General features: G+C 45.3%; 1 protein-coding gene across 3 annotated transcripts; it reads left to right on the forward strand.

Annotated features, from left to right (window-relative positions):
* Nucleotides 1-42,045: 42,045 nt before the first annotated feature.
* RUNX1 (RUNX family transcription factor 1) lies at nt 42,046-115,540 on the forward strand. 3 transcript variants are annotated; one of them, XM_059819507.1, is made up of 6 exons: nt 42,046-42,315; nt 47,607-47,763; nt 65,059-65,163; nt 83,105-83,296; nt 111,294-111,473; nt 115,047-115,540. In XM_059819507.1, the coding sequence occupies exons 1-6, from the start codon at nt 42,046-42,048 to the stop codon at nt 115,538-115,540; spliced, it is 1,398 nt and encodes a 465-aa protein (XP_059675490.1). The 3 variants fall into 3 exon arrangements, with proteins under 3 accessions (XP_059675490.1, XP_059675496.1, XP_059675504.1); XM_059819513.1 differs by having other exon boundaries at nt 111,312-111,473; XM_059819521.1 differs by lacking the exon at nt 111,294-111,473.
* The last annotated feature ends 28,639 nt before the right edge of the window (nt 115,541-144,179 follow it).

Genomic DNA, 144,179 nt, shown 5'->3' on the forward strand with positions numbered 1-144,179 from the left:
CAAAAACCTAAAAAATATCAATTTAAGTTGGTGCAAAATATTTTTATTCAACCTGAATGTAAATGTTTCACTTTGAGGTTGGTTTAGCATTGTTTTATAATTTTTTATTTCTACTTTTTAATGTAGATCAGTCTTCAAGCAAACAAGCAAACAAAAATTACCAAAATGAAGAGTCAAAATAGTTATTTTAAAAATACCTTAGTGCAATTTTTAAAAAAATCTCATTTAGAAAATAAGAAAATGAAATTAACTGCTTCAAAACTATTTCCCCATTTTTCTCGACTGAATCTATATGCAAATTTCATTCAAATTCATGAACTGTAGTTCATCCCCCTGAAAGATCAACTTTCACTGGAAAAAAAAGTCTTCAGCTCTGCTCAGAACTTTCCCGTGATGATTTCAGAATTGCGGGTATTTCCTGCATTTCTGCATCCTGCTGCAGATAGACAGAGAAGACCAATTTTTTTCCCTTTGCCATCTCTCTCAGGTATTAAGGTTTTGAGTCAACTCCCCTTCAGACACTTTTCAGGTAGAGCTTTTCTTGGCCAAGCCAGTGTACACGATACAGTTCAGCTTTTGCTAGGAATTGGGAGGTTTTCAATGTTAAGACTACTTCATGCATTTTAGAGAGATGTGAAATCGAGGAGGCATCTGTTCACAGATTATTACTAATAAACTTGCTAACATAGTTTGAAGGATTGTTAGCATGCAGCTGCACGCGGGAAGCCAGCATCCATCAGCAGAGAGTTAGCGGTACTACAGCTGACTTCTCTGCCTGGGCTTTTCATTCTCCTGCCTCTCTCCTATCAGTGACTGAATTATTACAAGTGGGGTTCAGATCTAGCGTGACACAAGGAACTTGGGAGCAGCTCTATTGCGTTCAGCGTGCTGACAGAGCGGATGCTCATGAGCCTGGTGGGGTTTGTGCAAGCATTAGACATGGAAAGGCAAAATCCCTCCTGCTGCAACAGAAGGAAAATCCGCACCGTTGTAATGGCTCAGCCCCCAGTCAGCCTCTGGTGTGGCCCAGCGCATGCACCCGTTACCTTACCACACACGGGAGTTGCTTTCTAATTTTACTTCAAAAGGAATTTGAGCATATGCATTACCATAGTTGGGGAAAAACAGAATCCAGAAGTGCTTTCCTTGATGTGTTATTCATTCTCCGACTTGGTGTACTGAGGGCAAAATTCTCTCTCCTTTCTGATCCTGAGCATAGATCAAAAGGGAAAAAAGATCCTGTATTTGCTGTTTGCATTTTCGGGATCCAGCCTTTACACATATGTATAAAACAGTAATGCTTGCAACTTGTAGCTGAGAAAACTTCTGCATGTTTGTAGTAGTCTGCAAACAAATTAACACAACACTCATTTCTCTAGAAAAATTATGTTTGTAATTGCAGTTCTGGCTACAAAAGGCTACTGCACTGAGCTGAGTGGCCTGCTGAGACTGGATAGTGGTCTTCGCATTTGATACTCCAGAGTCAGATAGTGCATTGGTAGCGAAGTGTCTGGTCTTTTATCCGTCCAGTTCCTGGACCTGCAAGTAATTTACTTGCATGAGTAATTTCTCTGAGTTTGCTCTCAAACATAGGTTTTTATTATGTCAAACGCCTGTCTTGCCTTTGTCACTGAGTGCCACGCTTCTTATGAAACCGGTGGGGAGTTTAGGCTTGTGCAATATTTTTTCCTCTTAATCTTTTTAGAAGTTCTACAGTGTTATCAGAGGCTTCAGTGTCTCTTTTTCTGTCTTTCTGGGTGTGTGCATGTCCATATATATGCGTGTGTGTTTGTATAGAGAGAGATATATATATGTAATGTGTGCTTGTGTAAGCTGGTGTACACAAAACCAACTGTGTGCAATGCAATCCCTTTTTCATCTGAAATGATAAGATTCAATTGCCACAAAAAGTCTTACATAGTGTAAGAGGAAGCTCTACCCTAGGAACCTGAATCCCACATTTCTGTATCTTACATACTTTCTCAGCCATTTCAATTGCAAATATGAAATGTGTCGTGCTAGTGATTGTGAGGAAAGATGCATACTTTCCAAATCCCATACCTAGATACTGCACATTGCAACAGCACAGTGACGGTGCATTAGAAGCACTGGAATATAAAGCTGGTTGTAAGGTGGAAAACTATTCCTTTTGTGAAAAAAAATGCATTTTCATGGGGTTTTTTAAATGGTATTTTTCTGAAGGAACAGCCCCTCTGTTTCTGAAGTGGGAGGTCTTGCGGGCAGTGCCCTTCGGCTCCGTTAGGTCCGCCTGGTCCCCCGCCCCGGGGAGTGGCTGTATGGGGAGACCTCTCTCCTTCCCAAGCAGCCCGCAGTGCGATGCTTTTGAAGTGCTGCGCCTGTTGTGCCCGCCCGCTCGCCCCTTTCAAGCCCAGCCCATTCCAATTTAGTCAGCTTTCATCTCTGCCTTTCAACCAGTGGGTGCATGGGGGTATCTCCAAACATGGACCACAGGGCGTGCGCCTCCTCCCGCTGCCCAGGCTGCCTGCCGTGACACCCCCAAGAAACCCGGGCAGGGGAGGCCGGCACACCTCTGGCCTCAAGTGCTGCCATGCCCCTACCCCTTCCTCGTCTGCCCTGTCCCCCCACATCCCCGTAGTCCCCCTGCACCTCCTCGTCCTGCCATGGCCACCGGGCTAGGGGAGGCTTGGTGCTTGCCCCAGCTCAGGCTGCTCTACTATATATACATACATCTAGGAGGGGGATTGCCATTTTAGGAGAAGGAAGGAGGAAAAAAGCTATCCCTTGGGGTGGCATTATTAAGTGGAGCAAGTGAGGAAAGAAAGAGTAGGGGGGGAGAGGGAAGAGAAAACAACCTGGAAAGCTCCCATCAGGCAATGCAATTGGATGTCAGAGCAAAGGCTTTGATGTTGGTAGAGGAGATTAAATGTCCACATAAAGGATTGGACTCGGGTGGTCTGAGCTGTTTCCTCTCACGTGCGCGGCGGCGTGACAATTGCTTTTCAAACATTAGAAACTTACCACCTTCTAAACGAGAACTTAAAAGAAAAAAAAAAAGAGACAAAAAAAAAAAAAGACATCAAAGAGGGAGGGCTTCTGGGCAGGGTCCGAGCACGGCGCGGGTTCATGTGTCGCACAGTCCCGTGGCTTCCCAGCGATGGAGCGGTACGGCGCTTTTGGAGATGGAGCGGAAACATAGCTGCAGTGTCAAGCAGAAAAAATGGCACTGTTGAGGCCCCCGCACAGTGATGTGTCCTGAAAGAAAAGGTCACCAGCAGTGAGTTATTCTTCCCAAATCCCCTGTGCTGGGCTGCCAGGCTTTCACCAGTGCACACTCCTGAAATGACGGAGGAGCTGCTAGAAACCAGAGTGACCCGGGGGTAGCATCACACATGTACGTTCTCGCCTGGGCTCCCCTTTGCAGGACAGCACCTTCCAGCACAGCACTTAAGAGCTTTCCAGATTTTAAGCACGTTCTTAAGCCATATCACTTCTGCAAAACCTTAGCACATTATTAATTTTCACATTTAAGTGCTTTTCTAAGTTTCAGCCAGAGCCCGCGCCAGTTTCTCTGCAAGTGTTGTGATGTGAACCACGACCTTATGAATGACTCTCCATAAGAGAGGATTTATTAGACTATTATTATTATTATTATTATTCCTGGGTACAGATAGTTAGAAAAGTTAACTTTGTAGACAGAGGCAATCAAAAGTCCTTACTGCTGAAGTTTTAACAAAATACACAGAAATATAGGGAGTGTATAGTGCTTTGCCCCTTCAGCGTCATTCCTGTAAGCGATAGCTTGAAACACGGTCTCGTGCTTCAGTATGCTAAATATGGTCTAAAGAAACCCGTGGATGTAAACAGGAAAATTTTGATTGATGTTAATGGGCTTTGGATCAAGCCTAAAAATAAGAAAGAATGTACCACAAGTGACAAACTGCAAACTCTCCTAACTAGGGTACTGGAGGCTGAGGCTTTTGCCAATGAAGTTGAAGTTTGAACTTGCAGTAATTTGGCTAATGTGGTTTTGTGCATTTTCTGCTGCAGTCAGCATTTTTATTCTGCTCTGATTATAGGTGCATTTGCGATTTTTAAAGACTGGGGTAGGGGTTTTTGCATTGAATAATTACAGAATAGTATTTACTGTTATTCCCTCAAACATTTTTTGCTTCAGTTATTTATTCTGTTCTATTTTCTTCTGCACAAATTTTCTGCAGCCTGTAATTTTCTGTAAAGATCAGTACTCTTAACATTGACGTATATTTTGATAGAGACAAAAAGAGGAAGTATTTCCATTCAGAAAGGTAATATAATAAAAATCTGGTTGATTTTTGATGCCAGAAAAAAAAAATCCTACCGATTAAACTGAACTGTGGAATCCAGCAGACACTCCAGGCTTTATCAGGAAAATGTATATACACTAAGCATGCCACATGCACAGCATGTAAAATGAATATGCTAAAATTACGCCTGAAAAAAATTGCATTGGAACATATACACCTCATCTATTTCAGGTTCATAAACTCATTTGAAAATAAAACTCGTAATTTAATCCTACTGTATTTTCTGTGTAATAACAGTCCTGGTTACTAAGCTTTCACTCCCGGCGTAGCCCTAAGCCCCCATTTTCAGTCTCTGCTTGCTCTGCTTAGACCAGAAGTCTTCAATACTGAGGAGTTTCTCTTCACTAAAACAGAAAGCAAGCGAATGAGATGGTGAAGCTGAAATTGCTTCATTTATGGTAAAAGCACTATGGACAAGTGAATGGAGTGTGGTTACTGTGGTAATTAGTTCACATTTTTGTCACCCCTAGAAGGAAAGTTTGTGAGTCTCCCTAACAATAATGCAAGGAGTGAAGGCTTGGTCATACTTACAAGGAAAATATTCGAATCTATTATTCGATGTATGAACTCTAAAGCTTTTCTCTCTCTCTCTTTCTGGTATATCTAGAATGGATAAGATAATTGTATTGCGTGGTTCAAAATACCAAACATAAATCAAAGGACTTAGCATAGTTTTGTAGAACACAGAGACAGTCTTAGCTTACCAAGCTTAAGTTACAGCATATGTTTTTCATTAAAGAATCCAATCCCTGATCTTCATAAAAAAACACCAAAAATCATTGTCTATAACAAAACATCAAACAATAAAATTATCATTAGCTTTCTAGACCATTACGAAATGAGAATACCTACATTAATCTTACGGTTATTTGGTTTTGGTAAAGTGACCTTCAAAAAGAGTTGGGGTGAATAAAGCAGTGAGGCATTTGCAGCAGAGCAGACAGCCTGACATTTAAGAGAATTCTCCAGTTTTACTGTAATCAACATAACATCACACATGTAGAAGCAATGATTTTAAAAGTAAGTCTGGGAGATAAAAAGGTCTGTTACTCAGGGGAAGGACCTTGAAAACATTTAAGAAAATGTCCAGACCGTAATGGAAAACATATAAGATCATCTTAAGATGGGGAAGTCACCAAATAAAAGCATATTGGCAAAAATTATTTGTGAAGATCATACAGGTAGAGGCATGTCAGCTTCGAGGCAGCTCTGTGAATAGAAGTAATTCCTTTACAAGTCACCTGCAAGAAACAGGCTCTGAGGATTTTCCCAAATGAAATGTATATAATACAAAAAGGAGTTACTTCTGGCTGGAGATGCTGCAGGCTGGGGAAGGAGGAATTATTTATCCAAGGGCAAAGGGGCAAAGGAGTGTGCGCCGTAAGACTGAGCCCGTGCATCAGCTTTGTCACCCTCACCAAGAAGCCGGCAGCAACCTCAAAGGGGCTCAGGCACCGAGCTTGGATGGCAGCTTGTGCTGCCAGGAAAATGGAAAGTTTTAAAAATCCACGCGGCTGCTGTGGCGGTAGCTCTTCCCTCTTGTAATCACCAGGAGGACCAAGGGGCCCAGGTGGGTGGTGGGGAGGATGCCAAGGAGGGGCAGGTGTGCCACCCCCATGCCCAGGGGCAAGAGCAAAGCCCGCAGACCCTGTGTAGGGGGACAGCTGGACCCGGTCCCCCTGTAGGACCCCAGGCAGGGTGCATGGGTGCCTCTGAACTTAGTGCAAACAGCTTCCACTGGGCTGCCCTTGGTTTTATTTCTAACTTTATTATTTGGTGCTTCTGATTATTTTTAGTTACTAATGGATATATACAATAAAATACAGTTATTTGTGGTGTTTAGAGATCTCTAATTCAGAACACATTTAACAAGGACATTCAAGGACAGGCGAATACTTAGCACATGGCAGACCACATGTTATTTTTTCCTTTCATCTGAAGAATTTGGAGCCTAAGCTAGAGTGGATCCTACTATTATTAATTATATCCCAGATGATTAAAGTCCATTCAGCACTCCCGATTCATTGGCTTTCTCAGAAATCCCTTGCAGGCACCCATGCTACCCTGGGCACATCCACCTATTTGGTGTTGGGGGGATAGCAGTGAAAGCCAAGAGAAGTCTGCTGGGGGTACTCCCTGGACGGGTATGCTCTGGCTCAAGCTGGGGCCGGGGGGGGGGGACGACACTGCAGAAACAGGGGCATACATGAACATGACTGAGAAGGTTTAGCATACGCACACCATGGTGGATAGATGGTTTTGTTACCTGCAGCCGAGATTTCATCCATTCCCATAAGCCAGGCAAAGGCTGTACTCATGGAAGAATCATAGAATCATAGAATCATTTAGGTTGCAAAAGACCTTTAAGATCATCAAGTCCAACTGTAAACCTAACACTGCTAAGTCCACCCCTAAACCATGTCCCTAAGCACCTCATCCACACATCTTTTAAACACCTCGATCACCTCCCTGGGCAGCCTGTTCCAATGTCTGACACCCCTTTCAGTGAAGAAGTTTTTCCTAATATCCAATCTAAACTTCCCCTGACACAACCTGAGGCCATTTCCTCTTGCCCTGTCGCTAGTTACATGGGAGAAGAGACCAACACCCACCTCTCTGCAACCCCCTTTCAGGTAATTGTAGAGAGCGATGAGGTCTCCCCTCAGCCTCCTCTTCTCCAGACTGAACAACCCCAGTTCCCTCAGCCGCTCCTCATAAGAGTTGTGCTCCAGACCCCTCACCAGCTTCGTCGCCCTTCTCTGGACACGCTCCAGCACCTCAATGTCCTCCGAGTTAGATGTGTGGCGCAAAGTCTTGCTAGTGCTTCAACATGGATCTTGAAGAAACCATAAATTTGTGATGGGACATCTCACTGGGCTAGTAGTGCCCCTGCCCCTGACTTCTCTCTGCAGGCTGATGGGTGATTTATTCCTCTTCGGGTTAAAAAGCTCCTGGGTTCCACCTCAGATGTGGTTGCACCTATTTGGTGCTTCCAAATCCTCTGTGAACAGAAATGCTCAACAAATTTCTTTGGGATGAAAAGAGCTATGTAAGGAAAATTAGTAGCATGTATACTGCTAAAATAGGGGGCAAAAGATCTTTACATTTGCAAAGGCAAATAATGAGGTATTGAAAATCCCACTTATATTGGCCTAAGACTTTCCTTTTGATTGCATGTTCATAGGACATAAAGCAATAACAAACTTGCATACCAATATAAAATTTGCATATGGGAAGAAGCAAAGTTGAACAAAATATGCAAGAATTTACAGCAGTGTTTCGGAGCCAATATTATTGTAAGATGCAGTTCCAGAGAAGTACAGTTCAGTGCTGCCAGCTTTTTTTAATTTATTCATTAATTTGGGAAAGAAGATGGACATGCACAGCTTCATTCCATGCTGAGGAAATGACAGCTCAGACTGTGAAGGAATCACTTTTTTCCCTCCATTCAACAAAAATCTGCTGGATCCAAAGTGGAATAGGAGTGCAAAATACGTTATTGGCTCCTGGCTTTTTTTTTTTTTTTTTCACTCGTACAGCTAAATAAGAATAGTTTTCCAAACAGAAATTTAATCCTAAATGATTTAATAATAAAATGTAATCACATAGATATTAGAGAGAACATCAACCAAATTCAGCCTTGGTTTGTACAAACTTGCCTTGATTAATTCTACCTACTTGCTGAAAGGGCTGGGTTTGGCTGGACTTTTTTTCCGCCATTATAATATTAAAAACTGGTGTCGAGTGAATCTGAAAGGCTGAACTAAGCTAGTGAGAAGCAAATTCCCAAGTTTTGCCTTGTTCTCTAGGCTTAAAAAGGGCTGAGAATGGTGCTCCACATAAGCTTTTCAAAAAACATCTCCTAGCCCAGAAACAGCAGTAAGAGAGTTTCAGTTTTGCAATATGAACACATCCTACTTCCCGTCATACACTCGAGAAGCGTTTACTTTTAAAAGTGCCTCAGCTTTTTATTTAGTTCCGATGCTCTAATTGTATAAAGCATGATAAAATGCTGAATGTCTCCTCGAAAGCGTGCGACGTTTGCCCTCCACGGAGGTCTCAGGGATTTCTGGGATAACTGGCATCGTGCCTGTGGCTCTTTTTGCTGTTCCAGGCATCCAGGTAAATGAAGAAACAGATATCAGCGTATGCGATAGCACCCTGGTCATGTATATAAGTAAACCAGTGCCTTAAATTAATCCTCCACTTAAATTCTATTCAAGAAAAGCGTCTTTGACTTTCGGGGGTGGGGGCGCTGCTGGGTTATTTTGCAACCGTTTAGCCAAATAGCATTAAAAGAGCATCCCAAATAAAGGAATAGGCAGGAGGAGAGGAAACTTCACTTCAGCTTAGACTTTGCGAGTGTGGCACACTCTGCAAAGCTGGCAAAGAGGAGCAAAGTGACCGCCCCTGCAGGCAGGAGCGGGCAGGAGCCACCCAGGAGAGGGGTGTGCATCTGAGCCTCGTCCCTTCGCCAGGGTCCAGCGTCAGACCACGGCGCAGCACGGGGCTCAGCGTACACCACGGCTCCCACGCTGGCTCACATCCCTAGGAAACTCCTGCTCACCTCAGTGGTGGGAACTGGTTCTTGGTCTGCCCTTCAAAACTTCAGCTCTGCTTTTGGGTTTCCCGCCTTCCCTTGGTGTCCACTGCAAACGTAATATTTAAATTCAATTTAGTATATCTTCTTAAGTTTGAAATATGAAGAGGAGGGGAGGTGAGAGGAGAGGGGGAACCATATGTCAAGAAGACTGAATCAAAGTGAAAGTGGTGTGTGTGCACGCATCGGAGGAGGCTAAGTTTGGCCTGATGTTTTCTATTTTGACTATTGGAAAATTTTGGTGAGATGTGGGCTTGGTGTGACATCTGTTTAGCTTTGGGGAGTGTGTACATGTCCGTGTGTGTGTGCGTGTGTGTGGCAAGGACTGATGTCTTTCTTTGTATGAAGCTGCACAGTATCATATGGTGATATAAAACATGAACACCCACTTAGAAAATCCGTGCAGAGTCTGCTGGTGTATTTCCTCTCTCTCTCTCTGTTCTGGTGGGTTTAACTCATGGGGCACATGCACAAAAAGTCTTTTTCACGGTCAATATAATGTCTAGGAAAGCTCTACACTGGTGATATCTTGTGAATCAATGGTCCAAAACGGTGGGATTTTTTTAAAAGGATGGTGCTCCAGCTACTGTAGCTGGGCTTCCTGTCAGTATCCTGCTACTTACCCTAAAAGCCTCAATGTGTGTGACTGACAGAGGCACTGCCATCTTACAGCTCCCCATCTGAGTCACCCCCTGGAAATCAGGCCACCGATTTTCTCTTCTGATGAGAAATGAGACAACCACCCAAAGGGTTTGTTGTTGGGTTTTCTCCTGTTTCTCCATATTAACAGTCCCAGTATTTGTTTATAAAATAAGGAGGCGGGGGGCTAACAAACCTATTTAAACAGAATTTATAGAATGTTTTGTACGGCTCTGCTGAAAAGAGAGCCCCATACTTCAAGGGTAATCAAGCGCCTGCAAACCAGCTTTTCCACCACTGCTGGCAATAATTAGCCATTCAGACTGCACTAAAAGCTGCCTGAAGGCGGAGAGACATCGCTAGTTTGGGGATTTGCTTTAAAAAAAATACATCAATATTTCTTTGCCGCTGTTTTGCTTTAATTTCGTTCCATTTTCTGTGGCGTCTCTGTGCAACTTGGAAATTTGTGGTGTCCAAAGAGCAACACTCACTGTTTGTCAGTTTTTCAGGCAGTAAAGCATTTGACATTAGTGTAGTTTCTATTTTTGTGTAAAATCCCAAACATCTGTTCCACAGGAGATGGGTTTGCTACCAAGCACTACTGTTAGATTTCTCGCCAACAAGTTTCATTGCTTCATGTGGTTTGTGTTTTGTTCTTTAAACAGTTAATTATATTTTATTCTTTCTTCCATAAAAGCTAAATTTAGCCAAGATCTTCTCTAATCTGAAACATTTTATGGAAATGACAGTGTTGTTAAAAAAAGCATTCTGGGTAGAGATTACAAATGTATAAAATAAGTGAGCATAGTGTCCTTTACATCGTATCTCTGTTCACCACTCCGTCTTTGATGAGTATGGGCAAAGCCTGTTATAAATGGAGATCAAGTAGCCTACTACACATACACATGTGTACTAGTACGCTCACACACATACGAATGGACACGCACACACATACACACAGTGGTTTACATGCCGCTGTCAGCAATCAGTCCCTCATTCACTGAGCTCAAAGAGAGGGATCACAACCCAGCTGATGGGGTTTATAAGAAAATTTTGTAGCATCTTAGAAAAGCAGGGCTGGAAGGGACCTCAAGAGGTCACTCCATCCGTTCCCTGTCCCTAGAAAGATCAGCTTCGTCTGTATTATTGCTGAGGAATGTTTTTATAACTAGCCCATGAAGACATCCCATACAGGAGATTGCACAGCTGATCCCTGCTGTAGCAAGGGTTTGCTGCTGCCTTACAGCCACCCGCATGCTTTGTGTGCACCCCACGGTGCATCCCGGTAGCTGCTAGGCACGGAGCAGTGCTAGTGGGATGGGAGCCACTAGTCCGAGTGGGAAAAGCGATCCTGAGCTTATACCAGCACATCTCTGATGCCAGAGGATCACCTAAAGGAGGGACGAGTTTTGCTATTCATTCAAGTGGCGTCAGGATTTCAGCCAAAACATACATGTTTACCATAGGGACATGAAATACAAGGACAAACTCATAAAATATTGCCAAGAACGCTGGCAGTCTTACTTATCTGCCCCTCAACTTTTATCAAACTGGAAGATAAAGTCTGTTTACAAGAAACTGCTGAGAAATCAGTCTGTAGTGAGTGTGCTTAAAACAGGTCACCAGCTTTTCCAAACATTCAGCATCTGTATCTTAAGCTGACTCCTACGTGTTTTATATGTTTTCATTTTTCCCTCTATGTATGGATACAATTTAATGCCCTCATCATCTCTAGGATGATGAAATGGGCAGCAACCACTTTTGGCAAATGAAATGTGGGTCCCTGTAGTTCAGCTCCATCAAGGTGCCAGTTCTTCCTCCTTACGCTCTGACTGAACTGCTGCCTTGCTGGTCAGACCACACAGCGCTAGGTTCAAGAAGCAGAAACTCAAGAGCTCTCATTACGAATCTTCAAGTACTTTTCATACAAATACTTTTCCCACAAAACATAAACGGGGAATATTTGTATGGAAAACTGTGGGAATCTCATGGCTATGTATAACCTGAAAAGCCAGTGTGGAGGAGGAGCTGTGCTCAACCAGCGTGCATCCTCCTGCTGCCATCCTGCACATAACGGCGGGGCGGTTGTATCTGGCTACCCGGTTTGGTAGCCATAGATTTCTGGGCTGCACTACCTGACACTGGGCACAGGGTGCTTCCCTGTAAGGGAAACCAAACAAGTCCTCTGCTAGATTTGCATGGCAGTGCAGCAGCCGTTACCTGCTGCTGCTGCTCCACAGGATGCCCATCGCCTCTGAGCAAGGAAGGAGCTCAGAAAATTTGTGTGGCATTTGCATGGACTAGCAGAGAAAGGCACGCCTTTTGAGCACTGAGCCCGACGAGCACGGCCTGCCCTTGTTTGCTGGAGAAAGCAAAATCCTTACAGTGGTCACAGCAACTGCAAAATGCAGCATGCAAAAGGCAAGCAGGGTTGAGCTGTATCTTGGCACGGTGTTTTCCCACCCATGCTGGATTTTGCACAAATGTTCCCAGCAAGCTCGTAAGGAGAGGTAGGGGGAAAAAAAAAAAAAAGAGGGCTGAATTTGCTTGGAGCAAAAGAGCCAGGGGAAAGCTCATCAAAATGGCAGCTAACGCTTTGTCTCCCTCCCGTGACTTGTGGTGGGATCTAGCCACGCTGGAGGCCTCCCTGACAGGTGGCTCGGAGGCGACCCCGGCTCAGGCACAGGACTCCCACTGATGCCCGTGCGCACATCCCCCAGCAGGCAGCCCGCGCAGACGGGGGAGCCGTGCCCAAACACTGGGCCTCTTAGTCATTCAGGGAGTTTCGGGAGGCTACAGCGCAGGAGGTGCATTTCTGGGGCCTGTGGAACTCTGTAAAGATCAGTGCTGCCACTGGTTCACTCTCTTTGGACAAGAAAGGATAATGTGCTCTGTGCACTTGTAGCCTGCACACTTTCTTGTTTTGTTTCTTTTACTTTTGAATTTCACTGACTCTTCAGTGATTCAGCAGCTTTAACTATCTGCCTTCAGCTCTATGGCCTTCAGCCATCACTTAGACTTTGCTGAAAGACTCCAACATTTCAGGGGCAAGGGCTTTTAGTGCAGGGGAGTCATGTTCAGTCTCCCTTAGCAGGCACTCTTTAAACATCTAGCGATGCTAACTGTTGTTCTGCATGGAGCATCACCTGTACTGCAGAGCGCCAGCTGCCTAATGAAGAATTACCATCAAAATGTGCACCAGCTTCTGAACAGGGGCTGCACTGCCTGCGTCTAGTGCAGCAGGGAAAGGAGAGGGGCTTGAGGCAGGGAAATACTTTTTTCTGATCCATGTACAGCTTTTGTAACACTTTGTTGCTCTGCGTGGTTATACCTGTGCAACAGGTACCAAACAGTGACAACGTCTGGAGGCAAAATTCAGGTCCGTGGTGTACTTGGCACCAGAGCGCATCCTCCTGCGTGCTGGCGTGCCACTGTCCTCTCGTCAGGCAGCAGCATAGCCTCTATACCGCCTGGTTCCCTTAGTTGAAAAGAGATATCAGTGCAATTCTGGGTGACTGTGGATATCATGGTGTGTTTCATGGTTATAGAGGTAGTTAGGCAATTTGAAATATGTATCTTTCGTATCCAGGAATTACGTTTTCCCTGATCCTTTCTGCATGTGTGCAATACATGTTTATGCCTGGGTTACACCTTGTATTGGGGAAATGAAAATGGGCAGAAATGCTGCAGAAATACACATCAGCACCCTGTGTTTTCTCCAGAGCTACAATATTCCTCTGTGCTCCTCCCTTCATTACTTTGCATGCGTTTGCAAACTTCCCGCCTCCGTCTTCCTGGGAATTGTGTGACACATCCTTCTGAATTTTCTGTTCAACACTGTCAAGCTTTAGCCTCAGAAATACCTGTCACTTCCTGGATCTAATTTCATTTTGGCTATAAAATAGACCACCCAATTGGAGAAGGAAATACAATTATCTCCATGCTAATTGTTAAATGATTTTTTCAGTACTCGGGCTCCACTGGAAAGGAGCCAGATGTGTGGTGGGATACAAGTCACTAAGAACTGAACAAAGACCACCAAATACGCTCTTCTACAGGCAACTCATCAGCAACATACAAAAACGCAAAGCATGCTGCCTTTCCTGCAACGTGAAACTGTTGTTGGAATTCAGCAACACAATTTGAACAATTCTGCACTGGGTCCCTCATCTTTCGCTCAGTGCTAAGGTATATTGCCTTGCTTTTATACAGCAGATTTCCTTGTAAAATTGTCATTAATCCATCCTTCCAATGTGCTCTAAACTTTTCTTGACCATCTCTTCATGTCACCTTTTATTGCCAGGCTCTGCCTTGCTTTTATCTGCCATCAGAACCATGCTGAAGTCGTTGGCTTTCGTGCGGCAGATAAGCCCACCATAGTTTAAAGCCCTGTCCCCGTGCCTGGCTGTGCAAATCCCTTTTTACACAAAGAGGTCAGCACCGTCCCTGCTTGAGGCTTTGCAGAAGGGAGCCTGGGCGCTTGGCTGGACTGAGAAACAGCTTCCCAGGGCGCCGTCTCCGGCAAGGTCAGAAGTCTTGGCTGCAGGAGCCGCTGCCTCACCTTCACATCGCCAGCCACAGTGCGCAGCCACCTCGCATCCTGCTTTTCTTCTCACCATTGCTGGCCAGCAAACTCACCACATTTGTGGATCCTTCTTCACCAAGTCTGCAGTGCTGAAATGCTACTAGTATAGCATATACATGTCCTTGTACAATTTTCTGCTTCACACTCTTTGGATGGAAGGAAAGCAGTAATCAGTCCTCAAGGGAAATGGCAGCTTAAGCAAAGGGATGCTATTCCTTGCTGCTCTCACCTCATCTAATTCAGGGCAAACTATGACAGTGGATCACACCACCTAACACCAGGAACCATTTTAACAAGATTCTGAAGGCAGTCAAGATGTTTAGGGCATAGCTGGGTGAAAAGATCTTCCTCCCCACACAGATGCATAGGCACACAGTTTCCACTGAAAGAAAATTCCCAGTGAAATATTTCATAAAACAAAAATAAATGTAAAATGTCACTTACATACTGTGTTTAATCTTAAACCACAGAAGATACCATCACAAACTTAATTTCAAAATATTGCGAACCAGAAAGTGTTCTTTTCCCTTGAGAAATAAGGAAACACAATGTCAACTATCAAAACAAAATTTCAGACTATTTTCAAATATTTTCAAGGAAAATTGTCTGAAGCAGGTCCTTTACATCATGAAAATATAGAGCTTGATAAATCAGCATATGAAAGAAAAAATCTTGCATTGGAAAATTGACATCTGATTCCAGTATGGATCATCATTCCCACTGTACCCACCAAAAGTTAGTAACTGCAGACTGTTACTGAATCATAAAATGGAATATCACCAAGATGAAGCCATGTTTGAAATTGGAGTCATTGAAATACAAATGTGTCAACTCCAGAATGCTGTCTGTTACCTTAAATCTGACATCATTCAGCAAATTTCCAATGTTTCCGTAATCTCTTCACCTTTTGCTTTGCAGTGTAGTATGTTCAAAAGTCTGTGAAGGATAGGCTTCTACTTTTCCTTCTTGCTGCTCCAGGCTCCAAAGGCTGATGTGGGGGCTTATCACCCCAGCTCTCCAGCAGAAAACATATTTCATTTTCCCACTTTGGGCAACTGATTTCTGAGTAGGGAGAGGGCAGCAATCACATAAAGGCTAAAGGTGGCTTGCTCTTCTCACGAGCCTACAATCACTTCTGGAGAGGAGTACGCCTTTTTTTCTCCAATAAGAAGTGAGGTAACAGAAAAGCACCCCGGCCTTTGCTACCTATGCTGATCTGGAGTAATAATATTTCTGTGTGTCCTTCTGTGAGTTTGGGGTTTGAAATACTAAACTGAGGTAAAGGCTTGAAAGATGCTCAGTTTTCATTCTGACTTTTGGTCAGGCTGGTAAGGAAGCTCTTCAGTTTATGCTGTTTCTTCCACATCTACATTTATAATTTAAGAGGAGAGAGGAAGGTGGCACTTGGAAAGGATGAGACCACTGGTGTCCAACATCCCTGTTCTGGCTGATAGGAACAGTCAGAGAGGCATACAAAATCAGGTATTTCAGGAAGGTGAATTGTTTCTAGATAGAATGACTCTAGCTGCTCTGTCAGTGCTAGCTGTGTAAAAAAAAAAAAATGTGGAAAACATCAGAAAATACTCTATTTTGGGTTGACTCAAAGCAAATCATAATGAATTTTGGCAAATTACTTTAAAAATTAATCTAGAACCAATAAAAGCCCCTAGGGGTAATGGTTTCAGCTGCCAAAGCTTTTAGAACAATTTCAAAATAAAATTAAATGCAAAGTATTATTTCCAGTAAAAATATTTGATTAGAAATTTTGTTCTGAAAACAGCTATAAAGTATTTCATTTTTATATTTTTCACTCCTCCTTGAGAAAAATAAGTTAAAAAATAGGCATAAATTCATGAAAAGTCATTTTAGCCTAAATCTGCATTACTTCAGTGGGCAAAAAAATATTTCGGCCATAACATTTTCAAAAAAATATTTCAGCCATAACATTTTATCCAGCTCTATAAAGCAGGGTTTCTTTAGTCTGTTTTCTTTTACTCATCCATTCACCCTGCAATTTGTTGCCTACTTTTCCCACTCTTTCTTCCCCATAAGTACGGCGTAACCTACGGCACATGAGCAGTGCTGGTAAGTGAGAGGAGGAATCCCATTTACTGATGGATCGTGTATCTGACACTACCATCCAAGTGGCTGCTTTCACATCTTTTCAATTGTTGTGTCAGAAAATCAATCCATGACTTCAGCAAAATCTTGACACTTTCTCCCATCTACAGCGGGGACCGTTAATAATTCATGACCTCTCTTCTTTTTCAAAACTCATTTATTCTGAAGCTAAACACCCCACAAATGCTCATTGCTGAATCTGCTGCTGTTATATCACGCTTCTTCTGAAGTTAAAATTAGTCATAACAGGGTTGAAGGTTTTTTTAATGACCAAATCTCAGGAGAGGATTGGTGATAAATAATTCTGAGGGTGGAGATTGTTTCACAGTGTGGGACTCTGTTCTGTGCCATGTACTCAAAGTCAAGACAGCTAACACTGCAGTTGCATAAACAGGATGGTCTTGGTGAAGTTAATTTCCTGTAGCGGCTTCTAGATTTTGTGACAAGGCTGAGTGTGTATAAGAAATGTTCTCATATTCTTGACACATGAAAGATAAAAATGGCAGGCTTTCTTGAGGTAAATATGGATATAAATAGCTGAAGAAGGGTTTGTGCACCAGAAAGCTTATTGGTTTTTTCCCCATTTTACAGCTGATACAATAAAAGTACTTACTTCTCCCCACAAACACTTTAACATAAAGTATCCATAAAATATCTATTAAAAGAATACTTTTAGAGGAGAATTGGTCTGTTCCTCGACTTATGTTTCTGCGTTGTTTCGTAGCAAGGGAAGGAAGGAGAAAAAAGACTCTGAGAACAGAAGCTAAACAGTGTTCAACATGTGAAGTATTCTGGAACACATAAAAGTTAGGGATTTGACCTTCTAAGTTATCCATGATGGGATTACCTATATCAAAGCAGAGATCACAAGCAAGTAAGCTCATATCCTCTACAATGAATGAAAATATTTCCAGTAGTGTCCCCCACGCACTATCTATCCAGGTCAGAGTTTTCAAGCCTAAGTAATTAAACAGTAGATTTCTGAATTTGTGATTGTGGAGTGTCATAAATGCTCATAAGTTCCTCAGAGAATTTCATCAAAGCCAGAAGAAGCTGGTCTTCTCTTATTTAGTTATCTAACAGAATATGTCTGGTTTGAACATTTTGACCACAGTAATTTATTTAACCTGCTGTTGCCACCCAGCCCTGAAGTTTATTAGAACTGGTGACTTACTGTAAAGATAAAAAGCTGTATAAACCACCATTAATCTCCAGAAATGGGTTCTGTCTTTTTGTCTTCCTGTTTCAGACTCATCTATATATACGTCTGTAGTGCTCCTGGGTTTCAAACAGGGTAGGCAAAGGGGATGCTCCAGTGACCTCTCCCAGTTTGGCTATATATACGCACATAAAGCCCTTCTGCAGACTCCCTTCTTTCTGCATTTCAACATGTGCTATTGTCTCCAGCTGACAGAAATTGTGTTTTCATACCTACCGGATGTTCTAAATTTAAATGCTATCGGTCTACTGTAAATAACAATGAAATATTTTACTCTGACAGCATTGGAGGCAGCATATGGATTCAAGTTTTAGACAACACTACATGTAAAATGCCTTTCCTTTTATAGCAGAATATATTTAGAGTCTCTTAAGCTCAGCTCCTGAACTGAGTATGATGCATCTAGTCATCCAGCCCAGTCAACAGCAGAATCACAACTTCATGTCAGTGCAATACATTGTTAACTGATATGTCAGAAAATCAATTAATTACTTTTAAGTAGCAGTTAAGAGTATCCACACAATACTGCCATGTGAATTATTAAAGAAAGCAAGGTTGAGTTTTCCCCGCAATTGAAACCCTGTCTTAGAAGAAAGTGCAAAATGCTGCTTCTGCCCTGAAGCCTAATCAACATTATTGGGCAGGCAACAGGAACCAAAAGAGTGGTGGAGGGTACAAAATAGGAAGGATGCTGCCTCCCAAAGCAAAGGCACCAGCAATCTGCAATGGCTACAGCTGTTAAGAAGCCTGAACAATAAACCTTCCCTTCTTCAGAGGTACAACAACCTCCAAATGGGAATAATGGCAGACATGACTCTAGCGAGCAGAGCAGAGCGGGAAGGGCAGAAAGGACCTTCTGTATCCTTCCATAGCTTCACCAAGGGACCTGCTCAGACTTTGTGCACCCCCTGTCACTGTCTGTTATAGATTTTCACCTGGGACTCTCCCCTGGCATGCTGAAGGGGAACATAGCCTTAGTGGGACATCATCATCATGAAGCTTTCTGCTTTCTTCATGCCTTGGTCTGTTGGAGATGCTACATGGGTGAATAAATCAGTGAAGGTGGAGAGGTGACTGTGAGGTGGGCTTTGGTTTGGGCTTCTGATTGTCTCCCTTCTTGTGGTGGGAAAGCTTCACAGAGCAGGGTCTGGAGGGCTCAAGTAGGTCTTGTTAGAGTGAGTGCATCTGGAAGGTTATCCCATCAGTGCCACCACCAGTGAGGCTGGGCAGGCTGTGTCATGGTCCCTGCTCTGCCCTGCTCTGCAGGGTGGAAACGTACCCTGGGGTAACGGAAAGCTGACAGTATTTGTTGTGGCATTCCTTTCACATCTGGAAAAAGCGTGATGTTCTTGGTTCAGCTTGGCCACAAGCAAAAGTGTCCCATCCGAGTCTGTGAAAGATGGCCCTCACTCTTCTCCCTCCCACCCTTCTCTTCTCCCTCTTCCTTCTGCCGGGAGCTGTGGGAAGGATTGGAGTGGGGACAAAGAGCAACCCCATGCTCAGCCCAGGTTTTCTGGGATTTGTCCTCTCCATTACCATAGCCAAGGAGCTCCCGTTGGGTGGCATGCTGGAGGGGAGGATGCAGCAATGTGTCTGTAGCACTCGGGTGCTACCACGACCCAAATACCTCAGCACACAGTGGGTTCAGGCTCCACGTCATTGCAGCAGCGGCTACAGTGCAGACACCATGGTTTGCTTCCTGGGGGTTTTAGTCCTACCTTTAAAATACTCACCAAATCTCCAACAGCACTTGAGGCCTGATGGCTTGCTAAATGGAGATCTCGGGAAGATTTTGCTCCAAAAGCTAATGAGTCATGGTGTATCTGTGGTGCCTGTTTTTCCTTGTCTGCACAGCCTGTAGGAATTCTGGCTTTGCAGGCTTCAGATACAGAGGTCCTGCGTTTGGTGCTTTCCAGGCAGCTATCTAGCACTGGAGAAGTCTAATAAATTACTCAAATTCATGACCTATACTTGTCAGGGCCCTCTCTGATGGCGCTTCTTTGGCTCCCCAGATCACATCCGTCCTTCTGACTAAGATGAGAAATGGTAGGTAATTTTACACACACACACTTTTTTTTTTTTTTGTCCGAAAATGTCAGTTCATCAAAACTAAAGCTTTTCACAAAAACATATATACTGGTTTTGACCAGAAAACATCCTTCAGCTTCTGGGGTGGGATGTCAGGTCAAACTAGAGACTGCCTCTGCAGCCCTGCCTGGATGTAGGACACCCCAGTCCTGTCCCTGCTGCAGTTGTACTCAGCTATTCCTGCAGATGGGACCTGCTCCAACAGGAGAAGCTAGGAGAACCAGCCGCTCAGTGGCTAGCGCTGTGCAACCTTCACCTCCTAAGTATGGCTCATCCTGGCCACCGGGGCAAGCACCCTACCCGCTGGGAAGGTTTGAAGCCCCGCACAGGAGGAAAACTTTCTGAAGTATTGCATTCAGACAGGACATGAGCTCCCAGCTAGCCCTGTGTCAGGTCTCTTGGCAAACCTCAAACAACCAAGAGGTGCAAGGTCCTCAAGATGGTGACAGAGATGTTGGTGGCTTGTTGAAATCTGCATGGGAACAGCTCGGCCAGGCTTCTAGGTGTGGTTTCATTTGGCATTTTAGCATTTTAGCTGTAATGTGGAACATATGTCAATGTTGTTTCCAGTCCTGTATTTCAAACCAGGTTAGTCTACACCAGTCTGAGTCCATGGGCTAGCTTCTGTACTGGTACAAGACCAGGGAGAGGAGGGAGGCTAAGCTGACAGAAAATGTGTTGGTTCTGCAATGATTCTGGCTGAGAAAGTCTCACGTAATGAACTTAAGTTTTGTCTGAAGTGCGTGGAAGGGTGCTTCGGGGTGGGGGAAGTAATGGCCACTCTCACCTCTTCTCTGTGGCCACATAATTAGAGCCTGAGGTAGCTCTCAGCAGAGGAGAGAGAGATTAAAACTGCTCATCAGTGCAGATACAGCTGCTGCAGACATAGCAGGGCAGAGGCCCTGGCACTTGGGGTGGACGGAGAGTTGGTATTTGGCTATGGCACAGGCTAGCTGGGTTGGCATCGTTGCTTGGCCACGTCATTGCAAAGCTCCCTCTCCTGGCCAGCACCAACCTGAGACCTTGTGCTTCCCTGAGCCTGCAAACCTGCAGCAGAGCTCAGCACGGGGATGGCCATGCAACGCAAAAAAACCCCAAGTGCTGTGAGGAATGTGCGCTGCTACCGCCTCTGAGATTGCCGTCGAGTGACGCAGCGGTCGATGCTGGCAGGGGGAGGCAGCTGCCCGACGGCTGTGCCCCCCGAGCGGCAAGTCAGCAAACACGTTCCCAGGTTGCAAGGCTCCATCTTTTTCTAAAAGTAACCATTTCACAACTCTTTGACTTTATTTAAAGGAGATAGTGATGGAAGGACAGCTAATGTCAAAAAGAAAAAAAATGGATAAACATGCTTTTGATCGCTTTCAAATGTCTAGTAGGCAGCTCCAAAATAAATGAAATTTTAGCTGTTATTCCAAATCTCTCACAGCGTTCGGTTTCATTGGAGAACGCATCCAGCTTCAGCATGGTGAAAGTGCGCATAAATATTATCCCTATCCAAAAAAGCCCTGGCGTTTGAATTTTCCCAGTAGCCATGTGTATTTTTCAGTGAAATCCACCTTCGTCCACAAGTTTGGCAATCCCCTCAGAGACACAGGCAAATGCCCGTGACATCCCGCTTCCAGGAAAACAACCTGCTTCAGAAGGGGGTTGCTAAACGCTCTGCAAAGAGGATGTAGTGCTTCAAAGCTAGTTAAAGATGGTGTTGCATGTCGAAAACAGGACGTGTGCTCCATCCTGTTTCATTCTTACTTGCCTCTTTGGTTTTTTTTGGTCTGCGTTATGCTTTTTTAAAATATGTCAGTCATTTAGCTCAGTTCAGAGAACCCTAAAAATACTTCTGTTCATAAAGTGAAACTCTCTGTGCTTTATTGGGTAATCTCTCTGCACAGCCTTAAAAGAAAGGTTGACGGAGGCTGGATGATAAGATGGGAAAGGAACATCAGATTACATTCCTTTCCCTGTGTGTTTTTTTGTATAGCACAGGCCACAGAAGCCCATAGTTTCTATAGGGAGCCCAAACCCTTGTGTTGGAGAAATGTAAGTTTATCAAAGCATTGCAAGGTGCATAAAGGGATGCGTGTGGGAACCCAGTCATTTCGCAGTGTTCCTGTCTTGCATATTCAGTGAAGTAAAGGTTTTATTGTTAACACGGAGCTGGTTTGCATAGGTGTTCTGCAGTATGTGTGGGGATGTTAAGAGCAATATATAAGAAGACAAAATGCTGCATAACTTTGAGACACCTGCTTTTGTTAACAGGGCTATTTTTACAGTTTTGGAAAAGCTGTATGGCTAACGTCGCTTCAGTCTGAAAACAGAAGCCATTAATCCGCTTTCACTTTTCATATTACCTGCTAATGGGATGCCAACAAATGGCACAGTGATCCCAGCTACTTCCATTTTATTTCAGACTGATGTTTACTTTTGCTTTACAAAACAGATTATAAAGCTCCCCAAGGACTAATCTTAAAATCTGTGCAATGCTCCAGATTACTGAGATTAAAAAGTTATCACAGTCCTAACTTCTAGATGATCTGAACACCAATAGCTTCACTGAAAATCCATGAGAGTTGCAGGTCTTTAGCACCTCCAGAAAAACAGTTTTCCATTTTGAAGCTAATGCCTTGCCAAAATGCATGTCTTCCTTAAATAAATATTGGATCAGAACTTGCTGCTGGAGCAACGCTTGCAGTATCGATGTACAAATTAAGAATACCTCTTTTCTTGACGCTCATAACCTCCTCTCTGTCCCGTACCACCTCCAGGCTAACACTGTAGCATACAGCTGAAAAGTGGCCAGTGGGACAGTGAGTGCAGTTGATGCAATGAAACTTTAGCTGGGGTTTCACTTGCGTGTTCATTTGACTGTCTTTGCACTGCTGAACACGCACACTGTGAGTAAAAAGCATTCATCTGAAAGGACTGGGACCTTTTTCCTAGAATCCTGAAATAACCAAACTAAAGTAAGTGGTGAAGAAAGTCTTTTATAATGTCTTCAATTCTCTGTGAAGTAAGGTATTATATTAGGGAAGAAAAGTATGAAACCCAAACCCATCCTGGGGCTGTAGTTTAGTTTTCCCTGGAGATCCGTCCTCTCTGATGTCAACATACCCAGCCCCATCATTCCTTATCTTTATGTAAATGCCCACAAGGTGCTCACACCCTGATAGGTGGGCAAGAAGCAATAGGAAAAGGAAGGTGAAAACTGATAATAACAGAAACATGAGAGAGCCGAGGACTAAAGGTCTGTACATTTCAAAAGCTCAAACCTAACACTGTATGGAGGGATGGAAAGAAGGAACCTTTTCTGTAGAGTTAGGATCTGAAGATAGCAGCTAGTGGGGGGTGCTTTATCTGCCCTGTAACAGAGGGGCTATTGCATCTCTGCCGAACCACTGTCGGCAAAGCCCAGGAAACACCTTGCTGTGCAGTTGATGTAACATTTGCCTGAGGTCTCTCGCAGTCCTCCTGTGGCAGTTGAATAATGTCATAACCCAGGATTGTGTAAGAGTTGCTAGAGTGGTAGAGATTGTGCTGTTTCATTTCATGTCACTGGGCTTTCTGTTGGGTTTTCCTTTTTTTTCCTCTTTCCATTCTTTTCCTTGGGAAAAGGAGCATGGGTTTTGTGCAGGTCTCTCCTTTACTCAAGCAGTGTTAAAATGAAGTTCAAAAGAAAGGAAAACAACCTACCACTTCTTGCTTTCCTGTTCAGTACAAGAACAACAGCCAAACAGCCCCAAACAGTTTCTGGATTAGCCTTTCCCATTTTATTTCATTGTCCTTTTTATACCAGCTGTAGTGCAAGAGTTCCTGTGATTCCACGGGAATTGGAACCTGCTCTTGCGGACCGACAGCTTCAGCCGTTCCTGGAATAGCTCAAGCACACACGCAATATTCCTCATAGGCAACGTTGCATGTGTTGAAGTGTTTTTAGGGCCTATAGGTTTGTGGCCATATGCTGACAAGTGAGATTTCAGCATTTTTATAGAATATAATATTTAAAATGCTAACAGTGGTCTCTACTTGAAATGTGAAATTTGGCCAGCAGCAAATCCCTTGTAAATCTCACAGCCATTTGTTTCCACATGTATTCCCTGATTTCATTAGAATCATCCCATCCTGGAATCTGGAAAACACAAACCAAAAAACCAAACAAAACGCCCCATATCAGCTACGCCTTTGGCAATGTTTCTTTTTGTCTGCCCAGATACAACTGCTCCTCCTTGATTTTGTTTCTTCTTATCACTGTCAGTGACCATCTCTCCACTTTCTAGGAGGAGAAATGATTACAAAAGATGAGAGGGAAAAGTACAGGGAATACATTTGGTATCCTAGGCAACACTCCCCTCCTTCAATTAAAAAAAAAGAGAGGGAGGGGTTCACCATGTGGGCCACTAAGTGCACAGAGGTTTTACACTGCTGTGGTACAGGTGATGCTCTGTAAATGCCCATTGCAAGCTAGGTTCTGGTTGTCCTCCAACTGCCTTTTGCACTCTTTCAGTGACTGCAGCATTTTGGCATGCTTTGCAAAACAGTTGGACTAAACTTTGGAGTCTGGTTTAACACATTTGAAAGTCTCTCTACCTGTCTATCCATCCTTTCCTCCATTCATCCATATAGCTGTTAATCTATTAATTCCTATGAAATTGCTGAATTTCACACTTGCTGACAAACATGACAGGCTTTTAGATATATATACAGTACTAGTACACTTATAGGAAGGATTATTTCCACTTAAAAGCCAGAGAACTGAAATGTAGATCACTTCGCCTACAGAAGAAAATTCAAGTTTTGCAGATACTGACTCATATTTACAGATTTATCAGAACACAGTGGCCAACTTCTGTTACTGTTTCTCATCCAGAATTCCCATCCCGGGGATGTCACTGGAATTATTCCCATGTACAGGGGGGAAAGAGGTTGGGCTTAAACTGTCCTGTGTACCTACCAGAAAAAAAAAACTCCTCTTCATAGTCAGAGGCATTCTCATGATACCACTCTCTGGTGTTAGTGACTATAAAATACTCTGAGCAGGGGAAGTCTGCAGAAAGAATCGTTATCCATATCATTACTCTATTTACTGATAGTAGACTCTGGCACCTTTGAAACAGCGCATCAGCTGAAACAACAGAAACAATCCCAACCTGGTTTCTAACAGCAAAACTCTGAACTTAAATCTTCATCCACTTCCAGTCTAATTGGGCAGAGAGAAATCATCTGAGAAGCTAAATGAAAATTACTAGCCTATAAATGCCTGAGGCAAAAAAAAAGGAGAGAGAGGGAGGGAGAGGAGAGAGAGAAAGATGGGAAGTCTCATGTGAGTTTGGTTAGTGGAAGAAAAAAAAAACCCACGTACTAAGTATGGCTGCATGTCATTTTTCAATTTGCTCATGTTAAATAATGATCTCTAGGGCAGAGAAAGAGTGGAATGAAAAAGAAGAGCTCTACCCTCATCTTGTTTAGTTTCTGCTGGTATTTTGCAGTGTCTGGCCACTGCCTGGCTATCATTTAAACTTAAACATGAACCACGGGCAGTTTGGTATGTCTTCTCCTCTCTCCTGGACCATGTACCTGATGAGGAAAAACAGAGCAGCCACTGGCTTTTTTGGTAAAGACTTCTTTATCTTCCTTTTAAAAAGTTTTTCTTTGCATTGTCATGAAATAGAAATCTTGATTGTAAAGTAATAGAAAGTATTGGTTGAAAAAACTCTTTAAAGTAATATAATTTCTGTTGGAGAAAAATAAGGAAATCTCTCACTGTGTGCGTGTGTGTGCATTAACTTCCACGAGACAGTTGAATACGTACGGGGGCTTTCGCTAGTCTGTTAAGCGTGTTGCAAGCCTTTTTAACTGAATCAGTTTCTTCAGAGGAAATACTTCAAAATAGTTTTTATTTCAAATGCTTGGGATGGGGGTGCCACCGAAGCCAGAGGGAATTGTGCTGCTGAGCGTGGCGGTGGAAAGTGATGTCTGTCCGATGGCGCTTAATGTTCGATGGTTTGCAACTTTGCAATAGCAAAGTGATCATGGAGGACCAGGTAGTGCAAATGGTCGTTGTCAATTGATTTGAGTCCCAGGGTTATGATCACTAGTGATGCTCTTTTATACAAACTAAAGGCTCAGCCTATATGCTTGTTGAGTTTTTAATCCCTCAAAAATGACAATGGAGTAAAAATTTTCCCATCAGAGCCTCAAAGATAAATTTATATCGCAAGAATATTTTAGATAAAATAATAGGAATTTTTACAAAACATCATTGACAAATTGTATAGACCCTGCCATGGTCCATTTTGCTGTGTATCTGTAGAGAATAAGACTGCCTTTTCCAGCATCACTAGTACCTCTTGCACAAACAGTATGCCAGAGAGAAAGACGTCATGCTTTTTTTTAATATTTGGCATACGGCTAAATTTGTTTCTTTTTTATAATCCCGGGGTTAGCTGTGTTCTTAGTGACTCTTTTTCTGCTAAATATTTACTGAATTAAACAAATTGTTATCTGTGTGCAAAAGGGTTTTATAGCAAGGTTTTAAACATTTTTATAGTTTTGATTTTAAAAGATCCAATGAAGACAAAAGAATAAAAGTTGCAATGAGGAAAGGAAGTTCTATTATTTTTTATTCACGCTCAAAGAGTCCTTCACGTTTGCTCTCCCACCTCATATTTTAGCAAGTCTATATGGCACCTTCCTCAGGGGGCTGCCGTTAACATTAACTGCAGCAAAGTTTCCGTTTGCAGTTAGACGAGGGGTCAAATTTTTTTCTGATTTATAGTCCATGCACCCCTTGAATGCTGAATGCCACTTGTCCTAAATCAGTGTCAAATTGAGAGGATCACCATTCGTTTCTGCTGCAGAGCACTTGGGAAGATAGCATTGAATCATTTTGCAGTATACCTAAGCATTAGGTAAAGCCTGACACTGAGGACTTACCATCCCAGCGCTAAGAGGTGATGCGCAGGCTGTGACTGCCGGAGGAGCAGCCGTGTGCCGTGCCCCTGGGACAAGTCTGGCCTTTCGCTGGTTTGCTTCCGCAGAGCTTCACACACAGTGCACGCGCTGAAAAAGCCTGCCACGCGGCTGAGTGATTTATTAGGCTTTTCAAAAGCAGGCAAAACAGTGAGACATTATTTATCTGACCTGTCCAGGGTATTATGACCCGTGCCTAGAAAGAATCTTTGTGTTTGTGGGATGCTTTCTGCTTTGTAAGGTACGGGGATTCTTGGTGGTTATCTTTTTTATAGCGTCTGAGAAATTAGCCTCTTAATTTCATGCTTGCTTAAGAGCATGGAATAAGAAGCGATTTACAGAAGGACCACAGAATCCCAGAAGGGTTGAGGTTGGAAGGAACCTCTGGAGGGCATCTGGTCCAGACCCTCCGCTCAAGAAGGGCCACCTAGAGCTGGTTGCCCAGGACAAATGTGAGTGTCAAGTTAGAAACATTTGTTTTATTTTAGATTCTGTTTTTAACAGATGCACGTAATTTTTGCTCTGCAAGACACCGAAGATACTGTAGATAAATAGAATGTTAAGTCGCTGTCACAAGAGATGTCTTGTGTAGTGCATAAACCAAATGAGCAGCTACCTTTGTTTAATATTTTCCTGTTTAGGTTTGATTTAGTGGTGATAATTCATACCTGAAAATCATGCAAGAATGCTTTGTGTTGGCTATGAAAGGCTAAAACACATTGCTACATATGTCTGTTGCCTAGCAAAGCTAAAACTAAGGCATTTACAGTCCCTAATTTCATAATTGTGCAAATGAGGTAGAGGAAAAACAGATTAAAATATCCTGTTGTCTTTTAAAATGAACTTGCCAATTTATAGACAGCACATTGTGCCACTGGGTATCATGTGCAACATCTGTAACTGGAAAGCAGTAGACGAATATGATCTTGAGCTAATCTTGCTAAGCTTTGTTCACTCTACAGCAAATTTCCTTTTAAAAGAGTCGTGTATTGTAGTTGGTATTCAGGGAGCCATTTATTATGACTTGCTGCCAAGAATATTTCATGGTCTTGAATATTCTATAAGGTTAGGGTATATTTCAGGGCAGATTTGTAGCAAGACTGAAGTTAAAGGTCCGGAATTACAGCTTTTCTTCTCACCTACCCTGACACAAATGAGGGCCTCGCAGCCAGAATTGAGTAAGCAAAGAACCAGGCTCATGGAGGACTGTGTAGCTCGGGGGAGGTGGAAGGCATTGGGTTTTGTTAAGCCCTGCGAGATCGTCATCCTACTGCATGGCACTTCCAGGCCACGGGAGGACAGCCCTAAGGTGGTCCAAGCCCAGCATCGCTGTCTGGGGACAAGGATGCATCAGAGAGGAAGAGGCAGTGGACGGCAGGCTGCCTCAGCATCCCCACTCGGGACGCGTGGGGGGACCTGGCTTACCTCGGCTGCTCCCTTCCCTCTCCCTGGACCACACTCTGTTCCCTCGCTGGCACACAGATCTCAATCTTGGATAAATGGGAGCGGAGGCTTTGATACGAAGTTGCACTTCTTTATGACCTGGGGAAGATCTGTGGTTGAGATCAAAGGCAGTAGATGACATAAGTGGTAAATTAAAAAAGCTTAAGAAAAAAAACACCCAAGAGGAGTAGTGATGATTTCCATTAAAACAAAGTAACACTTTTGTAGCAATTATTTACAAGTGTTTTAAGTCCAATTACTGGTGGTGAGGGATGCCAGACTGACAGCCCTGGAAATGCTACCTCCTGCCTCCGTGCGAGCAGCAGTCTGCTCCAGCAGCGCCCGCAAGTCCTGCAGCAGGGCAGCCCCGTGGAGTCCGGCTTTGCCCACCCTGATGCTCGTGGCAGACCTGCTGGGTCTGTTGAAGCGCCCTCAGAACTCCCACCGTGCACTCACACACTGGTTTTCTTCCAAGGCGAGGCAAAGCATGGGGAGGGAGGTTGTTCATGCCCTGTCACACCCCTGTCACGCCTGCAGTGCTTGCAGGTCACCCTGTGCAGGGGCCTCTGCTTTAGTGGCTGCCAGAGGGAAGATCTCTACAATTGATGAACAGAGGTTGTTCCTCCGTGCCCAGCAGAGCCCGGGTGCCCTACACCATCTAGGCAAGGGATCAGAACAGCCATGTCCCAGGACTTGCAGGGAGGGATCCCCATGACTTCTCCAGGAAGCCTCTCCCCCCCTCCCCTGCCCTCACCAGTGGAGAGGTGATCTTTTTTTCCGCTACAAGTTAAGCAGTCATTTTGCCCTGTCCGCCAAACACCGTGAACCTCCTGTGCCCAGCAAAAGGTGCCCACGCAGAGTGAAGTCTTGGTATAGTATAGAATGACACTGGCCATGGGCAGGGGTTTGCCCAGTGTGAACTGCTGTGGGCCCACTCGTCTGAGCAGAGGTGTACTGTCATACCTGGCCTGAAGGCTATTTTTTAAAGTAGAAATTTGCACTGGACTTAAATACGGATTTAGGCTATGGAGAGCTGAAGCAACTGCCACAGCTTAAACAGAGACAGTGCTGCAAACAGGTAATTCTTCAGTCTCAGTGAGAGTGAGAGTGACACTGAGACTGAGAGTGACACCGAGAGTGACACTGAGACTAAAGAAATAGCTGTCTTTCCTAAAAATTAAAAATGAACCTGTCTCTAGCACTGCTGTGCTAGGGTATCCAGATCTGTTTTGAGTTATCCTTGGGGCTTTGAGGATAGGTCCGGTGCCACCAGAAGATTCTCAAACTGGCCTGTAAAGGGGCAAAACTTAAGAGCTCAGAAGAGCCTGTCATGGACATGAATGTCTTGGAAAGTCCTTGTTTAACCGACTGACACAGACTGTTCCTGCAAACATTTGCATCAACCTAGGAGTCCCCTAAAATAATCAAATTGCGGAAGTCCCCTAAAATAATCAAATTGTAAAACAATTTTATGGGTTAAACTTTAATTGTAGTACCAAAAGAAAGTAACACTGAAAAGAAGATATAAAAAGGAATAAAACAATTTGGAAAATATACTTGCCCTTAGACTAACAAAAATAAAACCCAGGGGAAAGCTACAGGCCATGGAGGGTATCACAAAGAATAAACCTGCTGAGTAATTTTGCTACCTTTTGGCTCTGGGGAGGGCATGTTTTGAAAGGAGTGAAGAATCCAGCCTACGGACCTCCCAATTCCCCTGCTTGTGCCACGATGGGATTAGTCCTGTAAGATTTTAGTGAAGGGCAATATACCTAGCTGAGCTTGTCATTTACGAACCCCAGGGCAACCCAGGGAAGACATACACGGAAAGATCCCAAGACAGAGTTTCATCTACTATACACAGCCGTCACCGTCAGTTGGTCGGCACAGGCATTGCTTTGCCAATGAGACCATCAGGTCCTTTTGCTACAGGATCACTAAAAGCAAGTAACATTCAGCATCCACATACAGTCCTGAGCAGCTGATACTGAAGTATCATTAACACAGAGAGATCTTACAACACTGGGGGTGTGTATCCCACATAAAGCATGTGACACACACACACACTTGTACTAGATTTTTCTAGTAAATTTTTATTATCAAATCAAAAGAAGAGTTATAACCTTACACACAGATAAGACTAGTCCTAGTACATCCTGCTCTTTCCTAGGCCTTGACCCATAAGCACATGTTAAGCCTAAAACTGCAAATGCATCTTACTGGATGAAGTTCAGCAGAAGCTTATACGTGTCTATGTGGCAAATGCTGGTGCCACCTTAGGAGTATGTGGCTTTTTAGCTGGAGTTTTTATTGTCAATCACGTTCAAAATTATCCGGATATTTTCTCTTCTTATTACTGGCATTAAGGTCTATAACTAAAGAGTCTGACAACATGTATTCCTGAAACTTTTCTAATTGCTAGCCCACACATCCCACAGCTGATGAGCTGGCCTGTACAGGGAGGCTGGTCCCTGCTGGGTACAGGGCAGCTGGTACAGGATAACACCAGCATACCAAGGCTCAGACCTGCTAAGCACAGGCAGAGTCAAGCACAGGTGGGATGTTAAGTGGAGAAGAAAAATTTAGGAGATTAACTTGTGGCTTCGTCTGTGGCTGTGAGAATGCATTAGTGGTGCTGAGTGTGGTTAATAGTGCCTTCGCGTCTCAGTCGGGCTTTTCTTCCCCCATCCCCGGTTTGATCAAGTGATGTTGTGGTAAAATTCCCAAGCATGATCTCCCTAACAGCTCAGAAGCAAGACCCTTTTCTGCATTAAGTCATTGCTGTGTACATGAAGTCATTGTTGTGCTGAGCAGGGTTAAATATAAAGTGTGCCAGTCAGTGGAGAGCAGACAGATGTGGGACAGGCTCAGTTGCCAGCCGAAGGCACTCGCAGGGCCTCGTGCAGCTGAGACCAGCCCCATCGTCTGAGACAGATGCTGGGAGAAGCCTAGTTCAGGGCGAGGAACAGCTTCTAGCCAAATCTCTCTCTGTGCCTCCTACAGAAATGAGGTATCTGGGATTTACTACTCCTAATCTGGGAGATTCATGCTGGGAGAAGTTTCATGTTAGCTGCGGGTAAGGGGGCTCTCTGTGTCAGGACAGCAGTGTCTGTCCCACAGACAATCCCTCTCTAACCACAGCAGCTCCTGCTGAGGTTCAACACGGCAAGAGTACTGCCTGTCTTACCTGGAGGGCTGCAAAAATATTGAAGAAAACTGATTCTATTTCACACCATGTGCTGTATTTAAGGTAGAAAACAGGATTTGAGACTGAAAGCCAGTTTCTGTCTCATCCAGTCAAATTAAACCTGAAGCTCCAGCTGCAATAGCCTCTCGCTGTGTCCCCTCTGCAGCCTCCCTGGGAAAGATACCCCAGCCATTTCCTTGCTGCCAGTTTGTTGGGCAGCTACTGGAAATGCCCTGCAAACTCACTGCGCGGAGCATTCCCACATGGGCAATGAACGAGCTACCAGCATTTACCCCATCACCCTTGAATGGGTCATGGAACAAGGGGAAATGGAGAGAGAAATAAAACCTGTCCTGACCCTTTAAAAGAGGAGATGAAGGGCAGGAAGGGACAGGAGGAGCAGAGAAGCCATTCCTTCACTGAGTGCCTTTACTAATAATAATAACACCTGCTGATACAAGCATCACAATGTCATACTGGGAATAACGTCAACATTTTCTTCTGAACACTTCCTGTTTCATCGTTCTAGTCTGTCACAGTTTCTAAATGGTGAAAGTGATGCAGGAAGAAGAAGAAGGATGGAGTTAACATCCTTATTTCTCCTAGCTGTTAACTCCAGTCCAAAGTGTTGCAAGACCACCTTCTGGCAAGCCTGGGAGGGAGGAACCTCCTCTGGAAAGTGTCTTTCTTCCTTTCTGTTATGCTGTCAGGAGCTCCTTTTCCTTAGGATCGAAGCATCTCTACATCTTGTTGACCTGAACAACAAATCCCTTATTTACAGGGATAATGGAAGGACATTTTGGATTTAAAAGTCTTTCTGTCTTAATTTCACTGTCTCAAATTTGGGCCAAAGTTAGTAGTGATTTAGGCTTCTGTACAAAGTTTTGATATTGCTTATTTATTTGCCGAAAAACAATGTTTATGTCATAAAACTCCCCTGTAATTGAATTCTTTACTGGCAGAGTCAGAGCTTTACAGTAAAGAGGCAATGGATGATGTCCCAAAACTTCCCAGGTCAGCATTAGAGTGCAGTGGGGATGCCTAAGGAAGGAGCTCCGTCCCAAGAATACACTGAGGTTTTCAGTCTCCTGCTTACAACCCTACAGGAACTTTTGCAATTATTTATAATTCATACTTAATTTTGACTGAAAACTGAGCAAACTGATCCTGAGAAAGGCAAACCCATACCAAGTAATTTGGATCAGATGCAGCATGAATGCTGCCGTTATATTTTGCCTATTAGCACCATGGCTATAGTGAATTATTTTTCCTAGTCTGAGTACATTCAGTGGCCTGATCCTCTGCTTGGTCAGTCACCGCTAACTGCAGGAGCAAAGTCTGGGGCACAGGAGGGAAATGTACCTGCACAGATCCTAGCATAAATCAAAATATCGCCAGGGCTTCTCCAATACAATTTGAGCTGTCCAGAGCACTCAGGGCCAGCTGAAAACTGAGCTGCAGTTCCTGCTTGGCCAGCATGCCCTCACCCTCAGAGGGGCTGGAGGGGAGAATAAAGTAGTTATATTAATTCTGTGCCATCTGCAGAATCCTCCTTATGCCAGAGTTGTTCCCTGCTGTCCAGGTGGGTCAGATTTACTGCTCCTTTTAAATGTCCTGGAACCAAAGGAGCCAGACTTTTTTCAGTTTTTTTATTTTTTGTCCCCATTTGCTGGTACAAGACATCTGTAGTGTTCCTACTAGAGCAGAGGATCAAAAGCCCAAATGTTACAATTAGTGCTGGAGGTTGTTATGATGTGAACCTGAGTACATAAAATGCCACAGAAAATATTAGGTGTGGGTGATGTTATCTGCATTAATCTAGGCATGTAATGAGCATAGTATAATGGCACACAATGTGTATTTTTTAAGTCTCCAAACCAGCAAGTACTTATACCAGATGGCAGCTTTTCAACAATTTCCATTCCCTTCTCCACCCTGTACTCCCAAGTATTTCAAGTAATTGGCTTCTCCTCTAGGGATTAGCCACAGTAGAATCATATTAAATGACTAATTTTCCTTGCTTAGCTTTTCCCCCCCGCTTCCCTCCTTTTCCTTTTGAACTGTGTGGAGAAAGAAATAATCCAAAAGCTCAGAGTGTTTGTGTGTGTTTCTTTTCCACAGCCCTCTCAAATGGCCTCGAAATCATCTGGGCTTCTAGGTCATGCGGTACATCCTGGCGCTTTTTGGCTTCGCTTCTACTATTTCTTAAACTTTCCCCTCCAAGGTGCTCGTCAAGCTCTGACTTGAAAAGTTCAAGTGTTGTTGAATCTGCAGCTTCCCTGGGAGCGTATTCTCCTGCCTATTTGATCTTAGGATCAACGTTGCCCCTGCTCTTAAAACTGAACTCGTTTTACTTCACTTGGCATCTGTTATTTCTTGTCTTATCATTTTTCACTAATGAAAACAGTTCCTCCCCTTCCTCTTTATAGTTGTCTTTCATGTACTGGTAAACCGCAGTCATGCTGTCCCCTTGGCTTCCCTTTTGCCCCAAATTATATGTATGTATTTAATCTTTCCTTATGGGTAGCTCCTTCCAGACCTTTAATCACTGTAGTTGCCCTTCTCTGTAATCTCTCTCACTCACTGATATATAGCCAGTAACACAGTGACGAGGACTAAACCCGTTGCTCTCCCTGGGATTAGAGTGCTGGGAAAGTAAGACTGGATGCTCCCTCGGCTCTAGACATGACCCCTCTGCTTCTGCACCTCTGGATAGCCTTTCCCTGATTATCGTGCACCAAGTACCCAAATTTCACTTTGAAGAAGGCAAAATGCATTGCATCCTAACTACACGGTAATGCATTTCACATGTCTAGTCCACAGGTATGGGGAGCGTACACAAGACAAAGCGCCGAAAGGTATTTTTGCGGTGGAAACTTTAACCCAGTCTCCACTCCTACTCACAAGTTTATCAACAACCACGTGAGACCAAGGAGAAAACTGTCTCATTGGTGATATTCTAGCGAGTATTTTTAAAGCCAGATTGGGATGCTTCTCGTGAAGTAAGGGAGGAGAGAAGCAACCCCTGCCCTGTGCCTGGGTCTGCGGCCCCTGGCTCTGGGTGCTAGCAGCAAGCACATGCTGCACACCTGCACGCTGACACACACCTGCAGCAGGCATGCGAAATGAGCCCAGCCTTGGCTTTGGCCTTTAACAAACCTCCCAGCAAAGTTCATCTGGCCTGACTAAGCAGGATGAGGGAGGGAGGGCATTGACACAGGCTGCTGCTGCAGTAACTTCGTGATTATTAAATCCCCCCCTTAAGGAAATGGGGAGGAAGGGTGCCATGGAGAAATGTCTCCAGGGGTACGGCACTGGTGAGGTGCTGCATCGGTCATGCAGTTGGGCACACGGCGTTGCTGGGCATTGAGACCGCATCCATGCTGGTAGGAAGAGTCGGCCGAATTGTGTTTCACTGCCCATCCTTTTGGGGCTCTGCCCAGTCTAAGCTCCTCCTTTGGCTGTTGGTTTGACTCATTCCTTCACCCAGCAATACCCTAGGTGGACCTGCAGCTGCCCATGGGCCTGCAAAGCCAGGGCTAATGCTGAATGCAAATTCACAGTTTAGCCTCTCCTGAAAATTGTCCTTCCCTGGGTGTACCCCGCTCCCTGCCCATTGCTGCCACCAGTTGATAGTTTGAGTCAAGAGACATGCAGCTGTCTGGGTTGCAGTTTCTGAATGATGAGGGAGGGGGAATGGTAAAAGGTAGCTCCCTTCATATGTAGGTCCGTGTCCTTGCCATCCATGTCTCTGATAACATGCTGACTATTCAGGCAAAGCATTCCCCACACCCTCAAAACAGGAGTCATGTCTACCTTCTAAAATATTTTGAGTGACAAGAGTATGGATAGGTCTGCTGTATTTGAAAAGGAAAAGGCTCACAGCTTCTGCCCAGGAAGAATGAGACAGGCTTTTAACCACCATTATCACCTGGAGGTCTTAAAGAGGCTGGAGAGTCCTTGGGAACTTCTTCAGTGGTAAACTGGGGTCACAAGTACTTAGATGCCCAGGTTAAAGATATTGAATGAATATGTGTTATTTCATCTTTCCTCACAACCCCTCTGCTTTGCATAAACTGAGCTGCAGCCAGTTTCCCCGCTTCCAGAGTGAATAACCTTGTATCAGTTAACAGAGATCAAAGACGAGATCCCTGGAGGCATTTAGGCAGTTCCTCCTCCCTGAAAGGGAGGGAAGTTAGACACCATACACCTGCATAGTCCTGGCCACATTTCCCCTGCATCATGCTGGCCATCTACCATCTCATTCTTGGTGGCATCATATGAGCACTTTACACGCCGGAGTGAAATATGCGTATTTCAGAGTGTGTGAAAGATCACTGCAGGAAATGAGGAGAATCTTGTCTTTTTCTTTACTGGCTGCTGCTTTTCTCTGTGCAATGTTTCATTAGTCCAGTAGCCCAAAAATAATTTAATATATCACTATAGCAATTTTTTTCCAGTCAGTCAGTGGAATCACCCATGACGGTAAATGCTATGCGATAAATATTTGCGGGGGCAATTCAGAAGCCTGATCCTACAAATTTTGTTCATAGGCATTAACCCACTGATACATCACTATAAGAAGCAAGTCACACTTACACCACTATAAATATCTTTAAGAGGGTCTTAATACATATATTAAATGAATCCAGGTGCACGAGGTAGGAGCTGACCCACTGAATAATGCCACGTTAAGCCCAGATGCTCCAAACTATTAAGTGCATGTGTAATTGCATTTCCCAAAGAGATTTCCATTGCATTCAGCAGAAACGCCGCTAAGAGTGAGGTTGGGCATGTTTCTAAGTGTTGGCAAGATCAGAGTCTGTAGCCAGTTCTCTCATTTTGTGCTCGTATGATATGTATGCCAGCTCTGTTAAGGTCTGCCTTTTTTTCTCCTTTAACAAGATGGTTTGTTGCCTGCCTTGTGCAAGTTTTCTCCCGTCCGACAAAAATTCAGCCCACTGCAAACAAGTGGCCATTGCTGCCTGCTTGGCCAGGGAATATTTACCTGTGCAGTGGGAACTTGCATTGTGTTTAGGCTCTAATTCACCCTTTGCAATTTAGGCTGTTTAAAATTCATCCCTAAATTGTTGCTCCCTCTCTCGTATTTCCAAAGCTTTTTGCTTAACTGTATTATGTAAAAAGCTCGGTGCTTTGTGGTCAAGTAATCCTGTATGACAGAGGCAAGGCATGGTAGATAGAGATTCACTTGTGGTTTGTTTACAGTTATAATAAATGGATGTCAAAATACAAATGTAAGCTGTGCTGAATGTGAATTGGTAAAGTTATAACACCAGTTGTGATTCCTCCTCCTTCAGAAGGATTCCTGCACAAGAGACTGACTGTCCCAGCACAAGTCTTAGTGTTAGGGATGCTAAAAAGTTTTACCGTGTGAGAAGAAACATCAGCTTTAAATACCCTGCATAATTTCCTTACTTTGCCTTATCACTGATATTCCCACAAGCTGCTGAACTTACTAATTCCTATTTTTCCAGAGTACCTGCACAAAATATAGTAAGGGGGTGGTAAATTCCTATGAGAGTTCCTCTCTTTGTCATGCAAAAATAGAATTATAAGGAAGACGATAAATTGGAATAGCTAAACAAACTTAACAAAAAAAAAACCCAAAACCCAACAAAAAAACAACAACCCACGTGTCGTTAGTGTTAATGGGCACATAAAATATATCGCTCGATCTGTATCAAAATATCCTCACCACGGTATATTCCCTATCTGCCCTCTCTCACTTACCTCCTTAACCTACCTTGCAAAAGCTTGGCTTCTGCGCAGTTAAAAAAGAATACTGTCACCTTTAACCTACATTAACGTCCTTCATCTCAGCATTGATAATGCTGCTAAGCTATAGAAAACTGTAAGCATATAGTATTTTCTGCATATTCTGTTAAATCGTGGCATTTTATATCTTTCTGACTATCCACGTGTGTAATAGATCGGGTTTATTTTGTACTTATAATGAGGAGTCAGATTAAGACGGGATGCAAAGCAGCGAGTGAAATTCAGTTCAACATATTCATTAATTTAAATACAAAATACTCCCTACCTCTTGGCTAAAACAGGAGGAGAAGAAAAAAAGAGTAAAAAAAAAAAAAAAAACCCAAACACTACATGCGTATTTTAACATTTTAGGCGATGTATGTAGATGTATGTACATCAGTAAAACAACTCTTCTTATCTCTACAATGCCCGTAAAAAGTTATCAGCCACTAATATACCCCAGATGGCTTTTAAGCTGTAGTTTGTAACAGCCATTTGCCTATATAATTTTTTTTTCCTTAAAGCAGAAGGAAACCTCTCCCTAATAATTTAAATTCGGGATAATTTCATACAAGAAAGAAGTAACCGTGTAAAAGACGGACTTTAAAAAAAAAAAAGAAAACCACACACAAACCATTGACCCTTGGTGTGAAATAGAGAGCTTTCTGCACCAAACTCGCCCGCTTAGAAGAGGGACCTGTTGCAAGTGCGGCGGGCGGGCGGGCTGAGCCGCGCTCCGCCACCGCCGCCGCGGAGCCCCCCTGCCCGCTCCGCGCTCCCACCGCAGCGCTCTGGGGGCGGGGGGGCACGACGGCACACAGAAAACCGGCCCCGCGTCCTTTGGCGGAAGGGCCGGAGGGGAAGGAGGCAAGGGGGCAGATCTTGCGAAGATGAAGCCGTAACCCTCCGGCACGGAGAGCAGGTGCCGCGGAGCGGCCCCGGGCGCGGACGGGCAGCCCCGGGCCCGGCGCCGCCTCACCGGTCCCCCCGCAAAGGGACGGCAGCCGGAGCCTTGCACCCGCCCCGCAGAGGGGAAGGCGCTCCTGACCCGCACTGGAGGGGTGCGAGGGGACCTGCACCTGGCGCTTGGACCGTGAATTTGGTGGCAGGCGGCTGCGCCGACCCGTGAACTGAGTCGCGCTGCGCGGGTCTCCGCGCAGGGAGCCGTGCCGCGCAGGGCACCCGGCGCATCCCTCCCCCGGCAGCAGGCTCCGGGGAGGCAGAAGCCCGTTTCTCTCCCCCAGGGCACTCAGCCTGCTTTCAGTGTAATGGCCTGTAAACCAGGTAGCGTAAATGGCAGGAACTCGCTCTCTGCTCCAGTCCCCGCAGGTCGCGGTGTGCCAAAACGCGTTGTTTTCCCAACTCCGGAGCGTTTCCAAAGCGGGTGTCGGCAAAACCGAGGGTCTCCTCTGTCCTCTCCTCGCCCCGCCCTACGCGCCCCGGGGTGGTGGAAAGCCGGCGGCGGCGGGGGGGTGGGTGCCCGGGACTCCCCACCAGCCGCCGCGCAAGGCGGCTCTTCCCGCGGAGCCGCGTCCCAGGGGATGGCGGCGGGTCGCGTCCGCTGCGGGACCGCGGCCCCCCGTGGGCTCTGGCGGGGACGGGCGGGCCGCGCAGGCGGCAGCTGCCCTCCCCGGGGGTCGCCCCGCGGCCCCCCCAGCGCCCCTCCGCCGGGCCGACGGTGGGCGGAGGGCCCCCTCTGCCGGCCCCGCCGCGGAGCTGCACCGAGGGCCGCCCCCGGGGCCGCCGCAGCCGTCTTGCGCAAGGCCCGGCGGCGGGCAGCAGCCCCGGCCCGCTCCCCGCGGCCCCTTCCGAGCCCGGCTCCCGGCGGCGGGAGGCGGCCCCGGTGGTGTCCCCTCCGCGGCCGCCCCACCCCAAGCCGGTGGTGTCCCCTCCGCAAGCACTGCCACCGCCCGCCCCGCCGCAGCCGCTGTCGCTCCGCTTCAAAGCCCGCCCGGCCCCGGGGGAGCGCAGCCGGCCGCCGCCGCGGCTGCTGAGCTGGCGGGGGCAGCGGAGGCGGCGTCCCGGGGGTGGCCATGGGGAGGGGCGGCCCTGCCGGCGGGGACGCAGCGGGCATACGGCGGGACCGCGGCGGGGAGAGGAGACACGGGCGAACGAGGGGTGCGAAATTTCACGGAGGGAACCCCCAGCCCGTGCCAAGAGCGCGGCGGGGACGGGCGGGGGGTCCGCCGCGACGGCGGCAGCGGGTCGGGATCGCTCCGTTCCCAGCCAGGGAACGCCAGCGACGGCCCACGACATTCGCGACCAGCACGAGAAAATAAAAGAAAAAAAGAAAGAAAACCACAAAAAACCCACCCAACCCCAGCCCAGCCCGAAAGGACAGCCACGCCTCCAGCCAGCATCCTCGCTACGGGCGCCGCGGGCCCAGGCCGGCTGCCGGGGCAGGCGCCGGCGGCCCGCTGCTGCCCGTGTGGCGCTGCCCGCCCGCCGGCCCAGCCTTGCCCCCGGCGGTGCTGCCGGCAGGCCTGGCCGGTGGCTGGGCTGTGCCGGTGGGGGAACGTCCCCCGGCTGGGGGCCTGGCGGCCGCCGCGACGTGTCGAGCGGTGACGGGCGCCCCTCGGGGCCGCGTCCTCGTCCGCGGGGGCGGGAGGCAGCGGGGCTGACGGGGCTCACCAGGCGGCGGCGGCTGCCTCGGGGGCTGCCGGTCCAGGTGCCGCTCTGTGCGGCTGCGACCCCTTCCGCGGGGAGGAAACGCCCCGGAGCAAACGCCGCCGGGAGCTCGCCCGGGGGACGCGGGGCTCCCCGGCGGGGTGCGCGGCCGGCGGCGGGCGTGTGCCGGGGCGGTGTCCGCGGCGCTGCGGGCGGCGCTGCGGGCAGCTTGCGGGCACCAGCCGCTCCTCGGGGGCGGGTGGTCCGTAAGTGAAGGGCGAGCGGGACCTGCACCGGTGCACGGCAGAGCCGGGGGTCGCGCCGCTCTGGCTGCCTTAACGGCCCCCGGCAAACCGCAGGCGCGGAGCACCCTGTACATGGCTGCGGCCGGCCCCGCCGCCAGCGCCTTTGCGGTGAGCTGGGGGAGCGGCAGCCCGCGGTCCTCCCGTGGGTGCGCCTGTGCGCGGTTGCGGTGTCCGCGGCGTCCCGCCGACCCGGCGCTCACCCCCCGCGCCCCACAGTAGCGGCGGCGGTGGCGGCGGCGGCGGGCGCGCCAATTCCAGGAGCCCCTGGCCCGCGGCCGCGCCCTGGCTGCTCCCGGAAAGGGCTGTGATTGGCCGGCGCCCTCCCCGTATGCAAAGCAGCCGGGGGAATGACATTCCTCCGCACTCCGCCCGCCGCAGCCGACTCGCTCCCGGCCACCTCCATTCATCCCGGCGGCGGCGGCGGCGGGCGCGGGGCGGCGGGGCGGCGGGGACCCCAGCCCAGCGCGGCGGAGCGGAGCGCGGAGCGGCAGGGCCCGGCCCGGCCCGGCCCGGCCCGGCGCGGCGGAGCGGCGGTGCCTCGGCGCCGCGGGCGGCCGGCCGGCAGGAAGCTTGCGTTCCCCGCGGCTCACGTGAAGACCCGGGAGCTCTCCGCCGTGGAAATGCGCGTTCTCTGAGCGGTCGTCTGGGCTGGAGACTGCCACTTCTAACCCTGGCTAGCAACTTTGGGGGCTTGATCTTCCCCGGCTCTTTGCGTCTCTCTCCGGGGGGGTCAGCGGCTCCTCCACCCCCGCCCGCCGCCACCTCCTCTTTTGCGGAAGGAAAGCTTTCACTCGTTCAAAAGTAGTGGCTTGTTATTTTTTTTTAATAGTTTTTTTTATTATTATTGTTGCTGGTTGGTTGCTTTTGGTTTTCAGTGTGTGCGTGTGCTTGGGGGCTCTCCGCGCAGGCTGGCAGTATCCATCCCGCTGGCTGGAGGCGGCCGAGAGAAAAGTCATGTTTCCGAAAGCAGGCTTCCACCTGCTGCGGTTAAAATATTGTTAAGCAGCCGGTTCCTGTGGCCGAATTAGAGGAAGACTGCCTCAGATACCGAAAAAAAAAAAAAAAAAAAAAAAAGAATTGGCAATGACTGCCGAAGTTGTTGCAGACTGTTGGTTTGACTGCTGGGGAGGACGTGAGTGAGAGAGAGAGAGCGCTGTTGCACACACAAAACCACAGAGAGAACCCACAATTTAACCAACATCCCCAAACCCAAGTTTTCAGCTGTGGACCTTTTAGCCTGAGAGCTTGCGATCGGCTGCGACCTTTCTTTAAATTGGTGAAAGACGTTATACCTAAGACAAATACAAAGATAGAGTTTTAAAGCCTGAATGCCATGCGCTGAGCTTCTTTTCTTTTCTTTTCTTTTTTTTATTTTTGCGCAAGAATGATTGAAAGGTCATGACACGAGTACTCTTAGAGCAACACGAACCAAACTACTGAAGCTGATTTTCAAGGCTGCTTAAAAAAATCTTGCCGAGAACATTAATGGATTCCTGTTGTGTTTAAATTCTCTACAGATTATACTGTAAATATTTTATGAAGTACAGTATATGCGTGCGTGTGTGTACGTGAATATATGTACAGTTGTAGCCAGCTGACCTTTGATCAGAAAGTCTAGCTCGCGTACTGCCTTCTCTGAAGACCGACCCCGAATTTCCCTCTCTTAAAGAGCGATTTTTGCCCGCGGAAGACGCTGATGTATCTTGTTTTCTCTTGGGACTGTAGAGAAATCACCTGGAAGAAACTGATAGGCAACTGACTCTCCGGGAAGCCCAGGCTTTGCATGCGTTTCTGACCGCGTCTTGTGTTTGACTTGCCTAATTTTTTCCACGGTGCTTGGGAGCTTGGAAGGAGCTTCCCCCCCGGTAACTTCTTGCCTCACGGCCGCAGACTAGATGCACAGGCGCCGCGGTAAAGCCCCGCACGGACGACCCTTTCGCTTATCGGATTAACGTGATCTGTTCCGCAGCGCCAGGACGCCAAGAGTTAAGTCTCGGCGTGCTCGCTATCTCAGCCGCCTTCAGCAAAAGATTAACTTTGGGGACTGGCGTAGAAACAAGTTTCCCCCGGGTCCTCAGCCTGTGTCCGTTTATGTTGGTCCCCAGAGAGCAGATCGCTGAAGAGTTACGCTCGTTTCGCTGTTTTGTAAAAACTCTGTGGAGGTCTTTCACTCAAAAGGCTTGTTGTGATGCGTATCCCCGTAGATACCAGCACCAGCCGCCGCTTCACGCCGCCCTCCACCACGCTGAGCCCGGGGAAGATGACCGAGCCGCTGCCGCTGCCCGGCGCCGAGCACAGCGGCGCCCTGCCCGGGAAGCTGCGCAGCGCCGACCGCAGCATGGTGGAGGTCCTGGCGGATCACCCCGGGGAGCTGGTGCGCACCGACAGCCCCAACTTCCTCTGCTCCGTGCTGCCCACCCACTGGCGCTGCAACAAGACGCTGCCCATCGCCTTCAAGGTACGTCTGCCGGCTCCCGAAAATCGCGCTTCTGGGGACAGGGGCGGCGGGGTGGGCCGGCGGGGAGGGCAGGGCAGGGCAGGGCAGGGCAGGGCAGGGCAGGGCAGGCTGAGCGCCCCCCGGCTGGGGGGCACGGGGCGCCGACCCCCGGGCTCGGACCCGCACGCGGACCGGGAGTCCCGGCGGGGAGGCCACGTCGGGGCCGGCGGTGGGGCGCAGCCGGCCCTGCGCCTCCTGCCATCCTTCCTTCCATCCTTCCTTCCTTCCGCGGTCGCTGCCACTCGCGACAGCGTGGGAAGGCGTGGGGCGCGGGGGCGCGGCGCGGCTCTCGGCCGGGCTCCCGGCAGAAGCGAGCGGCGGCGGCTGGGGCATGCGATGTGCTGGGCAGGCTCCCTCCAGCCGCTGCCTCCCTCTTCGGCCCATTCATAACTCTGGTGGTGAGAGGCGGCTCTGCTCAAGGGGAACAAAAAAAGAAAAGTAAAAGAAAAGAAAAAAAAGCCCAGGCCCGAGGAGTTTGGCTGTCCTGGGGAGCAGATGCCGGCGCAGCCCGTTGCAGACGGATGCAGGCGTCCCGGAACTGAAGGAGCCCCAGGCTCCCCCAGAAGCCGCCCACAGCAGCGGCGGGTCCCTCCGCAGGCACCCCCCGCGGCGCAGCGCCCTGCCGGGGCTGCCACCGACGGGGGACACCCGCCCGCCGCCGCGGACCCGCCAGCCGCGAGCGCCCGACGGCACCGGCCGGCCCCGCTCCGGCGGTGCCGGGCTTCCCCCCGCCAGGCTGCCATGAGCTTTTCGGAAAAAAACACGTCTTTCTTTTTTTTTTTTTGGCTGTTTTATAATAGTAAATGTCGGGGCCTACCCTGGGCAGACCCTGCGGCCGCTTGGACTTCTGTTTCCAGAGCCCCTTGCTAAATCTGTGCTCGGTAGCCCAAGTTAAAGCGCGGCAAAAGATGGGAGGGGGGGAGCATACCCCGGCTTGCCCCCTGCCACGGGGGTGCTGCGGGGCTGTGCGGGGCCGGGGCCGGGGCCGGGGCCCTGCCGAGCGGTGCCCCCCGGCCGGCTGCGGGCGGGGAAGGGCGGCGGGGGATAATTGCTGCGCTTTCCGCCCTTACCCGGCCTGCTTTCCCGTTACCCGGGTTCAAGCAAAATTCACCACCTCCCCACCCACCCCACCCCCCCGCCTTGGTCGTGCTCGTTTTTGACTTGCGTCTGTCGCTAATTTCTTGAATGCGCTGGTTTTCTTGCTACTGATGTAGATACGCTTCCGAGCAGGGAAAGGAAACGGTAACTACTCTCGTTACCCTCTTCTCCGAGGCGGGACCCGCAGAGACACGCAGCTCCCTAGGAGCCCCGGGGTTAGATTTAGGATTGGGGTTTGTAAAGTTCGTGCTTTCTTTTGCGGTCACTGCTAGAGTCCGACGGCCTCAGTGCAGCTTTTCTGAGGCGACCAGACCCGAGTCGTTCCAAGGACTGTTGCGGGGAGGAGAAAAGATGGAGAAGGGAATCAGTTCAGCTCCCAGAGCTTTGGGAAATCCTGCTAAGGAGGCGGCTTTAGGGAAAAGTACTGTTACGTCTGGAGAGTCTTCTTGTTTTACGCATATGTGAGTCTGAGGAAAGGGAGGAACTAATCGGCAGGGTCAGTTCCTAAATTCACACATTTAGCTTAATTATGGTACTGTCACCCACGCACTAGGCAACTGCTGCTAATTACTCGGCAAGCTCTCCTCCTGGAAGGCAGAGTTACCGCGTGGAACAGGCGTGAAAACCCGCTCCGCCCCGCCGGGAAGGGAGATAAGCGGCGTCCCCAAACGTGGCCGGTGTTTCTCCTGGGGGTCCCCCGCGGCCGGAGGCCACCGCGGCGGCTCCCCGCCGTGCCACGCGTGGCCGCGCCCGGGGCGCGCTCCCAGCCCCGGTCATCTCCCGGCGGGGAAGCGGGGGGACAAGGGGCGGCCCTTCCCGCTCCTTGCCCGGCCGCCCAAGCCGCCGGCGGAAAGCGGTGCCGCCGCCCGGCCCCGGCTCGCCCCGGTGCCGAGACGCCGGGAGCCGCGGGGTCCGGCAGCGGCCGGGGCTCCGCTCCCCCTCGCCTCCCCGGGCAGGGGGGCTTCTGGCGGCAGGCGGCTGCCCTGCTTATGTGACAATTGCCCGCGGAAAACAAACCCCGGGGGCTGGTTTCGGGAGATACCCAACGCCGCTCTCGTTCCTCTTCCTGCCCCCCCCAGCTAGTCCCTCCGTTGTAACCTGCAAGCCCGCTCCCAGCTTCTGCAAACAGAGTAAAGGGTCAGGTTCTCCAAACAGACGAAAGCAAGCGTTTGTAACACTGAGATAGTTTAACCTAGAAATACGCAAGCGGAAAAAACCCCAAACACACCGGGAGAGGGTTTCCTTATGCGCCCCTGAAATGCTGTGCTGGGAGGCACCTGCTCGCCGGGGCACTCGCTGCTCCTCGTCCCCCCCCAACCAGCTCCAGCCGTGGACCGCTGAGAAACGAGTCCTGAAATAGTGTGCCACGTGTAAAACAATATCTCATCGGTTTTATACTAAATATTGAATATTCGCAAAGGCATTTTAAAAAGTCGTAATTTTTAACATCATTTGGAACAGGATCAACAGGATCAATTTGAGATCAACAGGAACTAGAAAATTCAGTTCAGATCATTCCTATGCTACCAATATCGTATTTGCACCTGACAAAAAAGCGCTGAGTTTTATCAAGTATTTGCTAACAAGCATTGCGTCAATAAAAAGAGAGAGACAGAGAGTTTTCTTTTCACGTTTCCTTAGAAAAACTCACTCATGATGTTTGATCTTTAGGACCAGGATATTATTTCAAACCAAAATGATCATTTCCATGCATTTTTTCTTTCTAAAATAAAGAATGATTCTGAGAAACTTTGAGAAAAATACACAACTACTCTAATAAGATGCCATATAGATTAATTGTCCAAACGCTGTTAGGAAAGAATCTAAATCTTAATTTAAAAGGCCAATTTTGTTTGATTGATGAGGCAGAAGTAGGTAATTTAGATACCCGGCAGCGCTGCAACTGTGATACTCTTCTTGCTTCTCTGGAAATACATATTTTTAAGAGCTAAAGAGTACAACAAAGTACTAGATAACTCCAGTCAGCAAGTCCCAACTTATCTGTTTAGTCTTTTTTCTAATGTAAATGTTTCTCTTTCTATTGTCTGTGACTTTTAACTCTAGTTTCTTTTCTGCGCTGTGCAATTTTTATACTTGTTTCTAATATTTTCTTCACCTTTACTATCGCTGAAGTTGCCTTCAGTGTAATTTAATTTGAAAACGGTGATTTTAAGTATTTGTTCTGTAAGAGACAACTGAGCCTGGATTCATGAAGGTTTTTCATCCCTCAAAATGCTAGCATGTATTTCCTTAAACAAGCATGCAAACATTTGCATCACAGGGAGGTGAGGGTAATGCCCTGATTTTCCCCTTTCCCTTTCTTGTGTCTTTAATATATGTGCATGCATTAAGGTTTTACGGTAACTTTTTAAAAACTGGGTGAGCGCGTTGGGTTCACAGTTGCTGATCTTGTGAGCCAGCGTGCCTCATGACACAATGCTGTGCGAGGAGAAAACTCACTAGCTTCAATGTTTCGAGCAGGGACTATTTTATGCCAAGATCAGGGAAATGTGAAGAGCGCAACGCTGAGCGTAGCACAGGCCACAGAAACGCATTACGGCACACAGAGGAGAACAAAAACCCAAACTCTGGGCCACAGAGGAATGGGAAAAAGGAAGTTGAAATAGATACATAAAGAGGGAATTTTGACACAGTGATTTTAAGTTTGCATGTGGAAGTGAAAATAAGGGTGATCGGGGACAAATGGGAGAGCACTGAAGTGAGAAACGCAGCCTCCTGTAGAAAGAAAGGCTGTGAAATACCTGCGACTGGAGACCTCTCTCATATTACGGGAGGCAGCTATGGCTGGGGAATAAGCATCGGACACCGATCAAGTAAAGGAGCCGCTGATCCTGTTTGGAAAGAACAGTGCAATTAGAAACTAATAGAAATAAGACTGGGCCGTGACAACTTTGAGCCAATTATATCTGGATGGACATGAGCTAGAAAATGCTAAGAGGAAGGAAAAATACCAAGCTGCAACTCAGAGGACATGATGCAGGACTGCTTCCTCTTAGAACGTGTAAAAGAGGAAATAAAAGCTAGCTAGATTTTTTTTTTTTCCTCTTTTTTCTTTTTTTTTTTTTTGGTAGTAGTCCTGAGGTCGCTACTGTAGACTTAATTGGGGGAACAGCAAAGGGATCTAAATAAAGTATGACAGAGGACCTAATTCAAGCTCTTACTTTTGCCAGAGTAAATCTGGAGACACACCAGACATCCATTCGATTATAGCAGGGTAAAATTGTTTTGAGAATTCAGTCTTGCTCAAGAAGATAAGATAAAATTAAATTTTTCGTAGTTTAACCAATGTGAACATTGTAGATACAAGTCAGAAAATTTGCAGTTAGAAATCTATGTATCTCTCAGTGCATCGCATCAGAAACGCAGCAAATCCTGTGTTCCTAAAAATTTGTTTGATAGGTGCTGGCACCAAGGAGCTACAGCACAAAAATTTCGGACGAGGTGAGAGCCTTTGTCTGAGCGATTGCAGATTTCATTAGTTCAGATCACAATTTCCATCCATCAGGTTGCGGGTGAGGTCTTAAGTCAGTGATTTGCTTTCACGCCTCTAAAAGAAAGAAGAAATTGTTCAATAAGTTGTGGTTAAACATTTGATTGAGGCCTGCTTTTCTATGGACTTATTCTGAATTTATGCTGGGGCAGCTCTGTTCAGAGTGGTGGGAGGACACGATAGGGAACTGGTGCAGCTGTGGGGACTCCGACCCTCTGCATCCATGAGACAATTGGTTCAGTTTTGTTTTCTCTTGAATTTCACATTTCCATTGTTGTGCTGACTTCGCTGTAGCTTAAAAGTAATGCTACTGATGTAAATCAGATCAGAATCGGTTCCTGTTACTTGAATTTATTTATTGACAATTACAGAAGTATATTTTGGAAAGCTTATTTCATGTATTTTTTGTGTCGGAGTATGCATTATGCTGTGTATTTCAGAGGTGCATCAACGTAAAAACTTTTCTGTAGCTCTGCAAACTAGGAATGGAAGCGATTCCTGTTTTCCCCAAACAGCTTCTTGGTCTGCATGGATTTTTGCTGTTGCTGCTTTTTCCTATTTCATCATGTTACTTGTTGATCTTCTGTGCCCCACATCAAATGTCGCGTAAGGAAGCTGAGGCTTCTGCTGCTTGATTTCGTAGGTGGTGGCCTTGGGAGACGTGCCCGATGGGACACTGGTAACGGTGATGGCTGGAAACGATGAAAACTACTCTGCAGAACTCAGAAACGCCACAGCCGCCATGAAAAACCAAGTAGCGAGGTTCAACGACCTCCGATTCGTGGGTAGAAGTGGAAGAGGTATGTGTTTGTTCTCAACTACACTTTGGTCATGTTCACCAGTTATGTCAAGTTGTGGTTACGTGGAGGGAATTTGAAGACGGTGTCTATCGAGTTTTCTGTAGCAGGGAACGCTGCAAGATCTGGCGTAGGCTGATTCCAAAGGCACAGAATTAGCTATATGGTTTTCTTGCTTTATCCTAGCCCGTCCTCCGTGTCCCTTCAATTTTTAAACAGTGACATCTCGTTTGGAAAACAAGAATCACATAGACAGCAAGTCACATCTTGACTCCAGAAGCCATCCCGTCAGCTTTAGAACAGCAAAATATTACCCATGTTTAAGTTTAAATAATGTATTTTCAATTTAAAATGAGAATTTTCAGCTTGTGTAAAGACTCATGACCATCTTGGGGCTCCCAGGCACTCTCTGCAAAAGCTGGTCACTGTAACAGAGCGAATCAACCTAAAATTACAAGTAATTCCCGCATAGATCTAAACATTTTCTGGCTTCATCATGACCTGATGAAGCCACAGGGCACTTTTTCTGACCTTTCTTTCTCTGAAACAGATATAGAACAACATGCAATAGTCCTGTTATTTAATGTGCTCCTGCAAGGTGCGTAGAATAGAACAGAACAGAACAGATGAGCTTAATATCTGACTTGCGGTATCTCTCTGATAACCAGTAATCACTAGTACATAGTAAATAAAAAGGCCTTATGAGCCTAAGTAACAAATAAGCGTTGACGCTGACTTAAGAGTAGAACTATACAAAAATGTTGTTCGGAAGCTGCAAATAGTATCTGGCACGTGCGGCTCCTGTCGCGTGTGAGTGGGCAGGTGTACAAAGCTTGATCCAAAAGCCCATAAAATCAACAGAAGGACCCTTCGCAACTTCACTCTTTGGCTCCGGTCCATAATCTTAAACCCCATAAATTCCAAGCAATCATGTTTGCCTTTCTATTACAAGATTACTTGCATTACTGCCCTTGTTGCTGCGAGTGGAGTCCCTTTGCGTTGGTCGGGGGGGGTGCAGTCAAACCCACAGAAGAGAAGCTGGTGAGCTGTTGCTCAGAAAAAGCTGGGAGGAAAGATCAGCCTCTCTCTTTTAAGGTCAGGAATGAAAAACTGTTGCATCCTCCACGTGACTTCATATATTTACTTAGTATTTTTCTTCTGTTTTATTCGTACCTTTAAGTAGAATGGGAATGAAACATCAGGGTGTTCCAAACACAGCAGTGTTATTTAGGGACAATTCAGTGCTGTAACACTCACAAATCAAAACAATAGTGTCTGCTGCACTTAAGTAGGCTTCTGTATACTACTATTTTGAGCAATTTGGGTGCTGGTGTCTCTCTGAACCAGATTAAATACTCGGGGCTCGCTGACCCCTCCTCACAATTTTCCCCTCCCTCTCTCCCCATGTGAGCACCTGAGCCACCTCCTGATGCGTGGTTGCCTCCGTGGCTCTTAGGAACACGAACGGAGTTACGAGCATGCTTCAGGAGAGTTACAAAGGTGACCCACTTCTGCTCGCTCACTCTCAAAATGTTTTATTCCAAATGGGAGATGGCTCAGGCTTCAGATGGCGAAAGTTATCCTGATTATACACAACAGCCTTTATTTGCCTTTGAAGTGAAATGCATCTATAGATATTCTTCCAATATAAATACAGTCAGCAATTGTGGAAGAGTGTGGCCCTGTTGAAACATAGATGCAAGCAGTAAAAGCATTTGAAGAATAAAATACCAACCCAATCCCTCTGTATCCTGCAGCATTTTTAGCTGAGGATACAGAGGGAGATGTCTTTTAAATCTTGTTGTTTAGACTGTCTTCAAAATGCACTTGGTGGAAAACACCCGCAGCTGAGAACGTAGCTTCGTAATGCTAGCAAAGAATAATAATAGGGTAATGCAGGGAAAATTATATCCATTTACTGAAAATATGAGAGATGCTGTAATGTCTAAAAGTATCAGTCATTAAACATGTTCATTTGTTATATTAAAGGTTCCACCTTTTCAGTAAATGGAATTTGCATTATGATTCAGAGATGACTGTTTAGAAGATTCAAATGAATAGCTGGCAAAGTGGCAGAGAAGCTAATAAAAACAAACCTGTAGTTCAGTTCCTGGCCATGGTAGTGAAGCTAGAAATCGTAACAGTGAACTGTGTGAGTTTCGAGGTCAAAATCGAGCGGCTGAGAGAGAACAGTCCCTATTCATACAGAAAAGCTTGGCGGGGAGCATCGCTGAACCCCTTACCCTGCTATAAGCGGTTGCTAGTAGCCGGTCACTCGCGCACGGACATAAACTTTATATGTTGTGTGATACTCAGGTGCTCGGGATCCTTTAAGCGATGGAGTGATTTGGGAACACTGCATGCTATTAGTCAGTCTTCGAGGTTAAATCTCATCACCTCCATTGACTGCCCATCTTTGGAGCGAGTGACTAATGTATGCTTTTGTTTACTCCTCGAACAGGGGGTTGTTTTCCAAAGGTGGGGATTGTTTGCATTTGGTACGGGATTTCTGAGGTGCTGTTCTGTTGAATTTGTATAAAGCCTAAAGCACAAGGTAGCTGCTTCAAAGGGCATTGCTTCCTTTGATACTTCGCTAGAGGAAAATTAACCGAAACTTTGTTTGCTGTGTAATATTTGAGTTTGAATAAGTTCAGTTGAGTTGCCACCAGTGATAATGCGATGCCAGGAGTATTATGTGAACAGTGATTGAAAGTTCACATCGGTAACGGTCAGAGTGGACGTTCTTTGTGTACCTCGGGTGATTTAAAATCCCTGCCAGAGAATAAGGAACGGCTTCGACTGGTGACAGTTCCCTGTCCCTCGGTTATCGCTCAGGTGTAACCATCCCCATTAAAAGCCTTGCTGAACCGATGGCAAGCCACCAGTCTCTCCCTTCTAAGAGAGTAAGAAATTGTCATTCTTGACATTCTTAACAAATAGTTTAAATTTTCTTCTGTGGGCTTTAAACAAAATCTAGCAAGGCAGTCTGACGGCTGTTTCAAATGTAAGGCTATTGTCCATATTTTCATCTCAGTGAATAAGCGGCTCTGCGCTGACTGTGAGAGAGTTACAGTGATTCTCCCTGTTCGGGGGTCTGATCCTCCCTGTCTATCAGAGCAGACGCGCCAGCCAAATATTGGCCAAAGCTTAAAGAACCGAACTGTGTTTCAGCATCCGTTTCGTATCTAACAGCAAGTGATTGCCCCTGTTGCTCTGCCGGTGCCTGTTGTTCAGAATTAAAAAAAAAACCACACTTGATTTTCTTGACACCTAGAATGGGAGCTGAGAATATTGCAGGTCGCCCGAAACATCGAGATGTTGTATAAAAGCAATTTGGCTTGCTTTCCTGAACAAAACAGATTTACATTGGAATTGGCTGGGCTCCAGAGTTACTATTCCTCACCCTAGTTTGAGAATGCTACTGGGAAAACCTGCCCGTCTGGCTTGTAAGCCCGAGTAAGTAATTTCTGAAAGAAAAATGTAGTTTAAAACTTCAACCAATCTCAGCCCCCCCTTTACTGATTACCTGGTTAAAAAAAAATTGATCTTTATTTTTCTCCTTCTGTTCATAAACACTTCAAACTTCAAAATGCTGCTCCTGCGAAGTACCCTGTTTTCTTAATGTGTAATGAACTGGTTTAGGTTTCTATGATGAAATAAATCTGATGCAAAAAGCCTGACACCATAGAAGTTCATTGGATAAAATTAAAAATAAATAGTTATTTTGGAAAGGGAAAGCTTCGTGGCTCGGTAAGCATTACATATTTTCCTCATGGAATCATTAATCCCAGTAACTATCTTCTTTGTAGAACGTAACATTAAAAAAAAAACCCAACAAATAAACATGTTTTCCAGATGAAAATAATTATTAATAGGTTATCATAATAGTAGCTAATGGGGAAGTGTCTTGGCTTGCTACAGAAGATCTCAATCTAAAGCTGCGATCTGGAGCTGGAGCTTCATGATAGCTTTCCACCAAGGCCTTTTTAAAAACTGTGTCTTGGAAAGGACTGAAAATTAAGCCTACGTATATATTTCTTACCAGCTATCGGGATTAGAGTCATGCATAAGTTTTGCAAGAGTTTTCAATTTTCACAGAGCCAAAAAAGTACTCCTTTTTCACAGGAGTAGCTGGTAGGAGAACATGAGAGAGAGATATTAGCAGGCATAACCAGAAGTTTCTGCCATCAGGCCTCTTCCTTCTGGATATAATTTTGGGGAAGAAAAATCAGTTTAAGCTGGAATCTCAAAAAATACTTAAAACCCAGAAATTACTGGCCTGGATTCTGAGTCCAATTATTTTTATTGGTCTTCTGAAGTCAGAATTTTGCTCCTTCTGTGCAGCTTCAGCTTGTGGTTGCATTATTTGAGCACTTTGTTAAAATTTGTTTTATTTTTTACTTAAACACATTCAAAATTGTAAAAGTATGTGCAAAGCAGAGAAGGATGCTATTCAACAGGGTCGTAAAATCAGTATTAAGCAGCTGGCTGGGTCCTGGTCCAAACCATTGGAATGCTTCAGGGTACGCGGTATCAGATAGTGGAGTAACAATGAAACGTGCTTGCCAGGCGGGTCGAAAATAGAAGAAATCCAACTACAGTCAAAACTGAGAAAAGAGTCAATTGGTAGAGTTTAAAAACAACCGCTTATTTATACTTTGGATTGATAAGTATGCGGCGCTAGAGGATGCTATGGCCAGCGGGAGGGCAGTTTGGCCATAGAGAAATGGGCATCTCCTCTCAGCCATCCTGCAGCCCTGCTGTCGCGCCAGGCGCGGGCAAGGCTGGCACGGCCCTTGGGGTGGGAAAGTTGGGCATCTGCAACACCGCCCGACCGGGGCTGCCGCTGCCGGTCCTGCCACCCGCAGGCGGTGGCCAAAGGAAGGGGCCGCGCTGCTGGTCCTCGCCCCAGGCGTGTGTTGGAGGGTCGATGTTTATCACAGGACTCTTCGCTGTCCAGTCTGGTCTGAATGGCGAATTTTTCTCTAAAAGACAGAGACCAGAAGCAGTAATTTTATTTTTAAATGACTTAGGGTCGCTTTGTTGTGTCATTAATTTTGTTGAGATTTCTGTGTAACCCAAGTAGCCATGGAAGAATTCAGCATGCAGACTCCCTGCACCGGTACAGAGGAGCCGATGCCTATTTCAAGCCGAAAAGCCCGTGTCATCGCTAGATTGATCAACAAACCCAGCCCTTCAAAGACAACGGCTGCCTCGGTGCTGGCCTTTGGCAGGGACGTAGTGGCAGGAGGAGGGGAGGGGAGAAGACTTTCTCATTACGCCAGTGCCGCCCGAGTCGTCTTCGGCACACACTCGCTACGTGCAGCCGGGTTCGCATGAATCGCTGATTGTGTAAGAAAGTATACGTATGATGCAGCTCTGCGCGGGGGTTTGACTCGAAAAACATCATGTGGTCCGTGAGGGTGAGCATGACTGCGGCTGGCTTTGCCAGCTCCCAAACACTCTCTGCTGGGTTACTTAAAATTTCGTCTGTGCGAAAAAACTCTCGATCAGAAAGCGTCAACAGGAGAAAAATAATGGCAGAGCGATTTGGAGAACTTCCTGTCTCCGGGAGCATTGCTGCTGTAAACAGTGGCCATGCCAAGTGCTGAACCACTGCCCTCAGTCCAATAACAATAAATCTATTTTTTGGTTCTCCAGAGCTCTGCTTGTACATTTTTGAAACTCAGGCTGACGATGAGGATGAGGCATTCTCTGAGCATTTTCTTCTTTTTTTTGCCATGATAAAAGGAGTTGGGCTTACCAGGATACTGCTTAGGGAAAACCAAGTACCTCTCTAGATGCAGAGGTTACATAGTTTCAAGTGATCTGTTTGCCCTTCAGCTTTTTTTTTCCCCTTTGTTTTTATTTTGTTTTGCCTCCTTCAGAGGCTGATTGAGTTCTGGTGAAAAAAAGATTTATTTTTGTGTATACCTATGTACCTATATATGTATGTACCTGTATTACAATCCAAATAACAGCTGCTGTTTTGTCATGAAAATAAAATCACTCTGAGAGATGAATTAGGACCCTAGCTTCAGGGCTGGCTAGTGAACTTCAGATGACTATCCTATGGCATGCAGTTCTTGTCAGCTCACTCAGGATTAGCAGAAGTGAGGATGCTGCAAATCAGTGGCTTACAATTGCTGTCAGGAGAGTCTTTTCCTGCATAGTCATGTGCATAAACCCTCATCAGTCTGAATCAGTCTCTGTTCCCTTCTAAAAACGCTTTAGCAACAGTAAAAAAAAAAGACTTTTTTTTTTCTATTATTACCTTAATGCTGTGTGACTCTCCACCTCTTTTGCTCCCATCCTACTTTTCTCCTGTTTTTCCCATCATATTTTTTCAACACAGTTTTCTCAACCTCTCCAAATCGACCTTATTCCCTTCATCTCTGTCCTGCATCAGTCTCCGTCTCTTGTTCTCCTTCCTCTATTGATGCTCTTCCTGCCCATCCCCTTTGAGAGCTGCTGCCTCCCAGCACAGGTTGGGATTCCAGCGTGAGCCTTTATCACAGGAGCAGGTTTTGGCCCCAAGGTGTGCTGCTAGGAACTATCCTTAATTCCTTCTGCCCTTTCCTACTGTTCCTCGGGGAGGTACCTGCTGTGTGCTGCGGGGAGGGAGCAGGCAGTGTGTGGGGGAGAGGGAGGAGGTTCTGGAGGCCAAGGCGAGAGGCGAGGAGGAGGGAAGCAGCTGCTTTGAAGGCTTGATGCTGTAAGAGCTTTTCAGCGGGGCGGTGCTTGGAGCAGTGTGTGTGCACATCAGTTCCCTGAAGTTTAGGGAGGAACTGAAGGAAACGCTTTGGCAAGGCCACAAAGTTTCCACAGGCTAGACTTTATGCACCACAACTCTAACAAAGCTGCATCCATATCTGAGGCCACAGAGGTTGCTCTGTTTGATGGTTTTCTCTTGTGGAACTTGGCAGGTTCCAAGTTCGTAATGGCAGTGTTATCTCCCCCATCACTGACTGCACAGATATCCATCGAGTGACCCCAGACCTTTTCCGAGCTCTGAAATCAATGCGCATTGCATTAGTGTAATGACAGCACGGAGGAGTCCTTCCTCTAAGAAAATAAACTCAGAGTAAACAGTCCCAGTGCACACTCCCACGCTCAGCTAGCTACTGAAGAAGTGACTTGTCAGGTTGTCTTCTGGCGTTCACCTGCTTCAGGCCACTGCAGGCGGAAGTCTCTCGCTTGCTAAAATGGCCCTGATGATCATAAAAGTGCTCCTTGCCTTTCATATTCAGAGCAGTGCATTGCTCTTCCAGTGAACCCACACCTTCCTTGTTCCCTGTACCTGGTGCCTCTTCCTGCAGCCATGCCAAGAGGTCATCCCCTTCATTGCTCCGTCGGGCAAGGAGCGTGTTTGTTCCCAGCTCCAGCTCCGTGCCAGAGCACTAAGGTATGCCAGCATCTGTCTGGACAGGTAGTGAGGCTGGGGCTGGTCGCAAATGAAAGCCACTGCTTGAAAAAGGGAGAGGGACTGAGACAAAATCCAGGTCTCAGAGGGCTTTGTCTAGGTTCACGGGACAATGCACCATGACATGAAGATGCCTCAGAATAGGATCTGCCAAAAACCACAACACCAATTACACCGAGGTTTTCCCCATCTCATGATTAGGCGAAGGATGAGAACGGGGCTTCAAGGGGTGAAGACATCATGGGTTCAAAGACAAAAGCAGTCCCTGGAGAAAAGCCTGGAATGAGGTGCTCCCCGTGCCCCAAAGGCTGCAGCCACCAGCCCCCAGAGCCAGGCGTGTGCCGCCCCTCTGCCCGAAGGACCTCTCCGCCCAAAGGACCTCCAGCCAGGGAACCGCCAGGGTTGAGGACTCTGCCACCCCACCGCAGCCGTCTGGCCAGGGTGCCCTTCGGGGAGGTGGGAAGTGTATGCCTGAGGCATGTCCTGCAGAGCAGGGAGCTTCCCTGGGGAAATGCCCTAATGCTTAAAGCAGGAGAAGGAGCCACCGTGAGAGGCTGAGTCAGCAGGTGACCCCCAAGCAGCAGCAGCTCACGGACCAAACTGCCCCAGGAGAGGGGCAGAGGAGGGCTCAGGGGTCGGGGCTGAACTGACCATGCCGAACTGCTCCTTCCCAGAGGCTGAGCTTGCGGCCTCGAGGGCACAGGGCTGTTCAGCCAGGGGAGCCCCCTCAGATATCGACTGCATCTGCTGCTAGGCATCACCCGGATGGGGGTGGGTGGGAGGGGTAAGGGGTGTAATTTTGGACTTAAGCATTTAAATCAAACCTGAATCCCACTTCAGGCAGCTAAATCCTCTTGTGAATCTGGGCCTTAACCTTTTCATGTCTCTCTCATCGCCTATAAAGTACGGGTGATAATTTCTACCTCAAAAAGCTTATTAATGGTTTGAAATTATAGCTGGGTTAAGGACTATTATTAGGCTTAAAGATCCCAAGGCATTTTCTGTGAGAAGGTGGTAGCTTTGCATTTAAGTAATTTCATTTTGAACTGTCCTTTCTACCTGGTGTTCCTGTTGCTGTTTTTCCCTTTCTCTGAACCATTCAGCAGTGACACAGCAGTCTGCTGAGTGATCGTTTCTTCATTCCACCCTAGAGCTGGATGCACTTCATGGAGGCTAAGTAATTTCTGAACACTTATTCACAAACAGCCCAAGCTCCAGTAGAGAGAAGCACTTCATTTAAAACTAAAATGATATTGCACTGAGAAAAAAAAAATCAAAATTCCCTCCTATGTAGTAGGTCACAGCTTGAAAGCAGAGGTGCAGGTTTTGGGGTAGCCCACTCATAGGAGCATCAGAGATTTACATTAAGAGTCATCTTTGGGAAAAAAATAATTCCACCCTCTCAAAATCTGCATTCAAACATTAGTGACATGTACGTTTGTATAGATTGTGTGCATACACTGCAAGTCTTAAAAATATTTTAACAATAAGCATTGCGTTTTAAGACTCAAACTGTAATCTCCTTGTGCCGCCACTCTGCTGCAGAGGCCGGGCACCCCATAGCATCTCATTCTTCCTGTGCTGTAATTATTGTCTCCAACCAAGTTCGTAGGAATTTTATAGTGGTTACTGCAGCAACTCCACTTATAGTTAGAGGCTGCTTGGCTTTTCCATTAAAAGGTCTTCCTCCCCATCCCAGTCTTTTAATTCTTTAATCCATTTTGCAAACTTGATCTGCAGGCTTACCATCGAAGAAGGCAACCCACCCCAAAAATTCAGTTAAAACAGGTCACTTGGGTTGTCTTTGAGAACAGGATGGATAAACACTTTTTTTTATACTGTCAAACATTGTTCTTACTCTGATGCATGCACTCACACACACACATACATGTATCACCTCCATCTCAAAGCCTAAAAGCTGGTATTTACATAGGAAGTAAACCTAAGGATGCTAAAGTACAAGTAATGTTCCTGCCAGCCAAATTCCTACCACAGCTTGAAACAGTCTCTTTTCCGAAATTAGACAATGTCACAATATAGGGGGATTCCTGGTGGTTTTTTGTGTTTGTCGATTGTTGTTGTTCGCATACAAAAGTGACTAATGTCTACGTTAACTACTGGGTGTCACCCTAAGCTGACTATTGTAGGACACCCTGTCTTCAGAGACCTCCTTCTTGCCACCTCGATCCCAAATCTCTTGTACCTATGCCTCTCCTCCCCAGTTATCTCATTTATGTCCTTTCCCGTAAGCTCAGAGTTATTCTCCTACCTGTCTTCTGCTGCAGCTCCCTTCCTGATAAATGGCCATGACCATTTAGTACCTACACTTGGTATCCCCTGCTACTCGACTGCCACAGGTTTTTTTGCTCTAAACAGAATAAATTGTGCTTTTGTGGCATCTCTGCTGAAGCACATTCACAGGAAAAATAACATGAAGGTGGTAGAAGTAGTAACCTGAGGGAAGGAACCCGAAGGAATCCAGTTGAGACTGATGCCTTGCGTCTAACGTTTTAGACATGGACATTTCAAAAGAGCGTGTTTCAAATCCAAGTTGCTTAAGCAGAGAAGGGCCATCAGGTGCCTCGCAGACAAGCAGTGGAGCAGCAGCAGCAGCAGTGGCTGCACTTTTACACACATTGTCAGGCTGTCAGGGAAGGGATTAGCACAGAGGCCCTTGCAAGGCTGGAGGAGGTGGTGGACGGTATCATCATGACAGCACATGGGACTGGGAAGTGAAACCGCTCATCAGCGCAGAAGTGAAACTGGCACACAAACTCTTGTCAAATTAAAATGTAAACATCTGGCCAAAAAAAGAGAGACAAATTGTGGCTGGTTTAGTGAGCTGAATCCCATCCTTGCAACGCTTGAGAATGTGAGTGATCCTTGTTTGTGCAAGGCAGAATCACTCTTCTGAGAGCTTCAGATCAAATACTAAAGGTATTAGTTGCTACAGTAATGGATAAAAAGCAGCATTCAAGCAAATATGTGATTTTTGAATTGACATTGACACATTTCTGAGATGCTGGGTGCCGGCATTTTTTGTTTATTCCAGCAAGAAAATGTTCTCCTTTTTTTCTGAGGAAAGGGATTTGAATGTTGGTACCACTGTAGCACAGCAAAGGAAGGGGAAAAGCCGCTTTAGGACTTGCTACCTGCGTGGGCATTCTCCAGTGCAAAGGGAAACATGTAGTGTAGGGGACAGGTCTTATAGCACGCCTGGTACACCCGATGACGGGGGACATGCACAAAACATTGCTGTACATCACCAGTATGTGTCTGCTGGAATAGCTGCTGAGGGCCGAGTCAGCTTTATTTTAACAGCTGTAAGTTACACCGAGTATAGAACCAGCTTCTGCATCTGTTTGCTTAAATATTTCATGTCCGCAGGTTGCAGACTTAGGGTTATGTTTTTGACTTATGAAATAAGAAGATTGTCAGGGACAATTTGCAGAAGAGTGTCAGGGACTATCCTTATCACCCAGATAACAGGCTTAAGGTAAAATTCAATTTTACTGCCTGCTTAGGTTGACAGCGTCTCTATTAATATTACTTGATTTCGGTAATGTAATTTTGGTTGCTTAATGTAGTTCCTGTGTTACCTTAGGTTGAATGTACATACACTTCACCAAAATAACGCCTTGAAACAATTCCACCCCAGACGCAACCCTCTTCTAGTCTTCTAGCTCCAGGAATCCCCAGAGGCAGACGGCTCTGCTGCTCTCCCCCACAGCATTTGACTTGTTAGCTGGAAAAAAGCTTGGAGGATGGGCAGGGAGGAAAAGAGAGTGAAGTGCATGCCTCGGTTAAGCACTCGGTAGTGCTGCAGGGAGCTGTGAGGGAAAGGGAAGGGGAGAAGCCAGCGCCAGCCGTGCTCCCGCAGTGGTGAGTTGCTTTTCCACAACTTACTGCAAAGCAAATTCCATAGTTCATAGCTGGGTCCAAGTTCGCAGCAGGGCCACTTTCGGCCATTCGCATGACAACTTGGCCCCATATAAATCCAGAACAAAACACCTATTGATTTAATGCGATGGAGATTTCATTCTGGGTAAGTACATGCTATGTAAACACAGATATAAGGACTTCCTGGAGTGAGACACTCGACAGAAATGTTCAAAAGTATACCTTTATGCTGACCCAGGCTGGTTTGGCAGGAGGCAAGTGCGTGTATTTCCCAAATCTCCAACTTGACACATGCTTACACCTGCAAAACATCCATATAAATACACAAACAGATCCGTTGCTCATGCAACTGATTCGCATGGGCAGTTCTTGCCTTTCTTTGGGCAACCACCCCAGTTTGCTGACATCTCCCCATGTTGGCATTTATCTGTTTGGACCGTTGGTCTGTGGTGGTCAGAATTTGTAAACCATTTACAGTGTGGTAGTGGATGAGATAGATGAACAACAGTTTTTTCTCATATTTAAATTCAGTGGTATCTGTGGTGCTGATGGTAAACAAATTACGGGGGTTTTTTGATGCCGCTTACTTCAGCTGCAGCTTTTTTCTGATGAAATAGCCACTGGACCAAACGTAACAGGCAAAGTTATATTCTGACTGTGTGAAACTGTCACCAGGGACAGGAGAAAAAAGTCACCATCTGAGCACAGAATTTGGACTTGTGCAGGTTTTTTGCAATTGGACATGCAACCTGAACACCTAGAAAAATATTTCACTCGTATGATGAGCAGCGGTTAACTAATGAAGGGTCAAATTATGTTGGCCCTTCTCGTCCTATTGATTACATTTGGAGTATTCAGCAGCTTAAGTGATAAGAATGGCAAAATTTGGCCCCAGTGTGTAACAGTCGACATTTGAGAATGAATATGTGAGCGTGTGTGTATTACATCCTGCCCAGAGATACAGTCAGATATGTTACTAAAATGCAGTAGACATCTTCACTTTGGCAGATACCCAGGAATATGTTGTGTGAAATTGTAAAGATATATAAAATTGATCATTTAGCATGGTTTAATAAAAGTAAGTACATAAGCACTAAAAAGTAGAAGCTGGGTTAAAAAAAAAAAAGTATCATGATCTTTCTTACTAGAACCTGGAATTCTCTCACTAATATAATAGAAATGTCTGTAATATAATTTGTATTACATTTGTGTATTACATTTCGTATTTTTTCATCTATATCTTTTGTCCTTGTCAGCACAAGCATTCTTGGCTCTTTTCCCTTTTTTCGTCTTCTTTTTATCTAATAATTTACTGTAACAATTTAAAAAAACCTCCGACTCTAATGACACATCTGTGATCATCAGAATAAATCCCAAAAGCAAAATATAGTAATTGTAACCACATCATCTGTTGGCCTCCCCTTTCTCCCTGACCCCCCCTCCCCGGGCAAACTTCTGAAGCTTTAACTACATTTTTTTCTGTCCTCATTTGGATGAACCTTTATCAATGGAATCAATGGCTCTTTTTGCCTGAGAAAGAGGTGGATTAAAATTAAATGATAGGTTCAAGATGTGGCCTCTCTTCTCTAAAGCGTGTCTGTTCTCATTCCCCTTTGCAACTGCCCAGGCAGCCACTTACATTCGAAGTGTGCCTTCCCACTCCCAGACCCATCTGCTCATGACACTGCTCAGGGATGACTAAAGCAGCACGCAGGAGCTTCATGTGACCATGTTGTCACTTGGGATTCATTTTTTCCCTCTTGGTTCCTCTCAAACATTCCCAGAGGCCGTAGCTTACAAGCCTATTGCTCCCTCTAGAGCCCTTCAGTGCTGTTCTGGGGACCACTTAAATAATCTCTCACCATGCTAGATGTGAGCTCACTGCTCGTTTTGCTTCCAGCCTCTGTCAGATGGGATGCAGACAGAATGCAGACTTCAAGTTCCTGTATTGCAGTGCAGAGCATGGGCACAACACCTTCAGATGCTTGGGTCTTGGAGGCTGATCTTCACCTTTTGCTGTTCCAGGAACAGTATTGCTGAGCAGGCACTAGTGGACAATATTATGCTTTGTGCTTCCTCTTAAGTTCTTGCAGCTTTGCACAGCATCAGGGGATCTCATGAGCAATCCTGTAAAGTAATGAACTGGGGATAACTGGTTTAATGCATCTGACTTCGACTGTCAAATCAGCAGTCTTGAGGACACTTTTGATAGTACAGTCTCTAGCAAACCCATCAACAGAGTTTCTAGGTATCATTTCAAAGGTCAGTATTGTATTTTGGCCAGAAATGCTAGTGTTTCCATTATTTTTTCTGAAGGGTTCTGACCTTAAGGCTCTTGCAAAAACAAACATTACCAAGCAATTTTTCCTACCCTAGTTTTGAGGGAATACTTGACGGAAGCAGTGAGTCTTGTGCTCTGCCCTTACGCATATGAGGGTATGCTTGATGTCTGTGGGAAGGGCTTCCAAAGGCAGAGCCCTGTCCCACATCTGGAGAACTTAATCCTTGCGCTCATGAGGTGCCTTGTGCCTAATATTAGGAACTGCCAGGCACAGTTGCAGACAGCGCAACAGTCTCTGAAGTGACTCTTGCACCCCAGCGAGGCACAGCTTGACATTGATGTCACCTGTCAGCCCTTCCACCGTCGGCAAAGACTCCCACGATGATGCAGGAATGATTGGCTTCAGTACACTGAGGCATGCATCATAGAACCAAGCTAATTTGTGTATGGTTTTCTGTACATTTATGGGACTGTTTAACCAAGAGGGTCTCAGATTTTGATGTTAGCTAATGGAAGGCTACGTGACAGCTTGCTGTGACTGCTAGGACGTCATCAAATTGTCTTCATGACTATTGGAGGCATCCAAACCAGGCCAGTGTTTTAGAATGCCTTCTTGGGGTGTTTCATCCCTCTTTACAGTCACTAGAGAGGTCAGTCCATCACTTATTTAGGCTGCCTGACTCAGTTTTGGTTGCACCCACCCATTTCTGAGTTGAGCAGAGACACTAAGTTCTCCATGTAGGTCCTCTACCGATAGTTAGGAGGTCCACTTACTTAGGCATCAGAAATCATGTCATCTAATATAGGCTCCAGTGCTAGGGAGTCTGAATATGAGGCTGTATTATTTTCACCAGTATTCACTGGTATTATTTTCACCAGTTTAGTGTGCTGCATGTTGCATATGTATGTGTGTGCGTGTATGTGCACGCGCTTGTGTGTATTATGCAAGTATATGTTGAAAATAAAAACCTGTATCATGGCTGTATCATAATACATAAAACCAAGGAGGAGACGTTTATATTCCTACTGTCATCCCAAACCAGATATATCCATAAAACACAGTTTTCACTAACAATACTTCCAATCTAAATCTACCTTTGTCAGCCAGATACGTGCATGATGAATAATGTAGAAGCTATGAATAAAAGTGATAAAACCACTTAACAAAGATAAATGTAAAGGAAACAGAATAACCAGAGAAAAAACACAGCCAGAATTATTGGTAAGCAGCAATGAGTGACACATAGGTTTATGGTTATATAGTCCTGTGGTTAACCAGTATGTGGTTAATGAATAGTCTTCTGTCAACAAGAAGTAAGCTAAATATCTTCCTGCTTTTGCCAACTTGTGTCACAACCTTACACAGGCTCTGAGAACTAGTCTGTTCTGCAGAAAATCCTGAACATAATTTCACCTCCTTCTTCTTTATTCTGGTCTTGTATACTGATAGTGTGGCCACATTTTACTACATTTCACTATTGTTACAAATTTTTTTCTGCGTTTCTTTTGTACCTGGAAAATCCTTCTAAAGAAATAAATTGACTACATATTCTAGCAGAACAGCAGAAGCACCTTACCTAATTCATCAGCAGTTGTCAAAAAAAAACCCAAAACGAATGGGAAGCAAGATGGAAATACTGCAGGTTAGTAAAGAGAATAAAGTGTATTTTCGAGGTCTCTTTCAGTCTTAGTGATCTGGGTATTGTATATAATGATACAGGGAAACTATTTTTGGAAGGAAGGGATATCTACAGGTGCCTCTCTGATATTTGTTAAGTCTAATGCTACGGATGATAAAGTTTTTTGGAAAGAAGTTTTTTTGAACTTTATTAGTGATGCCTCATAGAAAGATCTGTTGTGCTGGTGGAGAAAGAGTAACAAAGCTTTAAAGCTTTATCATGTAATTTGGTATTTAAAGAATGTCAAGAACACAGCCATCCTTGGTCTGGGTAAACGTAGGACCCAAGTTGAGGGCCAAAGGCCCTGAGACAGGGATTTGAAATGACTTTTGCTTCTCTTGTAATTATTTCGATCTCAGGGACTGCTTTCTAGCGAGAATGTGGAGGTGGGAAGACACTGGCCTGGGATTTGCGACACTTGTGTTTCAGCTTCTGTTTTGTCAGGGCTGTGATTCAGGATTATGGTTGGATTTAGTTGCAGCAGCCGAAGTGATTAGCCTCGCTGGCCACAGGCTTCCTGTGAAATCGTGGCCAAGACACTTTATCTCCCTACAGTTCCTTGTCCTTAGAGTGGGGAGAATACCTCCCTAATTCACAGGGATGTGATGAGGACAGTTTCCAGTAACAGCTATGTGTGTGTGCTTGCTGCAATGTTGATGCAGACCATTAGCACCGAAGTAGGAACTGCATTAAGAGAAGTATTGAATTGCAACTGAATGTGCATGGGGGGGGGGGGGGGGATATTGCTGCTAGAGGCAGGCATTTATATTTACATTTATATCTCAATTTACATTTATTTATATAGATAAATGAAAGGAACAATAAAAATGGGAAGTCTTAGAAGGGAAGAAACTCAGCACTCAGGAGGGCTGGAGCCAAGTGGTAAAATGAAGCAGGCAGAGCTGTATGGGAAAGCTCACACAATATGTGCCCAAAGGAAGAGAACCTCAATTTTCTTACAACAGTTCCTGGTTATCTAACTTGGGGTGATGTCCCTTGATGTCTCTTACTGATAACGAAGATTCCTGTCAGTATCTGAGTCCTCTGTGATGCTGAGATAACTATGCTAAACCTGCTGACAGGCAATGTTTTTACTGTTGTCCAGGCCAAAGCCATAATGAATGCATATATGAGGTCTTATCAAAGATGCAGAATGTTACTTTTGTTATTTAAAAAATGCCTGAAGTAAATGCTGGCATTGGCGAAAAGCAAATCCTGGGGTAGCAGGATCTGAAAACACTGCAGTCACAGGGAGATATGAAACCCTCCCCAGCAGCCATCAAAACGAGTGCTTTTCCCGACATAGAGCCATGGCAGGCACATAACAATTTTGAAAAGGCCTTCACAGTTTTCTTACTGAATAATAGAGAAACTAAGCATACTGCTCTGTGATGTCTTCATAAAACGTTTTAATTCTCTGTGGACAAGCTGTAGGGATGTTTTTATTTTTTCCACTCCTTTGTTTCTTGGCATTGCAGTAGCAGATTATTTTTAAAGGGTTCTGGTTTGCAATATGGAATTGATCTAATGCTAGCTTCAACCACAAAGCGTGGGATTTTATGATCTGCCTAGGGGATGTGAGCACCCAGTTCTCTTTAATTTTAACAGGCACTGTTGATCAGATTCCCCTGGCAGTTTTGGAAGAGTCAGCCACAATTTCTAAGCCTCTCTGAACTAACACCCTTTAGAAAGTACAGATAACGTACCAGCAGTCATGTAGATCAGATAAACTCTAACTGTTAAGGGTAACCTCCTTTTCTTACAAACAAAGTGCAGATCATTTAAATATAAATTAATTTTTTTTCCAAAAGCTTTGAGCAGTTGCCACAGAGGTGAAAGCATCCAGCACCAGGCAGTTGTGAGGTTATGCACGCCGCTCTCTGGGCACATATCTATCTTCAGATACGGACAGCTAAAGTGGTTTAGTGCCATTTGGTCTGTTCGAGTGCTATCTGAAATGAGGAGTAGACCTTTTCTCAACACATATGCTCAGTAACATTTTTTTCCTGTTGCAGGGAAAAGCTTCACGCTGACTATCACGGTCTTCACAAATCCGCCACAAGTAGCCACATACCACAGAGCCATCAAGATAACAGTGGACGGACCTCGTGAACCCAGAAGTAAGTAAGCTAACGACAGCATTTGCAGAAGGCCAGGCTGGCAGTTTAGTATAGAGGTTCATCACTACCCTCATGAAACGCAGCAATATCCAATGCATGTGGAGCAGTGGGTATGTTTTAAGCCAAGGCTGTCCTATGAATGGTTTTAATTATGCCTTCCTGAAGCCTTATTTTTCACGGCTGCCCAGCTGATCTAGAATATGACTTCCATTGCATTTCTAAAGTGTCTACCCAGGGATGACTTGGACCATACCCAAAAGCTGACAGAAGGGATGCTGGTAAAAGGTGGGCAGCGTATACCTTACGCATCATTTCTTGCTAGTCTTGCCTTTCAGATGTTAAGAGGATTTTAAAGCATTGGAAACCAATATGTCATTGATCTAACTTTTCAAGCTCAGCCACCCTGCAAAAATAAATAAATGCCTGAGAGAGGACACCTGGTTGCGGCTTTGTGGAGGTCACTGTACCGCATGCTGTCGTATAGCTTAGGAGCACCCATTTTCACAGACAGCCAATCTTTCCTCTTTTTTTTCCCTTTCTTTTTTTAAGAATTAAGTACCAAGGAGGAGACAAGTGGTTTGATACCTCTAGGGGAATACCCGCGCCCTTCACACAGGCGGTTGTTTCATTCAGATGGCGAGGGCAGGCTGTTTTGTCTGCGGGGTGAAGTGAAGGGAGGGTGGAGCTGATCTGCAGGTATAGATGCTTCTGCAGCACATGCACTGCCTGTTACCAGAGGCAATCGTTAACCTCAGTCACTAGCCCGAATGGGGCATTTTCATATTTTTATCGAAATGCCCTGATGTAAATTGAGGTTTGTGGTTAGTTTCTTGCACTCCTTCCGCACGCTTGGCAGAAGTTCTGGCTGTTGCTTAAGTGGAATCATCCTGGGAGAAGAGAACAGCAGGATTCAAACACCCACTAGAGAATGAGACTCACCACTTGGGATTGCTTAACTGAGGGGGGGAAGAAAAGAAGGGTTTGAAACTTCAACAAAAATACCTTAGAAAACTCATATCTTGCCTGTGCGTTTTCTACTCGAGCCTTCATTTGTATGAGTTGCATCATGATGCTGCATGCATTTAGTGGAAAAATCTGACCTATGTTTTTTGGATTTGAGGCCAGACTTTAAAACAAATACTGCTGACAGCATAAGGCTTCTTATTTAGCTTGTATATATATATTTTTTTTAAAATTGTTGTTGAATTGTCCCTGAAAAATATCCCTGGTGAACCAGGCAGCTGTGCATGTAAAAAAAGATATTTGTATATGCAAGTTCCAGATTTGCATATGCAATTACCTGGGCATGTTCATAGTTTGCAGACAACAAATAAGCTTTAGTTTTTTGAATATGAGTCTGCTAGAACAGTAAGAAACAAAATCATCCTGCAGGCATACCTACTGTTTCAAATCAATTCTTCAGTTGGTATAATAGTTAATATTTAATAAGATTCTACATTTTAAAAAGGAAGTAGAGATGTAATACATACTGAAGCAACATACGTATCTTCCCAACTCAAATGTATGTAAAGGCTTCCTTGTAAATAATTTCACTTCATTGTAGGCAAATCAGCTTCATAGTGGAGGAGGCTTTATGCGTGCCGGGAGAAGAGGTCAGACTCCCCCCTCAGTAGGAATGCACAGCTCCTTTTATCGCTAAATCATTCGTGACGCAGCATAGAAGGGATTATGCTCGTTTTGTTTTTAAGTGGGCTGCAAAGTCCTTTGGTTTGACTCCTCACCAAGGGTTTCTGAATCGCAGCGGCTGTTGTGATCAGTCTGGTATCTCCTCTCCTCTTTACATGTTTGAATGAGATACGGATTGGCCTGAAGAGACACACCACGGGCTGTGAAGGAGAAAAGAAATGGTACCCAGTGCATTCTCCATTCTGAGACAGTTCTGGCGGGTTTGGGCTATACATTTATTTTTCTACACCCTCGCTCGGCGGGTGTATCCTATTATTTTGCATTGGATCGATTAGATCAGTTACATGTGTAGCCTGTACAAAAATAGATTGCAAGGCTGTTACCTGCGCAAACTCACATGCAAGATTTGCGGTTAGACGTATCAAAACATGCATGCTGTCTACTGAAGGGATTTAAAATTATATAGGCCTTCTTGCACTGAGACTGGAATCAAAATAAAAACTGCTAGATTAGAGTGTTTCTAGTTTCAGTAATCGATATTTGGGAACGATCGTGCTTACAGATCCATGACTCACTCACTCACTTGAGCTAAAGGAATTACAGAAATACCAAGCTGTATTTTCTAAGATGTCCCGATTCAAAAGAAATCTGTGGAAGACAGTAATGGGAACAAAATTAGATACTGCTGTCTTACAGAGATCTAGAAAAAACATGCTGAAGTCCAAAACAAACTCCAGCAACAGTTTTTGATTCATTTACTTTATAACGGTTCTCAGTCAGTCTGAATTCTGGTGAGTGCCTGCATTCTCTGTGAAAAATGCTGGAAGTTAAGGGGTCATTTCTGAGGCCACCTGAGGCAAAAGTCAGAACTTCACAGCAAGATGATTTTTAGTGAAATTTACAGGACATAAAAATAACATTTTTTTAAAACCTTTAAGATCAATTATTTTAAGAAATAACAGAAACATTTTCTTCTGTCTTCAGAGAATGTTGGATCAAGAGCAGTTTCTGAGCCAGAATTAGATGAGTTCTCAAAGTGGGGTTTTTTAATGCAAAAGGACAGCCTCTTCAAATAGGCACGCCTGGGGAAAAAGCTTCAAAAAGTAATACAAAGCAGGATTTGAAACCATTTTTGGAAAACAGAAAAATACTCAAACCGAAGGCTCCAAAAGCAAATACGCAAAGCACAGACTTTTTGGCTCACTGGGATGTGTGGCAATGCCATGATAGGTGATGATAGCACAGTGTGTATTATCACACGTGCCACCTTCGCTCTGCACAAAGGCCTGCAGACTTTGGGTTCTTGCACATCCCATTGTACATTTGGTCACAGTTACTGTGATGGCCAGGTCTTTGCCTAGCAGCATATTTGCCTATGTAACTATCAGATTTGCGTTTACAATTGTGATAATTACTCATGCACAGGGCTTACACCATTGTCCTTTTTTTGCTGTTGGATTTCTGTCTGTGCCTATCCAGACGATACTTCTCATCAAATTGTGATGGCTTGTAGAGAGAGCCAAGGTACTTAAGAATCTGGCTTTTCCTCCACTGCTTTCATTATGTATTTTTAAAATCTCTTTTGAACTTAGCATTTTTATTCTCCAGCTCTGAATAAATGCTTATTTTCAAATTTTTTTATAAAAAGAAATAATACTGCACTGTCAGGGAGAAGGGCAAGATGACCTAACCCATCATTTTCTTCTCCAACTTCTATGATTCTATGATTCATAAAGCAATTTATGTTTTTATGAGCTAAGTCCATGGGGAAAATCATTAGCAGTAACCAGATCAAGTGTAGTGCTCCTGATGAAAATACTTTTGGTTAGGAAACTTGGTAGGAATAGTATGACTCTAAAATTAAATATTTCCCTTAGGCCATTTGACCTGCTGTGTATGTCTGCTGAAAAATTAGGTTTTTCTTCTTTTGACTGCTTCTTTCTGTTTTTCTCATTGAATTGTTTTAACCTACATAGCTCTGAAAAATTCACTAATGGACCAGGTGCCTGAAAATGGCGCAAAATGAAAAGGCTACATGGATTTAGCCCCAGTGGGCCTGAGATGTCCAAGGTTAAGCTGGGCATTAAATGTGATTATCCCGTATTGGATATGTGGTTTTCCCAAATACTTTTTTGGCATCCTTATATCAAAGGGCAGGATGCTGAGGAGCGGAGAGAGAGAGAATAATATTGCTGAGCAGCATTTGAGTAGGAGCTTAAAAAGCTGCTGGCCCAAGAAGTGCCTTTTTAGGAATGGAAATTTCCTTTTGCCTCGTGGCAAAGCTAGCTGGGGGTGGGGGGGAGAGGGGGGCAGGTACACCTTTGGTCAACCACAGTTAAGGACACCCTCAGACCCTGATCTGAAGTGACCCCGTCTCACTTCTAAGGTTCAAGGAAAGCCCATGGCCTGTAGCTGTTCTGAAGGAAATCTTCAAACACCCCTTTGCCCGGCCTGAGGTCTTTTTTAGGGAATCCCCAAGGGCTGGTGGTGTTAAGCACACCTGATCTGCTTGTCCTTTGCTCTGCCCTGTCCAACCTTTGCCCACAGACTCAGACTCCCAGAGCAGCTTCTGGAGGAGAGTCAGCAGAGCCCGCAAGGGACTAGCATCCCTCATCCCATAGCAGAAGCGAGGAAGACTCTGCATATGTCAGGCTGGGGAGGAATGATTCCTCTGAGGGTTTCACAACACTTCCACCTTCAGCCTTTCATGCAAGGAAAAGCCAAACCATTCTCCAGAAAACTTTTCATCTCAGTGAGCTGAAATAATACCAAATGCCTTCATTTCTTGCTTGTTTTCTGCTGCAACTGCCTCCATCTGTTGGAAACTGAGACTAACATGTACCAACGAACAGGTTAGAAACCAAGAAGAAAATGAATCATCATGTTATTGGAAGAGACCCACCATATAAATTTCAGCGACGGCTTATCAGATCCTCCCATTCACCTGGAGACTTACAGTGCCTAAAGGTTACTTAGCAGAAAACGCGTAGAGGAAAAGGTGCTGCTTACAAGTTGATTGTCCATATAACAGAAATGCAACGAGTACTCTTTCTTTCTTTCTTCCTTTGCTAGCACTAGCTGCGTGCTCCGCAGCACACCACCCTCTCAGTATCACAACCCAACTGTGCTAATTGCTGTTTAAAAAATCTTGGCTAAGGTACTTGCCTCCGAGAGCTTCCAACCTAAATAGACCACGTACAGACAAAAGAAAGGGATGGGCTGCAAGAAAAGCCGACGGTTGCGCACTGCCGGGACTGTGCCTGTGTGTTTGTATCCCCACATCCTATTGTCTAGGTGACACTGACATGGGCGGACTCGTGCTTAAATTATGGGTGCATTCTGGGGACATTTGTAGTTGACTTGTGCAATGGTTATGTGCAAGTGTGCGGCGTCTGGGGGAGTTACAAAACATCGCTAGCTCAAATTCACGCAATGTGACTTGATGTGTTGCTGTCTCTAAATGGATATGGGTAGGTAGGGGATCACTGCTGGTTTCCTTTCTCTGTGTGTCTCATCAAAGGATGGACAAAGAAGAGCAACTGAATCCATTTAAATAAAATAAAATGGTATATTACTGCAAGGGCATGCTTGCAGACCAAGGGAGCTGTTCCTGAACAGGCAGGACAGTCCTAGCAGCCCCCCACCAGCCAGGCCAGACCTGCAGTCCCCCAGAACAGCAAGGGAACAACAGCCTAAAACGTATGTCCTGCGGTTGGGCACGTCTCCCCCCGCTGTGAAAGCTGTGCATGCCACCAGCCCATTTTTCATAATGAAAGTACACAAAGAGCTAAAGAACAGAGAGCAGTTTGTCCATTTGTGACTTGTGTTTTCTGAAGTGAAGAGTGAGGGGGAAATCGGCCTGTTTCCATTGTGCACGCACTTTCACACAACCAGCCTGAATTGCTCCAGTGATAGAGCATTGGGCCTTCTGGCTTAGCACAGGGCCATATAGCACAGGAGCATCACATAGCACAGGACCACCTGACACTGGATGTTAAAAGCTTGGCTGCAGAATGGGACCAGCGGTCGCGTGTCTGGATGCAGTCAGCTCTGCAGAGCATCCACGGGCAAATCTGCAGCTCTCGGGTCCCCCATGTCCCAGAAGGACCTCTCTGTGCCCCACATCCCGGTTGCTTGGCAAGCCCCTTCTCCTCCACGAGAGGATGGCGGAGAAGCCCCCTTGGGGCAGGGGCAGCTCCGCACTGGGGCCGGCCCCCTTGCAGCGGCTGGCGGGGCTGGCACACAGCCGTCTGTTGTCTGAGGTCTCAGAGTCCCCTCACCTGGCCATCCCAGTGCGGGGTCACTGGAAGCAGGAACCTGAAGCAAAACTCATATACATGAGTGGAGATGGAGAGGCCCATGCTCTCAAGCTGTTGGTTTCAGACTGGAAATCATACAGACATACCAGCAGGCATGCTGCCCACGAGCTGAAAAGACCAGGAAAAGCAGAGACCAGTAGCTGCTGTAACTACCCCAGTGCAAAGATCCCTCAGTGTAGGCAAGGTGCAGGCAAGACCTGCCTCGTATGGACTTGAACTGGCTGGTGGCTACCCGCAGCTCCTAAAACCAGTGCTGGTTGTTCTCCATCGGCTGTGCAAAGGATTATGAAATTTATATGAATGCTCAGCACTCCCTGGTGTAACAGTGATAGAGGGGAACCTTTTTGTCCTACTCAATAGGTAGGACCTCAATAGGTTTCTAATACCAGCATCCCTGAGGTTTCATGGTGCAGACACTTCTTTTCCATCTCCAAAAGATGCAACAGGTTTATTTTCCCTGGCATTTATCAGTCCCACTGCTGAGTCAGTTAGGAGGGTTGTTGTTGGGTGACATGAGGCAGGGAATTCATCATTTTAGTTTAACAAAATTGCCAAATACATGCAATACAAAATCTTGTGTCAAGATTGCTTTTCTGGGAGTGTAGTAGCTCATATATATTTGCTTGCCTAGTTATATGGCTGTTTTTTTAAAGATACACAGAAGTGTTGAGAAGACAGGCTCCTTCCTCACATAAAGCAAGTAAACAGAAAACCAGAGTTGCTGTGGTGTAGGCTAGGAATGGCAGTAAGACTGGCCCAGTCCTATAGAAATTATTTCAACTCCTTTTTTGAGACACTTAATCCCACACAACTCTTCCCCCCCAACACCCCCGCCTTGAATTAGGGTGATTTTAAATTGAGAATGGGTAGGTAGCTATTTTTCATTTCTTTCATTTTTTTCATCTCTGACAACCTTTTTTTTTTTTTTTTGCATTTCATTATTATATTGCCTAGTGGTTGAATGGCTATACAGACTGTGGGGAATATTTTTAAGTGTTTACCTATATTTGCATGGTGGGATTTTCAAGGGCTATACAGCCTCAGTCTAGCTCTGCTGAAATCAGTGGGCAAGTACTCTAACTGTGACAAAAGCAGAATTAGGTGAAAGTATATTACTTCTGAAAATTCTTCCTAAGCAGTCAGTAGGTCTGACTTTCTCCTGTCAACTGCACTTACCTACAAAGAATTTGTAGCTGTTAAGATCAGTGAACAAGTCTTTTTGCAGACAGCATTTTCCATAGAAATACAAAAAAACCCTGTATAGATGCCACTTGTATTGTGTGTGTATATAAAGAAAAGCATTAATATGCAGCACCCTGGCAAGTAAGTTGGCCATAGGGGATGTGACTATACGCTGGTCTCCACTGAAGACCCTACTTCCCTGACATGCCAAGTATCTTTCCAGTGAAGTTAGTTGGTGGTGCTCTGAATCAAAGATTTCTGAGTCTGGTCCTTCATCCATCATGTTTCTTCAGCCAGGATGGACTTTTGAATGGCAGTCATTAAACGTGAGCGAACAAAAGGTTTGTAGCAGCTGCCAGGGCTTTGCATGAGCTGGGGAAGGATGGACTTGTAGCTCAAACCCCATGTTGCACCTGCCTTCTCTGGTTTTAAAGGTGTCATATAGCCTCTACCCTTCCTAGGATGAGGTTAGCTAGCAAAGCTGGGTTGTTGGAGCATCGGTCAGCAGTCCCACTGTCCCCTCTGGGGTTTACCACGAAATACCTACCGGACTGCTGGCAGGCGAGAAAGTTTCCTGCAGGGATGAGCTGGAGGGCAACAGGACCAATTGCACGCAACTTCTGCAACCTGCCTCCTTCACCCTACTCCCCACAGGAGGCTGGAGAGAGGGGGCTTTCTCTTCCTCAGGCTCCTCAGGGAGCTGGGACAAGGGGGAGGGAAACTATCACCCTGTCTGGAGTGGTCAGACACTCCTGTTCATCAAACAAGCTTTTGGCAGTGCAGGACCTTTTCTGAAGCCTCTGTTTTTGTGGAGTTGCCTTACTTACTTACGGGTTTACCAAAACAACATGTGTCTAAGAGAAAGGCTGGGTGAAGCTGTGCAGCACTTTCAGTGAACAACCCTATTTTCTTCTTGGAATATAACTGGAAGGGGTGAAAATCCAGCTGTGCTGCAGTCTCTCCCAGCTTCGTCTACCCTGGATTATTAGAAGGTGCAGCAGTTTCCTCCTTGCAGGCCCATACAAAAACACTGCAGGCTTTTGCTTCATCCTCTGTCACCCATTGTGAAGATGGCAGAAAGTACTTTTGCTCTGCATCTCCATTTGTGTCCTTGCTCTTTGCTTGTCTGCTGCAACTGGGAATTGTAATGAGTAAATGCATTTTCTATTAGTGTTCATGATAAATCTTGGTCAGACTGTTCCTACGTCAGTGCTGCACGGGTCTGTGCAAAGCGTGCAAATGCTTGGGAGAGGCCATCTCAAGTCTTCTTCTGAATCGTAAGAGAAAGAGTTGTCTGTTGTATGACGGCACAATGTGCTTGTTAATACCTGAAACACATCCTAAAGAGAGGGAAGGATGGAAACATCTTCCTTGCCTTCTTTAATCGTGGAACAGATAAGGAACAGCCTGTAAAAATGGGAGGAGACACAAGAAAGAATTTAACCAGAAACAAATGAAAGTTGATATATTTCTTTTTTTTTTCATAGCACCCAACCTTTATTCTTCCCTTGCAGAGTGTTGCAGTTTGAGTCCATTAAGCATGACATGCACCAGGCCATCTTCTCCAGGCTGACCAGTCCAGAAAAGCCAAGCTGTGTCATAACCTTAGCACAAAAAGCTGCAGAAAAATTTAGGCGACAGTGTTGATTTAATTACTAAGGATTCTGTTTGTCTGAGTCTGTCTGCCTCTCCTACCTACACCCTGCATTATGGGCTGTTCTTCATTACCTGCTCTACCTATCTTCGCAATCTAGCCGCAAACAGTTTTGGTTGACCACACCACTTCCCTCTTGAAAGTTAATACTGTTTGACTCATTCTGTACTGCTAACACCAAGCCAAAGAAAACAAGCCAAAGAATAACCTGCTTGTATGCAGTTTGGAAACTTCTCAGAGGCCCTGCTTTCAAAATGCTATACAGTAGCTTACTATATCTCTCTGCAGCTGCAAGGAAAATGAGGAAAGCAAAAAATGATTCAAGAACCTAAAATAAAGACTAGGCAGAACCACATGAAATTTATGAGCTTTCAGTGAACTGCAGTCCTGTGTAGGCACAATGGAGCATTAGTACAGAGGCGGGACTGCTTAGTAACCTACAAATTAAAATATCCAAATTCATTTGTTTGGAAAAACAGGTATTTTCAACTACTGTGCGGAAACACCAGTCACCGGACTTAGTGAAAGCAAAGGTCTTTGGTTCAAGGGAAGCGCGTAGCCAGCTAGATACTTTTTTTGGACAGGAGCAAAGTTTTTTACAAGTTGTCAAATTCTAAATGGTCAGTATCCATGGGGGATAAATCTACTTTAGTGTTGCCAAATTCCCCTGGTTTACATAAACAGTGAGCCACAGGACTTGACCTTTAAGTTGCAGGTCCCTTGTTTTCAACTCTGTCTGAGGCTGAATGATGAAGACCTTTCACTGTCTAGAGATATTGGTGGGTCCATGAAACGGGTTTCTGTCTAAGCTATTTCTCTGACCTCCAGTGCTGTGATGTTTGTGCAACCCACTTTCCCATTCATTTGTCCTCTCGGAGGCACTGCAAAGGTGGCAAATGCTATCATCCCTCACTTTTCCCAGTCAGGCTGAGTGATGAGGTCCAGATTCATCCCGCCTAAGTTTACGCATTTGATTAAGGTGTCTGAATTAGGAGCCTGGTCCCCTGTATTCAGCAGAGACACAACCTTCTCCCAAGGGTTGCTCAAATGGCAGCTCAGTCCTTGCTGACTGAGCCTTGTGTTTCTGCAGCTTTTCTTTGGACAGAGGTGTCTTTTTGTGCCTGTATTTTTCTTGGTTGCTTGCTGAGCTGTTGGTTGGCTGGTTGTGCTTCATTCTGCACCTACTCTTTCATACATATCTTCAACTGTGATGTCTCAGCCCATGGCTGGAGGGTATTCTTATGGCGGTTTGTACGTGTGGGAAGATGCAAACTATAAAGAAACAAAAGAGGCTTTTGGCAATGCGATGCTTAAGTTGGGAGTCATTCAAACTTCGTCAAGGAGTCAGGATTTTTAAAGCATGTACATTGACATGGGGGAAAGGGAGAAGAAGGCGAAGGGTATAATTTTGCAGACTAATTTAACTTTCATGAACAACTTCTTCCCTCCAAACTCCTAATGCTTGGTTCCCTTACTCTTACTTTGCTGCAATGACCTAATTCTTGGGGTGAACCCACAGAATAATTACACTTCTATGACAGAAATAGAGGACACATATATGCCAGATCTATCAGAAGTTTTGGTGGATCCACGGCAAGCAAAATAATTGCGTTTTAAGTGGAAATACGTTTGTGCATTGCTATTTCTTAGTACAGCACAGGCCTCACCAGCAGAGCTGGGGGGACAGGAAGCATATTTCCTGCCTTGCAAAAATTGTCAAGATTGCTTTTTCTGGCTGTGGTACCTCAGGGTAGACGTGAGGCTTTTCATATGTTGATCAGGAGGCAGGGAGAGAGCTGGAGGGACCCAGCGTAGGAGCCGGCAGTCTCGCAGTCAGCATGCCGTCTGGAGCAAGGGAGACCGGCAGCCTCCGCTTGTCCCTTTCCCTGGGGACATTCCCTGCTGGAGCTCTCCTGACCCAGCTGGATAGTGAATCAGTGATGAAAAGGGCTCTCAGCCTGCAATTAGGGCACTCGCCTGGAAAACAGGAAACCAAACTTTGTTTTCTAGTATAGACCATACAAGAGGGGCTTGATCTGGACTCTCCTGCCTGCTCTTGTTTGTTCCAGGGCAGGACTCTCTCTCATTGCAGATTTTGCTCTACCTGTAGTGTCTGTTTGTGTGGCTTTTTAAAAAAGCACTGATTTAAAAAAGAAGAGGTAAGAAAAAAATATTGCCAAAATATTAACTACCATTAAAACACGTAGGAAAAAAATGCACCAGCTGCTCAGGGCGCATGTTGTTACAGTAGGGCGACTAACCCCCCAATGGAGGTGCAAGAAGCTACCTGGGGTTTCCCCCAGGCAAAGTGGGGAGTTAGCAGAGAGCAGGGAACCTGCCATGTAAATCTTTGTCCACCTTGTTGGTATCACTGGACATTTGTTCAACACACAGCCAAATTGGATCACCTGGTGGAAAAATTAAATGCTCAGCAAAGGATCATACCTGAAATGTCTCATATGTCTGCAGTTACTCAGAGTAACAAGCAGACTTTTTCCACAGAGACACATAAAGGGTGAGGTTTGCCAGGGAGCTGATAGGAGAAGCGCATCTGGAAGGGCTCCCCATTGTCAGACTGTCTGTACTTGGCATTGCTCGGCATTCTGCTTCTGAAGAGTGGCTGGATGTCAGCCTGGTCACCGAGTTGCGTAATATCCAGCCTCATTCACACGTTTCCCAGCACCTTGTGCCTATGGTCAGGTCAGATCTGATGACCAACACTGATTCTGCTGGTAATTACAGACATGGCACGAAAACATTTAGCATAATATGCTGTCTACCATGATGTTCCTTCTGTCTGGAAAGAAGGCTACAGTGCTTATGAAAAACAGAAAAAAAAAATAATTGCTGATGAGTCTACTTGAAGCTCTGACTACCATCCCCATTATTTTTCCTCACCACAGCAATAATACTTTTAACTGAGGAAAGAGAAAATATCCTACAGTGTGTCTAATTCCTTTTTTAGGAACTTTTTACATTATATTTTTAACACTGTACAAGAGGTTGGTGCGTTCTGATGCTGTCCTGTACTGATCCTTCTAATGCCTGAGTGCTGTGTAAGTCTTTTCCAAGTGATGGAGGCTAGAGAGGAAACCACTATACAGATTGGTTTTCTTTTCAAGCGTGATTTCCTAGAGCCCCGTGGGCCACCGTGTAACAATGGTTAGTGCCTTATGCTAAGCATATGCATACATCTTTGCAGGATCAGGTCAGGTCTGTTTGAAAACACAGCAAACAGTGTCCTAGAAGAGTTATACTACTTGCTCTTTCTGTGCAGATAGGAAATCAGGGAAAAAGAGTGTGCAAAGTATTTTATATTTGGGATATCTGGCACACAGAAAAATATTACCAGTTTATGCACTTAAGGCATTATTTCTATTGTTAGCAAAAAAAAAGGCATTTTTGCAAGCAGGATAGCTGGTTTTCAAGCATTTGCATTTCCCAGCTTGATAGTAATATAGAAGCACTATACTTTAATTCACGTTTGTTTACAAGAATATATCATTTTTTGCACTAAAGGTAGTGTGCTCACTTCCTAGAATAATGTGGAAGAGTATTTTTTCTTCTTATCCTTCACTGTGTACAAAATAATTGGATTTATTTTAGCTCCATGGCACAAAACAATGTTTACCACTTTATTAACTGGACACAATGAAACATGGCTTATTTTCTACCCCACTAGAGCTGGAGCCAAACCAAAGACCTGAACACAAACAGCCCTGAAAAGAGGAGATGTGTGGATCAAGGTCCAATGCAGTTCCAAAGCAGCCGGCTTTTGTTAAACCAAAGCATCGGGTCTCATCAGTGAATCCCTACTTCAGCAAAGTCTGGCCAGATGCTGTATTTTCCTGTGTATAATCCACTTTTTGGGTGTGAAAAGTTTCCATTTCCACCTGGAAAAAGGGTGGCAGAGGAAGGAGAGGGAGGTATTCTGCTCCCCTCGGGGAGAAAGGGCTCCGCTTAATTAAACTCTCCTTATACTATCTCCACGCAAGTAGAAACTGCTGATTTGGGGCAGAAAACTTGTGGATAATACACACAAAAACCTGTGGTGTTTCGGCTGGGGTCTGCCTCTGGCTGGATGCTCAGCAGCTGTGAGCCAGTGAGTCTCCATCAGACACCTGGTCCCCCAAACACAAACCTTTTGCGAGCGTTAATACCTCCTAATGCACCAGATCCAAATAGTCAGATTTGTGAGTGAATGAAAGCAAGCAACAGAAGAGTGTACTCGTCCTGTGACTTGATTAAAAGAGAAAAAAAGAGTCCATTAATCCATTCCAGCAGTGTTTACTTGTAAAACAGTCTTGGGTACCCACAGGAATTTCAGTAGCTTCAGCTGGCAAAATAAGAGTACCGATGGCCCCATGCCTTTCTTTAGCCTCTGTTTTACCTGCTTCTCCCTCTGAACCTGAAAGGCATCTAGTGACACTTTTAAAAACTAGGTTAAAAGGAAAGTAATGGGACACCTGGCACATCGAGGCAGCCCGTCGTCTCTGTGGGGCCAGCCGCGGTGTGAAACCCAGACCGAGCAACCATTCCCAACGAGTGCCCCATGTGCACAAAAACAGGGGCTGCCAAGGCACTTTGTTCTTGTTGCTTCCACATCCAGAGCCCCAACCAGATGGCTGCGGGCCAAGCTGAGTGCTCCATGGTCTCTTAAAGTCTATAAAACTGCATTTCCCTCCCATTAAGAGGGAGAGCACTTTCATGTTGCGTTGCTGTAAGAGTATCGGAAAAGCTAATGTTTTCTCTGCCCTCTTTGCTTAATATTCTGCGTATAAAAACCTTCCTGGCCTCACCAAGACAGTATTTGAAAGGGATAAGTTAAAAAAAAGTCCAAAAGCCCCCAAACCCTGTGGTTTAGCTAAGCAGGCTGAATGCCCTATTTATTCCAGTGTCTCAAACACTGACCCTGCAATCCAAGAGAAAAAGATGCTACCCTTTTCTTTCCTCTGCTGGTACCTGCAAATTGATTCTTGACAAAAAGTGTGAGGACGTGGGGAGGGAAAGAGGACAGCGGTGCCGTCTCGTGGCAAGCCATCTCTCTCTGTGAGCTCTGGGCCAAGGTCGTCTTCATTCAACAGCTGGATGTTTGATTGACTTCCATAAAGTCCCATATGTTTTGCAAAAGTTTTGTGGCAGATCCTCATGGCCAAACTGCCAGCTCAGCAGAGCTGCACCAGTTTCCAAGCACCTTTCTGCTGCTCTTTTTCATCCTGCATCACGCTGCTCTCCTGTGAAGGGGAAGCCTGGGGTCACCGCGCTGAGCTGGGAGGCGAGCGTCTGCCACAGGGTCACTGCCTGACCATGGGCAAGTCACCTCATTTCTCTGTCATTTAGTTTTCCACCTATAAAAGGGGCATAATAATAGTCCTGGGCTTTACAGGGGTGAACCGAGGATAACTTGCCTGCTTTTCAAACAAGGTGTTTAGAGGGTAACTTCAAAGTAAAGCTAATAAACACGAAAATACAAGTCACCCTAGCAAAGCTCTGCCTGTGCATTTAGAGTGGCTTGGGAAAACCATTTATATTTGTTACATTTTTCTGACACAGTTCTTTACTTTCCTGCTGCAGACCTTCATGCAAAACAGGTTCTGTGCTGCTTCATGCCGCAGTCAGCAAGGGAGAAAAGGTGAAATAGCTTTTCTGATTGGGGGCGGGACAAGAGCCACTTTTGGAGCTACATCTTGAGGTGACAATTGCCTGACATTGTTTCTGGGTAGTTCTCACCAAAAATTGCAACATATGGATGAAAACAACAGCAGAGTTCCGCTCAGAAGGAACCTGCTGGCGCTGGTCTTTCCTCCCTGAGAGCATTGACACGAGTGGGATTTCCACGAGCCCAAGGGAGGAGGCAGATCTCGGGTTTAGGAGGAGGATCTGGGGCAGCGCAGGGCTGGCTGGGGGGGTCCAGGAGTTTTGCTTGGTGGCTGCATGGTGGAGACACGGAGAGATACTCCCATCAGCTGAGAGGGAGCTGGCCTGGGAACGGGGTGCCCCGTGGTGACCTCGGGAGGATGCGGTGCCGGGGTTAATTTGCCCTGCTTGCCGCCTGCAAGCTGGGTTGTTCCGAGCCAGCTCGGGTCTGTCTGCCCTGCCCGGCACTGTGCCAGCTCGACACAAATTTAGTGCCTGAGCTAGACTCAGAGGGGAAAGTTAATTCCTGCCTCACCGGCCTTAATGCAGCCCTTGTCCTGTTGGCTTCAGAGGAACTGCTCACCTCCGTGCGAGGCTGCTAGCACTCCGGCTCGCGCTGCCGGGCCGCTTGGTTTCGTGCCAGGCAGGCAGAACTCCGGATGCTGGGAGGGCAGCACCAGGGAGGTAGGAGGAGAAAGTAGGGTAGCGGGAGGTCAAACTTGGCATTGGGGCACTCACTTAAAAGCAGAAGATGGCTGGGCGGCATTTGGAATTAGGAATAAATTACATCGGGAGGATGGGTTTGGAAGGACCTTGCTCTTGGCTCCACAAGCCCTGGGTTCAGCCTGCTGAAGCTTAAAATAATCCAAAGGTATGAGGTATTTTACACATCTTGTATGACTCCGCATGTTTGCATTCAAGTCCTGTGTTAGAAGCCCAAGATTTGAGGCAGCGTCCAGCTTTGCACTGCTGACAAATGAAGCATTTGCTCTTGACCAACCAGAATGTCAGATAAAAGTCTTTTTCATCTTTCTTGTCTTCTCCCCTCCTTTTTTTTTTTTTTTTTTTGGAAGCTTTAATGGGACTCTTTAATGATGAAACCACTACTATATAATATGTCTTTTTCTATTTTAACTTTTTCCCCCCCTCTTGGGATAATTTACGGCACAGTGTGGAATCTGAGACAGTTCAAGCTGTGCCAAAGGGCCTGGCAACAGGAAGAAATGCCGAGCCACTGCGATTTGGAACCATAATACAAGTTATAAAATTTAATTTTAGAAATGCAGCTACTGGGAACTGCTTTTAAATGCAGATTTTCCTTCTAGTGCATAAAATGGTCCTGTGACTTGATTGAGTTGTTAGGGTGGCTTGAAAGAGTGCTCTGTAGAGTAAGGGGCATACAGAGCTCTTCAGAGATCTTTTGCTGCTTATTCACTGATACTCAAAATTGGAAGCTGGATGTTTATGAATGCTTATGTATTAAATACTACGGGGATGTGTGGAATAGGGCAAGGTGGCTTATTTTCAGGAGTTTTGTGCCCATCTGTTTCACTGCTGTAGCCGTGAGTTGAGAGAGGACTCACCATAGGAGCAGCACTGGCCTCCTCCTTGCAGGGAGCATGGAGATGCAAAGAAAGCTGCAGAAGGCAACTCTTCACGACAAGAAAATGAAAATTGGGAGCAGACAGACAGCAAGCTATAGTGTTCAGCAGAAACAAAGGATAATGCCACCTTCTTCAAAAGAACAAGTAGAAAAAAAGATGTTTGACCTCTGGGCTGGAGATTTGACATTCATTCCCATCAGGGTAACGGTGCCCTATAGAAAGAAAGGGGAAGGGATAAGTCACAAAGATTCATGAGGCAGCCGATTTCTTGAGACAAATACAAAGCGCAAGAATGGGATTGGGTTTGGGGGAAAAGGAGGGATGATGACATTCACTGCTCCACAAGAAGGTCCCCAAGCAGAAGGTATGAAAATTACATTTTTGGAGCTGGGGATGCTACTCCATTGACTAAATACAGGTGGGTTGAGGGTATTTCCTCATGGACTCACTGCAGTCAGTATCTTGCCCTCCATTTGGACAGAGCATCTTTGAAAGGACAACTTGTGTGCCAGAGACAGTCTGCTCTTGGGCTTTCTGCTGAAAGGCTGTTTTCTGTTATCTTTAAGAAGAAAAAGCCCTATTGGGGGATGGAGGAAAAATACAAAGGAAAGTTTTGATTCCACCTGTTTGGGAACATTGCTGAACCATCCCATTTCAGACATTTCACCAAACACAAGTCTGCTAGGGAGGTTTCCATTTCAGCCCCGAAGCATAGTTTCAGCAGCCTTCCAGTATAAGAAACCCCACTTTTGAAGAATATCTCATAGGACTGGAAACCAATGGAGACAAAAGTGGTTTGCAAAGTCGTGGCAATAGGTTAACTCTTAAGAGGGTGGAAGGAGGATTTAAAATTTGTGCTTTTGTCCTGCATGCCAGAGGAGTAAGTGCTCCAGCAGATGAGATATCTCTCTTGTATGCTCTATGTGCAGTCTTTGTGGTTGCAGCTTGACACAGAAAGGATCCCAGAGCAGAGAGCAACCACAGGCAACAGTTAGAAACACATTGCCTTAGTCCTTGTGTAGTGCTTGTTCCTGCTAGCTAAGGCTTATCTTGAAACCAGTCCTGCCCGTGATGAGATACTTCTCTGCCCTTCCATCTGAATCTGGCTGTGCCTTGATGCTGCACTGGAGCCGGACCTCTCCAGCACCTTCCCTGTCCCCTCCCAGCCCTGTGGGGCCACAGCACAGGAGCTTCATGGGGACCGTGCTCCAAGGGCTGCCCTGGGGAGTGCTGGCCAAGTCTGCTGAGCAGTGGTTGATGCTGTAATGTCAGCATCTGCTCTCTTATAGCTGGGTGTCTGGTGGGACCTCATGTTTTTGAAGCTCCTGATGCCACTAAGAGAGACTTCATTACTCCAGTTGCAATTCTGCCAGCTTATGGTGTTTCTTTCCTATTTCTCTCTGTAAATCCGTTGCTAAAGGATCGAAAAATGGGATTTGTTTGGGTTTATAGCTCCATAGTACTTGTCCAATTATGGTACCTTATGACAATCCGGGATTTAATTTTTTATGAGCTACTCCACTGCAGGTTTAGCACAGAGGCCACCAGAAGTTCCTCCTTTTATTCACCCTTGCAGACCACCCTCCTTTTTAAAAACACCTCCTCTCCCAGTGCGAGGTGTATGGAGGGACTGCAATTTTCAGTGGATCTGGTTCTTCAGACGAGGCCATGTCTCAGGCTGCCCCACGATACGGTTACAATGCATGACTTGCTTGTGTCTCCTTTTCTTGCAGAGAGGTGGTTTCAGTTTAATTTCAGACAGCCACTAGCTGGTTAGGTACTTTGCCAGTGAATGAGGGGTTAAAAAAAAAGAAAAAAATTTAAAAAAAGAAAATAAATCAACCGACCTCATGTATCAGTGAGATTTTCTGATCTTTTTCCCCCCCCTCCCACAATAGGACATCGTCAGAAAATAGATGAGCAGACAAAGCCCGGGAGCTTGTCCTTTTCAGAGCGCCTGAGTGAACTGGAGCAGTTGCGTCGTACGGCCATGAGGGTCAGCCCACACCACCCAGCCCCCACACCCAACCCACGAGCCTCCTTGAACCACACCACTGCTTTTAACCCTCAGCCTCAGAGTCAGATTCAGGGTAAGTACCTGAAATCCTCCCTCGCTCGCCCACCTCCACCCCACCAGCCTGTGGAGTGTGGGGGCTCACAGGCACTGCCCCCTCATCCCTCCGACTCTTCTGGACTCTCCTTGGCCTTTAAGGAGTGAGAGCTTTTAATGAGTGAAAGGAGGGGCTTCCTAACATATGTCTGCATTTCTAAAGACCTGACAGATTTTAAGGGGTCTGTACTGTCTCGTCTTCCCGGTGTCAGTACAGTTCATGGTGTTTGTTAACCTCACCTTTGCTAGAACCATAACGTCTTGAAAGTCATTGCTTTCTTGCAGATGCATTATGCCAGGCCTTTTTCTATGTGTAGGTGTATTTCCCAATGGATATTTACCAATTACATTGTGTGCTTGAATGAGAGAGAAATACCATCAAGGCCTTGCTTCGACATTTCCCAGGAAAGCAGTAGGACAGAAAGCTTTGCAAAGTGCTTTGTCCCCTGAAGATGACATCTTAGGTCTAAGACGTTAATATGGGCAGGCTGGTTTGAGCGTATTTCTGTGGCCGGTGGTTATCCAGTGGGTGTTATTTGAATGAAAAAGTGCAAAACGGTGACTCAGGAGTCTGATTTCCTCTGAGGCTCAGGCTCGGATGATGCCGATGAAACCAAGTCATCTAGCTTGACATCTTATCTGCCAGTGCTAGAGCTGAGTCTGTCCCTGCTAAAACCAACGCTGTCCCTGGGATCGGCTGGAACTCGGTGAGCAGTGAATCAGGTCACTAAACCATCAGCTGATACGTCTTCTGCAAAACGCATATCAAAACGCAGATTCACAGTGAGATGCACCTAAAGGGGGGGGTGGGGGACAGTATTAGTTTTAGCGAGTCCTGTTCCTAATGGAGTTTTCCTCTATTCTTCCAGCCAGAAAGAAATGGCCTTAGTCGAGGTTCTCTGCTGGTGTTTTGGGGAGAAATAGTTGCCGTGAATTGGAATAAGTTCTTTTTTCAGCATTTATGTTTAAAACCAGAGTACTCTTTGTTGCATGCAGAAAAGGTTATTGCTTACCTAAGGAAAATGGGCCTAGGAAGGTCTTTCACTTAGTGAAATCTACTGCAAATCTGCCGTTGACTTTGCTGTGAGCAGAAGCGGGCTTTTTTGAGAAGTGTGGGAAATAAATCAAGACATGGCCGCAGACCGTACTGTAGAAAGAGGTGGGCAAAAAGACAGTTGGAAGGACCACACAACTCCTTCCCTCCCTGGAGCCACGCCAGGTCAGCTCAGGCAAAGGATCCCTGCACCTCTCCCAGACCCTGACATTCCCCTCACATAGTTTTCTGATTTGCAGAGCAAACCACGTTGGGTTTCTCCTGCACAGAGCTCCGTTCCTATAAAAGAAAATGCACATATTATTACGGCTACTCAGCAGCCAACGGCTACGTGGGTGGAGGTATCGGTTGCAGACTTGCATTCTTCAGCTTCTTGGGAACACTATATGCTTAGCAGGGTATCAGGTTTAACGTCAAGTATCCCTCTTCCCTGGTTCCCTGCGAAAGTCCCTCACTTGTACGACTTCAGAGCGATAGGCTTTTCACGCTCAGCCGCGGATTCAGCTGCTCTCTCCAGAAATAGTTTTAGTACGTTGCTCTGCTTTGCTCTTTGCAAACAAGATTTTAATGCGTTTCACCTGCGGACGTAGCTCAGAAAATGGCAGCAATCGAACTGCTAATGTTTCCTCATTGATACCCTCCTCTTCACCTCTCAGGCTGCTTTCTCCCAGTTCCCCTTTTTCTCTGCCTCCAAAATGTGTGTGTTATCCGTTCACCAACCTGTTGAGGCTTGCAGTCGCTATCAGTAAAATAAGCCCCAAACTGAAACCACCCTCATTTGGGACTGTCTCTGCTGCAGACGCCTTTTAATTTCTAGGGCTCATCTTTTCAGGGTCACGCTCTCACAGCAGGGGGAAGTGGCTAGGGTGGGAAGGAGCTCCAGCACCATCATTTTTTCCTGTGTTCAAAGGATGATTGGTTTTCAGGCAGAACTTCCGTGTGACCTCTAGGGAGTCGGGATGTTTTCCTTTTTTTTTATTTTTAATAAAAAGCACTACATTTCAGAATGCAGGCCCCCCCAAAAAAAACTCTTCTGACCTGCTCTGTAGTATTGCTATACCTATCTGCACATCTTTGCATCCTGAAACACTTCTATTGAAACTCTCTCGCTGAAAAGAGCACAGAGTGCTTTTTTATACAGGCATAAAATAAGGCATAAAACCCTCATACATTGCTAACTTCCAAGTATTAGCATTAAACTTTGCTTTAACTCACACCAGTATGAATCACAGGTTACTCCTCTATTCATCCGAGTCCAATTATCTTTTTTCAAAAAACAAAACTAACTCAAAATAGACATCTCAGACTAGTTCTTGGATTTAAAGGGGCAGGTTGCCATGCCACTAAACCACTGTTTATTTGTTGAGGTTTTCATCTATAAAAGGATTGAGGTTAATTTTAACTTCCTATTTTACCAACTCTTGAATTTGAGCATAAAGCTGCTTGTGTCATGGATACAAGTCCAAGCAAGTTAAGAGACCATAAATTGCTATAATCGAGTTTTATGCTTCTTTCATATCACAAGGAGGGAGAAAGTACACCTGTTCATTTAAAAGATCTAACCATAGCCAATTCACAGACCAAAGGGGAACAGAAGGGGAGAAAAAGCTTCCACTACATCACACATGGTTTAAGTTGAAAGATTATTTTGTGCCAGTACCAAGCGTATAATGTCAAAGGATTTGACCTACATGCACAGAATAAGGAAATTCAGTTAAAGCTCCAAACCTGGCCAACACTTCAACCTTAACTCACCTCTTCCTTTGTACAGAGAGGAAAAGAAAATAGAGCGATGTGAACTGTGCTGGGGTGTTGTTTAAGAAGTTTAAGTAAGACCCTTGATGAGCATTTAAATTTATATGTATAATAGCTATAAATATATCTATCTATATATTATGGTTGAATTTCTTCTAACACCAGCCTGAACCAGATGCTAAATACATAATTACTGATTTTACAGTGGTTAATATTAACCAGAGTAGGTAGATCTGTAATTCAAGAGTTTTACATAAATACAAATTTATATGGTTCCTTTACAGTATCATTTTTTTGAGGTCCAGCAGAAGTATTTTAAATGTGTAAGTCATCAGGCCAAGAAGGTATTCTTTTGGAGGCACTAATGTTGAGTTAATAAATTGCATAAATAAATTTCTAACTAGTGGTGTTAGGAATATCATCCAAAAACATGTGCAATTAAATAACTTCATTTTTTTTTCCAAATTAGCCCAAACAATGTTTCCAACTGGTGATTTATTAAACTATTTCTTCTGTCTAGAGAAAAGAAATAATCATTGTAATCACTTTAAGCTGCATGCTTCTGGTTCTTTTTATGCTTTTATAGCCTTAAAAATATATGAGTTTGCTCGCTTGCTTTTTTCTTTCATATTTTTTTAAATTTTGTAACCTTATACGCTAAGTTTCAGCTGGGACCACGCTTTTATGACCAAGTCAAAAATCCCTGGAAACAAGAGGCTGTAATAAAATTGCTGACAGATCTTTAAGCGAAGCAGCAGAATTAGCACTGATAGCAAAGCGAGAGAGATCATTTAAAGATCAGCTCTTTGAATTAGCACGAAACATAACGACTGAGAGATTATGTTGTTACAAGCCAGCCTTTTGTCTTTCTCCAGGTGCAATACGCTTTGTTTAAGAGACATTTCAAGGTCCTTGCTATCGTAATCTCGTTCCACCAAAAACAGCCCAAGTTTATCAGGGTTCCCATGAACCGGTGAAACACAGGAGTGGAGTCAAGGGCGGCATTTAAGCCCGGGGAATTAAAATGGCTTTGTTCCTACTACGGCTGTATCCTGCCCCGATTTTTAATATTTCCACTTTTAATTCAGTTTAATAGGCTGTAGGTTAATAGAGTTAGAAGCATTCACAGGCCAGCGTGCAGAGTGGGCTTTGATGGGGCTGTCATTCTGCCTCCACTGTTTGCTGCTGCAAAATGCAGTTTTCAGGCACTTTTGAGAATCCGGATTGACGTGCTCGTAGCTCCCTGCCAAAACAGATAAACAGGCTCTCAAGATTAGGGGCTCGCCAACTCTTTCCATTGTGCAATACACTAAATGCCGATATTTTTATGTTCTCTTTGGACGCGTCTGAGTCTCCCTGTCTTTCCTTAACCCGGCGTGCTTGCAGAGCGAGTGCATGGCGCTTTAATAGCGTATCATCCCGTTTCCACTTGATTAACCACCTGACCTCTCCATCCCAAAATACACTCCCCAGCATGTCAAGCAAGTGTCGCCTGAGCTTGGCGCCCTTCCTATTGGTGCTGCTCCTGCCTCCCCCCGGCTGGTGGAGTAGCCGGCGGTGAGTCGCGCCAGCAGGCAGCGCGGGCAGCGCGGGCAGCGTGGGCAGCGTGGGCAGCGCGGGCAGCGTGGGCAGTGCAGGCAGCGCAGGAGCTGGCAGCAGGTGCGTCATTTCCAATTGGCATGGCCAGGGCTGCCAAGCTCCCTGGCTCTGGCACTTCTCCTGGGTGTGTGGGAGGCATCCTCCCCAGCCCCGGAGTACAGTTTCCCCACCACGAGCCAGGTCGCGTACATTTTGCTAGCAGCCAGGGGAGATGCCCTTTGATGAATCTCCCCTCCATCACCCATCTCCTGGGGCAGGCACCCAACATGCTGAATGCATGCCGGGAGCCCTCTTTGGGTGAGGGGGAGAGACGCTCTTGCTCCTTTCCCTTCCTTTCAATGCCAGTAGCCACCAAATAGCTCCTGTGTGGCGAAAAGGAAGGAGGTGAAGCCACCTCCATGGCTTCACCAAGGGATCAGGCCCAGCCAGCACAGGTTCATGAAAGGCAGGTACTGTTTGACCAACCTGATCTCCCTCTATGACCAGGTGACCTGCCGAGTGGATGAGGGAAAGGCTGTCGATGTTGTTTACCTGGACTTTAGTAAAGCCTTTGACACTGTCTCCCACAGCATTCTCCTGGAGAAGCTGGTGAATCGTGGCTTAGACAGGTGCACTCTTCACTGGGTAAAAAACTGGCGGGATGGCCGAGCCCAGAGAGTCACGGTGAATGGAGTCAAATCCAGTTGGCGGCCGGTCACAAGTGGAGTCCCCCAGGGCTCAGTTTTGGGACCGGTCTTGTTTAATATATTTATCGATGATCAGGATGTGGGGATTGAGTGCTCCCTTAGCAAGTTTGCAGATGACACCAAGTTGGGTGGGAGTGTTGATCTGCTTGAGGGTCAGAAGGCTCTGCAGAGGGATCTGGACAGGCTGGATCGATGGGCTGAGGCCAATTGTATGAGGTTCAACAAGGCCAAGTGCCGGGTCCTGCACTTGGGTCACAACAACCCCATGCAATGCTACAGGCTTGGGGAAGAGTGGCTGGAAAGTTCCCCCACAGAAAAGGACCTGGGGGTGTTGATCGACAGCCGGCTGAATATGAGCCAGCAGTGTGCCCAGGTGGCCAAGAAGGCCAATGGCATCCTGGCCTCTATCAGAAACAGTGTGGCCAGCAGGAGCAGGGAGGTGATAGTGCCCCTGTACTCGGCACTGGTGAGGCCCCACCTCGAATACTGTGTTCAGTTTTGGGCCCCTCACTACAAGAAAGACATTGAGGTGCTGGAGCGTGTCCAGAGAAGGGCAACGAAGCTGGTGAGGGGTCTGGAGCACAAGTCTTATGAGGAGCAGCTGAGGGAACTGGGGTTGTTCAGTCTGCAGAAGAAGAGGCTGAGGGGAGACCTTATCACTCTCTACAATTACCTGAGAGGGGGTTGCAGAGAGGTGGGTGTTGGTCTCTTCTCCCAAGTGACTAGCGACAGGACAAGAGGAAGTGGCCTCAAGTTGTGCCAGGGGAGGTTTAGGCTGGATATTAGGAAAATTTTCTTTACTGAGAGAGTGGTGAAACTCTGGAACAGGCTGCCCCGGGAAGTGGTGGAGTCACCATCACTGGAGGTGTTCAAGGAACGTGTGGACGAGGCATTGTGGGACATGGTTTAATGGGCATGGTGGTGTTGGCTGATGGTTGGACTTGATGATCTTACAGATCTTTTCCAACCTTAGTGATTCTGTGATTCTGTGATTCCGTGGCGTGGACCCAGAGCGCGAGTGTCACAGCCACCGGGAGGTCACAGGAAGTTTGTTGAAATAGTGATGTTTTCCAAAAATATTTTGCAAACCAAATCTGTTTAGCTGGAAGTGTTCCAACTGGCTCTATCAGAAAGGAACTTTTATAGACAGAAAATATCTTTTTACTGAAAGTACAATATGTTTCTTTGATTCACAGCTATTGCTCAGCACGTAATGCTTTTATATAATGCCATGAGTAACCTCAGCAGTTTTTCTTTTTAAGGGGTACAGTGTCATTAGCAGCAGACTCACCCTGCTGTCTATTTATCATGTCATAAACCAGCTTGAATCCGAAGAGATGAGCACACGAGCATGTGAACTGGATTAGCATGTGCAAAACAATTCCTGTTTCATTCAGTCTAATAGAAGTCCACTCTGGGGAAAATCCCTTCTCTTTCATGCCCCCTACTAACTAATATATATAAACCTCCTCTTTAAGGGTGTCTGAATCCATCCTGTAGCTCTGCAGGCACAGATGCTCCCTTTCTTGTCTAGAGTTACTTGCGTTGACCAAACTGGAGCATGTCTTAGGAAGTTTGCTCTAAATCATAAACTAAAAGGGAGCAGCAGAAATGTGACTCTTGCCATCTGCAGAAGCACAAAAGTATTTTGTGTAGAATTTCTGGCCAAGCAAGATGTCTCATTTTGTGGTGAAACTAACACTCTCCATATCTGTATCTTGAAGAATGTTTGTGAGGTTATAGTATATACAGATTATATTGTATAAACTAGAAAATATCACTATGGTAAAGATATACGCAAGATATGCATAATATAAGTAAATAACCCGCAGCTTCATAGTGTCCATTTTTTCTTGGCTCCAGCCCTCAATATCATTTTTTGCTCAGTCATTTCATCCCATGTGGAAATAGGCTCCTTACAGCAAGAGGCATGTCTTCCATTTGATTTGTAAAGTTCCTAAATCCATTTGCATTCTCTCCAAACACTAATTTTGACAGGAATAAAATTTTGTTACCATGACACATTATCTCCGCAAAGACTTTGCTTATCTGCAGGGCTGGTTGTGCTGTGACACACAAGAGGGGTGGTGATACCCAGCAGTAGCCCGGGAACAAGAGCAGTCCCCAGGAATTCCCTCCTTCTGGCATTAGAAATCTCTCTTCCCTCCTTCCCTGCCAGGAGCAGGCCACCAGTTTTGCCATTTTGGGATACCATAGGTGGGATACTGTATTAATAGCCGTATAGAAAGTTTTAGAAAAATCTCCTTTGAGGTCCAGATGAAGTAATGATTATCCAGTGTTCAAGAAAAATTAATTCAAGTGGCGGTGGGTGCAAAGGGGGGCTGTTAGTACGACAAGAGGACTAAAGACCTTACTTTAAAGAAAAGATTAGCATAGCCGGGTTTATTTAGCGTGCCAAAACAGAGGCTGAGAGGGAAGATAATTACAGTCAATAAACACAGCAGAGAGGTTCAACATCAGGGAGGGAGGAGAACCATTTGTGCCGAAGGACAGTGTTGGCTCGAGAACAAGTGGTTATTCTGTAAACTGACCGTCAATGAATTTAGGCTGGAAATTAGAAGATGGTTCCTAGGTGTCAGAGCAGCCCTGGCAGCCTTCCAGGGGGCTATTAGAGACAGAAAGACGTAATTTAAGATGGATCTTGCTATGTTATGTAAGTGCAGAACACAAGATGTGGCTGGGCTGCAGGGCCCAGGAGATGCTCTCCAGGCCCGTATTTTCTTCCATTCGATCAATTCTCCACACCTGTTGCTTCACCAAGGCAAAACAAGGGACATGTCATTCTCTGGGACAGGCAGGAGGAGGTTCGGAGATCTTCTCAACTCTCTGCTCTGTTGGATCTCAGTGACAAGATAAAACCTCTGCCTGCAAACTCCCAGGGAACTCCTTATTCCCACTTGGACCACCAGGTCTTCAGCAGTTCTCTGAACAAACTCCATCTGGGATGCAGGCTCAGCCAGCTCTCCAGCACCAGCACTGGAGACCTCGCGCTTCGCCTGCCAAGGGGAAGGCTTTTCCCATTTGAGGGTGGCAGGAATCTGTCCGGCCGCCCCCTCTGTGCACCTCAAGGATTCATCCCCTTCAGCCACAGATTTGTGCCTCCTCCAACTGTTCCCACTCGGGGCAGAGCGAGGTGAGGAAGCCAGTTCTTCAACACCTGCCCGCATTGCAGGCAGCACACCCAGCTCCAGGGCATAAGCCTTGCTCAAGAGCCTCCTCTGCCTCCTCACATTCTGCTCTAGAAAAAAAAGGGCTTGAAATTGTTTAGCTTTTTCATCAACTTAAGGCACTAATGGAAAGAGTTATGTAATGGTGTTTAATCCAGAAGATTTCCAAGTGTCGATATATTTAAAAGATACCAATCTTCATATTCCAACTACCTGGCACTTCCTGGGATTAAAAAAGCAGTAGATAAGGCAACAAATATGTTCTCAGTCCCTGAGCAACATCTCCACTTACACAAATTTTCCTTCTGTTCCCCCCCACCCCCTTTTGTCCTCAGCACAGAGCATCCTAAAGGATTACTTTAAATAAAGGAAAGGAAATTTTGGTTTTAAAGCAGAAATCGAGCTGTTTAGAGATCCATATTTTGTTCTAAGTCTTGTCAAAGTCATTCTGCATATCTATTGGCAAGCTGTTTAGAGCTTGATTTTATACAAAGTATTTAGGAAAACTTAACACACCAGAAAGGTGCCTTAGTAAGATTTTTGATAGTGCCCAAGCACATAAGCCCCAGAGAAATCAGTGACAGCTATGGAGATGCCTTTGGAAATCTCTCCAGCTCTCTAGCTGAATCTTCAAGCACCTATAAAATGTGGCAACTTGTGCCCAGACACAGTTTTATTTTTCATTAATCAGTCCATGTCTTTTACCACATGAGAACAACATCAAGCTGATGGATACTGCTAAGAGAAACAGAGCTTGCAGGTAGGGACAAGTATCCCTAGTTCAGTTTTTAACTTGCACAGGGATCCTCTCTGGTTTGTTTTGTTTTGTCGTCTTCGACTCAGTATGCCGAAGTCCCTTCTTCGTTATGTCATTGCAGAAGTGGAGCCACTCTCTGACCCAATGTGGGAATCTTGTGTCTGCACTGATGCTACCAGCCTACTGTTAGTGCTCTCGGTGGTCACCATGATCGCCAGAGAAAAGAGTGAATTACTCAGGCTCACTTCTTGCTCCTTTAGCTCTCTCCTGGTACAGCAGTGCTAGAGTCACCCCTCTGAGGTGGAGCCTCTGCCTGCTCTTCTCTCCTCCTCCTTTCTCAGGCAACTGAGAAGGCTCAGCATCTTTCAGGATGGCAGCTTAAATGCACTGTACCTCAGGGGACATTTCTATCTGCTGTTGAGATTAGCCGGGTCACTGGGCTCTCTTACTCTTCCATGGAAACACCTTATTCTGGTTTACCACTTCTCCTGCCCGGTGCTAAATCTCACCTATGGCAGTGGCGTGCTGAGATGTCTAAAGCAAATATCCCTGCCTGCCCCAGAGGCAGGTGCTTCCACCATCCTGAACTTTGGATGGCAACGCGTGACCATGTGTTTGATAGCATTTTAGCATTTGAGGCAGCTACTCCTTGGTTTTTGGGTTACTCCTCACAGGCCCTTGAAGCATATTCTTGGCCTTTGAATGGCCCAATTGTGAGGAAGATTAAAAGCACTGATTGCAAAACTCCAGTAAATAAAATCTCTCTCAGTTCTTTACTGACAAACCCAGTTTCTTTCCATAGCATTCTCCTCTTTAATCCCTTCTTGGCAGAACATGACATGTTTTGATACCAGAGCTCAAATTACCTTCCATGGTAAATAAAACAAACAAAAAATAAATAAGAGCTCCTTACCCTAAAAACAAACACCCACTGAAACCAGTTTATTATTCAGCTGATGCTACCCATGTGCCAGAAGATACCACTTTGATTTTGTAATTGAATGTATTCTTTTCCCTCAAGTACTGAGTTGAGCCTCTCCAAGCTTGAAATGCTGAGGGGTTAGAGCAGAGTGACCACAGACACCCTTACTGTTTGCCATCTAGAAAACAAAGGAGGAAACGAGACTAGCACACACGGTAGCGTTCAAATGTTTGTTTCTGAGGTGAAAACCCCACCTGAGTATACAGAGCCCACATGGTCTGGGTTGGTGCAGACAGCTAGGTTTGGATGGAGTGAAAGCAACCCCTCTAGCTCTGCAGGAGGCTGCAGCGGCTACTGGTGCTCATAGCAGCCAAGGGGCTTTGCATTCAGGAGTGGCACGGTCTCCGCGTTCATCACCAGTGGGATTTATCCATGGGGCGGGGGGCTCCTTTCGAAGCATCAAGTGCAGACATGCCCTCACCTCTTCCGCTGCCATGCCTTTAACAAGATGTTGCGTCAAGCAGAACTTCTCTAACGATCCCACGTGGTTAGAGGGTTCACAGGGCTCTTTTTACATGACTGAGTACACAGTACACCCTTAGCAAACTTATTTATAAGTTTTCCCTGTGTATTCAGTATATTATGACCCCTATAAATGGAGATTGTTCACATGCAAAGAACAATGGGCTTGGATGTGCTCAGTAAAACAATCAATTATGTGGGGAAGTGCACATTATATAGTCAAATAGACGATTGTCTCCGTCCAACCATTTTCATTCTATTTATACAACTCTTCTCTTAAAAGCATTGAAAAACAAAAGCATAGGAAATAGATCCATTAAAAATTGTCATTGTGCTGTCAGGGCCAGCTTGATTTCCAACAGTAAATGCCTAGGTCTGCTTCAGAGGTTTACTTGGTTTAGCTGTGCTGGGCAAGATACTCAGTTCAACACTGGCAGTTCTGAGAGCTTCCAGGTTTTGGTGCTCAACTCTAGGCACTTTCAAGGAGCCTGGATTTCTGCAAAAGAGATGCTTTGAATGTCTTTGATTAGGTACCCAAAAATGGAAATGGATCACTAGGCACGCTTTAGAATATAAACCATAGTTTGTATTTTGCCTCCTCTGCATTTTTAAATAATTGCAATTATCAGAGCTTTTGGATATGACTTGGCCAGTTTAGGTTCCCTTAGCTTCTTGCAGATGAAATTTAGGTGATCATTGCCAGCAAAAACCAATGAAACCAAAAATCCTTTGCAGAGGAACAAGTTATATATTCATTGCTTTATTCATTGATAAGTTTCCAGTATGCAGAGAAGTAGCTGTAACCTGCTACATCCTTTGGACTGTATGAAAGACAACATTTTGTCAGAAGCAGTGCTTTGTTTTATTAGTGTAATGATGATTTACAGTTAGCTGAGCAAGTGTAGCATTTGTGATGATTTCAGTTCTCATTGCATAAGGTTACTGAAGTATATTTAATTTTAAAAATCCCAAGTCCAAATGATGATCCTCATTCTGCAGTAAAACACGTGAATAACTGCTCAAAAGAATAGTCTCTTTGATATCCTTGAGACATATATATACATGAGCAATTTTACATGCAAAACCATTTGCAAATTCAAACTCAGTATTAATTAGTTCATGGGGGAAAGTATCCACCAGAAAACAGTTCTGCTCTGCCATGTATTATAAAAGTGAACACTTGTGTTAACTTGAAAAAGAACCACACAAAAGGGAGGGAGACATTTCAAGTGAGTGTAAACCAAGATTTGCCAACTAACGCTCACCTAGATACAAACGGATCACTAGTGTATTGTCATTTTTAACCCTCCTCCGCAAATACTTTTTTGAAAAGGTCTCTTTCAGCTTCCTTCAGCTTTTAAGCACATACGTGGTGTTTGTTCCAGGCTCTTGTGCTGATGGCACTCCCCCGCCTCCACCCTTGCAAGCCCTCTCCCATTGCCCGGACAGCAGATAAGCCCTGCAGGTGGATGCGGCAGGGGACCAGCCTGGTACCTACAGGAGCCAGCCCTGGCCCAGGGAAGCCTTCTGCCAGTCCCCCCTTTGCTCGGCAAGGGACTGCAAGCGCTGCTAATCTGTGTCATGAAATGCAAGAGCCCTGTGTGCCCCCTGAGGATGGAGAAGCTGGAGAAGGGAGAAGGGCTTGCAGCTAGGATCAAGGGCAACTAAAACTGACCTGCCGGGGCATAGGGAGAAACCAGGCGGAGCAGGGCTCGCCAGATGCCTCAGGCACGGTGGAGGGCCCAGCCGTCACCAGTGCATCTGTGGGTCACCCACGGGTGACTGAGCCCAGGGTGGCAGGGTGCCACGCGGGATCTCTCCCTGCATGTGCCGGAGCCTGGGGGAGGAGCAGGAGGCCACCGGCACTGCCCGCTCTTGCCCTCACCAGGGTGACTAATGCGGCCAGACGTAGAGCAGGGACTAGGTTGAAGCAGGTGAGAGAAGTGAAGGCAGAGAGGAGAGAGTGTGACAACAGGTTTTCCTGGAAAAGTGAAGGAAATATATCCATGGAAAAAAAAAAAGAAAGAAAGAAAGAAAGAAAGAAAGAAAACCAGCTGTCCTAATTCTTGTGCTTGTTTGATCATGTTCAGAGCCTCCTAAACTCCCATGGAAGGGAATGGTTTTGTTTCATGAGGGTGGTGCATACTGAGTGCGTGTCCATGTGATTTTTGTATTTGTACATTAAACATTTCCCCAAGATGTAATTCCTTCCCTCCCGCACTTGGAATAAAGTGACTTTACAAGAACGACTGCCTCCAAACAGCAAGCAAAGGAGGGCTGTTGGGGCAAGATAGGGCAAATGTAAATGTGTCTGAGCTAGCTGCTCCACCCAGCTTCTCTTCTTTATATGAAAAAAAAAAGTAATGTTTCCAATAACCGAAACAGGCAAGGTCTGATCTGCACAGACGGTCTGCAGGCATCTGCCCAAGAAGCTGACGGTTGGCTGGTACATCCTCATCTGATTTATGGTGTGTGTGTGTTAAGCCTTAAATTGTTGAGTCTCTGGCTGGCTGCAGTGGTATTACTGGATGGTTGGTGTATGTTTTCAGCTCACAGAGCTGGCTCTGATACTGGGGTTGTTGGCGCTGAATCAATTCCAATCTCACACCTGTCTGAGACAATGAAGGCCTTGTTGCACACATCTCCACCAAAGGCTGTCATACAACTTATTTTTCACATTTGAAGAAGAAGGAAAAAAAAATAAAGGGAGGACTGAGGAAATGCTGTCTTCTCACAAGACACGTTCCCCGTGCCTTGATGCAGCATGCCCCTCTTTTCTTTATAGGAAAATATATTTACAAAACAAAGCCAGTGCAATACTTATGGAAAGCATAGCTTAATCCTGGCAGTGAAATGTGACTAAGGCTTGGTCTCCAGGGACTTACTCTGTAGGACCATGCCTGGTGGATTAAGTACGGGAGATAGGCACCTAGTTTGTCATACTGTTACTGGAAAGTTTACCTCCAGCAGGGTTAGCACTATTAATAGCTTCTTATCAGTGTGCCTAGCACCTGTGCCATTTACCTAGCATTTTGGGGCCATTTCTTGAGATCTCAGAGGCTGTGAAAGGTGCTAGGCTTGGATGCCAGCGTAGTGAGATCCTCTGCTTCCTGGCACTGAAGCAGCTCAGCCTGGGTCTCCACCCAGGCCTGGCTCCAGACACCATTCACTCCCCAGTTGAAAGCAAGAGTCTGATCTTTGTCTTGGTCGTCCATCATTGCCTATGTGGTCTCCCTTCATCCACTCTTCCTCCTCCAGTTCTGTTGCACAGATATCTTAGATGTGTATCCTCTGGAAGCTGTTATATTGGCTATTTCCTTCAAAGTGTTGTGTCAAAATGAAGTCAGATTTGTTTTCTAGCTCTGTTCTGGTCAGATGGTACTTCTGGTCATAAATTGGAGCCTTTTCCTGCCCTGTCTGTCGCACCCTTCTTCCTGCTGAGAGTGGGTGGCAGCAGGAGGCAAGGGCTGCAGACCTGTCCCATGCAGGTTTTTTTTCCATTTACTATGTTAATGGCAATTTTTCACCAACTCAGACAGGAGGCATGTGGCTGAGCATTTCCTTGGGGCAGGAGTTCACTCTCTACTGCTGAAACAGCCTGAAAATGCAGAGTGGCCTTCCAGACTCTCCCCACATACCTGTTTGCCGTGTATCAGCAAAGGCTAACTGAGCCTCCTGACTTGGCAGAGCTGCTGCAGTGCTGTTAGTGGCTGGGTCCACCTGTCCAGCTGAAAGACTGGTTGTGCAGTTCAGCAGCTTTCCCATATCCTTTTTCTATGCTTTCTAGCCCAATCTCCTCCATTTTTGCCAGCGCCATCACTAGTTGCATCACCGGGGCTCTGCAGACAGGAGTGGGTAGATGGAGGGCTGGGTGGGAGGAGCAGCATGAAATGCAACACAGAGTTGCGTTCTCATTCCTGCTCATCTTGACTCTTACTGCAGTCTCCATTCTTTGCCCCAAAACACCTTTTGAGGAGGAAAGTAGGAAGGAAAAAAGGAGAGCATGAGGCACTGCAACCCTACTTGTATCCAGTGAGTTTTGAAAGGTGCAGCATTAGACCAAAAGACAGCAAGTTGGCCCTGCTCTACTAACTAGGCCAGCTGAGGATTTGCCCTTGTGCCTTGTCAGGGTGGTCTTCAGCATAAAAATAAATGATTAACTATGTAATGAGTGAATATAAAGACAGATGGTAAAGTATACTTCTGTTGGTACTTGCATGCCTTTGTTTAAGAATACAGAAAAAGGCCCTGCGGTGATGAAATGCAGACGGGAGCATGATGTTATCTTGCACCTATAAACCTTGCTCTGAGTCCACTGGTGGCCACTATCCAGAACTGCTGAGTTCAGACACACTGGCTTGTACTAAGTAGAAATGGCGCTTTCAGTCTTCAGTAAACAGCATTTTTGCCCCAGGGCCCAAATCCTTCAAACATTTGCCTAGGTAATTGTCTGTTTTTGCCTTCTAGTGTCTCATCATCAGCTTATCTGTAAGTTCAGACTGGCTAAATGAGCATGTGAGGATGGGGGAAGAGCTGCTGGAGGACAGGGGAATAAACCATTTCATTTTTAATTCACTGGCAGGAGAGTCTAATGCGAGTGCAGCTGAGCGATTGTTTTAGGATCACATTGGGGAAAAAATGAGTAATACAGCATATTAATTTAAACAGATTAAAGAGCTGCACAAGTAAGCAAAGGGGTTTTTTGTTTTGTTTCTCTGGCAGTCCAAAAATATCAACAACTGCAAAACAACAACAGCAAATATATAATTTCTGGGTGAATTTAAATGAATTGTTTCAAAATGTTGCCAATTTTTAATTGTGAAAATGTAGACATAAAAAAATATTTAGATTAAGGCAATTTCTAAAGTTTTTTTTTCCCCGACCAAGCCAACAATCTATAACTTACAATAACCTTGTTTCTTGCCATCACATTGGATTTTTACATTAAATGTAAATGCCTTTGTTTGGTCTTACTCTTACTTAAATAATTATTTAATATTTGCTTACATATCACAATTATGTTTAGCTTTGAGATAGTTTCTTAAATGGGAAAAAGTTCTTTTTGCTTATAATGGTGACTTGTGATCTTACTCTCCATGCCACAGTTGTCTAAAACTGCTGAGTTCAGCACATTCAGTGGAGTTTAGCTGTGTTTAGCTAAGTTTCTGAAAAGATTTTGATGTGTCGGGGTTCCATAGGTTCGTAACTGCTAACAGAGAACAATAATTTTACATGATATTTCTGAGCAGACAGGCTAGTCACAGGGTGTAATTTGAAAAGAGATTATAGCAAACTAGACTTTTCAAGCCATTCAGAAGTGTTTAGTATATTAAAGGTTACTTTTTAAGATGTTTAATACAGAAAGTGAAACAAAACTGTTATTTGTATAAAACATTACACATTTCCTATTCCAAAAAGAAATCTTCCTCAGTCTGGCAACACAACAGCTGTTTGTTGGTTAATACTGGGAATTACTTTATTTCTTCCACAGTGGGACATTTTGCAACATTTGACATGTGTTGACACTTCTTTTCTATACTGGATTACAATTTTCCTTCAACACTGTTCTTCCTTACTCCACCCATTCTGGTAGCACCCACCTGCACTCAAACCAGAAATTATGATCGCGACATAGGTACACAAAATTTGGGGCCTCAGTGCATGTTTCTGAGCAGCCTGGTTGTCCCGGGTCCCCCGCAGGAAGAGCTCCAGGAGAAGGGGCAGGGAGGCATACGGGAGTTGGGGCATTGGCAGGCTCCCCCCAGGTCTTCTCCAGGCATCGCTGCCCTGATGGTGGCACAGGCATATCCTCCCCGTTCAGGGCAGACCCCTCCCTGACCGCCCTGATGGAGAGTGTGTGTCCAGGGCATTGCTGCCTGAGCCCTGCATGTTCAAAGCCCCACGCCTACTTATCCAGGGGTCTCATTTTTGGCACCTTGCGTTGGAATGACTACTGAGGGGCTTCAGCCCTGCAACGCCTTCTGTGTGTGATGATTTGCTGAGCTTCTGCTCGGCATCTTCAGTCGCACTGAAGAGAGAAGCACTTTTAACTTCAAAGCTTGTGCCGCCTGTATCTTTTGCCCTTCAGATTTAGATCTAGCCGGCTCTGAAATCAATCAGTATAACATTTAAATACGGCCAGCAAAGCGAACACGCAAGCTGAGCTGGACCTAGTTGCATGACTTGAGCACTCCTGCTCCTGCAGCCCTGGAGAAGGATTGAACAAGGAGATGAGTCTTTACCTTCCTTTTAACCCTTCTTCCTCTGTCTGTACTCCTCCAGCCTCTCTGATACAGGGGACAGTCAAGGGAGACATCCTGCTGCCACCCGCCAGTGCCATAGGTTGGGTGGAATCAGTGATGGCCGCAGCACGGCAGGATGCTGCATTCCTTGGCTACACAGCAAGTGCCAAGGGATTTTGTAAAGGAAGCAAAGCATTTCTTAAACGGTATTTTAAATGTATTTCTGGACTGAATGCTCCTGACAACCCAGTGAGTTGGGGCTTTCAGCACATACTTCTGGGCTTGACTCATTTTCCATTTCAGTTTTGCAGATCTCCTCAAAACCAGCTTGACAGTTTAGAGGAGCAGATAATTTAATAGAGTTTTCAACAAGTCCATTTTGGTTTAGTACTACAATGAGCAACAGTTTCTTAGTGACCTCCTTTTTAAAGAAAATACATGCATCGTTCTAAGTAAAACTGACTTTACAAATATATGTTCACATGAAGACCTTACTTCACCTTGTAAATCAAAGCTGCACTCTGGAGAGAGGTTTCATAGCACTGGGCTCAGTATCATTTTTCTCAAGGTGACCTCACTTGTTAAAGTATGAAGGTTGCATTTGATATGTCACTTACTTTCTCTAAGTCAATAAAATGAACCAGTGTGTCTTTAGATCATCAGAGATCTGCTTATTACCAAAAGTTGTTTTAATCCTGATTTGTGTTGGAATTTAAAAGAATCTAAGCAGATTTCATTTGCCATCCTGAATAAGAGTTTGGAGGGTGATACTCCGCTGTGTGTGCAGAATGTCCCTGGATGAATTCTACTTTATTAGTTTATAGGCTTTCTTCTGAGCACTTGGGATGAGATCATGAAAGTGTAAATGGCTGTTATCTTCAAAGGCCTCTTTTATACTGACAAAACTCCACCTTATGGACTTGTATTAATAATCTATTGCAATCCTAATTAGTCCACATCAAGGTCAGTGTTTTGTGGTGGATAAAATGACTGTAAGCTCCAGAGAGTAAGTTTTTTCTTCCACTACTTTCATGTTGAAAAAGAGGAGGGAGCACTGAAAGTGTAAAAGAAGATATTGATGAGGACTTTTTGTTTATCTGTAGGCTAAAGAACTTTAATATGGAGTAATTAGTTCACACCATCGGGAGCGACCTGTAAGATACCTCAGGCCACGATGTAGTCATTCCTTTATCACTGTGTCTCCCAGCAGACTGCAGAGACTTTCTCATTCAACTCTGCTCCTTTTTTCATGGTACTGGTTTTCCAGTGGGAATAATCCAGCCAAGGAACTTTCAGCCTCATATTTAATTATCTCAAAATGTAGACACAAAGATAGGAAATGCTTCACTGTGACATGAGCTTACGACTGCCTTTTTGAACACCCGAAGGCAGAGTCCTGCTCAGGCAATGGCTCTGGGGCTGGGCACCAGGGTGTCAGCAATCCCCTCCCAGGACCAGCAGGGTCAGGTCCAGCCCACAGGCAAGGAGGGTATTGCCCTAGAGAGGAAGCTGCAGGTAATCCTATGTCTGCAAATAGTGACTCAATGTGACTTCCAGGTCCAGGCACCAGGAGATATGTCTCCACTTCCTTTGGTCTTGCTCCACCCCATGAAAGAGAAACTTTGGAGGTGTAACCAGGCTGGGATTCATTTCACCTAACTTTAGACATCCGTGTTTTGTGTGTCTCTGTCTGACACAGCCATCTGGTATCTTCGGGATCGGGGAGAGAAACAGCTGTTCATTGGGTGTGATTCACCCGCCTGGCTTGGCTTAGATGTCTCCCTTAGGATGAAATGACTTGCACCCCACAAGTGTCTGTTTTACCCTGTTGGCAATAAAGTCTAGAGTCTAGACAAGTAGCTCAGAGGTAGGAACCTACACTGTAGATCTCTCAGATGGGATGAATCCTCCCCCAAGAGCCAGGACACCAGGAGACAGCATTACACTTTGTACACATTTAGCACCCTGGTTCTGCCTCTGCTTTTCCAGGGCATGATATACCTGCCCAAGGCAGGCTGAAAGCAGCTGCTCTCACCAGCAGCAAGGTAGTGAGATGGGCTAATTGATCTGCTTCTCAGTGAGCACTGTACCCCACCTGAGCCCTACACTTCAGGTAGACTGCTTTCAAGATGTGAGCTAACTAGGACAAAGTGGATACATCTCCCCCAAGCTGTTTTTACAGGTGAACTTTCCCTGCCAGGGTGACATCAGGTAATTCAAATGTGCTCTGACTCAGCCAAGCGCTGAGCTCTGTATCCTGAGTGCTCTGCTGAACTGGAGCTTTGCTTTCTGCATGCATCAGTTCTCCATCTGCTAAAATGAGGATTGCAGTAACACCCTTCCTCAGGGGGCAGTGTGAGGATCAAGGAATTAATTAGCTGGGAGGCGATCACGTACTAGTGTGGTTCAGGGAAAGGCAAAGAGGGGAGCAGTGGCTGGGACCTAGAGCAGCAGAGGGGAAAAGCTGAGGGGGGGGACAGGTGGGACAGGAACAGAGGTGTTCTGTTGTCTGGCCGGGTTTGTCTCTGACCTGCTGCCACAGTCCCCATGTGGTTCCCCTCCAGACTCGGAGAGGTGTGATTTCTAGGTGTGGATTTACTGAGATGGGTAAGGGAGCAGTAACTCCCCTAACAGGTCCCACCCTCTAGTCCCTGTGCAGGTCACCACAGACCATATGCCCTCCCAGCAGCAGAACAACAACCTGCTCTCTCCCGAGCACCTCTGAAGCTAGAGGAAACTGCAGTGCCATGCAGCAAGCAGACAAGTGTATATGCGTGTACATGTACGTATGCGCATGTACACACGTGTATGTGCTTGTAGTGGCATGCTTCCACCTGTGCCACGGGGCTCTCTGCATCGCATCACCTCCCAGGCTGGGCACAAAGGGACAAAGGGTGAAGTCTGCTCACCGTCAACATCCGCGTGGTATCTGTCCCTGGTTTCCTCACTGTTTCAGTTTGTGCTTTAGCAGTACGCTTAGAGATAGGGGAGAACACTGCAGCGGCATCGAGTCTGGCAGCATGTCTCCTCCAGGGGAGCCAAAAGAGTGGAAGGTCAAGGTTGAATTCTTTTACTTCATTTCTTGTTGATGTGGGGAGGGAGGGAAGAGGAGGATGGGTGGTGGAATGGAGTCTCCCTCTTGAACAAATAACTGCAGCTCTCCAGGGTGACTCATACCTCCGAAGACAAAGAACAATGCATCCTTAATTTGCAAAACTCAGCTTTCCAACTTCTGCCTGTCACTGGCACCCAGAGACTTTGCAGTTTGCCCATAATGCCATCATGTTCTTCAAAGCAGCAGTGACGCCAGCCCAGAAGGAGTGTGCTTACTCAGGAGGAGAGATGGTTTGTATTTCATTTGAGCAGCTTATGTGCTAACCTGCTAGGGCAGCACATATGTTGATTGTGAAATCAGAGTTTTCACAGTTTGGTATTTGGAGTTGCCTGCACTTCCTGATTCTGGCACCAAGTTAGCAATGAGACCTGAGATGTTTTTGAGGGGACCCCCACCCCACAGCCAGCTGCCATTACTAAAATGCTACTTGTTTCTTTATGGCGCATTGTGCATATACGGTTCTGCTAGTGTAGGCAGCTCATTCAGGCAGCTTTAAACTTGACAGAATACACACTTCTTCTTCTATCCCCAGAATATACACAGCTAGAACAGGTGCTTTCTCCTGCTGCCTTTGGTATCATCTCCAGGTATCTTACTATCATTGGAGCACTGACTTTCTTGACACGGACATGAGGAGAGTGAAGGTAATTCAAACAAACTCTTCAGATGCACTCATTTGGTTTTCTCCCTTCCCTGCCATCTATTTCTAAAGAAAAGCTAGCAAAAAATCTTCATATAAGACTTCCAGTCTTTCACTACATTCAGCACTGGAGGACTGATACCCTCAAAGACACTGACAGATTTTTTTGTCCTCAAGGTCCTTTCTAGTGCAGCGTTGAAAAGAAACAAACTGACACAGAAGGTGAGTCGGGGGTAGATGATGCACAGAAACAGAATGCAAAGTACTGAACGAACAGTAGAAATGGTGCTCTGCACCCCAGCACCTAATCACACCACTCTTTGTCTGTGGTTTTCCATGGTCGTCTTTACTATACGCTCGATCCTTCTCAGGGGCTGGTACCCTCCTGTATGTCCCTGCAGCACCTAGCATGCTTTGGGAAGTTCTGCATCAACACTAAGCACCGCAGCTATAACAAACAGCCTCAGCAACTGTTTTTCGAAAGGTTGCTGCTTGAGGCTGATATTTTCCTTCTTTATTCTTCAGACTGTGATGCCTCAGTGTGGAGAAACTCCCTCATCCTCCTACCCCACAGGAGGTTTTTTAGAGGCTCAAATGCCTCTACAACTTCCCTAGCCTATGCAATACTCCACAAAACCACAGTAATATTTAAATAAAATGAAAGCAAACATTGAGGCAGGAGGTCACTGCCAAAGATCTCTCTTCCGGAGAATAGCTGGGGATTTGGGTGGCTCTTCCACCCCACCCCCAACTTAAAAATTTCCAGACACGCGACATATCTGTCACTGTCGTTCTCAACCAGAATAAGTCCTGTCACCTGTTAGCAATCTAAAAGGGGCTTTTCAAGGCCACAGAGAGGAGTGAATGCTCATCTCCTATAAATTTCCAGTGGAAATTAGAAGGCTTTGAAAAACTTACCCTGGGGGCAAATCAGAGCTCGCACCCACCTCTGTGAAACCTGCAGGTCTCCCAGCTGTTGCGCTGGGAGGTGGCCCTGTGGTGTGACAGTGGTTTCCACAGCCTGGCACACGGAGGGAAACCACCCTGCAGGGTGAAGTAGCTGCTGGTGGAATTTTACAGTTTGCTCTGTAATTTTCCAGCTCCTCATGTTCCAGCACTGAGAGGTATGAGAATACCAGCCTTGTGTGGCTGCTGCCACTGCTGCTGCCGCTGCGGCTGCCAGTGATGAAGCTGTCCTTTGGAAAGTCCCCCTTATTTAAGCTACTGACTAATTCTTTCAGCTGCTAGGAGATGACACACCTTTTCACGGTGCTGCATTAGGCTGAGGATTTGCTGGGTCCCAAGTGAGGGAGGGAGATTGAGTCAGTTCGGATGCCTTGCTTCAGAGAGAGACTAGGTCAGACTCATGCAGGACCGTATCACTGTCCCTTGTGCTTCTCACACCTTGAACTGAAGCTTCTGGGGCTAGGGGGGAATGAGAGAAAGCAAGCAGGAAGAAGAGGCAGAGACAGGCACGTAAGAGACGTTGGCAAAGAAGAGAAGGAGGAAAGACTGAATTGAAGTTTTTTAGGCAGGCGGCATCTTTCTCCTGAGCACAAAACTACACGGACTATTTCTGTGCTCATAGTCCATTTCCTCTATTAAGCAAGACACCTCTCTGAATGAACAAGTCTAATCAAGACCATTCCTGCCTTACACTCAAAGGAAGGGAAAGTCACACTATAAAAACTGTTTCCCTTTGGAAAGATTAGCAAATCAGACCAGGGAGGGGGGAGACAGACAAATCCCAGACTCAGAAAAGCCTTTCAAAGCAGTTAAGGATCCGACTCTCTCCTTGTCTGCCTCTGAGTTTGACACCAGTAAACTAATCCCAGCTTTCATTCACCCCATGTCTTCTGCCAGTTGCTGCCTTTAAAGTGCTTGCCAGGATGGTGGAGGAATTGGACAGCTCGACGCTGTGCGACTTTCGGGGTTTGTTGCGTATGACTGACAGAAATTTTTGCAACTTGAGAAAAAAAGTCTGGCAACAGCAGCGGCTATTTCGCAATTCATCTTCATCTCGCTATGCTGAGGATGGGGGGATTTTCACCGACACAGATAGTGGCTAATTAGCTGCTCAGTACTCGGGGCTGTCTCTTGTGTCTGCCCTCACCCTGGCTTGGGAAAATCACTCATAGTTTGCCCAGGTAATTACATTTTCAAGCAGGCAGGTGTCATTTCTGAGGCGGAGGGGCAAGGGAGGAGAGAGGACGTGCAGGCAGTCCATGTGGAAGTGCAGGCCAGCAGGAAGGGGAAGGTGGAAAGGCAGGCAGCCTGGCTGAGTCAAAGGCATACCTGCTCCCTCCCGGGCCGCTGCCGGCTCCGCCGCCATCCTGCCTCACGCCGCGGCCTACTGACTCACATCCTGCTGCTCCTTTCTGAAGCTTCCAGGAACATGCTGTATCATACCGAGATTTGGCTGCGCAGCGCCTCTTGGCTGGGAGTAGGCAGCAATGTCTGACCTGCAGTGACACATGGAGAACCGTCTCTCTCTGCGCTCCAAGGGCATAAAACAGATTCAGAGGTGCGTGGGATCCAGCCCAGCGCAAGCCACGCACATCCACATAAGCGTTTTTCCTTTCAGCTCATAGGTGCAGTGGGACCCTGTTATCTGATTTGAATTTGAAGCTTAAAGCTTTTAATATCGCTAAAAAGAATTATTTTCTGATCAGAATATAAAATCTCACGGGGGCTTTCTTTTAGGCAGCCTGGTATGGATTGTTATATTTTTATACAGAAATGATGAGGTGATAGACATTTTTGCTATCACCTCTAGCAACATCCTGAGCTGGTCCCATGAATCACTGCGACTCCACTGAAACTTGCTGATTTATACCTTCTGAGTGCCTGACAGCATCACAGTGTTTTCTTTTGGAGGGAGAGGGGGGTGTTGTTTTACATTTTAAAGCGTGTGCCCCCTCTGAAAAATAATCACATAGAAATAGCATCCCAGGACTTCATGTTTATCACGTCCCAGTGATTTCTGTGTCCTGTATGCTCAGGATCAGTTTTACAGACAAAAGGATGTTCCGTGCGAGCTCAGAAGATACGCAGTGGTTTTGACTGAGGTCCTGACCCATTCGTCCTGTACTCTGAGCACAAAGGGAGTTACTCTCTTTTTGTACTTGACTATCAATAACAACTTTGGAAGCCAAAATATGCCCTGTGTCACACTGGGACAACTCCGTTGCCCGGCAGGTGTTTGTTTGCCCTGCTTAGCCATGACGTTCTGCTGAGCAAGGGTGTCTTTGGGCGAGGACGTATACGTCTCTCCTGTGCGCCCGCGCTCTTGGATACCCGCTGGGCCCAGAGCTGCTCCTAGGAGAGATGCTACTTGTGTGGAGTGACAGCGCAGAGCAGCGCTGGCGGCGTCCCGGGTGGGAATGACCAAAAGGTGTTAACCAAGGTCGTATGAAGGGCTGCGGCGGCTGCGGGAAAATGCATGCTCAAGCTGTGAAATCGGCGGGCCGCGAAGGCCCTCGGGCCGGCGCTGGGAGCCCGGCAGCCTTCGGCCGGCCGCGGGGCGCTGCGGGCCGCGGGGGCCGTCCGCCGCCTTCCGCAAGGTCTCCGCTGCCACCTACTGATGCACTGCTGCCCCGGCACCTCCCGGGGAAAGGAGCCTCCTCCGGGTTCGGCTTTTCATTCTCCACGGCGAAAATGGCTGGGAAAAGGCTAAATACGGGGACCGGCATCATGAAAGGGGGAGACCGGCTTTCTTCGCCCGCTCTCTGACCAAAGCTTGTTTCGTTAAACTATTAAGCTTTATGCAACATTTGTACAGCTCAATTACGACGTTTTAAAACAAGGCGAACGCAACCTCTTCGTGGCAATAAAACATGACGGGGCATGAAAGACGGTTCAATACTTTCTGCTTAATAGCTTGTTAGGCATGAGGCTAGAGGCCGAGAGCTCGTGACTACACAGCAAGGTGTGAATTATTGCACCATAATTCTCGCCCTGGAGTGTTTTATTGCAATTAATAACTGTTTTCATGTTTTAAATACATTTTCTCACACCATAAAAAGCAGAAATGGAAAGTACTTGCTAATGGGAGAAATACCAAGAGGATTGGGCACAGATCACCAACTGGAGCAACTTCCTTGGTTTTGTGCTATTTTGATCTGCTTTTAAATTATTTTGGAATCCTCTTTGGCTTTAAAACTGTGTGGGCCCAAAGCCCTGTTATTTCCCTTTGTTGAAGGAGCTCTCCCTCCAAATCTCTTCACAGATACTCTGAGTTGGGAAGCAACTCCCATTTATTTGCAGCATATTTTCACTAAATTAACTTCAGCCACTCAAAGCCACACATTCAGGTCCCTATGCCAAGCTACTAACTTCTGAGATGTGCATCTCTTTATTTTGAAAGCAGAAAAGCAATGGATTCAGAAAGAAGTTGTTGCTTTCTTGTGTAGCCTAGTCCTGTGGCAAATTTGAACCCATTCCAGTTTAATTTCGGGTAACCTGAAAGCTGAAGAAAAGCAGATATCACCAAAATAAAATGCTATTTGAGGCCCCTGATCCAGATCCTACTGAAGCTGCTGGAAATACAAACCTTGCCTTTAGTGGGAGCTGAGTCTGCCTCTTGATACTGAAATGGTGCCATAAAAATGCTATTACAGTGATACTTTTCTCCACTTGTTATTAAAAAACCGTGAAGGTGATGCCTGGGGTTAGTCAGCACAACCTGCTTTAATATGTGTATCTAATATAATGCGCTATTAACATCACCGAATAGATTGGAACTTGTTAACCAGTCTGATGTCAAAAAGCCCATCTTTAAGAGCAAATACAGGGATTGGGAATACAGGTACCAAGAAAGAAAATTGATTGGTAGTTTGAAATTTCACTTAAGAAAGACTTAATGGGATGAGGAGATTAATAATGGGGATCTCTCAGGCTGCCTGTCACTGTTTCAAGTACCCCAGAGGTCAGTAATAACAGCAAATGGATGAGGCAGGTCAGATACCTTGGTAGTCTTTTTCTGGATGTTACTAGACACATACTTGGTCCATTATCTGGCTTCTAGTGAGGACACAGCACAAAGCTGATTCTAGTAGCACTAAAAGAAAGAAACCATATTTCAATTTAGTCTTGGCAGTGTTTAGTAAATCCGTGACAAGGTCTTGCTTCCTCTTCTGCCGCTGCAGCTGCTGCTGTGGCTTTTTCTGCATCTTCTTGCTGTTGTTCATGTGTTTATTGCACTTGGGGCTCTTTTACGGACCAGGATCCCATGCGTGCTGTGCAAGGTACAGGACGAAACCATGTCTTTTGTCCTGAAGAGCCAGCAATGTAAGAAAGAGGAGAAAAGTGGCAGACAGAGCTGCCCTACCGCGCAATGACAGTTTGTAACAGGAGAAACCAGACAGTACGTTCTCTCCTTTTAGCCTGAAAAATAAGGAAATTTCACACATATCCAGATAGCTCTGAAGGCAGACTTTCCCCCTCTACTTTGCAGTGCTAAGACCTAAGGACAGAGCACCTGAAAGCAGGTGATAAAACGTTTCCAGCCAAAGGGGTGCAGTGGCTTCTGCAGTGACAGTGTTGAACAGAGCCCTTGAGAGAGCGGTGACAGAGGGGAGGCTCTGTCACCTGTGGCGTCAGCCTTCGCAGAGCACATCGAGGACTCCCCAGGCAGGAGGACTAGCTGAGGGAGTTTCCATCCCTGGGCTGGGATCCCTCCAGCACACGTACTGTGGTTCTAGTATTCGGCTGCATTGATGAACTGAAATCAATGGGATTGTGTGCTGAAGTAAGGGAGTAATGATTTAATTAACCCCATTTTAGAACCGAAACACACAGTGTTGTACCATCACAACGCTTGCTCTGCCGATGCTTTGTCGTATTTATCCTAATGCTACCCCTGGAGACCGAATTCCCTCATCTGTCTTCCTGTCATCTTCAATAAATACTGACCATACATTAACAATGAGATGGTGTTGTAATTCAGAATAAGACAGGCTTTGTGCCTCTGTCTTTTTGTTTGTTTCTACTGAAGTGCATTTAATCCAACTGGATGTTGCTTTTAAAACAGTGTGAGTCAACTGAATTTATTTTTAAGGAAGTCTGCCTGAAAAAAAGATTAAATATTAATAATATCTGAATTTGAATATGTTACTCAGCAGAAAAATCTTTACAAGACTTTATTCTGCAAGTGACTTCACTAGTTATTTCTTAAAAGCTTGGAGTTTTGTATAAATCTTCCCTTCTAAACAGATGAAACAAACAAAATGTAAAACTCATCTCCATAAAGCACAACAAAATAATAATTTCCAGATGGGCTTTCTGATGGTAGATCAAAGTCCTTCATCTCAGACTTGGGAAATTTCCCTTCCATGCTGGTATCAGTTTTATCTGAATGCAAGTCATCCAACATTTGCTTTTTTCAAAAAGGCAATTAGCTAGATGAAGCTGCAGGAGAATGCTCTTAGAGCTGAAGAAAATAGAAAAGATTTTACTAAAAATAGTAAAAAAATTTCTGGGTAGGTAAAGGGGGAGGAATCGTTCTCACTTTGATTTATACAAAAATTAGACATTTTTATACACTGAAAAATGCCAGCTTCATATGCAAAGATGAAATAAGCAGAAAAGAGTTGTTTCTGCATTGGTGCAACTACTTTGCACAAATTCCCTGCCACGCATCTCTGATTTCAAAAGTCAGCTAAACTAGTCATGTGGCTAGAAAATAATAGGTTAGGTTTTTTCCATAAATGTTTTACACATCTGTGCATTTTGAGATTTTGCTTCCAGGAAGCAGCAGTTTCTACAGAAATCCTGTACTCGTAGGGTGTCTGCATTTTCAGCTGAGCAGTGCCATAGAGTTTGTGTGAGGCTTTCTGTTTCTGAAGTTCAATCACTGCTACTATATGTACCCATCGCTCAGAATTGTATTTCTGTATTTTAGTGTATCCAAAATAGACGTACAAAATACCTGTTCATTTCATTAAGTCTGGGACCTCCAAAAGATTGAGGAAGTCAAATTCCCCAGTCCTATTCATCCAGTTAGGAGTCTGCCTTCTGGAAGACACTAGTTTCACTCTCCATCTCTGTCTCTCTCTCACACACACAGAGATTTTCATCTTGTTTTTCTCTCTCTACTTAACACACTTGCACAGAAACAGTTCAGTATTTTTGTCTCCTTGGTGCCATGCAAACATGCCTTTTTGGCTAAAATGGCTGCAAACACACAGCCAGAAATACTAATGCATCTCAGCAATGAATAGTCTTTCACCTTGGAAAGCTTAATCTGCTTTTCTCTGACCACTTTTTCCTGCCCACCGTCAATGTGAAATATCAAAAAGCTTCACAAGAAAAAATCAACCGACCAAAACTCACAGATGGACAAATAATACTTTAGAAAGCAATTCATCTGAAGGCCTCTTGACAAAGGGGATTATGGAACTGAAATGTAATTATCTTGGCATTTAAGTTTCTGTTTCCACCATGTGGTTTGGTTCACATATTTGATTGCAAAGTTTTATCATTCAAAACAGCCTATAGGTCTCTTTTTCATTGCAGACACAAGGCAAGTACAGCCATCTCCACCATGGTCCTACGACCAGTCCTACCAGTACCTGGGCTCCATTGCCACCCCCTCCGTGCACCCCGCCACGCCAATATCACCCGGCAGGGCTAGCGGCATGACAACCCTCACCGCAGAGCTTTCAAGCCGGCTGTCAAGTAAGTACCTAAAAGTTAATCCCCCCACACCCGGCCTCACCAAAGCCTCAAGGCGGAGTCCAATGCAAACCAGTTGCAATGTCCTAGGGTGCTGCTGCAGCTTTTGTCCAGTTGCAGTGAAGCCTTTTGCAGGCCTTCTGCAGCAAGCCTTCTCCAAAGCTTTGCTGGGATTTGTGCTAAGAGTAAAGAAATATGGTTTGGGGCCCAACATATCATTGTCAAAAAAGGAAAAAAAGAGGAGAAAGCAGCACTTTGAAGATGTATGGAACTATAAAAATAGTTTGGAGTGCTGAAGAGCTATCATATCTGCCAAGAAAAGAATGCCACAGATAACTTCAGTTCTGTTTCCTTCCCTGGGTCTAAATTCAGATCAGAGCACAGCAGGTTATGGGTGGACACACTGATTGCAGGGTGGTGGGGTTTGACATTTTAAGTGTTGCACTGGATTGCCTTGTTACATCTTTGTCAAATTGTACTGCAGAGCTTTACAAGCCAACATAAAAATATAGCATGGAAGTGAAAGCTACCCCCCTGGTTTCCACCATACTCAACTGACCATCTGCTGATTCTAACCCACACATATTGAACCAATATGTGTGTGTTCAATAGCAGGAATTTTCTTAAAATGAATGAGAGCCATATAATTCAAATTTGCACACAGCTTTTTCAAAAATATCTTCTTTGGCCGCACATATTGGTCTCATTTGAATACTCAGGGCTTCTTCTGAGATCAGAGAGAATCACTTGAACATGCTCCAGCCTGTCCTATTGTTGTCATATAGAGCCTGCTTTGAAAGAGTCACAGGAACGATGCCCACTAATAGTAAATTATTTGTTAGGTCTGGGTGCTAATTACATCTTCAAGATAGCTGAAAAGACAGGAAAACTTTCAGAAAGAAAAAGAAAAGGAAGTTTCTTGTTTTAAAAAAACTCTATAAAAATTCTCATTCTTCATTGACACACTATTCTTTTAAAATGAAAAGACTCCTTTTTACCTTCTCCCCTGTGTTTCCCTCGCTTTTCACTCCTTTCCACTGGCAAAATGCAGTAACGGAGAAAACAGAGAAGGATGAAAAAAGATCTTCTTCATTGCAACCAGAAAATTTCAAGTAAAACTAATTATTTCATCAAGTTTTTTACTTAGAAAAGTAATTTTTCTTGACAGAATTGTTTGAAATCAATTTTTACCAGCTATTTTGATTTTCAAACCTTATACAGGGGTGCCTGATGCATGTGTACTTGTAGGTGTGGACGCGTGAATCAGACTGAATGGAGATGTTAATCACATTTTATCTTTACCAGTGTGGCAACTGAGGTTGCACTCAAATGAGTGAATGCACTCAGTATTGGAATGCGGTATTTTTTGCATTGCCATAGTGCCCAAATGTCATCACTGTGTACCAGGGCCCTTATTGTGCTGAGGACGGTATAAGCACCAAAGGCTTCCATGGTGGCTGCCCCCAGGAGTGCACAGTCTTAACAGTCTTAACAGGCACATATGCGTGGAGTAACTGCACGCTGTGTTTCTTTTGTGGAACATGGTGAGCATGGAGATAGAGCACCAGCACTACAGTTTGTCAGTGCTTTTTTGTGCCCATGGCCAAAGTGGTTTACCTTGGGGGCAGGCATAGTTTCTCCATGACTTGTGAAGGAACCTAGGAGAGCTTCATTCACATGCCAGCATTCTTTCTTTCCTGTCTTAATTCTGGGGCTTATCTCTACACATCTTAAGTGTTTTTTTATAATGCTTCCAAAATATTACTTCTGTATTAAATGTCATTCAGTATTCCCAGAAAAATCTTTCACAATATTTTCTCCCCAATCTCCCTACTGTCACACACACTTGCTTTCTATCTAAGAAATTTCTCCTTGTCAGAACAAAGAGCAAATTTGAGGGGTTTTTTAGACCCTACCATCTAAAGACACGGTGCCTCAAAAGAAAAAGCAAAGATGTGGGACATACTTGAAACACCTTGACATGAAGTCTCATTATTCTACTTTTTGCCAAACTGGGCAGAAGAAACCCTCATCTGATAAGTGATGTGTCCAGGCAGTTTCAAGAAGTTTGATTTCTTTCTCAGGAATGAGGTGTGGAAGTCCCATTTGAAATCTGGCAGGTTGTCAGATGCCACCTTCAACCTTAGCTACTCTGAAGGTCCTGCTATTCCATACCATAGTGTATCCTGCCATGTTAAATCTAAAGGTGCTGGGGTCTAGGGGAAGGAAATGTGTTCAGGGGTCCCATTAATCTTCCAGAAAAAAAATGGAAGACAAACTGAAAAAGGAAGCATACAGCATGCGTCAGAACTTTTCTATGGAATTTATAGAAATTCATCAAAGCGTGCTGGCTGTGTTGTTGACGAGCTTTCAGATCTTGGCGCTGGAGTGTGCCTGCTCTAGCTTTAAATCCAGTCAGAGCCAAGAGCTTTGTTTTCTCTCTGCTTCTTCTCATGACTATTTCCTTCAGCGCATGGCTCCTCTTCTGCAGACTCCGCGCCTTGTCTGACAGAAGAAATTGTCTTCTGGAAAGATTTTTTCTTAATTATTATTGTTGTTGTTTTAATCATGCATAGCTGCCAACTCTAGGGACTGACACCTTCCATTAATCTGAGTCATGATGAAGATCCTTCCTAAAGAGGCCATTATCTGCTCCGCTCGTTTAATCCTTGCACACCAGGGAAGGAGACGATGGGACCGGGCATACTTCCACTGATGTCAGACAAAGCAGAGCAGAATTTGACTGTCCAGTAAAACACTTCACTAAGCAGGATGAGAAAGGCTTCTAGCACACATGAAAGGAAAAAAAAAGGCCAACCCCCAAATATATCATTCTGCTTTAAAAAGGCTGTACTATTGTTGTCCTTTTTTACATACTCATTAGAGCCAAGATTTTCAGAAGTTAGTAACAATTATGTAGACATTCTATGAGGACCCAGATACGAAGACCTTAAATGAACCTGATTTATCTTGACTTTGGTAGTGTTGAGAGTCATTGAGGAACTGTGCTTCTAAGTGCTGACAGCTGGGCTGAGCCTGTGTGTGTAAATCCCGCCTGTGCAGGTTCGTGTACCCAGAGGACAATCTCTGCACCATGGAGCTTCTCATTTGAGTCGGCAAATAAAACTGGGTGCAAGGAGAGACTATGCAGACGCTGGACAATTTATATTTAGGCCTCATCAGTGTCCCTGGTGAGTCAAGTGATGCCGGGCAAGGAGCTTGAGATCTGTGTCCGTGTTCCCCACCCACCCACTGAGGACAAGGGCACTCTGGAAGTGTAAATAATCGCACGTGCTGTAAGGTCTCTAAGAGCAAACACATACACATACAAAACAGGGCGAGAGCTTGGCACTCCTCTTTAACTGCTGCTTTACTGAAATTAATCCAAAACATCCAGATCCATGAGCACTGCAATGACTGCATTGGAGGGCAGGTGAGGGGTAGCTCTGTTCTGGCAGTATCAGCACTGCTTTGGTTAACCATAGATCAGAGTTTGGATGTTGGTTGTTGCTTCAAACAGGTGAACCTCCATTCTGCCAGTTCAACATTTCTCTGTCTCCCTTCCCCACTACCCAGGTGCTTCTGACTTGACTGCATTCAGTGACCCCCGGGTGGGAATCGACCGCTCCTTCTCCGCGCTCCCTTCCATCTCTGACCCTCGGATGCACTACCCAGGAGCATTCACCTACACGCCGACGCCTGTTAGTTCAGGGATAGGAATCGGTATGTCTGCCATGTCCACAGCCACGAGATACCACACTTACCTCCCGCCTCCCTACCCTGGCTCATCGCAGGCCCAAGGCAGCCCGTTCCAGACCAGCTCACCCTCCTACCACCTCTACTATGGAACCTCCGCTGGCTCCTATCAGTTCTCCATGATCTCAGGCGGAGACCGGTCCCCCCCACGCATCCACCCACCCTGCACCAACGCCTCCACAGGATCAACACTCCTCAACCCCAACCTCCCCAACCAAAGCGATGTGGTTGAGGCAGAAGGCAGCCACAGCAACTCCCCCACTAACATGGCAACCACAGCGAGGCTAGAGGAAGCGGTGTGGCGACCATACTGAAGAAATTTTAAGCAGTTATGGGCCAGGACTAACATGCTTTCCATTTCCCGGTGCCCAAAGGTATCCCATAAACACCTGTCTTGCTTATGGGCCCTGCCATGTTCATACATCACTTTGAGAAGGAAGCCCTCCAGAAGCCAGTGCTCCCAGGAGCGGTGGCATGTATTAGCCAGCCCCTGGCCAAGCGACATCGCTCCAGCAAAGCATCTCTCGCGGGGGGCTGAGCTTCTGGAAAGGAGGACGCCTGAGTTGGTGGTCTGAAGGTAGTGAGGGTGGGTAGAAAAGTACCCAGTCTGTTTCCAGGCCTGTGGCTTTCTAACGTGCCTGGGCGTGAAGGTCTCCACAGTCCTAAAGAGAGTTTCGGTTCACTTCTATTTTTAAGACTTAAAACCTAAAAAAATCTTAGTGAGTTTACTGCATCTTTTGGACATAATAACTGTAAGGAAGTATAGGAAGATTCCCAAAGGGAAACTGTGAACGCTTCTGTTTTAGCAATGCTGTGAATGAGAGGTTTTATATGTTGAACTTCATTCTTCCTTTTTTTTTTTTAAACCATGTTGTATATTCCAAAGAATATGGAAATTTTTTATTGCTGAGGGTTTTTTGTTTTGTTTTGGGTTTGTTGTTTTGGGGGGGGGGGGGTAGGATGCAGCTCATCCTGCTTTGCATCTAATTTGTTTTATTTCTCTTGGCACCTTACAAATTCAAAAAAAAAAAGATTTTACTCTTTTTTTGTTTTAATCATGCTTGCTTCTTTCTTGCTTTGTCAACTGAAAGAATCAGCCCCTTTTTCAATGAGTTAATTTAACTTTTTTCTCTTGGACTTTTTTTTTTTAAATACAATGGCTACAGCCTTGGGTCATTTTCAACTACTGTACTACTTTGATGAGTTCATTGATATTTATGCTTGATATTTAGACTTTTCTTATTTGTTGATACTATTATTATTTAAATATGCCTATATTAAAAAAGATCAGCAATTGCCTTTTTTGGTAGCAGCCAAAGTCAAACTTATCACATTGAAAAAGGCTGAAATAACGATGGGTAAAGTGACCTCCTAATTACCTAGAAACATTGTTTACAATTATCTCCCCCTCATTTTACTCAGCTAACTGGGCTCAGATCCTCAAAGGCATTTAGGTGCCCAACTCCCACTGAAATGATTTAGGCGTCCTTGTGAATTTCTGTGCATTCCCACCCAGCGGAGTCATCACCTCTCCCTATTCCTTCCTCGCTTCTCCTTCATCACCAGTGCTGATCCTCAGGATCAGTAATCAGGATGTACATTTCATAAGGCAGACTCTATATTCCCTAACTAAATACATCCCCATATGGCCCCATTCTACTCCTGAGCTTGCCTGGGCTTCCTAACAGTGCTGGTGGAGGCCTCCTAGTCTTTCAAAAGTGAAAGCCAACACACAGTTAGCATGGCAAGGCTGAAGTCCTGGCTCCGATGGAATCGGTGTGAGATTTGCTCCCAGCTCAGCGGAGCCAAGATTTCTGTGCAGTACAAAAGCCACGTTCCAGTGCACTGGAAAATAGATCAGTTCATGCATCACAAAATAAGTCAAACTGAACAGGGTTGTCAAGCTCATATGGAAAGCAGGCTAGCAAAGAAGGGACCTTAACAGTTCCTCCGTCACCATCTTCTGAGGGAAGTGGAAGGGTATTTAAAGCTGGTGCACACAATATCCTGTCCTGTAGCAAATATGCAAGGCTTATACTAATGTTAATACAGAGTCGTCATCATTGCCCATCGTTACAGCACAAACATATCAGATGTCACTGTAAAGTTTATGGCACTATTTTATTTGAGGGTTTGGTCTGAATGCAGTTGTTGTACTACTCATTAATTACAAACTGCTGATGTTGACAAGTGTGCGTTCCAAATTAGCTGATTATTATTTAATGTACCTCTTAAATGAGTAAAACAATTGCAGGTCAACTCAGAGAGTATTTGAAAGCAGGACTTTAGATCAGTGTTTGATGTTTAAAAAAAATTAAAAGGATTCAAATTAAAAAGATCCTTGGCTGCAGGCAGCAAAACAGCTGGACTTATTTAAAACCATTTGTTTTTCAAGTTTTCTTTTTTTTATATGATTTTGCTTCTTTGTTTAAGTGAGATGCAGTAGCACTTTGGTATTGAAAAGTTACAAATTGAAGAATTTACATTGTCAATAAGGTCATTTTTGTGCAGAAAATAGGGAGTGTTTCAAGAGATCTCAGCAAAGGTTCTCATTTAGCGTAATATTCTTATCATATTCTAGAGTTTGCTCTGAGCAAAAAAGGCAGCAAACATCAAAATTATATCAGAACAGTTAAAAATATATTTTGGAAGTATGGAGACCTTGCTGAATATGGAAATACAGAGAGCCTACCTGTTATGACATTTACATAGTTGGAATCTCACCTCTTCAGTAGCCTAAAAAAAGTACTTCATCACTAAACAGTAGCTCTGTTGCACAATCCATCTTACACATTCTCTGTCGCTGTGCAATTAAAATCATCATTTACTACAGCTCTCACATCTGCCTTGTGACTGGACCACCCAAGTGCATAGTACTGTGAGCATGAACCCAGAAGTGAAGGAGAAGAGAGGACCTCAGAGAGGAGCCAGATGCCTCACTGCTGAAGGCAGGGCTGCCATAGCCAGGTGAATTCAGCCCAGTGGCAGAAGTGAGGCTGATGTGGCTAGTACACTCCCAGGCCTGTCTGTCGCCACAGACTGTTTTCTGCTAAAGTTCTTTGTCCCTTTTAGCCCATAGCTGGTACTACCCACTTCTGAAACTAAAAGATCAGGGATTTACAAGAACAAGGAGTTGGCATCTCTTAGCCTGGAGATTAGACCTAACATTGAACATTTCTTATGTCTACACATCTACTTTCTTTACACTTGTCCTAAAGGTGAAGTTTAATTTTACTCTCCCTGGTGTGAACAAGATGAGAAACTGCAGAACTGGTCACCACACTTACCACGTGTCTTTACTGACATGTAACAAAACCCTGGGAGTACCCAGTGTCTCACTTGTGATAATTGCCAGCAACTAAACTTTTGAGTCTAAACCTCTCCGTGTATGTCAAGCACAGCACAAAGCAGCACCCTCTTTACAGAGGAAAAGCTAAGTTCATTATCCCTTGCAATTAGTCTGTTTAATCACTGTGAGTTTAAGTGTATTCACTCAAGTACTTACGAGAAACCACAGCTTACTCAATATTTTTGTAGCCATCCCCTGTCCCACTAAGGACAGCAAAGAACTTTGAGGCTGTAAAAATGCTCTCGTGTCGTTCCTCTTGTATCTTAAGAGCACTTAGCAGGCAGAAAGAGGACATTTGGATAAAACATTTCCCCCATTCACATGTCTCCAAATTATAGTATATAAGTATATATTTTTATATATACATATTATATATATATTTATATAGTTTTTTCATCCCAGTAGCTGAATGGAATCAAAAAAGAACTATTGTGCTTCTGTTCGCAAGTCAGCAGAGTGCCTTAGATACCTTCCCCTACTGAAATACAGTTAATGGCAGTCCTTACTATCAGCTTGTGTGTTCCCTTCACAAGACACAACTCGTTGTCCAGATGCAGCCGTACCAAACAAGTTCAAAGTAAATATAGGGCCCAGCTCTCATTTGCTCTAAGGCCCGTTACTTTGCTCTCAAACATTTATGCTTACTTCAAGAGTTCCTGCTACACTTCCAGGGCTACCTACAGGAGCTTTAGTGCAAGGGAGAGGCGGATACAGGGTGCATTCCTGCTACAAAGGATTCGATTTGTAGAATTATGCCAAATTATCTGCTGGAAAGGAGAAAAACCCTTTCCTCCAAAGGGCTCACAGTCTTTGTCAGAGTGTTCCGAATTGCCTGCACTCTTGAAACATTCATTACTGCTTTCTGGGTGACCTTTTTCCATTGGTGTGTTTGAAGATTCAGGAGAAGTGGATCATTTTTCTATTTGAGCAAAACACTTTCTTGTTTGCCGGCATCACAACATTTTCATATTTTATTTTTGTTAACCTTCCTTGGTCAGTACTGATCACTTGGCATTTTCCTCCTTGTCCTAAAAGGGTTGCATCAACAGAGTTACTTGTATTTATGTATGTAAATAGATTTCAAAAGCTTCATAGCAAAATATTTAGTGCTTGTAATTACTCCGCATTTTTTTTCATTTTTCTGTGTTTTTAATGAACTTACCTTTGTGTTTGCTTAAATGCTGTAGTGAGACTTATTTCTTTCTGAATTAGTTATTTTAGGCTTCAAGATTAACTACATTTTATTCACTTTTGTAAACAGTTATAGCATGGTCTCTATTCAACACTCTTCACTTTTTTGTGGTAGGGGAGAAATGAATGTGCAAAAATCTGTGGGTTATTTGTGGTATTCTGGGTTTGACGGTTACATCTTTCTTTAAAACAAAAACTAAACTTTCAGTCTGAGGTGGCCGTATTGTAAGCCTGAGGGGAGGACACAGCAGGAGATGCACTCCTATCAGAATGGCATCAAAGTGAATTTGTTCAGCATTTACTGGCTATGTTTACAAAACAGATGCTGCAGCATCCTGCAACAGTCACATTTTCCCTTGACACTGTCATGCTGAATATTTCCAGAAGGGGAAACTACCAGGTTCTGGAAGTTTGCTTTCTTGTTTTTGATTGCAGGGGATTTTTCTTTGGCGGGGAGGGAAGGGGAGGCTGCTGCTTTTTGGAACCAGATAGGAAAAGAGAATAGAGTAGATTTTTCCCCCACTACAGGAAGTCTCTAGATACCACGTCAGAGTAGACTCTTGCTGTACATAGGGATGGCTGTGTCCAGCACCACGGGAGAATTCATTACAACTAGCACACAGAGCAGCTGGACTGCTGCGTTAGTTCTAATGAAGACTTTCTTTCTTTCTTTCTTTCTTTCTTTCTTTCTTTCTTTCTTTCTTTGTACCACAGTTTCCTCTGTAAATTCAGTATCATAATTAGTGTGAATGACAAATAAAATGTTTGACAAGTATGCACATTGGCCTGGTGCGTTCTTTCATCAGGGAGAAAACAACTCTCTCAGAGAAAAAATAACCATCAGAAAAAGGATATTGAGGTGTATCACTCACATCATCAAAAACATGCTTTCATACCTTTTTCTTTTACTGATTTCTTTCTTTTTTAACACAAAATGGCATTTTCCTGCTATGGAGTGACCTGGCAGAAGGCCTGCTATCCAATAGGACCACCAAAATAGGACTGAAAGGAGATTTTGCAGGTACAGAAGCCTAGTAATTGCATTATATCTCTGGCTTCTTGATTAAATTTCAATATTTCAAGGTCGTCTACAGCTCTTAGTTTTCTCCCTTCATCTTTTGCCTCTTGGGTTGGATCCTTTTTGATATTGATGGGTTGAACCTTACTTCAGGAGCACCAAAACAGATAGTTTGAGGTCATACTACTTAGGAGATACATTGGTTGTTTTTCTCTTTAAATAAATAATGAAACAGTAGTGTTAATGCAACATTAATATGGGGGAACCAAGCTTTCAAAATGAGGAAAAAAAACGGAGTCAATATTGAAAGTTCAATCTGAAAGCCTCTGTAGCTATGCATATATAGGTATATATAAAATCTTCTAATATTGGCTCTACACAATATATTGTATTATATTAAAGAAGCTGTGACTAGTATCCTTCTACACGATAATTTATATATACAAAGATTAATTTTCATCTACTCTTTGCAGTGGAGTAAAAAACAAGCTACAAAGCAAGCTATTAAAGGTGTATTTTTTCTAAAAACTTGTCAGGTAGCACGTCATCTCTCAAATGATAATTCATATTATCTTTTTAAAATTAGGGCCACGACACTAAGAGAAAACAGTTACTGAATTCCAGGTACTTGAATTTCTAACCTCTTTAGAAGTTAGAAATGCTAACACATACCTCTGACGTGGTTACTGGTCACCCTGCTCCATATGACCATCTGACATTTCTTTCCGGCACAATCCCATCTTATCCTAACAATATTGCAATTATATTTTTGCAAGGGTCTACCCTACAGATTCTTCTCCTTGCTCTGTGAAACCCGAGAGCATTTCTTTAGAGGTGGATGATGAAGTAGAGCACATATTTATTTTGTTTCTTACTTTAACACAACAGGAAAAGAAGCTCCAAATAACGACAGTCAAAACAAAAACAAAAATACTACACCCAAGGGCATCTCAGCAGAAATATTTGCAGCTAGATTTTGAAGACTGTGTAGAGGACATACCAGCAGAGTTCTCATTTCATATAGAAGGGTAAGGCATTGGCCTGCCTTGGCCATTTTAACTGGATGCACACATCCCACTGCTGCTGAGGCTGCCCATCCTTGTGAGAAAGGCCCTGTCTTTCTTACTTGACAGCAGCAGCTCTCGCAGTAGTGCAGGCCAGCTGGACTGAGGCAAGTCCCTCCTAGCCCCAAGTCTGCTAGCTTTCACAGTGGTTGTGCCATTCCAGATCAGTGACACCTGCTCTCTGCAGGGCGAAGGGAAGAAGCATGGGCAGCTGCCCTCTCCTGCCCCTCTGCCTTCCTCCCTGCCCAGGGGAGCTGGCAAAGCAGGGAGCCAAGAGCTCACAAGCAGGCAGTGCACAGTCAGGGCAGCCCTCTGGGATCCCTGGGCATTCAAGGTGGCCCTGCCATGGCTGTTTTGGCAGCTGAGAAAGGCCAGCTCAATCCCCTGCCTCTGGCTGCTTGAGGGGGAAGAACAGGAAAGGGCAAAGAAAGTGATGAAGAGTAAGGTTGGAGGCTGCTGTTTGCGAGAGGAGGGTCTGGCAAAGGTGAACGCAAAAGGTTGTTGATTTCTTGTTGCACCTCACACCCTGACTGACAGCTTTTAATGACCTTTAATTATAAAGGCTATTGTCGTGGGTGTTCTCCCACACTGCTTTGTTTGACTTGCGCAATAAGGAAACAGCCGTAAGCCAGGCTCCAGAGCAAAAGCAGCTTATTAAATACTATCAGCCTGCAAGGCACCGTACAACTCAACACAGATGTCCTGGAAAGACAACACAGGTGTGTTACCTTCGGTGTACATGGCATTTTTCCCTCTTTTCAGTGGCTTGTCTCACAAGACAACAGGCTTGGATTAGTGGTGTAGTTTACTGTGCCCAGAAGTGATACCCCTTTTTCTGTGTAGGCATGGAAATGCTGGTTACTGGCACAGCGTGTGGTCACAGCACGGACAATGAAATCTGTATTATCTGCACTGAGACAGACCTTGTTCACAGCATTCATAGCCTAGAAGCCTATCACCACTGCAACTGCTATGATACTGGAAGACCTTGTAATGGCACTGTGGTTTCCAGACATGACTAAAATATGACTCAGTCCACCACTGTAAATGGGCCAAAATACAATTTATCTGTGGCCCCATATCTTTTTACAAGTCTGGGCTTTTTGCAGTTCTATAAGATGATTTGTGAACATATCTTGATATTACTTTAGGCACCCCCTTCTTCTCCCTGGAAGAGAGCACCTTTTTTCACTGTTTAACTATGTTCAGGGCTCACATTAACTTTGCCACTGGGATGCTCCGTGGAGCAGAACTTCTAACGTAGGCAGGATCTCAGGGAAGGAATGTCCGAATTACAGCTCATCTCAACTCTTGCCTGCTGGGGGAGGGAGGCACAGTGTAGATAAAAGCATGTTTAACCCTGAGGAGAAGGAAAATAAAAGCTCAGAACCTACAGGTCTTCATTGGAATGTCTAGCTACTGAATTAGGAAGCTTGTTTTCTGGTTTTAAGTTACAGGGACACCTAGAAGTCTCCCAGACTGGATTAGTCAGCACGAGTCACTGTCTGGGAATTGTTTGGGTTTGCGAGAGGAGGATAAAACAATTTAGAAAGAAAATCTAATACACAGATTTAAAACATAGCCTGCTTTCAGAGCAGGGAGGGGGTTAGGTCTGATTTGTGGGCTTTATAAAACACCGGTTCCTAAGGGTAAGAAGGCTGTCAAAAGAGAGGGAACCTGTTCCCTGCTGATGCAGAATTGTTTCCTGTAGCATGTAAAAAGTGCCTCCGGCTGTTTTACTTTCAAATGCCCCAAACACAGGAACATCTGTAGCTTTTCTGGGGAAGCTTAGATGGCAGTCTTACTATTATCTGCTGCTGCACTTGACATGTCCTGTAAGCAGAGAAGAGAGCCTGTATTCAGGGCAGCCTGCAGTTACAGCTCCTCAGGAGGTCTCTGACATCTGGGTGTGCTTCATGTGGCCACCAGGTTTATGTCTGCTGGCTGCTTAGTCCCATTTCCCCTGTTTTCTCACACCCGAATCCCTCAGGACCAATACCTCCCAGTTCAGAAAGCAGCTCCGGTTGCTGTCTGCAGGGATACCACAGGTAGGAGGGTGAAGATTTCCTGGCCCTAGGAGCTCACCAGGTGCATGCCTGAGGGGCACTGAACCCCATGCCACAGAGCCCAGCCTGGGTATTCCAGTGTCCTCTAATACCAACAACCGCTCAACTTTTTTATATGGCCTTCTTCAAAGGAACCCAGTGGTCAAACTGCACTATGTCTTTGCATCGGGTGAGCATCACAGGCAGGGAAGTCCTTCGAAATTGTTTGAAAATCAGCTAGTTTTCACTGAAATAGTAAAACCCCTGCATGAAGCCCATGTGGCAAACTTCACCCTCCCTCTCTTAAATGTCAGTGGTAAAAAGTTGCTCTGAAACAAGGCAATAGGGTTTATTTTACATGGGGAATGTTTCCTGTTTCACTTTCGCTGTATAAAACAGTAGCTAAATTGGTGGAGGGGGAAAGCAACTGTCCTCGTCCCTTTCTTTTTCTCTTCTGCTCCCTCCTCTAACACACGCATCTCTGATACCTCTCCAGCCTCCTGCAGAACTGGGAGCCTGGTGATGTCAGTCCAATACATGTAACTTTGGGGGATGTATGACCACAGCCGGTCAACAGCCAGCATGTCCATCCCATGGGCATTATGATTCTGGGGCTGGATGAGAGGAAGAACAGTTGTTCTATTTTGGAACAGAAAGTCGTATTTCCAAATCTTGCTGCACACAGCAACCATCTGTCCATGTGGTCCTGAAATAATGTTCAGTAGTATCCTTTTGAAAATGCTGAAACCAAAATGATCTTGATTGCCAAAGGTTGGAGCCTGCCAGCTTATCTGGGAATCCTGGGCCTTCCAGGCTCCTCACTCTGTGGGAAGCAGGCAACGCTGCTGATGGGCAGCAACAGTGGCATGGTTGGGGTGAGTCAGCATGTTGCACTACAGTTTATCAGAAATATTGCCAACCAGCCCCAGGTATGAGTGGCCAAAAAGCAAGCTCTTCCTAAACAGGCATTCTGGCTACTTTTCAGTAGTTGGCTACTTTTCACACTGCTGTCAGGACTGTGGCTGTAATCCCATGGGCTCACTTGGGTGACCTTGCAGACCTAAGGTGTTAAAAGGGCAGACATTTTGCCTTGTAGTTCTGCCTTTCCACATGAGTTCCCTTTAGTCTGACTTGATTAGTAAGATGACTTTGTAATGTCCTGTATACACCCTAACCTCCCTGGGTCTTTAAGCATATAACCTGCTGGAAAATATTTGTCTTTTCTCAGTGTCCTGTAGCCAAGCTTGATATCTTCTGCTTTCTAAAGTCTTACATGCACCTTAATTCTCCCTAAGACACAAAATTTTTGGGTTGCACATCTCTCAGTTCTACCAAGGATAAAGTTAATAAATGAGGAGTGAATACAGCAAAACAGAGGTGCCTTTTACCCACAAACAGAACATGAAACTTTAAAGGCTGGCAGGCTACTCTCTTTCAATGAGTACCCTATACCTGAACTGGTATTTGGCTTCAGCTGCTGTCTCCAGAATGAATACCTGGCAGTGTTTTTCCTCATCCTTAAAGAGGTGGCTTCTTCTCATTTATGTTTGTTTGCGCTCCACTCTTTCCTCAGATAAGGTTACATCAGTCCATAGCCAACAACCAGAGAGGACAAGAGATGGGGAAGAAATGAAAGGAAGAAAATTTATGAAAATCATGAAGCATGATTTGGAAGATAAAACTACAAGTATGTAGTCACTTTGCAAAGCATGTTTGTTCTCCATATATGCCTCAAGCAATGGTCTTTGGGGCAATCTTCATTGTCATGTCTCCATCGCTGCCTGTCTCACAAGACATGACTATTCTTTGACTCTCTGATGTCTGCTTACTGGATTTTAAAGTCTTAAGATGCATCATTCATGCACACCTTGCCATAGCATGTATACAATTACGTGGCATGGTCAAGAAGTTTCCAAATGTCCATTCAGCCAGTGTGGTTCCATTAAAGATGAAAAAAGAGTCACCCATTGCTGAGTCCCCTCCTTGGGGGTGGTGAATTTTGCCACTCCTCAAGGCTTTCAATACAACAACGTACTGAGACAAGAGTGGGTGGAAGAGAAAGAGCCCTTCAGTCACTTCTGTGAGCGATATTTTTGTGCCCTGTTTGCAAAAATATCTACAGGCATATTGAGGTTTGCCTCCCGCAAGAAGCTTGGTGGTTTCAATAACACCGTTACACATGAAGGAAGAGTGAGTTGTGTTTGGTCTGTCTTGCGGGGGAGAAGAGGGGCGAGTGGGAGGTCAAATTTATTCCAAATCTTTAAATAAGCAAAATTATGTTTCCTGTCTGTTATCCCTCCCACCTGGATTTTGTAACTCGGAAAGAGAAAAAAGTTCTAGCAGAAAAAACAAGTTCTATTAAAGAGAATGAGGTTTTTCATTGTCTGTTAAAGAGGTGCAAGAAGAGTCCCCAAAGAATGGTTTGTCCTTCCAGTGCAGGAAGTTGTAAATAGCTGAAAAAAGGGAAAACTTCTGAAGGTTTTTTTTCTATCCTTGATAAAACAAGCATATGTTAGAGCTAAACCATCCTAGGAACTAGGTTCTCCTCTGTGATGCTAATGGAGACGGATGCTGCAAGGAGGAGAATAACCTCATCTTCTCACAGTGATTGCTCAGCACCTCTAAGAATCAAATTCCTCAGCTGTCTCTTTTCTTGTTTGTACCACCACTCACACACACTGCGGAGCTTTATGATCCAGAGTTCTCAGCTGCTGGTAATAACCCACCATTAGAAACTAACACGGCTCCCACAAGTTGCTTATCTCCTTTCCAGTTGTCACAACGCTATATTAAATGCAGCTATTCCTGTACTTTTCCCCCTTTCCTGTCCTTCGAAATGGCTCTCTCTCCATTTGTCCAGCTCAACTGTGCTCTTCCATCAGCTTTGGCTCATATCCACGCCATGCAGTCTCATTAGATGTGTCTCTCTTTCAGATGAGTCCATGGGCTGTACAGACACCTGAGAGCATGATGAGGGGTCCCATTTGTAAATTTAGACTTATGTTTGCTGAGTGACGTATCTTAGCACAGAATGTACTCAACTAAGGATCTGCCCCTGGCTTCTTCACTTGCTGATGGCTGTAGCAAAATCCCTTTCTTCCTGTGCCTCAGTTTCCTCATCTGCAAATGGGTAGTGACACTGACCTTCTTTAAGAAGCACTTTGAGCTCCATTGATGAAAAGGTCCAGGGAGAGGAGATTGTTGTTATTGTTGTCTGCAGTTTAAAAACATGCTCATAAATCATCTTTCAGGGATGGTGAAGCAGGTTTCATTGGCTCTGGAGCTGGGTGACTGAACAGAGAAGAATTTCCTTCTTTGGCATTTTCCCCTAGTTTTAATAACTTTGAACTCTTGCTTTAGATCTTGTTTACATTAGGCTGGTTTAGTAACTGTGTGTCTCCCTCCAGCAATTGTCTCCTTCTTCCCCACCTTCCTCAGGTATTTGGTTTAGGTACCAAACATCTGACTCAGGTCTTCCTGGAGAATGGCTGAGCTGGGGCGGATGGAAGAAGGAATTATTTTTGCCTGTTGGTGAGTAGAGGGACTTAACGGGGGAAGGAGGTGGAGGCTGTGACTGTCACACGGGCCCTGGGAACATAAAAATCTAGGCTGTTACCACACCCATTTGGCCTCTTGATGAAATGTTAAACACAAACTGTACCCATAGCCTGTGCTAAAAATGTTGGGGTCAGAGAATTGTGATGGGTCCTTCTAAGCTTTACAAGCTACAAGGCTGCAATGTCTGCTTTTTGGGGCAGGGAGGGAAAGGGCAGCTTCTTTGAAAGCAGCAGGTCACTCACAGCAAACGCTGCCTCCAGTCAGTTACACGTGTGCATTTATCATGGTGCGGCCCCCAGAACTTGATCCCCACCAGGAACAGCAGAGCTGCTTCTTGTTCGGTTTGGTTTTGAGAGGCTCTGACAAGCGAAGGGGGTCGGTCAGAGGCCGGTCCGAGTTGTCCTGCCAGAGCAAGGCCTCTGTTCCCGAGAGGCTCATCAAAGACGCAGGCCTGAGCTGGGACCGCGGGGTTTCGGGGCAGGCGCAGCCCTTGCTGCAAGGGGGATTTGTCCTTCTGCAGCCCCCCACCCCGAGCTACGCTGCGCATCCGTGTGGGCTGGCCGCCCGGCCGGCGCTGCAAGGCCTGGCCCGGCTCCGCTGCAGGCGCCGATGCGGCCCTCCCGCCGCCCTCACGGGCCCCGGCGGGCCCCGGCCGCCCCCGCCCGGCCGCGTCCCGGAGCTGAGGGAGCCCTCCCCTCACAGCCGGGGCGGAGGCCGCTAGAGGGCCACCGCGGATAACTGCGGGCCGTCCCCGTCGGCAAGCGAGGCCGCGGCGGCGCCGCTGGAGCTGCTGGCGACGGGCCGCCCCGGGAAGCTGGCGGCGGGAGGGTCCCATAGCACTGCTGAGGGGACGGGGACCGGGGGAGCCCCGGGGCGTGGCGGGCTAGCCAGGACGGGCCAGCGCTGGGGCTGAGCCAGCAGAGAGCAGGTCCAGGGAGGCACCGAACCGCGGGGTGCAGGCGGCTGGCGGCGGTGCCTCCTGGCCTGGCAGCAGCGCGGCGCGCTCCGGGGAGAAACAAGTGCTGCGGTGTCCTGTCGAGGAGGGTGAGATAAGGATAGGGCGGTAGATAAGGAGTGCCTCAGGGGCACCGTGTCTGCTGTGGCCGGGTAAGGTACCCTGTAGACGGGGCTCGGCTCCAAGCGCTGCTGCCTCAGCCCTTCCTCACTGGGCCTGGCGTTTTGCGTGTCTAGTAATGAGCTGCGTGAGGAAACAAAGCTTTCTAAAACCGGAGTCTTGCTTAGCCTGGGTGTTAGAAGAGTCCCACATCCATAGGTGAGATTTTCCCCAAACCCGGTAGCTGCTAACCTCCCCGACATTTCACTCCCTCTCTGCACAGCTAGGAAGCGCTTTGTGATCAGCGGGGCTGGAAGGTGTGGGGATGGGGTTTACAAGTTATTCTTAGGCTGCCCTTTCAAAGGGTTGTCACCCTCCACAGAGAGCTACAGCGTGACAGCCCCTCAGAGCAACAAGAAACTGGAATTAAACAAATATAAGTAATTGTCAGACATTAAATCTAACAGGACCTGAAGGCTGAGCCCCCCACAAAAGGGCTGTCTATCTGCCGGAAATCTGAAAACTGATATGCTGTTAAATCAGTGAAGGGAGAGGGGAGTGTTAGCAAAATTTGGTTGGTGTCTGTGAGCCTAGCAGATACTTTCTCAGTTCACATAGTGCTGGCTTGCTGGGTTTAAATTGGAAAGATCATTATATGAAGTAGTAACTAGGTGTCAGGCTTGAGGGGAACACCATAAGCAGGAAGGCGAGAGGCCTCAGCCATTCACTGGGTCTCGCAGTAGAGCCTGTGTAGCCGTTCAGCTCAACAAGGCTGCAACCAGGCACTACCAGGTGGAATGGATATACGTTAGCGGTAGCTGTAGGAAGAGTAACAACATGCTTTTCCTCCTGACAGAAGGGAAACGTTAAAAAGCCATTGACCTTGTATCCAAGACATTTTTGCTTACTGTGTTCATTGCTGCTGGATGAGACTTTCAAAGCCATGCCAAAGCTGTATGTAGAATCATAGAATCACAGAATCGTTTAGGTTCGAAAAGAACTTTAACATCATCAAGTCCAACCATTGACCTAACACTGCTAAGTCCACCACTAAATCATGTCCCTAAGCACCTCATCCACACATCTTTTAAATACCTCCAGGGATGGTGACTCAACCACCTCCCTGGGCAGCCTGTTCCAATGCCTGACAACCCTTTCAGTGAAGAAATTTTTCCTAATATCCAGCCTAAACCTCCCCTGACACAACTTGAGGCCATTTCCTCTTGTCCTGTCATTAGTCTCTTGGGAGAAGAGACCAACACCCACCTCTCTGCAACCCCCTCTCAGGTAGTTGTAGAGAGCGATAAGGTCTCCCCTGAGCCTCCTCTTCTCCAGACTAAACAACCCCAGTTCTCTCAACCGCTCCTCATAAGACTTGTGCTCTAGACCCTTCACCAGCTTCATCGCCCTTCTCTGGACACGCTCCAGCACCTCAATGTCCTTCTTGTAGTGAGGGGCCCAAAACTGAACACAGTATTAGAGGTGCGGTCTCACCAGTGCCGAGTACAAAAGTACAATCACTGTAGCTATATATCTCCTGTGAAAATGAATGGAATACATCCATCTGGCATTTCTTTTCAAGTTTCAGCCACAGATCCTTTCCTTGCTTCTTTGTCAGGGAAAAAGTCTTGTCGCCCACTCTGCCACTGCGTGGGAGACTTGAGCAGTACCACTGAAGGGAAAGATGGCCTGGAGCAGCCTGAAATGCGGCATTACAAGGAGTAGAGAAAGTGAAGTCCGAGGAAGAAAAGGCTCAGACATGTAGCTGAGGTGAGATGGATTATTTTAAAGTTGCTGACAGTTGAAGATTTCTAGATATGAAGAAAAAAACAATTTTCTTAGCTTAGCTTTCCTGTATGAGGCTTTTTTAAAAGAATCTAAACCTGTCAGGAGGGTAAACATTGTTGCATCTCTAGGCTTGGACCTTGTAATTATGGCCCATTCGGAGATAATTCCTGACCGTTTCAGACAGATAGGCAAGCTGCGAATGCACCAATCGGACAACTGGGACAGCTATCAGCAGACAGATCCATAAATGCTTATGGGAAATAAATTATAAGAAGTCTTGATCAAAACTGTCAGGAGCCATAAATGCATCCAGATGCTAACTAGCTCAGAAGAACTTCCCATTGCCACATCAGAGACCTGGACTCTTGCAAAATGTTGCAAGTTGACTGTAATAGGAGGTTCAAAGCTAATAGGCTGGGTCATCTGCAGTATTGTGCCATGGCTGTAATCTCAGCAATGCATCAGGCACCCTGGATGGCTAATAGGAAGACTTTGACTCCTCAGGCAGGCCAATTCCTACTCCTTCCACAATATGCAGAATATTGGTCCTCATTGCTTGCCTCCCATTCTTTCACATCCAAAGTTTTGGAGTGCCAAATGCTGTGTAATCCTGGATCTACGAGACAGCTTGACCCCTGTGACAGCATGTTTCCAGTCATATTGGATGAGCTGTCCCCAAGATTTATGGCTTTTTTCAGTAGAATCCAAACTGATCCAAAAATCATAAGAAGGTACCAGATAACAAACCAGAATACTCAGATGTTTTTCTCTGCTTTATTGATACTGTATCATCAACATGTTTGGTTTCACTTCAAGAGTAAATCAGTTACCACTTCACTGTGACTATAGCAAGTATCAAAGTGGTTCACTGGAGTATTCCTCTTGGCAAAACCAGGACCTGTAAATGTCAGGTGTTTTTTACAAACAATCTGGCAAGCAGTCTTTTTCATAAAACTTTGGCCTAGATCTGAGCATATCCCATATCCCATTCTACAAGTTCAGACAGAGAGGGTGCATTCCCAAAAGAAGAGCAAATTATTTTGCTGATCAAAATCAGAAATTCTGGTTTTGATCAGAAGAAGAAATTAAATGTTTCTGATAAATTTTGCACTAAGGAAAGGCAGGACCTACTACTTCTGTTCCTGGATGACCTGCAGGGTATCTACAGAAGAAATATAAAAATCAGAAATTCTGATTTTGATACTGTCAGGCACTAACAGGCTTCTGTTCCTGGGTGACCTGGCAGGGTTCCTGGGTGACCTGGCAGGGTGTCTACAGAAGAAAATTTAAAAACCTGTGGGGTTTCTTACTGAACCCTTTATGCCCCTTGTCTGAAACCCTGGTACAGACCAAATCCTCCAAAGCAGCGTGTCGGTACCCTGCCAGCCAGTACTATAAGGTAGACTGCATTTCTTTTGGTGGCATTAAGCTGGGATGCTGTGTTTCATTGCCATGCTTAACTTTTAACACTAACCAGTTCTAAACATAGGCATAGTCTGACTAATTGTGGGTGCATGAAAGTAGGTGTGTGTTCTTTGGCTTGGTCCAGGCCTTGAAAAAGAAGCTGTACCGTAGAGTATAAAGCAAGTGCATTTTTTCAAGTCCATGTGTTTTCACAGGAGAATATATTTTTTATGGTAGAAAAAAAAAATAGGCAAAGGTTTACATACCTACTGCATACTGAAATTCTTTCTCTCTTTCACTTAGATATGCCTGTCTTCAACATGGAGTAAACTAGGTAACTCAGAATCATTAAATGCATTTATTTTCCTTGCTGTCCTGGGAGTTAGATATGCATGAACCATAATTTTAAGTGCTGTGAGTTCAGACAGTTGCATAATAACTAGGAGCAACTCTTACTACTGGCCAGAGCCATATAAGATGCAGGCCTGGGCAGATTCTTCTTCAGGAGTTTCCAGAAGTGCTGAGGTTTCTACATGGAAATGCTGCTGACCTGAGCTATCTGCCCAGCAGTGAAAATGGCCCCTGGCTGCGCAGTCCTGTTTGCAAATGTGTTGTCAGGAGATTTTTTTTTTCCTTTTGACAATTGTCAGCCTTGCTCTAAAAAGTGGCCTAAAAGAGACACCAGTTGTCTCTCCACCCCAAGGAAATGCAAAAAAATAAAGAGTACTCCATTGACTTCTGGTAGAGAAGAGGGGAGATAAATGAAAGGAACCGATGGGCAGGCCTGAGACATGTTTACTTTGCACATATTATTTTATTATGTTTGGGAGGCATTTCTGGTAAAAAGAGAAGCATAATTAAGCGGAGGAATGTTTGTAATTGTAACTAGGGATAGAAGTCTGGGCCAAAGAGCTACACTTCAGTGTCCCTGGGGTGAGTCGGTCACCCTCACCAGAGCAATAGCTTCCAGAACTGGAATGCAAAAGTTATAGCCTCAAAAAAATAAAACAACAAACCAAAACCAAAATGGTAGAGAGGCAAAAGTAAAAGGTTTTGATTAAAACTTTTCTTTAAAGAGTAAACCAGGGCAGAATCCATTCAGAAGTCTTCTCCAAAGTGAAAGACAAGAATGGGGTGAAGGGTTTCCTGAATGCACAGGGACAGGGGTAATCTGAGATGTTGCATGCAGTCTTGCTGAAGAGCTGTAAAACCAGAAATTGCCTCCAACAGTAGCTTGGAGAGTGAGAGGGTATGTTAAGGGAGTCCACAGCCTGAATCAGACCTTGCTGCTCAGCAAGATTTGACCAACCCAAGCTGGAAGTGGGATGTTACTGCAGGAGGTAGGGAAGCAACTGAGAGCTGAGCTAACCAGCTTCCCCAAAAAGATGACTGTCAAATAGTAATACACCAGGAGTTAAATATAGTCTGCTCTGCTGTTTATCTACCTTTCTTTTTCTTCCATTAATAAAACATTGTTTATTAAGTCAACTGAGTCATGTTTGCAAATGAAGAAAATTAGCTTGATGAGCACCAGAAAGTTTAGTCTTAATTTTCCCAAACTTCTGGATGGGCATCTGGGTTTAGAAGTGACCCCTAGGATTTGAACTCAGCCCTTGTTGCCAGTCGAGTCCTGACAGAAGGGTTGTACAATTAAGTGAAGTTTATCCGGCCTTTCCCTGCCCAAGGCCTCAAACAGCAGCTTCAGCTTCTTTTTTACATCCAGGCTATGTGGGATCCTGTCAAAACGATTCACTAGTCTCTTTCTTGTGGTTTTTTTTTAGCCAAAAGCACAGCAAAAATCTGTCCGTACTCAGCTCTGACCGCTCACCCAAGCTTTGGTTTCAAGAAACTGCCGACAAACAGGAGGCAGTGTCACGCTGAAACATTGGCTCACCTGAGACCAGGCACGAATGACCAACAAAAGGCTAACAAAATAGCCACGGGAACCATTTGGAGAAACACAGGGCCAGATAGGGTACTATTTACAGGCTGGATCGATGGGCCAAGGCCAATTGTATGAGGTTCAACAAGGCCAAGTGCCGGGTCCTGCACTTGGGTCACAACAACCCCATGCAATGCTACAGGCTTGGGGATGAGTGGCTGGAAAGCTGCCTGGTGCAAAAGGACCTGAGGGTGTTGATTGACAGCTAGCTGACTATGAGCCGGCAGTGTGCCCAGGTGGCCAAGAAGGCCAACGGCATCCTGGCCTGTATCAGAAATGGTGTGGCCAGCAGGAGTAGGGAGGTGATCGTGCCCCTGTACTCAGCGCTGGTGAGGCTGCACCTCAAATACTGTGTTCAGTTTTGGGCCCCTCACTACAAGAAAGACATTGAGGTGCTGGAGCGTGTCCAGAGAAGGGCGACGAAGCTGGTGAGGGGTCTGGAGCACAAGTCTTATGAGGAGCGGCTGAGGGAACTGGTGTTGTTCAGTCTGCAGAAGAGGAGGCTCAGGGGAGACCTTATCACTCTCTACAACTACCTGAGAGGGGGTTGCAGAGAGGTGGGTGTTGGTCTCTTCTCCCAAGAGACTAGTGACAGGACAAGAGGAAATGGCCTCAAGTTGTGTCAGGGGAGGTTTAGGCTGGATATTAGGAAAAATTTCTTTACTGAGAGAGTGGTGAAGCATTGGAACAGGCTGCCCAGGGAGGTGGTTGAGTCACCATCACTGGAGGTGTTCAAGGAATATGTGGACGTGGCATTGTGGGACATGGTTTAGTGCGCATGGTGGTGTTGGGTTGATGGTTGGACTTGATCTTACAGGTCTTTTCCAACCTTAGTGATTCTGTGATTCTGTAATACGAATTAATTTTGGGTGAGGAGGTTTTGTGCTGGGGGAATTCTTCAGAACGAAGCTGCCAGGTGTCCTCCTCCGGGACCATTAGGTCAAGTGCATCCTTTCAGATGGCTTAGCATTTTTTTGCTTTCAGTAAGAAGACGAATCCTGTCCCCCAGCAGTGCCTTTGCAACACATTTTACACATGCAGGAAAAAAAAGAACAATTTTGTGGTGGAGGTACAGGAGAAGAGAGCCGCTCTTTGTTCCCAGCACTGCTCTCAGCCCTCTCGCTGTGCTGGGGAACCTCGCTTGGATTCCAGGCTTCTTTCCCTGAGCGTCCACAACGCTTTCACTGCAGGAAAGCTGTGGTTTGTGAAGCAGAGAGGGGCCATTAGTCAGTGGGGGAATCCGGTAAGTGTGCATATGGAGTCAGCTACATACACTGCATTGCAGTGAGCGGTGCAGCCCTGTACCAGGCCTGAAAGGCAGCCTTTTGCCCAGTCAAATGGCAATACCCATCCCAAGCTGCTTTTCTCTCCCCAGTGTGGTTCTGGGACTCTTTTCCCCTGTGTTACACTGCCTGGATGTTGGAGAAGTACAGCCCAGGGTGTACTGTGAAGTTCAGCCACCGTTCTGCTACTGAGAATGCCCCTTGTAGCCTTTCCTCCGGCACCACATGCCTCTGACACACAGGAGGAAAGCTCTTGGCTATCACTCTTTGCAAGCTGAGGCAAGCTCTTGAACCAGTGGTATATCACTCGCACTCCACCTTTGGCTGCCAGCAGTCAAGTGATTTAGCCCTGCATCTGACAGAGTCATCCAGACTGGTTTCCCCCCAATCTCACATTTTTATTCAGTCCCCAGGAGCACATGTCGGAGTTTGGAGGCTTTGCTATTTATTCAGTTCCTCACTGTTTGCTGTGCTGACAGCTGGCGTCACTGCAGTGTTTGAAATCTTGGCTCCTGAAGTAGTAGCCCCATTTCTTCTCTGTACCTTGACGATGTGAATCCAGGAGATCACCCCTGTGCTGCTGTTAGCAGTGACTGCGCTCAATCCCAAAGTTTGCATACCCATTTGAGATTCTCCTGTTCAAGCAGTGATAGCACTCAGTTAATGTGTTTGCTCGGGCAGAGAAAAGGCTTCTGACGTTGGTGACTGTATTATTAGAGCGGCACAAAGTAAACCACAGAAAACAGAAAAAGACTTGTCACCAAATGTCAAAATGCAGATCACTGAAGTGAAATTGGATGTGGAATTTGTTCTTTGGGTAATGAAGAAAGGCCAAGGGTTTATAAGGCAGGAGATGGAATGGTTCGTTCAACCAGAGAGAAATTGTGCATGAAGGAGTTTTGAGAAGCTTTGTAGATAGAGGCTTCAGCACCCAGAAGATCCTGTTTGACCACAATGGCAACCAACGTATTGGCTAATATTCTTATCACTGCAGTTATTTCAAATGGTTTTCTAGCAGCTGCTTCTCCAGTCATGCCTGAAAAACCACAGCATCCAACAGGTAAGGTCTGCTGTAGCGCAGAATCACAGTGCTGTCCTGTGGTATGTCTCAGTAGGATACCAGTCTCCTATCATGGGTGTAATTGTTAAGTGGGCTGGTTGGAACACGAGTTGACAGATGTAAGTAAAAAGAATGAAGAGAAGATTTTTGTATTGTGGTAGGGATTACTAAGATACAAAGCAAGATATTCTCAGGTGGAGTAACTCTCATAGCCCCACTGAAGAAACCGGCTTGCCAAAGACATTGCATTCCTTTTAATAAATACTTTTTATTATTTAATATTTTTTCTTTTAAATTAAATAATGTAATTATTTATTAGACTTTAATAATATAATTATCTACTTATATTTTATTTTAATTATTATTTAATAATTCATCATTATTTTGTCTATTAAAGCAGTGTACTTCACAGCAAACTCCATCATTGAGCTGAACTGTACTAGAGATATGCATTTTCAGTATGTGCAGGGCTACCTTTTTGAGGTAAACATATCTAAGAAGAAAAATCAGGGCTACCTTTTTGAGGTAAACATATCTAAGAAGAAAAATCAGGTGTGAATCCAGCCAAACTGTAGATAGAGTTTTACACGTGACATTGAAGAAGATTGTAACACTTTTTTTTTTTTCCCCAACCAAGCTCAGAGGCAGATGTTATTGGAGATCCCTGTAGCAGATCAACAAGAAAGGATCCTGAAATTTTTGTCATTGTTTGATGAAGCACAAAAAAGGGCCATTCTCATAGCAGACCCTAAAATCAGTGGAATCAAAGGTAACTGCCAAAAAGTAATTGGTCTGGCAATTTGCAAATCCACTACTGGTTTTGCAGAGACAAGGTGTTGTATATAGCTGATTCTGTGTATGCCTTTTTCTATAATGTATGTAAGAGTTGGGTAACAAAAAGTGCCAGGTACCTTTTTGAATGTGTTTAGGTTCTTCCTTATTTCCTTGACTGTTGTTTTTAAATGTGTTTTTCTAAGGAAGGGGTACCTGTATGTTTGTCGGTGTGTTATGGGAAGATTTTTTGGGAAGGAGAGGTGAAACAAGAAAATTGTCTTCACTAAAAGGTCTTATAGACATGCAAGTTTTCAGAGTGTTGGAGTTAGTGTTTCGTCGTAGAGTGTTTCTCTGTGATGAAATCCAAAAATGGAGAGGAGAGCAAGTTGTGAAAAACCTTACTGCAAGCCATATGTCATTGCAGATGTTTTTTGAGTATTTTAAGGGCACCTCATTTATTAATGTTGGTTCTGTATGTTTTACTTCTAGTACAACCTGCCATGTCATTCAGCACTAGGGACACAGCATGAGTTATATATTGAAGAGATAATGATCATATCTGCAGGGCAGAGGTCACGTTTCAGTATAACTGGAAGCAAAAACACACTTAGGGAGGTGGAGGGATTTAAACAAGAAATAAACCCACAAGCCACAGAATTTCCATTGACTTCTATTTGGACCAGTGATGTTATGCTTTTAAGTCTTAGAAGAGACTAAATAATTTCTTTTACTAACACTTGTAAGTCATGTTCCAGCTTCAGAAGGTGAATGCTATATAACCTGATTCATGTACACCATAGTACCGTGCTATAAATGAGAGTTTCCTCACTGTATTCTAGTGTGTCAGATCTACCATCTGCCTGGTTAAACAAGGATCTCACTTCAGTCATAAACTTAGGGTAGGTTTGATATTTGTCCATAGTCCTCTCATAAAACTTTTCCACAAAGTAACAGGGAATCCATTTTAACTTAATGAGAGCTGAAAGTGTGAGAATAGAAACAAAGAACAGGATTTATGTGCACAGTTGACGTTAAACTTGTTATTAACTGGATGTGTTTAAAGGAAGAGCATAAACCTGTGAGCGCTGAATGCTGCTCCAAGTCATACCATGAACATCCTGCTATGAGAACCAGCATTAAATTTTAGTAGTTCATAAAAAATACAAATTCTGCGCAACAAAACCACCGGGATAAACCCCAAAAGAGAGAGATTTGCAGCTTTCTCAGGTCAAATTTGGTAGATGTCTCAGCACAAGAGAATTTTGTCTGAATTTTATGTCTTGTCTGTAGGCATCTAAAAAGCCTGCCTGCTCTGCAGTCAGCTGAATTAGACTGTGGTGATCCGTGTCACTGCCAGAGCTGCCACAGTGCCCAGTAGGGTTTTTGAACACAGGTATTTATCGTGAATGGGCAGCTGAATTGATCTGGGTTTATGCTTGTGTGACCCCGGTCATCTGACCTAGTTATTTCTGTACCAGGACAATTTCAAAGATCCCATCAGAGCACAGAACTGCTTTCCTGGGAACTCAAGACCACCATGTGTGTCTTTAAAGGCAGCTTTTGCAAAAGTGGAAAAAATGGGTGAGATTTTATGGTAGCAAAGCAACTGATTCAGCACAGAAGAATACAGTTACCCTCCTGCCTCAGCCTGACTCTACTTTCAGTTAATTGCCCTCTGATTTAGTGTTTGCTTTGGAGTATACTGTGGGCAGTTTTCTGTCAGGTGCATCTACGTTGCTTCAAAAGCTGCATTTTAAGCAATATTGTTTGTGGAATTGGACCATCACGTGCGTACTGTACAGACTGTTTACACGCACATGATGTACTGGTAAGTAAATAGTGAGTACACTCCACTGTCTAGTGAATTTGAAAAGTTGGTTATATACTATTGTATTATTTGCTTCCTGTTCCCAGCTTTGGTCCCCTTTGTTATCTTCAGGGAAAGGGAAAATTATAACTGTTTTCTAAACTGGAATTTTCATCTCCTCAAGGATTCCTTGAGGATTCAGCTAAAATGTTCTCATTAAACTAACTTTGGGGTAGAAACCAAGCATCTTGTTCAAAATTGTGCACTTTCTGTAAAGCCTGGAGCATGCCAAAACAGGGAGCACTACCTGAAACCATTGTGTGAAAGTAACTCAGCAGGTGCTGTGTGGCACTGAGACTGAATAGTCTTCTCTCTCAGTGTCTTTGGAATTTGAAATCTCAAACATATCAAGCATGTGTTGGATCTGGAAATCTCCTCATCACTCTCCTAGGCACACATGCGTAGCATGGACCACTGAGGTCTCCAAGTCTGAGCTATCTCCACCAATCCAGCAACAAGTAGATAAGTTCTGGGACTGCTTACACTGCCTTTGATAGACATTTATTCTAGCAGACATTATTTTTACCCTCCACCTGTCATTTAAAGGCATTGTCTTTTGTGCCTTTGTGCATCACATTAGAATAGAATCATAGAATCATAGAATCATTTAGGTTCAAAAAGAACTTTAAGATCATCAAGTCCAACCGTAAACCTAACACTGCCAAATCCACCAATAAACCATGTCCCTGAGTGCCTCATCCACACATCTTTTAAATACCTCCAGGGATGGTGACTCAACCATCTCCCTGGGCAGCCTGTTCCAATGCCTGATAACCCTTTCAGTGAAGAAGTTTTTCCTAATATTTCCATTGTGTCTAGATGATTGTGACATCTCTTAAGAAAGGGTTTAAGGCTCTAAACATAAATTTGCCTCTGTATGTCTGATTTGGTTTTCTTCAGTCTTTTGCGGTCTGCTGCTATCTCGCTGGTTCTGGCTGAAAGTGGCAAGGCAGTGTTCATCCACTACACTGGCTAACCCAGACTTGGGTGGCCATGCTTCTTTGAGCAGAGCAGGAGTAGGGGTGGATTCACCCATCACACACCTGATATTGCTCTTCTCAGGCCCACTGTCCACAAGCAGAGGCATTGACCAAGACCCTCAAATATATGTACGTACTTCGGTGCCTTTTTCCTGGCTACCCTGCTGCCTACTGCTCCTGCGTTAGGGCTCAGACTCTTTGTAATGCCTGCAAAAAGTTACATGTTGGAAACTTACCGGAGCAGGGAGCTACCTGCATAAGCAATAAGTAAAATACAGAGCAAGTGCCTCAGACTGAAAATAAGCCTTCCGTGCTGGTGTCATAGGCCAATGAGAGCCCCAGTCTTAAGCTGTAACACCTTATCTGTAGTTAGGCACTTACAGACCTGGTGTTCCTGTTGCTTGAAAAACACGGGGACTTTTACTGCTTGTGTGCAGCAATAGCTAGTGGTTTGAGCATTTGTTCAAGAAGAGAGTTTTCAGCGTCAAATCTGTCTCCTGTCTGAGCCACAATGGTGTTGTGAATCTCCAGAAAGCATCCAATTACCAAGATATCTGTCAGTCTTAACTGTCATGCAAGTAGTAAAATGTTCATTGTACTGTCAGGAAGTCAAAGCAGCCGCCTATCCACTTTAGAAAGTCTCAACAACGCAGTTGTTCGTACCCTAATGATGCTGGAGGTAAAGCTGACCTTTGAGGGACACATATTTAATGCTACATTTATGGAAAGCCAAGCTGTGGGAGGAGCCAGGTCCGCTAATTTTCATGATGGGTGGTTCTTGTTAAATGATGGATCATGCTGAAGTGTGCAGGAAGCAGAATCATCATCTTCCAGAACAGCTTCTAACTGTGTTCCCATTTTGCATTTCAGCTTACTCCAAGATGTATGGAAAGAAAGTTGAAATGGTGAGAACAGGCAGCTCTGTGTTTTCTCTTATTTGTTACTCTAGTTGTTGTCTAATACCCATATAGCTCTCATCATTATTCAGTAAAGTAAGCAACGCTGTGTTTTGTGTTTCGTGGCTTGCCGGTGTTCTCAGTTTCTAGAGGCTGCCTCACTAACATTGTCTTACATTTGTATTGTTGTGGACAGGCAGGTGTAAATGAAGGTCCATCTGATCCTCCATCTGAACTGAGCAAGGACGTCCTGGAAATAAGTCCTTTACATGGGAAGCACTTCTGGAAGCCTTCACTGCCAACCTCCTGGAAAATTAAGAGAGGTGGGACTTAAAGAGTGATGCTACACCTTGTCTAGCTAGTTACTGGGTCACTTTGGTACCGTGGCTAGTGTTGTAGAAGATACTAGAAGTGCTTGACTAAAAAAATGTCTAGTGTAAACCATAGCTTTCTCGCTGAAACACTTTCCCCTAACATAAATCCACAGGTGAGACATCAGTTCAGTCTCTACGGCCATGCAAACTCTGGAATCATGCTAATCATGCCAAGTGTTGATGAGGCCCACAGCAAAGAGGAATCTATCTGGGTGTGAAAACCATTGAACAGTAACCAGACCTTATATTGCCACAGAGAACAGATGCAGAGCTCCCAATATACTTAGAACAAAATCTCTCTCAGGAAAGATCTCAGGTGGTTTGAGTTGGAGTGTGAGAGACCTCACTTCACCACAGTTTGCCTCACGTCTCTGGACCAGAAACATTTTCTTTGTGCCTCCTTCAGTTCTGTGGATATGAAATGAGAATAACAGCTTTCCTTTTGTGGTAAGGGTGTTGTGGGTGTGAGTATACTTCTGAGGCATTCAAATGCTACAGCAATAGGGGTGGGATAGGAAGCTGGCTAGAAATTGTTTCAACATTTTTTTGGCATGAAATCTTTTGGGATTATTTTTTAAAAGACATCTCATTTTTAACTGGCTTTCAAACCTTTTAAAATGTCAACTTTACAAATGAGATGTTGTTTTTAATCCAGATGAATGATTTTGACTGATCCCCCATTAGATTTTATAATATAATTTAATGGCAAGTTCTTAAGTTCAGGGGAGAAGGGTGTTCCATTTACAATTTCTCCCGCTCCTATTTTGGTCATGTGATTTCTTACAAAGTAAAGTATTGTTCCTGAACACTTATATTCTTCAGAGAGACAGATGGATAGATGGAGTTTGCATTCTGGCTGGGCAAAGGAGCACAAAACCTTAAAGACTCTGTGTGTGTGTGTGTATAAAACATTGTTTATACCAGGTACATTCAGTACAAACACTGCCTGTTACTCAGAAAGAACATCTCCCTTCCCTTGTCTCAGTTTACCTCTTTTTAAATTTTTTGTTCTTTTATCTTTTCCTTTTCTACTTCTCTCTTTTCTTCTTGTCCCTTCTAGTTCCTATGCTTTGGATTTATATTCCCAGTAGGTATATAAATCAGTAATTTGGTATCTAACTAGCAGTTCATAGCCCTGAGTGGAGTGAGAATCCCAAGTAATATTTTTCTTTTTTATGATTTGTAATTAATTATTAGCCTTCTGCTAGTACAGAAAAGTGGGCAAAACAGAAGAGGGAACACTTACCTCTTTGGTCTGTCACACTTTTTAAGGCAGTTCATTCTTCCAAAGGTCTAATTCATTATTTTTGCAGCTGAGAAGATTGATAGTGGTAGATGTACTTCACTTCGACAGCACTTCAACATTGTATAACACACGTTTGATGTACTGGAAGATTTATAAAGCCAAGCAGCAAGCAAAAACCAATTGTATAAATTAAAGTGGGTAGAGTAATGTTTTGGAGCTTGTTACATCTTGGTGCCTCTTTCTGCACACTGACTACCCCTCAGTCCTGCCCAAAGCTGCCCTTGGGTGGGATCTCCTGATTCTTGCCCCTCTTACAGTGGGGTTCAAGCACAACATGAGCCATTCACCTCACTTTCTTAATACGCTGTAGGGCAAACTGAATTTGCATCCCCTCTGGTCTATATTTCTGTGGGCCCTGGGAGAGCTTCTAGCTTAAGGTGTGCACTCAGCCCCAGCTGGCATGAGACCTGAGCGAGCAGCTCCTCTGCATGCCCTAGGTAGAGACTCTATGCTGCTTATGCCAGGGGCAAGAAACCCACTCTTTGAATAAGGAAAAGGAGGATGGAGACTAAAGCATTCCAGTGCTTTCCCACATTTGTCTAGAAACAACTCTTAACTCAGTGAGAACCACCTTGCTGTGGTATTAGGGGTGTGTCTACATGACACAAACAGGCTATTGTGAAGCAGGGTACTCTAACTTGGACAGAGCATCATCTTGGTGAAAATCGGGGTAACTTAGGCACTTCGGACAACTGAACCAGGTTAGAGTGCTGTCGCACAAGCCTGCAGAGCCAAGGTGACTGTCTTCATGAGGACGCAGGAACGTGGTTAGCTGCTACAGCTGCTCTCACCTCTGCAGCACCTGTGGTTCAGCAGGCTGCCTGTTTTATCAGTTCATTGATGCAGTTATCTGGGTGTGCCTTTGCTACCACATATCCCAAGGCACAAGCTTTATCTAGAATGAGATGGGAGAGAGAGGGAGGAGGTGGGGAGAGGCCTTCAGTTTAGCTCAAATTACATCCACAGTGATGTGAGCTCTATCAGAGGAGGGTTTGGTGGTACCAGCAGAGGAGCAACCTTCAGGAAGACTTGTACTGATGCAATGGTAGGACTTTCTATCCACATCACAAGGTATTATGATGAATACTCTTACTGTATGGACACATCCTTATCGCCTTGCAGCCTGTTAACTCAGGCATCCTTAGGCACAGAGGGGCTTGTAACACTCTAGTACAGCACAGTTACGTGTGAGGCACACAGAGCCTATACATTGTGTCAGGGGTATTTGGCGTGCAGCATCCTCCTTGCAACCTGTGTCTGGCTGAATCCTTGTAGCCTCTCATGTGAGTATGGCTTCATTACCTGGAGCAATTTACAACTATTTCAGTGTCCTACAATGGCGTCAGCTGGAGGAACTGTTCTGTGATTATTCCTATAGGCAAAGGACCAGCAGAGTTTTCACCTCTAGAGACCCCTTGTCTTCACTGCAGATCGCTTGAGAGGAGTGAAACTTTTAGTAGCTTGGTGCTTTCAAAACGAAGAACAAGAGGTTGGATGAAAGCAACTTTTCAAACATTTTTCAACAAAAGAAGATACAGGTTTAGTTTAGGTCTTGTTTTACTTTTTAATCTTGAGTTGAAAACCAAGGTTTGGTATTCTGTGGTCTTTTTTCTTTTCTTCTCCAGTACTGCTAGCTCTCATTTTCCCCTTTCATCACTGAGAAAAATAAAATAAAAAGGAAGGGAATGATAGAAGGAAGAAACCCAAGAAAAACAAATGCCCTCATTTTTTGAAAAGGAGCATTTATTTTGATTTCAGGTCATGGGTTTGATTTAATCAAAAAGTTGAACAATTTTCAAATTTTGAAATAAAACTCTTGTTTCTCTTAGTTAATTTCCAGAAGAGATTTTTCTGTTTGCATTCTGCTCATCAATAAAAACATCGTAATCAGCAGGAGTCCAAATTAGGTCAGGACCTGGAAAAACCTTGCTCCTTCACTTCTTTGCAGTTTGCTAGTGAACAAAAACTGAATGCTGACCTGAGCCATGCATTAGCAACCA

The sequence above is a fragment of the Gavia stellata genome, chromosome 1, assembly GCF_030936135.1.
Source record: "Gavia stellata isolate bGavSte3 chromosome 1, bGavSte3.hap2, whole genome shotgun sequence".
In the NCBI taxonomy this organism is placed as follows: domain Eukaryota; kingdom Metazoa; phylum Chordata; class Aves; order Gaviiformes; family Gaviidae; genus Gavia; species Gavia stellata.

Bases quoted from the DNA above. Each gene is read 5' to 3' on its own strand.
- RUNX1 (XM_059819507.1), top strand. From the start codon at position 42,046: ATGCGTATCCCCGTAGATACCAGCACCAGCCGCCGCTTCACGCCGCCC. The intron at 65,164-83,104 runs GTAAGTAAGCTA...CTCCCACAATAG, and splicing joins CGGACCTCGTGAACCCAGAA to GACATCGTCAGAAAATAGAT. The intron at 111,474-115,046 runs GTAAGTACCTAA...CCCACTACCCAG, and splicing joins GCTTTCAAGCCGGCTGTCAA to GTGCTTCTGACTTGACTGCA.